Below are 144,179 nucleotides of genomic sequence, written 5' to 3'. Positions count from 1 at the left end.
ATGGGGTGTATGTTCGTCCATCAAATGCTTTTAATGTTGTCGAAGATCGCGACAAGGGTGGAGATCCTAAAGTTTTCTAGCAACTCATCGACATAATACATGTAGATGCCCCCCCATCAATAATTGTTCGATGAACAGTTTTGTTGAGGGCTTTCACTTGAATAAGGAAAGCTAGTTGAGCTGGTAACTAAGGGTCATATCCTTTGTGATTAAAGGACACAAGGTTGGAATTCCGTTGGGTCAATCCCACCTATCGCTGATAATAGAGCCTGCTTTTGAGAGGGGAAATTTTGCCGTACCTCAAGTGTCAACATAGCAGATGGCGATTGGGCCAAATCCTCCACTATATTATAATGTTGTGCTGCTCTGGCACGAGGATTAAATGTCGATTTGTGTACTACTCCCTTTGGAAGCTTTATCGTTAGTTTAGGAATGATGGGTGGCACAACTTCGGTCGAAGTTGTTGTGGAACTACTAGGTTGATCATTGGCCTTGTTGTCCGACCGCTGTGGATTCTCGTAATCTTTATTCCTTGTTGATATCAAAGCATCGTTTTGCTACTTTGAAACCGACAACATTAGCACTTGGGACGGGAAAGCATTGTCACTAGCAACCATATTTGTTCCTAGATTTGGAAATGGATCAGTCAATACCGCTAAGGTTTTTGAATTCTTGAAGAATTTTCTAAGCTCAGCTTTATATGGACACTCTCTTGTCCAGTGATCCTCATCGCATATAAGGCATGGATGATCTGGTTTCCTATCTCCAGAAGGGTTTGCAGAAGATTTTTCAGGGGACGACTCCTCCTGTTTTTCTTCTTCCCTTTCTTTTTCTTCTTGCCTCCTGGTTGCTTGGTTTCTTTGCCTTTGTCAGTCGATACGGCATTTACTTCCGAGGCAAGAAGTTCTTCATTTGCATTTTGACTTGAAACCGTACGGGCCTTCTTCGACTTAGCCTTTACAATTTTCGTGCTGGTCGTTCCTATCATGTCGTCCCCAGCATGAGAGTCTTTGTTTGATGAGAGGGAGGAATGGAAAATTCCGGTCTAGGAGCATCAGGGATTTTATCGTAGAGTGTGCCAGATTGAGTATAAATCAAATCTAAATATTGCGCACGAGCAATGACTTGCTCTTCAGTGACGACTCCTCCCTTTGCCACATCTTCTGTAATAGAAGGTAACAGTGACTTAATAAACCATTCAGCCAATAGCTGATCAGGAACATATGTTTTTACCATTCTATGACGACGTTGCCACTCATGAATATGATCGGATATGTGATTGGCTGTCGTTTGCTTCAAATTGGTAAGAAGCTCTGTTCTCGTTTCGTACCTTATGGGTAACTGAAAATGGGTTAAAAAGGCTGTGGCTAGGGTACTGAAGTTATCAAACAAAGCTCTAGGCAATTCGATATACCATTTTGCTGCTGGACCAGTTAACATTCGCTGAAAAAGGCAAAGCCTGATCGAATCATCATTTAGAGTGTTAGAAGAACACCACAGGTGAAAGGTCATCACATGATTCGACAGGTCTTCACCTGGATTTCCATTAAATTTAGTAATATCTGACGGAAGTTTATGAGGAATCGTTGGCCACCAAGGGGCGTAAGCGATTGGATCATTTGTTAGCCGATTTAGATCTGGTAACTCTAAAGTTGCCATGAAGGGCAACTGTTGATTCAGGTTCGATGAAGCATACCCGGGATAAGATGGGATTGCCTGAGTAGTGGGTCTTTGCATACCAGCATAGTGCATTTGATGCTGATAACTTTGGTAAGGTTGATGGGCATAACCATTATGAAATGGTTGATGTTGACCGCTTTGAATATACAGCTGCCCATTACTTGCAAATATTTGGTGCTCAGATCCTTGGTAAACTTGTTGGAATTTCAATTGTTGAAATTGCACCAGACATGGTTGTGAGACCATGTGTTGTTGTCCAATACTGGCTGTTTGACCAAGATGAGGGGTAATGGTACCCGTTTGAGCCTGGGTCACTCCAGTTAAGGAGCCACTAATCGATGATTGTGGTGGCGTCGTAGAGACAAGGGACTGTTGGATTGCGACCTGAGAGACCTGAGGTTGGCATACAACAGGTAACGCTTGTACTTGCAACACCGTCACAATAGCCGGTGTAGTGGGGATATTTGACATAGGCAGACTTTGTTGCATTGAGTATACAACTCTTGGTTGTTGAGGCAGTATTGGCATCCAACCACTGGATGTAATTCAAGCATAACCTAAATTCTGTTGTGGACTCTCGTATGTTTGACCTCCCGGAGGAGACAATGAAAGGGCATATTTCCCCCCATATGGCGGTAATCCAGTGCTTAAGGGAATGATTTGCCTTTGAGGACCGGACTACCCAAATTGACACTGCAAAGGATCAATTTGGTGAGACTCAACATAAGCGATTCCACACATTATTTCGAACGAACAAACGGGAACAGACCATACTGTCGAAACAACCCCTGGATGGATTCCATCCAGCGATTTTCAGCTAGTTGCGATAGATGGTATGCCGGCGAACATTGTCAGAGTGGCAGCAGGAAGTTCTACCGTTGTTGTGTCAGATGACACAGTCCTAGATGTCGACGATTGTTCCGACATATCTAGTCTATCCAAAAGATTTCCTAGCGATTCTACAGGAACTTCTAATAATGGTAGACTAATTTCTGACGAAGACGGATATAGGTGATCCCAACTCCAAAATGCGATGGAGCACTAGATGGGGGATCCTCCACAATCTCTTCTATAGCAATCAAACCAGGTGGAAGAGGTAGACCATCACGTCTGTAAAATATTTCTAGTGCCGAAGAAGGTATAGATTCTGTAGTGACAGATGTTTGGGGAATAACACCTTCTGAATCAGCTGTAGATGGAGCCGGTTCAGGTATACTAGGATCAGTTCTACTGTCCTCTAGTGGTTGCGGGACTTCTTCTGTAAAGGCAGGGGTACCATAAATGTTTGGAGTAACCGAAGTCTCCGAGGGTGTCGGAACACTTGTTGCAACCAGACCAGGGGATTTTGAGCCGGTTAAATGAGTTCACTTTGTCCGGAATAGTTTTAATTCTGAAGCCAAAGACGGTTGACTCGTAAGTCTCCGTGAACGACGGGGTTTTAATTGACTTTCCTCCACTATTGTGGATTACTCAATCAACTAAAAATAAAGGGGAAAATGTTTCTGAATTAAATGAATTTTAGACGCTGTGACACAACTTGTTTTTTCAATTTTTAAGAGTCGATAAAAAACAAAAGATGACTCTAGTCGCCTTCGATTTTTAATGAGCCTAAAGTGACAAGTGCTCAGATGGACCTTTTCCTTTAAGGAGTCTGAAAAGGAACGAAAGAGACTACTCTGGAAATCTAGACAGAGGAATTACCAAACCAATCGCAAAACTGCAGAATACTTTTTATGGTACGGCAGTCAATCTTCCCGAATGCTATGTTCAGTGCATTGCGATTGATAGGGCAGCAGACACGGCTTCCTATGGATAAAGGATATAGCCTATTGTGCTCTCCCAATATATACTTGACGGTACGTGGGAGCACAAGTCCGTACTGGCACTTGTCGTCTCAAAGAGGAGGAATCACCCAACCAACAGTGAAAGCGACAGTTACCAGGCTTTACGACGCCGGAATACGTCTCTAGCCTAGACCTCTAGATGTTGTGCATTAGGTTCCAAAGCATTTTTATGTTCATTGAATTTATTTTACAGTTGATCTTTCTTAAGAAATTTTCCTTTCAGGTTCACTGCGTGATGTAGATACACAATTCCTAAAATGCAATCTAAGATGATAAACAATTGTTTAATCTTCTTTTTGCAATGAAAATCCTAGCTACTAAAGAAAGAGAGATTATATTCTTTCGACGTAGAGCAGAGAGCACACACTAGATGCATTGTCCTAAATCAAACCAACAAGCAGTGTAAACGCAAATGCACATGCATGTATTTGTTTTCAACTTTCTTAATGCGTGAATGATAAGAAGAATGCCAAGTACAAATCTGAATTATCTTTTCAAAGCGACAGTACTAACAAATTTGTCTTCAAAAACGAAAGGAAGATAATGATGACACTTCGCTATTTTGAATTGAAAACTGCTTTCGACACTTGAAAAACTACTAATTCAAATCAAATACAAGAGTAACTGTATAATCGACCGTCAAGAACAATAGAATTCTTTTCTTTGACTGAAAACGACACTTGCGACACTTTCAAATCAAAAGACGACAGTTTGATTATGCTACTTCTTTGTAAAAGAGAACTGAAAATGGCGCACAATACATAAAAACATTCACAGTTCTTTGCACAATGGAGGTGGAATCATGCAAAAGAAGGGAGTTTCTATAGTGGTATACTGATCACAGACAGCAAAACTCCTGAATAAAGCTGAAGAGAGTGAACACAAAAACCAAAATCTGAGAGCAGAAGAGGTCTTGTCTGATCAGCGCACCTGCAACACAAGGAAGGTGCGATGCAGCACACCTACTGCACACGGGAGGTGCGATGCATCTAGATTCCCAAGAGGAGAAGGTGCGATGGTCCAGGGACGAGACTTCAACTTGGTTCCGGGTCATAGTTTTCAGCTTAGTTTATGGATTTAAGCTGAGAAAGTGATGTTCAGTAAATATAAATCACAGGGGTTGATCTAATGAGGTTACTAGAGCCACCACTAGGGAAATTAGAAGGTTTGCAAATCGATTGTTCAGTTTATAAACAAAACCCGAAGATAGACTGAAGCAGCATTGATCTACTTTGCACTTGCATAGCAAATGCAGTTCGAAGGCTAGCTGGCTTGACTTCAGGTTCCGTCTGTAAGTTTATAAAACAAACAAATATAGACAAGCAAACAATCTATTCGCTCCCCAGTATGGTTGCCATTTTGTTATCTAGAAATCTAGTGTCCACTCGGAGCTACTAGTCCCACTAAGATTGGTAGCTATCTTAGAAACAAACAAACTAAAACTACTTTCACTTTCCTTTATGAGAAGTAGATAACAGGGGAACAAATGACACCAACCTCAGTCTTGCGCTTGGTTCCTTGCTTGGTTCCTCTCCCTTCTGACAGATCCTTGCCTCTTTTCCTTCGTCTACACAGCTTCAAAGAGCACCTGTGGAATCAAAGCAGCATGATACTATCGAAGAACAGAGATCTACAATCATAAACAATATAGGACCAGATATATATTGACCACACAAATGCATATATCATCAAACATACAAGAATGTGGAGGAAAACTTGAATAGCTTTATTAATATCAAGAATAGCAAAGAGGATTACAAGAAATTGTTCTGACCCAGCGTCATCCTCCCAGCATGAAAGCCCTTCTTCACCTCGTGAAAAGCTTAGATCACCCAACACTATGATGTTCCACCAAGAAATCAATAGCACTTCCTTACAAGATACAAAATTCCAGCCTCTCGATCTCTGGGATGAGGTATCCATATATAGATGATTGCAGGGGGGTGAGTCAGCTTCTAGGATTTTGATTAGTGTCCTCTCTCTGATAGTTCTTGATTCCACTTGGAGATTGATGATCTCTTACTCATCCCTGGGCGAATTCAGAGAGGCAAGTGTCACAAGAGAAGTTTCTGGAAGATTCCATGACGATCCACCTTGCAAACTGTCTCTGCCATTTGTCTACTCTCACCCATCGCACCCTACAGAAGGGCTTTCCAGTATGCATCGCACCCTTTACACTAGGCAGGTGAGATGCATCGCACCCTCTGCACTGGGCAGTCTGTATGGTCTAGCTTTGACCAGTTCTGAGCAGTTTTCTGTGGAGAACTTCTGGGAGATGATGTAATCAGCTGACCTTGTTCTTTTAGGGTGTGAAGCAACACTTTTAGGGACTTAGGAGCCCTTGGTTTATGGACATGTATGATTGGGGTTGCAGTACCCAAAAATGTCTATAATAGACGTTGACCATGGTCAACCGTTAATGTAATATTGTATTTATGTAATATTAATCTATCTGTTTTCTAGTCCTTGAAGATAGGAATGTTGGACAGGGAAAACTTCCACATAGTTCATAGCTGAAAGTTTCAAACAATATGAATAACTATGGAAATATCCACTCTCAAACTAACAATGTTATGTTAATGTTGACCATGGTTGACCAATTTTTATGTTGCATTAATGTTAATGATAATGTTACACTGATGTTAAAAAATCGCTACATTAATGTTTGAAGAGGGTTCATGAGGTTCACCATGGTTGAAAAGGTTGATCATGGTTCAAGAGGGTTGACTATTGTTGGTTAAGGAATAATATGGTTGACTAAGGTTGACCATGATTGACAATGATTATCATGGTTGACTAGGGATTAAGAGGAAACAATATGGTTGACTTGTCTTGATTATGGTTAGTTATGGTTGCTATTTGTTTACCATGGTTGACTAGTGTTGTCAAGGTTGACCTAGGTTAAAGAGGATTGACCATGGTTGACCAAGCTTGATAATGGTCAACCATTTATATAATGACATATTTATGTTACCTTAATTTATCAAAATAACTTTAACATTGAAAATTGTTACATTGTTACATTGATGTTGACCGTCATTGTCTGATATTGACATTTATCACCTTGGTTGACAAAGGATTAAGAGGATTGATTATGGGTGAGTTTGGTTGATTATGATTGGTTATGGTTGACCATGGTTGTTAAGGTTGACCAAGGTTGAAGAGGGTTAACTATGGATAACCATGGTTGGCTAAGGTTGAAGAGGCTTGAATGTGGATGACCATGGTTGACCAAGGTTGACTATGGTCAACCATTAATGTAACAATACATTTGTTACATTAATATCACAATATAACAATAAGGTTGACAATTGTTACATTGTTACATTAATATCACAATATAACAATAACGTTGACAATTGTTACATTGTTACATTAATGTGGATCATGGTTGATGTTACATTAAGCTTAGTGTTAATGTAACATTATTGTTACAAAAATGGTTACATTAATTGTTGAAGAAGGTTGACAAGGTTGACAGCGGTTAAAGAGGGTTGACCATTATTGATTGAGACATACCAAGGTCGACCTTGGTTAATTATGGTTGGTTATCATTACAATGGTTGACCAAGGATAAAGAGGATATAATATGGATGATTTTGGTTGATTATGATTGGTTATCATTAACCATGGTTTACCATGTGTTGACCTTAGCTAATCATTGTCAAGCATTGTTGATCGGGGATGAAAAACATAGATTATGGTGGAGTAAGCATGACCATCGATGATCATGTCGACCATTGTTGGTTAAGGAAGAACATGGTTAACCAAGGTTGACTATGGTTGACATAGGTTGATAATGATTGACAATGATTACCATGGTTTACCAAGGATTAAGAGGATAGATTATGGTTGACCTAAGGTTGGTTATGGTTGATATTGATTTACCATGGTTGACAGGTGTTGTCGATGTTGACTGAGGTTGAAGAGGGTTAACCATGGATGACCATGGTTGATCAAGGTTGACCATGGTCAATCATTAATGTAATAACATATATGTTACATTAATTTACCATTAACATTGAAATTTATTACATTATTACAATAAAGTTGACCATAGTTGATGTTACATTAATGTTAACATTAACGTTACCAAAATGGTTAAATCAGTTGTTGAAGAGGACTGATGAGGTTGACCATGGCTTATAGAGAGTTGAACATTGTTTGACCATGTTTAACCATGTTTGATTTTATTGGGCATGTTGACCATGGACAAACATTGATTAACTAAGTTCATAGTGGTTAAATGTGTTGTCTATAGTTGTTTATGGTTGGTAATGGATGAACATCTTGGCCATCTTAAACCATGGTCAAACATGGTTGGCCATGGTTGACCAAGAAAAATATGTATGGCCATGGCGACCATGGTTAACTATAGTTGAGATGGTTTGACCATGGTTGATTATGGTTGAACGTATTTTCCATGTTTGGCCATAATGAGCATGTTTAACCATCAATGAGCTTATTTAACCATGTTTGACTATGTCACCTATGCTTTGAAGGGGGTTGATTATGGTTACATTAATGGTTGAAGAGGGATGATGAGGTTGACCATGGTTGACAAGGTTGACGATTATTGGTTAATGAAAAATATGGTTGACCAAAGTTAACCATGGTTGACGATTGTTGGTTAAGGAAAAACATGGTTGACCAAAGTTGACCATGGTAGATAATGATTGTGAATGATTACCATGGTTTATCACGGATTATAATAATAGATTATAATTGACCTTTGTTGATTATGGTTGGTTGTGGTTGATCTTCGTGTAGAAATTCATTGTAGATTCAAACTGCTAATTGTAATTTACTAAAATAATATACTTGAATCTACTCTACCAACTATGGAAACAATTAACGATCACTAAATCATGAAGCATACAAGAGAAATAATTCAATCAACACATTACACAATGATTTCCCAGGGAAATCCACAGCTAAAAACTCCTGCTATCTTTATATTTCATTAGTCATAAAATATGAGAAGATCACAATGCTCAAGCTCAAACAACCTCTGCATTATCTCTATCTGTCTCACTACTTCCGAGACAAGCCTTGGCCAATACTTAGCCAATTTCCTAGCCTTCCAAGCTCCTACTTCCTTGCATCGTTCAATGAGGAATTAGGCCCCAATTTAATAGGAATTTTCCTCCATTGGATTGTGCAGTTTCTTTAGGATCTTCCTCTGACTACATGCACCATTTGTACAATTTGGATGATTATAAAAATGATTGTACATTTCCCTTGAACTCCAATCTCAACTGGGTAACTCTCATATTTGACATGCATGAGTTATTTATGAGTGAATCATTAGTTAATTGGTTGAACACATCAAGAAACACCCCACTTTCTGACTTCCTACTAATTTCTCCATCAATTGGAACTAGGTTAATTGACTTTGACTCAGTTAAATTGAGTTAATTAATTACAACTAAAAATAAATTCAGCCAAGGCTCCTATAAAGTAAAAGACGCTCTACATGACTCAAGTTAGACCCTCAACTCGAATTAACTGAGCCAACTAAGTCAAATCAACTAATTTAACTCGTACACGTTGTCTTGTGATGCGGAATTATAACTTTTCTCCTAATTCACTTTAAGGGAAAATTACATCAAGATTTTTCTTGTTGCATTTTCAAAACTTCCTCTCAATAAGAATTGGATTATAAAATACCCCAATCCTGCCTCTATGGAACTTGAATTTACCTCTTGACAGTAGTGCCTTAGTCAAGATGTCTGCGTCATGTTCCCCTGTAGGAATGCACTCCAACAACGTGATTCTCCTTTGCACACAATCTCGTAGATGGTGATACCATATGTCGATATGCTTGGAACAATCATGAAAAACTGGATTCTCAGAGAGTTTGATACAACTCTGGTTGTCACAGTAAATCACTGTAGGATCCATCTGCTGACCAAATAACCCAACGAGGATCTTCCTCATCTAGATAGCCTCACAAGTTTCTTGACTAGCAGCCATGTACTCTGCTTCTGTTGAACTAAGTGCAACTAATATTTGCTTCCCAATGTACCAAGAAACTACTACTAACCCAATACTAAATATTCCCTCTGATGTTCTATTCCTATCTGATGGACTCCCTTCCCAATCTACATCAGTGAAGCCTTGAAGCTTCACTCCCTATGTTCGTCTGTGGTGCCTCTACGATATCTCAAAACATGTTTAGCTGCCTTCCAATACAGTTTGGTTGGCTTAACCATTAGTTCACTAAGTTGGTTAACTGAAAAAACATATGTCCAGTCGTGTGTTCACCAAAAAGTGAACCCACAAGTTGCCTGTAAATAGTAGCCTCCACTACTTCACATGAAGTAGCATATTCCTTCCTCCAATTCCCTACTAGAGGAGTCTCCATGGGTTTGCTACTCTCCATGTGGAACTTCTTCGGTATCTCGTTGGCAGAATTTCCCTGAGAAACAAGCAGTTCCTCATCTCCTTTTCATACTTCCATACCAAGGAAATAATGCATGAGCCTCAGGAAATTGATCTCGAACTCTCTTGCAAGATCCTCTTTGCAATATTTTACCAGCTTCTCATCACTTGTTAGAATTAAATCATCGACATATAATACTATAACCAATAATTTACCTTCAACCACAATATGGTAAGATTTACATCTGCTTCACTTTTGGTGAAGCCCAACCTAGTGAAATAGTTGTCAATCCTGGTGTACCAAGCACATGGTGCTTGTTTCAATCCATATAATGCTTACTTGAGTTTGCACACATGTGACTCTCCGGTGAAGGTCTCAAATCCTTCTGATTGCTCAATGTACACTTCTTCCTCAATCATTCCATTGAGGAATGTTTTCTTCACATTCATCTGATGTATCTTCCATCCCATCTGCACTAATGTTGTCAATGCCATAATTCACCGATGTCTCAGCTCTACACCTTCTCTACTTTTGTGTTCAAAGCAGCACAATCTTCTACATCTAATTTGTAGAGATTCTTCACCAAACCCTAATCCGCTTCACTCTTACTGTGGCTATGTAATGAATGAAATCCTTTACTTTGCTAAATATCACATTGTAGCCACAGCCTTCCAACATAGCAACTGAAACTAAATTATTTTAGACCTAGAACATACATGACATCTTTTAATGTGAGAGGAGAACCAAACCACCTCTGAAAAGTAGCAATACTGATGCCAGTCGCATTAGACCTTCCATCATCTCTCATCTTGATGTGCATTTAGAGGTCCTTCTCCCCCAAGTCACTGAAAAATCCTTTGTTCCCAACATATGGAATGAGGATCCACTATCCAGATACCACACACTACCCATCACCGATGTCACCATGCATGCAATGAGGGTGAAATCCAACTGAAATTTTCAAGCAAGAGCTTCACCTTCCGCTGCTCCTGAGGGATTATTGTTGGCCTTCTTGTGCGGATACTTTGTGGCATAGTGTCCTAGCTCATGACAATGAAAACATTTAATCTTCGACAAGTCCTTCTTCTTGCCGCCCTAACTGGAATATCCTTTGGATTGGAATTTCTTTCCTTTCTAGATAAGGCACATTTCTCCTCGTCATCATGCTTGGATGAGGTTCCATCTTTGGTGCTCTGCTTTGTCTCTTCTTACACCAAGTCGAACCAGAAATGCTCCCACTTTGGTAGATTCTCCCTCCCATTTACAGAATCCTGGTAGTTGTGCCAGCTCTTGGGAAGGCCCAAAAGTGCTAGGCTCACCAGATCATCTTCAGCAATTGTAATACCAACACTCCCAAGATCATACCGACATTAGGTGAACCTGCTCAAGTACTACGGTGTTGTGTCACCCTTTTCCATCTTGATCTTCTAAAGCTTGTCCTCTGGTGCCAGCTTCCTGTGATCATGGTTGTTCTGAAATAAGTCGATTAAGGCTTTCCACATTGCATATGGTGTATCCTTCATGTGGAGGTTCAAGACAATATGATCTCGAACTCCTTCTAGTATGATCCTTCTGGCCTTTACAACACATTTCTTCCACTCTGCCAAATCTTGAACATCTGTTGTTGGAGGCTTATGAATATCTTTGTTTATGAATTCCTTCAGCCCACTATCTTCCAACATGTTGAGGGCCCCGAGGTCGGGTCAACAACAAGGGGGATACCCACCCGGTCCAGAACCTGGTTAGCGGCTCCTTGCCCGTTTGGAGTAGCGGGTCCGACTGGGGATAACGGGACCAGTTTCCCGATGTATGGGATGTGTATGTGTGTGTATGTGGAATTTTGGTAGGTTACTTCTAAGAAACGTTCTAAAGACTACTGTAAATCTATCTTACAAACTTGAGCCTAAATTACCATAATCAAATGAAAACAACACACAGAATTTACATTAACCCGGGATGTTTCTTTTTGTCATGCGATCTAGAGGATTTCTAACAGCAGCTGGTAATAAAGATCATTCAACTGATATCAGAATATAAATCAATAAAGATAAACCATTCTGCATAAGAAGTTAGACAGAGTGGTTGTGAACAACACATCGCATAATCAAATCATTCGCATATTAAACATGAATAGACAAATCCACCGTACAGAAGTGCCAAATGATAACTTATATATTCATACATTAACATGCAAACAATATCAGCTGTATATCGTTTTAAGAATACAAACAGAAATTAATCAAGAGATATAAGTACCATTGATGACTAATTCTTACCCATAGACTTCAAACAATAACGATCTACCTCTACTTGCTTCTAACATCTACCAAGAGTACAGAAGTGCAACATCAGTAGCAGACATAAGAATGCAAACATAAATAAATCACGATCCTTCCATTCATCAAAACCTCCTCTGAGGGTGCAGAAGTGCATGTTCTGAGGACAAGTTTTTGACAAATATCTGGACCCTTCTCCAATGCAATGAGAAGGGTTGAAATACTACTATCTAATCCTAATAATAGTATTATTACAAAATTTTAGGATACGGCTCTCAAATGACCGTCCTTTTTCTAATTCTGTAAAACAAAAAGAAAAACAACTTTCTAATTTGAAATTACTTCTTAATCTGGTCTCTGAAATTGCAGTTTTCAAGCATGGGCTTGAGAAGAGTCGGTTGGCCGACTTCTGTGCTTAACTGGGCTGTGAAAACGGCATCCATAAGAGCTGGCGCTACTTTCTCGGCCGCGTTCATGATACACCTTACTATCATGCATTGGCTGTGGCGCTTAACTAAGTAAGTCCAGTAACTTTCCCAGTTTAGCCTCGATAATGCCCGGATTGTCTCCCCATTTGCCTGTGCTTTCTGCTTCCATTCAGCCTCCAGTTGCGATGCGATTGGTAGGTACCCCGGAGTGGATTCTGAAACTAAGTTAGCCCTGTGTAAATTTTCATTTACACAGTCGATAAGTATGTTCGCCTGCGTAGCCGCTGACTCTGCTGTCTGCTCCGCCTGTGTGATTTGCTCGTCCCACTTGTTAAAGAGCAGTTCTTTATGATTTTCATTAATCTTGGGTGCCCCTGCTCTTTTCCCTTCCTCATCATTTTGCCAAGCCAGATACTCTGTTACTCTTTTGTTGGCCTGGTCATAGTCGTTCCGCAATTCCACCACCTGGCTGGTGATCTTGTCGCTTATTTCACAAAACTCCCTCCACTGTGATATTTTGCGCACCATTTCCTCCTGTTGCTGTGACAATTGGTCGTTCAAGCCGATGGACTCTGAAATAAACTCTGTCAGCTTGGGTTCATCCTTATGCATTTCTTGCACCGTCTGCAGCTGTTTTTCTTTTTCTTCAATACTTCTTTGGTGGCCCACCTGCATCTGACGAAAGCTTTCTTGTAATTCTTCAAGCTTCTTGGAGGCTTCAGCGTTCTCATTGGCTTGTCGCACTTGTTGTTGCAGCAGTTGTATTTGACTTTCACGTTCTTTTAGAAGTTGTTGAACTTCAGAGGCCTTGTCGATAGTTGCAGAAGCATATGCTCCCGCAATTTGAGACAATTTCGTGAGATTTTCTATTGGATTGTTATTCGGGTCTTTCCACAAGACATCTAGGTGTTCAGCATTCTGAGCCAGTGCATTTTCAAGCTTCCTTCTCTTTCTTTGTCTCCTCACAACTGCCTTGTGCTGTGGACTGTAAAATATGTCCAGTGGAGGGATTTCTTCTACGCCGAGTAGAAGTTTTGAGGATGGAGCGATAGGGAGATGCTCCGTCTCTACGGTACCACTGACTATGGTTGAGAAGACCTCTTGCACCACCTGATTATTGCTCACAGGTGTTTACGGGACTTGGCCTTCAAGATTTATCAGTTCATTGAAGGTCTCCCATTCTTTATCCATTTCTGCTGTAACCAGAGGTGCTTCAGTGATGGGAGGGGGAATTCCTCTTGGTGGCGAGACGGCAACTTGCTGCTGAGCCATCAAACTTGACTGAGCCGTGTCTTTGATTGTTTCTTCGTTCTTGTCTTCTTTGTGGACAGACTCTTCAGGATCTGGAGATATTTATTTTACGGCACTGGAATCAGATTTGGAGGCGTTGGAGTGTTCACTGAGGCTGACGCTCGGAGTTGGTTCTCTGGTGGCCACTCGCAGTCTTTCCAGGGGAATGTTAGCCAGCCTTCTTTCTCTATACAACTTGAATTTCCAGAGGTTGTCTGGGGACAACCTTGACTGAGTTTCTTGCAAAACTTCTTTGATCGAGTTCTTACTCTGAAAGAGGTCGTCAAACGGATCTTTCCGTCCAGAGAACACACTTATCCTGACGCTAGTTGTAAATTCCTGGGCGACTTTATTTGGGTCGAATGGCCTTGGTGGGAGTTTAAATAGTTGGAGACACGTCACATTCTCCACCTCACCAAAAGCGTGTCCCACATCGAATAAAGAGAAGGCCCCACATGTGACGGGGAATGGAGGCCAAATGGCCTTCTTTTTGTTCTTTAGGTCCTTAGTTAAACCACCTTCAGAACAAGTCTGATAAGCGATCTCTAGGGCCAACAATTTATCTGGGATGTACAAGGGTAGGACATGAGGAGGTACTGTGCTTCCAAAAACTTGAATGTAGGTAAACCATTCTTCTCCAAAACATCTTGCTACGGAGGTGATGTCGTTTTGTGCTTCGGGAGAGCATCTCGGAGGGTCTTTATCATATATCATTCTATGGATGGGCAGTATGAGCCCGTGGCAAATCTGGTAAAAATGGGGGGCAAACTGAGAATCCCACAAGACTTTATGGTAGACATGAATGGGCAATGGGTCTTGGGTAGTCCATTGCCAGCCCATAGTGGGGAATTTAGACACATAACAGATAGAGTCCATTATGTAGGCAGACATATAAAAAGGGGGATAAAACCTTTGGGAGAAGGATCTTTTAGAACGATAGTGAAGAATGGCCGTGTATAGAGTGTCAGAAAGGATTTTGGCCCAATCTATTACCTCGGAGTTAGTCGCAGCATCAATTAACGGTAGCCATTCAGATGGAAATTTATTGATATCAAGCTTACCGAATAGCCTACAGAGCATGGCTGCAGCAAAACAATACGGAGAAGTAAGGGAACCGGTGCTATACATACCGTTCTTATCTTTCTTCGTGGTTCATCCCTTTTCGACCATTCTTTGGTAGTGTCTGATAGGTCCGGATTCTCTGCTGCGAACTTCCTAACAAAATCTGCATTGTAGATCGTTTGAGGTTCAGGAAGGTGATACATGAGCTTCAGGTCTTGAGCCGCGAACGATCCTACGAGCCCATGTCCTTTGACTTTGAATTGCCTATGATGCAGCTCTGCGTCGTCTAAAATCCACTTGATCATGTCCGTATACGGTAGGATCTTCGGCCTTGATGATATTCTGTGGAGAAAAGAGCACGCTAGATCTTCCAGGGATGCTTCTGAAGAGCGTGGTGCATCTGCGACAGCGGCAGTTGCCTTGATTATTCTAGGGTTCTCTTCCTCCAACAGTCTATACATGCCTTCCCATGTGGAAATTCCTGCATCTTTATTGCATGCGGTATCTGTGTAAAGGGGCGCCATCTCCTTGGTCTTTTCTCTTGTTTCTGAGCTCTGAGCTTTGTTCTTCTTCCCCATCTTGCTTATCGTTTCTGTTTGATTTTTGCCTTCGCACTTCGCTCCTGCAGGTTATGAGAGAAATGGAAAGGTTGATCAAAAAAAGGTGATGGGAGAGTTTTTGAATGCAAGAGATAAATCAGATACGCCACCTTACGTGAAGTAAATCCGCATTAAGGCACGCGTCTTTATGCCACTTAATAACTGACAACTAATTCATTACTAACATTAAAAGCGCAATAATTTCCAAGTCAAGTTATAGTAAGTGGATTTTCTTTGGGTGGTGTGCCCGAAGGAGTCGTATCAAGGTGCTTTTATGACTTGCCAACGCATCCTGCATACCGCGCGATCGCAAACGGTAGCGATCGCAATATCGCATATCACAGCATCGCAACATCGCGGATCTCAATGGTTCAATGTTTGCTAACGTACCCCGCCTCATTTCTGCGATGTGCGATCGCGCCATTGCAATATCGCAAATCAGCGGACTCGTAAGCTTTTGTCTATGGATGTTAACGTATTGCGATGCGACGTGGTTTATTAATGCCGAGATGATGTGCATATTGGCCTTTAGAAGGGAAATGCGGGCGTTTCTTACCCTTTCGTGCTGCGACCTTGAAGATTTGCTTTTATGAACACAGGTTTAGGCTTAAGTTGTCCAAGAAATCTTTCCTAAGCTGATGCTTGCAATTTCAAAAGAAATCTGTATTATTATTATTTTTCTTTTTTGAAATGTAACTAAGGGTCCCCATTCATTCTAGCATCGTGGTCGATACTAGTTTGAACAAAAAGGGGGGGGGGGGGGGGGGGGTTGTTGCTGGCCACAACAATTGGCGATTCACTTGGGAGAACCAGTTATCTCTGCTCTTTTTCTATTGACGTTTCAGACCCTTTTCGAAAAAATTTCTCAGGGAATTCGAACTTTATTATAAAAGGATAAGACAAATAATACTTTAAAGCGTCAATGATGTTTTGTCTTCGCCCCATTCTATTCCAATTACTTGCATTCCCAGGTTGTTTTCGAGTTTAGATCAGTTATTACTTGGTCTTGTAGAACATAAAAATAAAGTGTTCTCTATGTATCAGCCCCTTTTTAAAGAATGTCCCTTTGTCGCAGGTAGAGCCACTGCTGCCAGCAGGCGTCCATAGCCTCGACAGGGTTACCTATTATCCAGGAATGATCCTTTATCCTGCCTCAGTTTCTTGCAACTTTTTCAGAAGAATTATACCTTTCTTGATGCTTTTTTTTTTTTTTTTAATAAATCCTCAAAAGAACAATGTCTTGGTTTGGTGGCCAAATTATGACACAGTCATTCACTTGATTTATACTTTTGCTGAACAAGCTGGCTCGTGATGAGACCCCTTGTCTTTTGATCGCAACAATCTTGAGTCATTGCCCTGTTTTGGTAGACAGTTTTGGCAAAGTCAGCAAGTTATAATATCTGTGATCATGATAAGTCGGCTCGTGATGAGACCTCTTATTCTTCGAGATATAGCATCCTTTCGGGTTATTCTCCTGAATCGTTGCATTCTTCTTCAGCAGGGAGGAAGTCAAATTCTCTTTCCTTAAGAAAGTTTTGGACGACAATGATAGGGCTATTTTTGATAATGGCTGTTTTCACAGAGGACCTTTATTCTAATATTGATACCTTTTATTGTGCTGATCTAACACGAATTCCTCACTGAGATAGCTTTCTTTAAAATTTCCTGGGTTTGAATTCTAACACCATCTTCCGGGTTAAAGATCTATTGACAATAAAGATCGAATTCCCACAAGCTTAGTTGTTCACAAGAGCCGAAATTCCAAAATCTTTAACAGAGACAGGGTTTCTTTCGCAAACGTCAAATATTGCTTTGCCAGAACAAACTTTTATTTGGGAGAGGCAACTATTCTCTGGGGTTATGTAGAGAATATAACTAACTTTGCCTATCAATTATTGGAAGCAAAACTAATAACCTAGCTAAACTACTCCTACTCCTATTCTAATTATGTGCAGGAAATAGCTAAGAGAAATGGTATTTCCAGTGGAACCAACGATTCATTATTATTCCTAGTCGCATAGATTGCCTAAGCATAAAAAAAATGAATCGAATTCCCCATGGATAGGACTTGTTGTTTAGGGGATAAGGAATCATGAATCCAGTTGGAATCTTGTTTGATTTTATTTTCTTGTGATAGGTTTCTTCCAACTGAATACCTATCGGATCGCAGAAATTGGGATGAATTTCTTTTGTGAATGGGTGATCTTTCGATGGAAAGGACAGCAAGCCAATCCGTGAGATATGTTCTTCGATTTTGGTGGCTTGTGACCCGTCGATTGTTAATTCTGAGTGTTTAGCGATCTCGTTTGAAATGAAAGTTTTTATACATAAATCGCCAAAATCTAATCTATCAAAATTTTGGAGTTTTAAAGAGAGATTCGATTTTGTACACAAAGAAAATAAGTGAGAAAGAAAAGATTGGGTAGCTGTATATACAGTGGGGTCGCACGTCTGGGAGTTATCTGTAACTTTCTGCTTTTCACAAGAACTGGTCGGGTTCTGTGAATCAGGATTTGAATGATGATTGCGATCAGGGATGGAGATCTCCTCTGGATATGAATCGTAGATAGGAGCATCGTTGTGAATAGTAAAATCATCCAAATGGGATTTTGCTTTGAGATGAGGGTCAGACAGAGCAGTTTTTGATCTAAGATGTTTCTTATAACCAGACCCTAGTTGAGTTACTTGCGACAATTCAATATCATCATAAATATCAAAGCAACTATCACGAAAGATTTTACAATTTTCCCTAGGTTCCTCTTTTTCATTATATGTTTTTAGACAAGGGAGATGAGGCAGCTCTTGTTTGATATGAATCGTAGACTGTGATATAGTGGTCTCTTTATTTTGGAAACCCAGTGATGTCTCGTTTGAATAGCCCTCTGTTGGAATAGACTTGATACTATGAGGGAGAAGATTGTCATTACAAAAAACATCGGGGTAAAGAGAAAAATGTCGATCTGGAACAATGTATTTAAAATCACCAAACAAATCTCGTTCATCAGATTCACAATAAGCATCGGGCTTTAGATCGTACCTTTTTGCGTCGATACTTTTCGAAAGAGAAACAGTAGGTGGATCTAACCTTGGCACCAGGAGTTGTTGATTTGAAATGATGTTGTCTGACTTTACATTAAAGTCAACTTCTGATGTCAGGGCACCTTCCCCTTCAGTACTTTCACCTGCGTTTTCTGATGTTAGAGCATGCAAAACTCCTAGGCTAAATTCTGTCTGATCAGGTACAGGAGGTGGGAAACACTCATCATAATCCGAAGATTCTTCATCTGTGAGTTCATCTTCAAGATCATATTGTAGACATTTAAGATGAAATCGTATATTGAAATCCCTTACGGGCTCGTCTTGTTTCCGCAGATGGTCGATCTCATCGTATACCTGGTCGTATTCATAGCAATCAAATTCCAAGATGAAAGCTCTAACGAGTTGGTCCCAGCTGTGGACTGATGCAGCGGGGAGTTTTCTGTAACATTTCCTAGCTTTGGCTGTGAATGTGAGAGTGAAAATCCTGCATAAAACGCCTTCGTCAATTTTATGAATATCAGCACTAGAGACTCTATGGATGAACTGTAAGCCATGATGAAATGCAGAAGAATTATTCTCGCCATTAAATTTTACCTGAGATAACAGTCTTACCACGTCCGGTGGAGTGTTGGAAGATGTAGGAACCTGGATGCAACTCCAAATGGGAATTCTGTGAGTAGACATCCTTTTCCAGGACTTCTAGTTTTAAACATGTCCCAACAGACAATATGCTCAGGCCCTCCTTCTAGCGCCAGAAATGTTGAGGGCCCCGAGGTCGGGTCAACAACAAGGGGGATACCCACCCGGTCCGGAACCTGGTTAGCGGCTCCTTGCCCGTTTGGAGTAGCGGGTCCGACTGGGGATAACGGGACCAGTTTCCCGATGTATGGGATGTGTATGTGTGTGTATGTGGAATTTTGGTAGGTTACTTCTAAGAAACGTTCTAAAGACTACTGTAAATCTATCTTACAAACTTGAGCCTAAATTACCATAATCAAATGAAAACAACACACAAAATTTACATTAACCCGGGATGTTTCTTTTTGTCATGCGATCTAGAGGATTTCTAACAGCAGCTGGTAATAAAGATCATTCAACTGATATCAGAATATAAATCAATAAAGATAAACCATTCTGCATAAGAAGTTAGACAGAGCGGTTGTGAACAACACATCGCATAATCAAATCATTCGCATATTAAACATGAATAGACAAATCCACCGTACAGAAGTGCCAAATGATAACTTATATATTCATACATTAACATGCAAACAATATCAGCTGTATATCGTTTTAAGAATACAAACAGAAATTAATCAAGAGATATAAGTACCATTGATGACTAATTCTTACCCATAGACTTCAAACAATAACGATCTACCTCTACTTGCTTCTAACATCTACCAAGAGTACAGAAGTGCAACAATAGTAGCAGACATAAGAATGCAAACATAAATAAATCACGATCCTTCCATTCATCAAAACCTCCTCTGAGGGTGCAGAAGTGCATGTTCTAAGGACAAGTTTTTGACAAATATCTGGACCCTTCTCCAATGCAATGAGAAGGGTTGAAATACTACTATCTAATCCTAATAATAGTATTATTACAAAATTTTAGGATATGGCTCTCAAATGACCGTCCTTTTTCTAATTCTGTAAAACAAAAAGAAAAACAACTTTCTAATTTGAAATTACTTCTTAATCTGGTCTCTGAAATTGCAGTTTTCAAGCATGGGCTTGAGAAGAGTCGGTTGGCCGACTTCTGTGCTTAACTGGGCTGTGAAAACGGCATCCATAAGAGCTGGCGCTACTTTCTCGGCCGCGTTCATGATACACCTTACTATCATGCATTGGTTGTGGGGCTTAACTAAGTAAGTCTAGTAACTTTCCCAGTTTAGCCTCGATAATGCCCAGATTGTCTCCCCATTTGCCTGTGCTTTCTGCTTCCATTCAGCCTCCAGTTGCGATGCGATTGGTAGGTACCCTGGAGTGGATTCTGAAACTAAGTTGGCCCTGTGTAAATTTTCATTTACACAGTCGATAAGTATGTTCGCCTGCGTAGCCACTGACTCTGCTGTCTGCTCCGCCTGTGTGATTTGCTCGTCCCACTTGTTAAAGAGCAGTTCTTTATGATTTTCATTAATCTTGGGTGCCCCTGCTCTTTTCCCTTCCTCGTCATTTTGCCAAGCCAGATACTCTGTTACTCTTTTGTTGGCCTGGTCATAGTCGTTCCGCAATTCCACCACCTGGCTGGTGATCTTGTCGCTTATTTCACAAAACTCCCTCCACTGTGATATTTTGCGCACCATTTCCTCCTGTTGCTGTGACAATTGGTCGTTCAAGCCGATGGACTTTGAAATAAACTCTATCAGCTTGGGTTCATCCTTATGCATTTCTTGCACCGTCTGCAGCTGTTTTTCTTTTTCTTCAATACTTCTTTGGTGGCTCACCTGCATCTGGCGAAAGCTTTCTTGTAATTCTTCAAGCTGCTTGGAGGCTTCAGCGTTCTCATTGGCTTGTCGCAACTGTTGTTGCAGCAGTTGTATTTGACTTTCACGTTCTTTTAGAAGCTGTTGAACTTCAGAGGCCTTGTCGATAGTTGCAGAAGCATATGCTCCCGCAATTTGAGACAATTTCGTGAGATTTTCTGTTGGATTGTTATTCGGGTCTTTTCACAAGACATCTAGGTGTTCAGCATTCTGAGCCAGTGCATTTTCAAGCTTCCTTCTCTTTCTTTGTCTCCTCACAACTGCCTTGTGCTGTGGACTGTAAAATACGTCCAGTGGAGGGATTTCTTCTACGCCGAGTAGAAGTTCTGAGGATGGAGCGATAGGGAGATGCTCCGTCTCTACGGTACCACTGACTATGGTTGAGAAGACCTCTTGCACCACCTGAGTATTGCTCACAGGTGTTTGCGGGACTTGGCCTTCAAGATTTATCAGTTCATTGAAGGTCTCCCATTCTTTATCCATTTCTGCTGTAACCAGAGGTGCTTCAGTGACGGGAGGGGGAATTCCTCTTGGTGGCGAGACGGCAACTTGCTGCTGAGCCATCGAACTTGACTGAGCCGCGTCTTTGATTGTTTCTTCGTTCTTGTCTTCTTTGTGGACAGACTCTTCAGGATCTGGAGATATTTCTTTTATGGCACTGGAATCAGATTTGGAGGCGTTGGAGTGTTCACTGAGGCTGACGCTCGTAGTTGGTTCTCTGGTGGCCACTCGCAGTCTTTCCAGGGGAATGTTAGCCAGCCTTCTTTCTCTATACAACTTTAATTTCCGGAGGTTGTCTGGGGACAACCTTGACTGAGTTTCTTGCAAAACTTCTTTGATCGAGTTCTTACTCTGAAAGAGGTCGTCAAACGGATCTTTCTGTCCAGAGAACACACATATCCTGACGCTAGTTGTAAATTCCTGGGCGACTTTATTTGGGTCGAATGGCCTTGGTGGGAGTTTAAATAGTTGGAGACACGTCACATTCTCCACCTCACCAAAAGCGTGTCCCACATCGAATAAAGAGAAGGCCCCACATGTGACGGGGAATGGAGGCCAAATGGCTTTCTTTTTGTTCTTTAGGTCCTTAGTTAAACCACCTTCAGAACAAGTCTGATAAGCGATCTCTCGGGCCAACAATTTATCTGGGATGTACAAGGGTAGGACATGAGGAGGTACTGTGCTTCCAAAAACTCGAATGTAGGTAAACCATTCTTCTCCAAACCATCTTGCTATGGAGGTGATGTCGTTTTGTGCTTCGGGAGAGCATCTCGGAGGGTCTTTATCATATATCATTCTATGGATGGGCAGTATGAGCCCGTGGCAAATCTGGTAAAAATGGGGGGCAAACTGAGAATCCCACAAGACTTTATGGTAGACATGAATGGGCAATGGGTCCTGGGTAGTCCATTGCCAGCCCATAGTGGGGAATTTAGACACATAACAGATAGAGTCCATTATGTAGGCAGACATATAAAAAGGGGGATAAAACCTTTGGGAGAAGGATCTTTTAGAACGATAGTGAAGAATGGCCGTGTATAGAGTGTCAGAAAGGATTTTGGCCCAATCTATTACCTCGGAGTTAGTCGCAGCATCAATTAACGGTAGCCATTCAAATGGAAATTTATTGATATCAGGCTTACCTAATAGCCTACAGAGCATGGCTGCAGCAAAACAATACGGAGAAGTAAGGGAACCGGTGCTATACATACCGTTCTTATCTTTCTTCAGTGGTTCATCCCTTTTCGACCATTCTTTGGTAGTGTCTGATAGGTCCGGATTCTCTGCTGCGAACTTCCTAACAAAATCTGCATTGTAGATCGTTTGAGGTTCGGGAAGGTGATACATGAGCTTCAGGTCTTGAGCCGCGAACGATCCTACGAGCCCATGTCCTTTGACTTTGAATTGCCTATGATGCAGCTCTGCGTCGTCTAAAATCCACTTGATCATGTCCGTATACGGTAGGATCTTCGGCCTTGATGCTATTCTGTGGAGAAAAGAGCACGCTAGATCTTCTAGGGATGCTTCTGAAGAGCGTGGTGGATCTGCGACAGCGGCAGTTGCCTTGATTATTCTAGGGTTCTCTTCCTCCAACAGTCTATACATGCCTTCCCATGTGGAAATTCCTGCATCTTTATTGCATGCGGTATCTGTGTAAAGGGGCGCCATCTCCTTGGTCTTTTCTCTTGTTTCTGAGCTCTGAGCTTTGTTCTTCTTCCCCATCTTGCTTATCGTTTCTGTTTGATTTTTGCCTTCGCACTTCGCTCCTGCAGGTTATGAGAGAAATGGAAAGGTTGATCAAAAAAAGGTGATGGGAGAGTTTTTGAATGCACGAGATAAATCAGATACGCCAACTTACGTGAAGTAAATCCGCATTAAGGCACGCGTCTTTATGCCACTTAATAACTGACAACTAATTCATTACTAACATTAAAAGCGCAATAATTTCCAAGTCAGGTTATAGTAAGTGGATTTTCTTTGGGTGGTGTGCCCGAAGGAGTCGTATCAAGGTGCTTTTATGACTTGCCAACGCATCCTGCATGCCGCGCGATCGCAAACGGTAGCGATCGCAATATCGCATATCGCAGCATCGCAACATCGCGGATCGCAATGGTTCAATGTTTGCTAACGTACCCCGCCTCATTTCTGCGATGTGCGATCGCGCCATCGCAATATCGCAAATCAGCGGACTCGTAAGCTTTTGTCTATGGATGTTAACGTATTGCGATGCGACGTGGTTTATTAATGCCGAGATGATGTGCATATTGGCCTTTAGAAGGGAAATGCGGGCGTTTCTTACCCTTTCGTGCTGCGACCTTGAAGATTTGCTTTTATGAACACAGGTTTAGGCTTAAGTTGTCCAAGAAACCTTTCCTAAGCTGATGCTTGCAATTTCAAAAGAAATCTTTATTATTATTATTTTTCTTTTTTGAAATGTAACTAAGGGTCCCCATTCATTCTAGCATCGTGGTCGATACTAGTTTGAACAAAAAGGGGGGGGGGTTGTTGCTGGCCACAACACAACACTACCTCCATCCTATCCTTCCAAGCAATGTAGTTTGAACTACCCTCAAGAGCATATTCAAGTCTCAATTTGTAGAACGACATCCTGCTGGATCTGAAGAATGCTCCTGAAAAATTAATTTCACCTACAAATACAAACTCATATTCTCCTCTTCTAGAGTGATTTATGCTTCGTTACCATGTATAAATTCCTTGTATATTCAAACTGCAAATTGTAATTTACTAAAATAATATACTTTAATATACTCTACCATCTATGGAAACCATTAACGATCGCAAAATCACGAAGCATATAAGATAAAGAATTCAATCAACACATTACACAATGATTTCCTAGGGAAAGCCAAAGCTAAAAACCCTTGCTATTTGTATATTGCATCAGTGAGAAAAAATGAGAAGATTACAATGCTTTGCTCAAACCCGAGCAACCTTTGCACTATCTCTATCTGTCTCACTTCTTCCTAGACAATTCTTCGCCAATACTTAGCCAATTTCCTAGCATTCCAAGCTCCTACTTCCTTACACTGTTCAATGAGGAATTAGGCCCCTATTTAATAGGAATTTTCCTCAATTGCATTGCGTAGTTCCTTTAGGCTCTTTCTCTGATTGCATGCACCATCTGTACAATTTGGATGATTATACAAATGATTATACACTGCCCTTGAACTCCAATCTCAACTGGGTAACTCTCATATCTGACATGCATGAGTTATTTATGAGTGAATCATCAATTAACTGGTTGAACACATGAAGCAACACCCAACTATCTGACCTCCTACTAGTTCCTCCATCAATTGGAACTAGTTTAACTGACTTTAACTCAGTTAAACTGAATTAATTAATTACAACTCAAAATAAACTCAACCAAGGCTCCTATAAAGTAGGAGACACTCTACATGACTCAAGTTAGACCCTCAACTCGAATTAACTGAGCCAACTAAGTCAAATTAACTTAGTTAACTCATACAAGTTGTCTTGTGATGTGGAATTACAATTTTTCTCCTAATTTAATTCAAGGGAAAATTAAATCAGGATTTTTCTTGTTGCATTTTCAACACTTGGTTTACCATGGTTTTAAGGTTGACTCAAGTTAAATAGGGTTGACTATGGGTTGCCATAGTTGACCAAGGTTGACCATGGTCAACCATTAATGTAACAATGTATTTTTGTTACTATAACAATGTAACAATATTGTTTATAATTGTTACGTTGTTATGTTAACGTTGACCATGATTGATGTTACATTAATCTTAATGTTAATGTGGCATTAATGTTAGAAAAATGGTTACATTAATTGTTGAAGATAATTAACGATGTTGACCATGGTTGAAGAGGGTTGACCATTATAGATTGAGATAGACCAATGGTTGACCTTGGTTAATTATGGTTGGTTATAATTACAATGGTTGACCAAGAATAAAGATAATAGATTATGGATGACATTCATTGATTATGGGTGGTTATGGTTAACCATGGTGTCTCATGGTTATCCATAGTTGATCATGGTTAACCATGGTTGACTAGGGATGAAGATGATAGATTATGGTGGAGTAAGCATGACCATGGATGTGAATGTCAACCATTGTTAAGCATAGATGGGTATGACTTAACCATGTTGTCCATGGTTGACTATGATTAAGCCTAGATGAGTATGGTCACCACGGTTCACCATTATTTAGCTAGTTTGGCCATGCTTGACCATGCTTGAAGTTGTTAGACAAAGATTGAGTATGGTCAACTATGGGTCAATATGGGAAATGTGTTTTACCATGGTTATCAACATTTAAACATAGATGACTATGGTTGACCATGTGGGTTATGGTTGAACTTAGATGACCATGTATACCACACAGCCATGTTGGACCATGCTTGATTATGTTGGGCATGTTGACCAAGTTCATTGTTGTCAACCATACTGTCTTTTTCCGTTTATTATTGATAATGGATGAACATGTTTACCATCTTAAGCCATGGTAAAGTATGTATGGCTATGGTGACTATGGTTGACTATAGTTGAGATGGTCTAACCATGGTTCACTATGTCGAACTTTTTTTCCATGTTTGATGATGGTGAGCAAGTTTGACCATTATTGAGTTTTTTTTACCATGGTTGACTATAGTCACCTATGTTTTACTATGGGTGAACATGGTTGTTAAAATTTAACTATAGATGACTATGGTTAAACATTTTGACTATATTTATATCATTTTTTACCATGGTTGACCATGTAGAACACATGACAATGGTTGACAAGGGTTGTTTATATTGTGCTTGTTGTCCATGGCTAAGGATGATTAGACAAAATTCATGGAAGTTGACCTTGGTTTCTATGATTGACTATGGTTGATCATTGACCAAGTTTGATGAAGGAAGAACATGGTTGACCTACTTAAATATGTGTAGTCATGGTTGACGAAGATAACAATAGTTGATAGGTTTTGTTTGTCATATTGCAAGATGGGTATTTTTTTTTATGCATTGTAATGTTGTTTTATTGTTCCTCAAAATACAACATAAGATAGCAATAGTTGATAGGTTTTGTTTGTCATATTACAGCATGGATATATTTTTTTATGCATTGTAATGTTGTTTTATTGTTCCTCAAAATACAACATCAATTTGTATTCATCACATTGAAACGTCATCAATTTACATTTGACATATCACGATGACAACAATGAATTTTATAAATTTATTAAGCGTGAACAATTATTCTATGGCCCTGAATTAAAGATGTTGGCATGTTTTATGGGCTTGAATTGACTATGGGTAAACATGTTTTCCATATTAATAATAAAATTGATAATGTTACTAATAATGTCATTAATAATGTTTATGATAATATTATTAGATATCATTTTTGTGATTCAACCCATTAATAATAAAAAAATTATTATGAATCTTAACATTTTTATTGTTAATATCGTTATGTTATTAATATTAATGTTATTATTTAGATATTATGAATAACATAAAGACTAACATTAATAGTAATAACAATACTGATAAGAATATTAATATAACATAATAGCAACATTACATTAAAATAGAATGAATTATTATACGTAATAACATTATTATTTTCCTCATAAAAAAATCCCTAATTTCATTTCAAAAAACCACAAAACCACAAAATTACATTTTGCATGGGTATAGAAATACACATTCATCAGATGCCTTATGAAATACCCTTTTAGCTATAAAATCCGATTCTTGGGCTTACTACTCACCTTCCCATACAAAAAGTAAAAATTACACACTGCAGTTGTATTTAAAAAAAACACATTCAAAATAAAGATTATGTAATCAACCCATATGACTATCTAAAAACCTAATTATAGACCTTCTTTCCATCTATAAAAACATAATAGAACCAAATAGTTCCAAAAATCATTAAAACAATTTTCTTCCATTTATAACAAAATAACTTTTCACAAAAATATTATTAGATAATTGTGTGTCTTTATGTCTTTATGAGAGCTTCATTTTCCTTTTTAGTTCAACAGCTAAGCTTGCTCTAATATTTCTATAAATGTTAAATAATAAAATTTAAAATGATCTACCTTCTTTATTTCATAAAATGTCACTACCCCATATCCAGCTGAAAGCCTTCTTTAGAGAGAGTTTCTGTATCCTGTTGCTTTCCCTATAGACATGGAAGCAAATAGAAACATCTAAAGTTGCTAAACTAAAAATCGAATTTCATTTCGAATTCGAACTCGATTTCTTGGCGAATAAATTCGGCGAATTTGGAGTCAACAAATTTGCCTATGACACTGAAATTTAGTAAAGGTAGTAAATGCAGTAGTATTATGTGCATGGTTTTTTTTAAGTTTCTAGTGGGTTTATGCAATCCGTGTGCTTTTGTTGGGGACCCACAGTTTTCGTTATAGTCGAGGATGTGGCATGGGGTGGTGGGACCAGGACTTTTTCCTTCCCCTCCTCTAGGCTCAAGGTAAACATCCTTCCCCCCTCTAGGCTCAAGGTAAACAATAAAAGTTAAAACTTGTGTACTCAACGGTCATGTATATTTTGTGATTGTAATTTGTTTCTCAATTCGAATTAAATAAGTTTATTTTACAGTTTAGTATGATGTGTAATGTTGTTTATCTCTTATCAAAACTAAAATTTTCTTATGTTCACTAAAATAAAATAAAAAATTTAAAAACCAAAAAAATAAATAAATAAATTATACAAAACATTTAAACAATATTTACTCATGTTGGAAATAATACTGAGAGGGGGGGGGTGAATCAGTATTATCAGAGTTATAAAACTTTTTCAATGCTGAGAAACATATACGCTACTTTCGTTAAGTGAACCAGCGTGTACACGCAACTGTGAATAAAGAAAACAGCGTATAACTAGAAATCTTATAATTCAGCCAGTTTATCTTCAGTTAAGTGCATGAGGACATTATTCACCATATTAAGAGTAAACAGATGCAGTAGAACAGATCACACAGAAACCACACACATGAACACCAAGATATAAGGTGGAAACCCAATGTGGGTGAAAACCACCTGCTGCAAGTCGTCTCTATCTTTCTTTAATATGAAACTTCAGTTTACAATCTTTTTGTACTGGTGCAGCCTTATACCAGTACGCAGGCTACAACCTGCAGAAAGCTACAACCTTCTCTCGTTCTCCAAACTTCCTTGGAAGGGAGCTCCAACCCCCTTTGCTCTTGTACTAGCTAAGATACTAGTACGTAGGTGCTGACCTACAATCTTCTTTCTTTCAGGTACCACCTTTCATACATTTTCAGACTGGATATTACTGAAGCACAACATTACAATCTGTAGACCACAATTCATTCAACTTTCACAATAGATCATTGAAGCATAAAACAACCAATACTAGCATCATCAAACTTTGAATCACTGAACCACTGAACCCTGTCAATCACCAGTTACCAGAACACAGAGCAGACTGCAGAACTCTGCAATAACAGTCAGACCCAACTGTAACTCAAAAATCAAGCTCCAAAATATATACGCTACTTCAATGAGAGAAAACCGCGTATACACGCGCTTTTACCGAGGCCAACCTGCGTATAGATCTAAAAATAAATTCTATCAACTTGCAGCTGTACCAGACATCAGTTAGACCCAGAACATAACATTGCGTTAGTATGTAGATCTAGAAATACGCATAATCAACCATATCAAATAGAGCATTTCAAATCATTAGATCCCGATCTATCCTTTAGATCTAGTCTTTCATCAACCGAAGAGATCTCTCCTTAGCTTAGATCAAGCAACCCAGAACCTGCACCAGATCTCTTTCTTCTTCAGATATTCAAGCCTTTACTGGATGATTTGCCTAATGATCTTCTCCTCCTTATATAGCCTTAGGCCTTGTTCAATACCAAGGGCCAAACCATAGAAATCCAATACCATCAACTTAGAAACTAGGGATCAACACGTCTGTCGAGATATTTTGGTCCAAATACATAGGCTCAAGTACCGAGGACTAACTACCATGGACCAAAGAGAAGCTTCCCGACCTATACGCGCTTTTCTGTTCATATATCTGCGTGCATACGCTCTTCCGTATATATATAACCTGCGTATACGCAACTTAGTATGCATATAGACGGCGTGTATACGCAACTTGGACTTGATTAATCGGCGTATATTAGATTTCTCTTTATTCTGTAGTCTGAACGGAGATCTGTCATCAAAGAGAGTTGCCATCAAGGACAATACCTGTATCAAAGCGTCACTCCTGTGCCAAAATGCCAACAATCTCCCCCTTTGGACTTGATGGCAACCTCAAGATCCTTAGAATCATCCTCCCCCTTTGTCATCAAGGGCAAAGGGCTATGCTCCCCCCGAGTACATGCTGATACCTCTGCTTGACTGTGCTGAATCATGCTCCCCCTGACTGTAGGCCAGATCTGCAAAAGATGTTCTTCAACAAGAACCAAGACTTCTACACTATAAGGAACCTTCCTATCACCAAAAGACTCAATACATACATCCATACTCCCTACCAAGAGGGAACACATCAGAAACAACCAATTATATTACATCAATCATCCCAGGCATAGTGGGGAGACCAACATAGGCCGTTACATGGCCTTGACATCATAAAAGATATATCACAAAAGAGATATATGACATAGAGACAACAGATCTAGACCAAGACTTATGAAAGTCACCAGCAGCATCTGATAAACATCTTTTAGATCAGCAACCAGGATTTCTTTCTGAGCTCCTTCTCCTGAAACCAATAACCAAAACATCTAAATGCCAACAATGCTTTATGAGACTTTTAATCTGCTCCCCCTGAACCTGTGCCTGCTGCACCTCCTGAAACTGTGTCTGAAGGATTCTGACATATCCATCTCAGACCTTTTCAAACCAGAGTTTGCCCTTTCTGCTCAGAACTCCATATACGCGTTTTATCCTGCACAAAACAGCGTATGAACGCGGATATACTCTCTGCAACAAGCGTACACCATACACGCGACGTTCTCAGCATAAAGCCGCGTGTATACGCGGATATACCTTTAGTAACTTGCGTATACCAACTTTTCTGTAGAACAGACAAACTTCAACAGCAGGATGAAGCATCAACTACTCCCAGCTTTTGTCTGAGATATTCAAAAGTTTCCCTGGGCAGTGGTTTTGTGAGAATATCAGCAACTTGTTCCTTAGAAGGAACATACTCCAACTTGACCTTCTGCTCAAGCACTTGTTCCCGGAGAAAATGGTACTTGATTGGTATGTGCTTGGTCTTTGAGTGCATGACTGGATTCTTTGAAATGCTGATTGCACTAGTATTATCACATAAGATAGAAACTGGTGGAGTGCAAGTGATTTGAAAGTCCTGCAAGGTCTGCATCATCCAAAGAAGTTGTGTGCAACAAGATGCCGCAGCCACATATTCTGCTTCAGCTATAGATAAGGCAATCGAACTCTGTTTCTTGCTGAACCAAGATACTAATCTGGAACCCATGAAGAAAGCACCACCACTTGTGCTTTTCCTATCATCCACACTTCCAGCCCAATCTGCATCTGTGTAAGCATGAAGAGTGAGATCTGTATTTCTAGGATACCATAAGCCATAGTTTTGGGTCCCTTGAAGATACTTGAAGATTCTTTTGACTGCCTGAAGATGAGTTTCCTTTGGGTTGGCTTGAAATCTTCCAACAATTCCTACTGCATGTGTAATATCTGGTCGGGTACCTGTCAAATAGAGCAAACTCCCAATCATGGATCTATAAGTGGGTTGGTGAACTGTTGCTGATTCATCATTTGCACTGAGGCTGCATCCTGTAACCATGGGTGTACATACTGGCTTTGACTCTTCCATGCCATACTTCTTCAAGATCTGCTTGAGGTATTTTGTTTGAGACAAGAAGATACCTCCTCCATTTTGTTGAATTTGCAATCCAAGAAAATATGTCAATTCTCCAAGTAGTGACATTTCGAATTCTTTCTGCATAACCGAGGCAAAGTTTTGACTCATAGTCTCTTCATTGCTGCCAAAGATAATATCATCTACATAAACAACAAGAATTAGCAATTTGCTATTTTCAACTTTTATATAGAGATTGCTATCTGCTGATCCTTTTGAAAAGCCTTGTTGGTGAAGATATTTGTCCAACCGATAGTACCAAGCCCTTGGTGCTTGTTTGAGTCCATAGAGAGCTTTTTTCAATCTGCATACAAGGTTTGGATCATTCCCAAGAATGAAACCATCTGGCTGCTCAATATATACTTCTTCTTCTAAGTCTCCATTCAGAAAGGCTGATTTCACATCCATTTGAAATACCTTGAAGTTTTGAAAGCTTGAAAGAGCAAGGAACATTCGGATAGCCTCAAGTCTTGCCACAGGAGCAAAGGTCTCTTCAAAATCTATTCCTTCTTGCTGTGCATACCCTTTACAAACAAGTCTGGCCTTGTTTCTAATTACTTCTCCATTTTCATTCAATTTATTCTTGAAGACCCATTTTGTTCCTATTACATTTTTATCTTTTGGTCTAGGAACTAATTCCCAAGTGTTGTTCTTTTCGATCTGCTCAAGTTCTTCATCCATTGCTTTGACCCAACATTCATCCTTGCATGCCTCTTTCACATTTTGTGGTTCAGTGGAGGAGAGTAATGCCAAATAGCTTGAAGCTTCTGCAAGTGTCCTTCTTGTTTGTACTCCTGCTTCTTTCTGCCCCACAATCTGAGATTCCGGATGATTCTTTTGAACATATCTGGATGGAGTCTTCTCTTCTATTCTTGTCTGCTCCTCTGGTTCTTCCTGAGGTTCTTCTTCTTCTTGAGGTTCTTCTTCTTCATCATTCCGTCTTTGAGGGTAGCCTTCATCTTCTTCAATGTCTTCATGGTGAACTTGCCTAGGAATATATCCCTTCTCATCAACCACTACATCAATGCTGTCAACAATTTTGCCAAGCCTTTTATTGTAGCACTTGTATGCTTTGCTATGTGGAGAATAACCAAGAAGAATGCCCTCATCTGCTCTTGGTTCAAGTTTGCCAAGTTGCTCATCAGTATTTTTAATATAACATTTGCTCCCAAAGATTTTGAAGTGCTTCACCGAAGGAGTCTCACCACTCCAGAGCTCATGAGGTGTTTGAGTGCTGTTTACTCGGACATTTGTTTTGTTAAGAATAATAACCGCAGCATGTGCAGCTTCACCCCAGAAGGTTGCCGGAGTACCTGATTCATCAAGCATAGCACGAGCCATTTGTTGGATTGTTCTGTTCATTCTTTCCACAACCCCATTTTGCTGAGGAGTTCTAGCTGTAGAGAATTCTCTTCTTATCCCATATTCTTCACAGAAATCGAAAAATTCGTTTGAGGTAAACTCCCCACCTCTGTCAGATTTGAGGCACTTAATTTTGTGTCCTGATTCATTTTCAACCAAGGCTTTGAAGGATTTGAATTTTTCGAATGCTTCATCTTTGTGCTTCATGAGCCCTAACCAAACAAATCTGGAGAAATCATCAATGAATAATATCAGATATTCTTCTCCTCGAGGTGTCCTCTTCCTAAATGGACCACATACATCTGTATGGACTAGCTCGAGAGGCATGCTAGCTGATCCTTCCTTCTCTGGAAAGTTAGTTCTGGTTTGCTTTCCAAATTGACAAGATTTGCATATGGTATTGTCTGGAATTTTGATATCTGGAAGACCACGAACTGCCTGATATTTGCATGCTTTCCTTATTTGTGAAAAGCTTAGATGTCCCAACCTTCGATGCCATAACCAGTGCTATTCATCCTTGCTTAGATAGCATTGTTGTTGCCCTTCTTCAAATATGTACAGATTATTTGGAGTTCTTTTGCCTTTGAGTACTGTTTTACCTGTATCAAGATCACGAACAATACATCCATTTGATCTGAAACAAACCTCGATTCTTTGATCACACATCTGGCTGACACTTAGAAGATTATGCTTCAATCCATCAACATACAAAACATTTCCAGCTTTGACCTTTCCTTTTAACTGAGCAATGCCTTTTCCTTTTATAGTTGCAGGAGTATCGTTTCCAAAAGAGACTTTCTTTCCTTTTTCTAGAACAGAATAAGATTCAAGTTTTTCTTTATCACCTGTCATATGCTTCGAACATCCACTGTCAATGTACCATAGATTTTCCTGTCCCTCTGCATAAAATGCTATTCCACATCTTTCTGTTTGAGGTTCCTTTATTCTCCATGTTTTGGTGCTTGAGGCTTGCTCCTTTTTCTGCTGAAACCTGCTCCTTCATTCAGATTCTTTATGACCAAAGTTATTGCAAATAGAACATTCGAATTCATTTTCAAGAACCAAAAAGTTGTTATAGGTCCTTTTTGTCATCCCTGTCATACTTCTTTGTTTTTGAGCTTCCCTAGTCATGATTGTTTTATATGCAACACATTGAGCTGCTTTGTGACCAAAATTATGGCAAGAAAAGCATTGTCCATTGAAGAAGCTTCTGCGGTTATTGAATCTACCTGCCAACTGATTGTAATTTCTATTTTCATCTATTCTTGAACCAAACTGAGAAGATTTTACCTGTGGCTGGTTGTAGCTTTTGTTCACCCTTAAGATGGATTGCCCCTGATAGTTTCTGTTTGCATTTTGTCCCTGCTTTACCTGATTATCTTCATTGTTCTTCTGCTCATTTCTTCTTGCCGCATCAAGATAACTTTTTGAGGTGGATGCTTGAGAGGTTTCTCCATTGTAACCCAAACCTGTCTTGTTTAGAGGAGACCGCTGCACATTGATAATCTCATCCAAAGCTTCAGATCCTTTGACAAACTTAAGATTAATAGCTTTTGTTTTCTCAATTTCTTTTCTGAGACCAACAATTTCACCTTCTAGTTTTTCAAGATGTTTTTCTTTTTCATCAATTTGAAATTGTAGAGTATCAATGATCACATTCTTTTCTTCTATACATCTCTTGAGTCTAGTAATTTCATCATAGAGGTTATTCACATCTACAGCATCCTCATAATCATCATCTTCAAATGCCATTAACAACTTATATTTATTACCTTGTTCATCTTCATCACTTTTTGATAAACCATCACTATCTTCATGGGTGTAGTAGCTTTTCTTATTTGCACTTTGTTTCTTGTTCCATCTAGCAGGTTCCTTTCCTTTATCCTTATAGGGACATTTTGCAGCATAATGACCTACTCTTCCACAAGCAAAGCATTTGAAAGGTAGCTTACCTCTGAACCTTCCAGAACCCCTTTGAAGATTTCTGACAAAATTTGATTCTTCTTCCTCTTCTTCTGGAACATGGCTTGCTTCATAGTAATCTTCTTTGCCTGATGCCTTAAAAGCAGCTTCCCTTCTGTCTGATGGACCTCCCTTTCTCATTTCATAAGCAGTTAGAATTCCATGTAGCTGAGACATAGTGAGAACACGAAGATTTTTCTTTTCTTCTATTGCAGATACTTTAGATTCAAACTTGGGGGATAATGATCTTAGAATCTTTTGAACTACTATAGCCTCTTTTATTTCTTCACCCAAATTTTTCATACAATTAACAATCTCATCTACCCGAAGAAAATAATTAGCAACACTTTCATCATTATACATCTTGAGAGTCTCATATTGAATCCTGAGAGTTTGAAGTTTAGCTTGTTTTACCTGTTCATCTCCTTCATAGCTCGTGACCATTTTGTCCCATATCTCTTTTGCTGATTTGAAGTGCATTACCTTCATGAATTCAGTTTGGGATATACTTCCTAACAGAGTACTGACTGCTTTTGCATTTGTTTCATACTTCTTTTTCTCAGCTGGATCTGTAGGAGTAGCTGAAGGAAAAGCATAGCCTGTTTCTACAATGTCCCAAACTTCTGTACCAAGAGATTGAAGATATGCAGTAACTCTTACCTTCCAATAATTGAAGTTTGTCCCATCAAAAATTGGTGGCCTGATTGATGCTTCTCTCTCGTAGTTGCTCATGATGAACGATCTACCTTCAAGCGATCAAGCTTCTCTGAAGGACCTGCTCTGATACCAATTGTTGGAAATAATACTGAGAGGGGGGGGGTGAATCAGTATTATCAGAGTTATAAAACTTTTTCAATGCTGAGAAACATATACGCTACTTTCGTTAAGTGAACCAGCGTGTACACGCAACTGTGAATAAAGAAAACAGCGTATAACTAGAAATCTTATAATTCAGTCAGTTTATCTTCAGTTAAGTGCATGAGGACATTATTCACCATATTAAGAGTAAACAGATGCAGTAGAACAGATCACACAGAAACCACACACATGAACACCAAGATATAAGGTGGAAACCCAATGTGGGTGAAAACCACCTGCTGCAAGTCGTCTCTATCTTTCTTTAATATGAAACTTCAGTTTACAATCTTTTTGTACTGGTGCAGCCTTATACCAGTACGCAGGCTACAACCTGCAGAAAGCTACAACCTTCTCTCGTTCTCCAAACTTCCTTGGAAGGGAGCTCCAACCCCCTTTGCTCTTGTACTAGCTAAGATACTAGTACGTAGGTGCTGACCTACAATCTTCTTTCTTTCAGGTACCACCTTTCATACATTTTCAGACTAGATATTCCTGAAGCACAACATTACAATCTGTAGACCACAATTCATTCAACTTTCACAATAGATCATTGAAGCATAAAACAACCAATACTAGCATCATCAAACTTTGAATCACTGAACCACTGAACCCTGTCAATCACCAGTTACCAGAACACAGAGCAGACTGCAGAACTCTGCAATAACAGTCAGACCCAACTGTAACTCAAAAATCAAGCTCCAAAACCGCGTATAAACGCGCTTTTACCGAGGCCAACCTGCGTATAGATCTAAAAATAAATTCTATCAACTTGCAGCTGTACCAGACATCAGTTAGACCCAGAACATAACATTGCGTCAGTATGTAGATCTAGAAATACGCATAATCAACCATATCAAATAGAGCATTTCAAATCATTAGATCCCGATCTATCCTTTAGATCTAGTCTTTCATCAACCGAAGAGATCTCTCCTTAGCTTAGATCAAGCAACCCAGAACCTGCACCAGATCTCTTTCTTCTTCAGATATTCAAGCCTTTACTGGATGATTTGCCTAATGATCTTCTCCTCCTTATATAGCCTTAGGCCTTGTTCAATACCAAGGGCCAAACCATAGAAATCCAATACCATCAACTTAGAAACTAGGGATCAACACGTCTGTCGAGATATTTTGGTCCAAATACATAGGCTCAAGTACCGAGGACTAACTACCATGGACCAAAGAGAAGCTTCCCGACCTATACGCGCTTTTCTGTTCATATATCTGCGTGCATACGCTCTTCCGTATATATATAACTTGCGTATACGCAACTTAGTATGCATATAGACGGCGTGTATACGCAACTTGGACTTGATTAATCGGCGTATATTAGATTTCTCTTTATTCTGTAGTCTGAACGGAGATCTGTCATCAAAGAGAGTTGCCATCAAGGACAATACCTGTATCAAAGCGTCACTCCTGTGCCAAAATGCCAACAACTCATAAAAAAATTTACACATGAAAAAATTGAATCTCTCACTCATATTAAATCTATATAATCCCTATTTAAAATGAATCTATACTAATCTAGTATATAATTTAAAGTTTTGATACACATAGTGAATGTTTGTAGCCATCATGCTTATTCATCCATCATCATTTTGAAATCGAACAACAATGACTAGGATTTTTGTTGAGGTCTTGAGTGTTCAAACACTACATACTCTAGCTTAAAATGTTTAGCAATATCCTATGAGTTTGGACTCAAACTATCCTTAAGGTCCACTATCAACATATTTTCAACAATTGTATCTAAGTCACAACCATTGGCAACCAGGGAATAAAAAATGCTAGGTAAGTCGAAAGGGTTTGAATTTGAAATTTATAGATTAAACATTTAATTTTAAAGTTTTTAAGTTAGGGGAGGCCTGCATGAAGTTATGTGTAAAGATTTTTGTTTAGTTCTTTATGCTTCTCTACATTAAAATTTATTTTTTTAACACTAAAACACAATTTAAAAAATTTACATACCCAAAATTTTGAATAAAGGACAGTGAGAAAAACTTTAATTAACTGGCATCTCAAAAATCTACCACAGAGGCATGGAAACATGCGAAGAGAGAAGGGAGAAAATGTATGTCTTTTATGTGGAAAACGATTTAGTGGTACCTTAACTATTTGCTTAGTATCTCTAATGGAAATGGAGGTGGTGTGGAGTGCCAGTTATATCTAATGAGAAAAAAAAGGCAGTGTAATTAAATTAAGAAAAATCAAAAGCAGAAAGGGGAAGAAAGGAAATCAAGAGGCAATATATTTAAAGGGAATTTGCTATGTCTTTTTCATTTAACATGACTAACATTTCTCATGTCACCTCAAACATGTTTGCCTCAAGTTCCACCCCAACAAAAGCAAGCGAAGTATTAACATTGAATGTATTTTTGAAAATTTTGGAGAAGTAATAAGTTCAAGATGATGTTGTTGATCTTTTTTATACATATGGAATTCCATTTAATGTGGCTAGGAGCCCATATTTTAAAATTGCATTAAAAAGGGATATTTCTTTTAGTAAGGGTTATATTTCTCGTATAACGGTTGCACAATTTTAAGTGATGGTTGGTTAGATTTATGCCATAGACCATTGATCAATGTACTTGTTTCTTTCCGTCGTTTAGGGGTACTTTTTAAAGGCAATTAATGCAATAGATCGAGTAAAGACAGCTGAATATATTTCTCAAATTTTTAATGAAGCAATTCAAGAGGTTGGTGAGGAAAATGTTGTCCAAGTTGTCACCGATAATGCCTCAAATTGTGTCAGTGCAGGAAATATTATTATGGAGAAGTATAAGACCATTTATTGGACCCCTTGTGTATCACATCACTTGAATTTTTTCTTAGATGATTGAGCCAAATTTCCATGGATCAATGAAACAATTTTAAAGAGCCAAAACAATTGTAACTTTGTCATTAATCATTGTCTCACATTAAGTTTATATAGGAAAAATGCAACTAGAGTTGTTGAGGCCCACTAATACAAGGTTTGCCACATTTTACATTACTTTGAAAAGAGTTGTTGAAGAAAAACAAGCATAAGAGTTGCATTTTGTAATGTTGAGTTGGAGAGCTCGCACCTTTAAAAAGAAGAAAAGGAAGAGAAAGTAGAAGCAATAATGTTAGGCAACAATGTTTTGCAAAATGCTGAAAAAAGTTTTAAAATTGTGTGGTCCATTTATTGATGTCCTCTGCATGATTGGTGGTGACAAACCTTCTATGGGTTTTTTCTTATATGAGGGCATGGATCATTTGCATGGAAGTCATTGCAAGTGCTTTCAATAATATGGAAGTTCATTACCAAGACATTTGGGAGGTAATTGATCGAAGATGGAAGATGATGCATAGTCCTTTGCATGCAACAACAAGTTATTTGAACCCTATATTATTCAGAGTATCAAGGAATCAAGATGAAGAAGCCACGGGTGGACTTTATGAAGTTATTGAAAGGCTAAATCCAAATCCATCAGTTGTATCTTTGATTATATCACAGCTTCAAGCATACAAGTTAGAAAAACGGATATTTGGAACCAAGGAAATGGAATACGATAGGATTAACAATGCTTAAGAAATATGGTGGGAATTTTAAGGATCAAGTACCCCAAAATTGCAAAAGTTTGCAATTCATGTCTTGAGCCATGGATTAAGTGCAATGACATGTGAAAGGAATTGTAGTGCTTTCAAGCATATTCATTCCAAGAACAGAAATAGATTCTTATTTGGGAGATTGGAAGATCTTGTTTATGTTCATAGAAGTATGCACTTAGCTTTAAATAATGGGGCAAAAGACTCATCCAATTCTTGTACGCCATGTTCCAATCCTATTCTAGATGCATTAGGAGATGAAGATGTTTTTGACAATGAGAGTGATAGAGATAGAGGTATTCATGCATACAATGATGAATCTGACATGATCATACTTCTAGTTGTTTCAATGCCTGATCTGATAATCACCCTATGAGTGCCATCAGTTAAAGATTTATTAAAAACAAAAGGTATTACAGACTCATGTGTTGGTGTGTGTTATGTGTTATTTAAGCAACGGATCGATCAGATTGCCAATACACAGACATTTAAATGGAAAGACAGCAGAGAAATACAGTAAGCAACACAAAGACACAAACAGTTTTAATAAGGAGTTCACCCTATTCTCCAGGGCTACATCTCCGGTCCAGCTTCAGTGGTGGCCTTTTTCTATTGTGTCTTTAAGCAGAGAATTACAAATACATGGACTCAATCCGAGTTCTCCTGAAACAGGTTTGCTTGGCAGAGTGGTTCTTGGATTCCCCAAGCCACTCAGAGTACACAGACTCTTGTTCTTCCTACCAGCTCTGTGACCCTCGGTCTACAATGGAAAGAGCCAACTGTGATGCTCAATCCGAACAGATTCCTCTATGGGAAGGCTTGAATCTTCAAGCTCTCTGGTGCTCGATGCTGCCTGTGGTCAGCTCGGCCCTCTGTCTCCCTTGCTTGGCTTTACTGCTCTATGTGTTCAGTCCTCCTCTCAAGGTTCATTGTTCACTGTCTTTCTTGGTCTCTCGGACTCTTCTCTGTTCTCTCTCCCTTTTCGACTGTCTTTGTTCATGGCTTTAGCCATTCGATCCTCATGCATGTTCGGTTCCTCTCCCGTCTGCATCGATTCCTCTCCCACCTGCGTGCTGGGAGTTCCCTGTTCGGCATCAGCATGAACGCTTGGGAAGTAGCCACGTGTCCCCATTGGAATAGTGCCAGCCTGCTCGTCGATTCATTTCTTCCGTTACGTCGTGTATGCGTTCTTTCTCCACCGTGGCGGTTAAACGAATTCCAAATCCCTTTAGAACGCAGCTTAATTTCCTATCAATTCCGCTTCTTTCCATCAGGCGCAATCTCAGCCGTCCGATCTGGGCTCCTCCAGATCCAACGTCATATGCATGTTGAGCACGGTTGACTTGCTCGACTGATAATGCGCAATCACGGCGGTTTTTCTCTCACCTCTGCTACCACGCGTCGATCGCTGAGTGGGATCGCTCCGCTCTCCTCCAAAACCTCTTACCGTTCAAGGGCACCCCAATCAATACCGCCTGTTTCCAGGGCGCGAGTCCCGCCTTCGTACGTTAGCCCTTTTTCCTTTTTCCACCCACGGTCCTCTAGCTCCCAACGTGACCAAGGGCTTAAGGCCCCTCCATTTCGGCCCAATTTGCCCAGCGATGCATCAGAATCACCTCCTTTTCCAGATCCGGGGCTCCCTGGGGCTGTTTTGACCTCCTGTGCAGTCTCCATGGGCCTCGGTCAGCGCGCTTTGACCAAGGTCCTCATCGTTCCACGTTGGCAGCCATTGCCACTGGTTCAAGGCATTTTCAATTGCTGTTTTGGATTTCATTAGAGATTTGTTTGACCTAATTTAGTCATGGTTCTTTGACAGTCATTTATGGATCCGATTCTGATCACGGCCTCCCTACTGAAAAGCTTTTGGACCACCAATAGTTGGTTTTCTTTTCAAGCATCGACTAGTGAGGAAACTGTTTTCTCACTTGTCCAATCTCAATCCACTTCGCACTGCACGGCTTCAAACCTTTAAGCCCAATCCTGAGGTATTCCACTTGTCCACTACGCGTCGTCCTTACCTTCCTGTCCAGCACTGTATCTTCCTGTAACTCATTAAGATATTCAGGTAGCAGGTCGTCAACAAAAGGTAATTGACTCTGCTCTTCAGGGTCCTCAATCATTGAAGGTTCAAACAACCTCAAACAGTCTGCATTTACGACCGAGTAGATGTGCATGTAAGCAGGTAGCTCAAGGTGAAAAGCATTTTTCACCAATCTTCTCAAGTATCCTGAAGGGTCCATACCTGATAGGTTTTAGCTTTTTACCTTCACCTTGCATCCTGTCCTTGCTGATATACAACCAGGCTTGGTCTCCAACTTGAAAATTATGCTCCATCTGATGCTTATCATGCCTAGCCTTGTACTTGGCATGGCTCTTTTCCAGCTGTTCCTATACTACCTGGTGGATCTCCTGGATCTGTTCAATGAACCTAGTTGCCTTGTCCACATCATTGTGTCTATCAACCATGGTATCTTTACCAAAGACAAAATCCAAAGGAGACCTTGGTATGAAACCAAAACAGGTCTCAAAAGGAGATCTCTGTGTAGAAGAGTGTTTGGCTCTATTGTAAGCATGCTGCACATAGCACAAGTGCTCATCCCAAAGCTTAGGATGTTTGCTGCAATATCCTCTCAGTAACTAGATCACCGTCCTATTAACTACTTTTGTCTAGCTATCTGTTTGTGGATGAAAATCTATTCTTTTCTTCAACTTGGTGTCCATTAGTTCCCACAGACTTGACCGAAAATTCCCCACAAATCGGATTTCTCGATCAGATACAATAGAAGTGGGTAATCCAAAATGAACCCATACATGTTCAAAGAATAATTTTGCAGTTTGTTCAGCTGTAATCTATTTACTACAGGGTATTAAAATACACATTTTTCTGAACCTATCCACAACAACATATAGATAATCATGACCTTTCCTAGATTTAGGCAGTCCTCCAACAAAATCCATGGAAATGCTTTCCCAAGGGTGAGAAGGAACTGGTAATGGAGTGTACAAGCCTAGTTTCCTGTTACTGGGCTTTCTTTTAGCACACATAGCACATCCCTTTACATATCTAGAAACTGTCTCATTCATTTTCGACCAATAGCAGAACCTTTGCAGTTGTGCAACCGTTTTACTTACCCCAAAGTGACCTGATATCAAAGAAGTGTGTGCTTCCCTAATTATCTTTGCTCTCTCAGTTTGTGGAATGCAGAGTTTTCCACAATGATATAAGAGTCGGTCCTTCACATGATAGTCCAATTCTTCTACTCTTTTGCCTTGACTCAAAGTTGCATATACATCCTTAAAGTCCATGTCCTGAGCATACTGTTCTATGTAGCTTTCATGCAGCACAGAATTATGCTTAAGTATGGTAGATGCATTTATAATGGGTCTAGATAACATGTCTGCAACCTTGTTATGTATGCCCTTTTTATATTTGATGACTAAATGAAACTATTGTAGAAAACCCATCCATCTGTAATGTCTTGATTGTTGCAACTTAGTTTTGGAGCGTAGATATTGAAGTGGCTGATGATCAGTATGTGTTACTGTTTCCTTGCCCATTAAGCAATGTTTCCACTTTTTCACACTTTGAACTAATGCATACAATTCTTTATCATAGGTAGGATAGTTAACTACTGTAGGATTAAAAGTCTCAGAATGATAACATATGGGTTTACCGTGCTGTGTCAACACTACTCCCATGGCATAGTCACTGGCATCAGTTTGGATCTCAAATGGTCTTTGTAGATCTGGCAGTGCTAGTACAGGTGCTGTACTAATCTTTTCTTTCAAGGTGTCGAAGGCTTTCTGTTGTTTGCCTCCCCACTGAAACACCTTGTTCAATCCTGTCAAAGCATGTAAGGGAGCTGCAATTGAGGAAAAAATTGAAATGAACTTCCTCCAATATTGTGCTGCTCCAAAGAAGCTTCTCACTTCTATAGCAGACTTGGGTTTACGCCAGTTTACAATGAATGCCACTTTAGAGGGATCTATTTTCAATTCACCTCCCCTACTATATGACCCAAATAATTTAGAAAGGTTTTGCCAAATCCGCATTTGGAGAGTTTAACATAAAGTTTTTCTCCTTTCAAAACATCTAATGTCTGCTTAACATGCTTTAAATGTTCTTCCCACGTTTTACTAAAAATCAGAATATCATCCAGATACACAATAACAAAATCATCAAGAAAAGGTCTGAGTACATCATTCATTAATCTCATGAAAGTAGCAGGAGCATTATTTAGGCCAAAAGGCATAACCAGCCATTCATACAATCCCTACTTTGTTTTGAAAGCAGTCTTTCATGCATCTTGCTCTGCAACTCTGACCTGATGGTATCCACTGTGCAAATCTAGCTTGGTGAAATAAACAGCTTCCTTCAATTGATCTAAAAGATCATCTATGCGAGAAAGGGGATAACGATTTTTTATTGTTATCTTATTCAGTGCTAGGTAATCAATGCACATTCTCCACGAGCCATCTTTCTTTCTCACCAAAACGATTGGTGACCCACATGGTGACGTGCTAGGCCTGATGAACCCTTTCTCCAGCAACTCTTGCACCTACTTCTTGATTTCAGCATTCTCTAAAGTAGATAACCTTTTATACCTGTGGCTGCAACGATTGTTTCATCTCCCGAGTCTGACCCCAAATCTTTCTGAATAGCTGCAGCAACTTTCTTCTTCTTTCCCTCAGACTTCTTAGGTCTCAGCTCTGGATGCAGAATCCAACAATGCTCATCATCATGCCCCTCCTTTTTACAGTGAGTGCATGAAGCTTTGCCTTTTTGTGCAGTGTTAGCCTTCCTTGTTTTCCACTTCTGCTTCCTTTTCTCCTTGCTCTTGTGCTTCTAGATGAGTAGCTTGTACAGATACCTCATCTATACTAGTGGGATTAAACATGAGGATGGTATGCCTCATGTAGCTGTGTAGACCACCAATGTACTTCAAAAGAGTCTCTCGTGAGTCTAATGAGATACCCAACATCAATGCTCTCTTTATGAACTCTTGAGTATACCATTGTACACTTTGCCCTTTCAACTGGCAAAGAGTTTGCCAACTCATCATGGCTTGTTGCATGTAGGCCAATGGATAGAACTACTTTTTTATTGCCGCAACAAATTCACTCCAGACAGAGATGGTCTTACCATGTCTTTTCATATCAGCTTGGGTTCTGCCTTCCCACCAAACCAAGGAAGTGCCTCCTAGGCGTAGGCTTGCCAGCTGAATCTTACTCTTGTCTGAGTCTATGTTCTGTACTCTGCCATACACATCAATTTTTCTAATCCAGTTGTCCAACTTTTCAGCATTTAGCTCTCCATCATATATAGGCAAATCAAATTTAACATCTAACTTAATCAAAGATGCTTTCTTATTATGCACAGGGCTATTAGGAGGTGTGAGAAAGCTTTTCCCCTTTCCCCTTTCCTTTGGAGTGGTCATGGGAATGAGATTCATCTTCTTCTTTATCTTGTTTAGAACCTGATGAATTTTCATCCCTATGCTTTCTAAAGTCTCTATACATTTCCTCTACCATAGACTTTATAGCTAGGAAACTTTCTATGAATTGAGGGTCTGGCCCTATAGAACCTTCCTCTGACATTGTCTTCCGAGAATAGACTCTCCCAATTTCAGGATTAGTTTCCACCAACTCTCCTTCTCCTAATTTGAGCTTTGATCTAGTGAGCATTCACAGCTAAACCAACACAAGCTTGTCTAACCTTACAGCCTAGAGCTCTGATACCACTTGATCTGATAATCACCCTATGAGTGCCATCAGTTAAAGATTTATTAAAACAAAAGGTATTACAGACTCATGTGCTGGTGTGTGTTCTGTGTTATTTAAGCAACGGATCAATCAAATTGCTAATACATAGACATTTAAATGGAAAGACAACAGAGAAATACAGTAAGCAACATAAAGACACAAACAGTTTTAATAAGGAGTATACCCTATTCTCCAGGGCTACATCTCCGGTCCAGCTTCAATGGTGGCCTTGTTTTATTGTGTCTTTAAGCAGAGAATTACAAATACAGGGACTCAATGCGAGTTCTCCTAAAACAGGTTTGCTTGGCAGGGTGGTTCTTGGATTCCCCAAGCCACTCAGAGTACACAGACTCTTGTTCTTCCTACCAGCTCTGTGACCCTCGATCTACAGTGGAAAGAGCCAACTGTGATGCTCAATCTGGATAGATTCCTCTATGAGAAGGCTTGAATCTTCAAGCTCTATGGTGCTCGATGCTGCCTATGGTTAGCTCGGCCCTCTGTCTCCTCTGCTTGGCTTTACTGCTCTCTATGTTCAGTCCTCCTCTCAGGGTTCACTGTTCACTGTCTTTCTTGGTTTGTCGGACTCTTCTCTGTTCTCTATCCCTTTTCGACTGTCCTGTTCATGGCTTTAGCCATTCGATCCTCATGCATGTTCAGTTCCTCTCCCGCCTGCGTCGATTCCTCTCCCACCTCCGTGCTGGGAGTTCCCTGTTCGGCGTCAACATGAACGCTCGAGAAGTAGCCACGTGTCCCCATTGGAACAGCGCCAGCCTGCTCATCGATTCATTTCTTCCGTTACGTCGTGTATGCGTTCTTTCTCCACCGTGGTGGTCAAACGGATTCCAAATCCCTTTAGAACGCGGTTTAATTTCCTGTCAATTCCACTTCTTTCCATCAGACACAATCTCAGTCGTCCGATCTGGGATCCTCTAGATCCAACGTCATACGCACATTGAGCGCGGTTGACTTCCTCGACCAATAACGCGTTATCACGGCGGTTTTTCTCTCACCTCCGCTGCCATGCGTCGATCGTTGAGTGGGATCGCTCCGCTCTCCTCCAAAACCTCTTACTGTTCAAGGGCACCCCGATCAATACCACCGGTTTCCAGGGCGCGGGTCCCGCCTTCGTACGTTAGCCCTTTTTCCTTTTTCCGCCCGTAGTCCTCTGGCTCCCAACGTGACCAAGGGCTTAAGGCCCCTCCATTTCGTCCCTGTTTTCCTAGCGAAGCGCTAATCACGCATCAAAATCGCCTCCTTTTCCCAATGAGGGGCTCCTAGGCACTGTTTTGACCTCCTGCGTAGTCTCCATGGGCTTCGGTCAACGCACTTTGACCGAGGTCCTCGTCGTTCCACGTTGGCGGCCATTGCCACTGGTTCAAGGCATTTTTGATTGCGGTTTTGGATTTCATTAGAGATTTGTTCGATCTGATTTAGTCATGGTTCTTTGATAGTCGTTTATGGATCCGATTCGGATCACTGCCCGTAGTGCTCTTGATGATATAAAGCCTTCTGATGTAACAAGTAAGCCAAAGGAGCATCATGAATAAAACTTGTGTTCCACTGCTAGTTTTATTTGTAGATGTTGAATAGTATAAAACTTTTTAAACTTATGGAACATGTTTATGTTTTTGATGTTATGTTTCATGAACAAGTTTTTAGCACACCATTTAAAAATAGGATATTATGTCCATAGGAATCTATATCACACCATTTCTCCACCTAATAAATTCCATGAGAATCCAGAGAACTTGGTCTCCACCTATTAAAAAAAGCAGGAATCCAAAGCAATAACCAATAGCTCCACCTAATAAACACATAGGAATCCAAAGCACTACCCATTTGCTCCCTACTATACTTTTCTCTTCGTGAGCTTCTGCCTTTTCTCTTTGCTCTTTCTCTTCACATTCTTTCTTTGTGCATTCCTTCCCCAAATATCGCTTCTTTCTTGATTGTTCTTTCTTTTCTCTTTGTATGTTGACTGAAGCTGACTCATCCCACATGAGCAAGATTGGCTTGTGGTTTTAGTCAATCACCATGCCCCATCTTTAATGTTTGTACATCTTTTTTTTTTTAATTCAATAAGGTTGTGGGTGGAAATTAGATGCAAAATTCAAAGTTTGGCTTTTCCCCCCAAGCAATTCCCACGCAACTTCTCCTCCACAAACTTTGAATCCATGCCTACTCTTAGTCTAGTCATCATTTTATAATTTACATCAATTTACATGAACAAATCGTATAATAATATTTACATTGGGAGTGATGACAAGGGTTGTTACAATTTGTGTGGGCACATTGTTCTATATTGATACATGCACTATTTGGTGTAATAGTTCTTTGATTTTGTAATGGATAGATTGATAGGATCTATACCTTTACAATCAAAACATGTACCTTCTTCTAATGGTCACGATTTCTATGTACCTATTGGACCCCATATATGTTATAGCACTTTCTATCAAAAATTTCCATTTACAAGCCATATTCATATCCTTACAACATATTATGTAACTATTATATTACCAGTTTTCACTAAATGCATTCATTTTACCTTGTGGTTAATTATTAATGATTTCTTGTATTTTTAATGATTAAATGAGTTTTTAATATGGTTTTATCAATGATGGTTTACTAATGTGGTTATGTGTCCAAGGATCATGTTCCAGTATGAAAACTTCTATCTTTGTATCAGTTTAATAGTTCGGTACTTAATTTTGCACTTATACGAATGGAGGAAAAAAAAATCAAAATTATAAAATATGTTTTTCTTTCTCAAATCATGGTAAATTAGGTGTCACATGGGCTTAATATGATTGTAAAAGTTATCTGAGTTTGGATTAGGTTTTTTCTTCCTCTTTCCCAAAATGAAACAAAATAAAAAATAGGATCGTGTTGATGCTTTGCAAGGTAAAATGTGTCTTGAAACAAACATGTTTTTCCAATGTCTCTTCAAGTCATGAATTAGTCTTGACATGTAACTTAACATAGACAACATAACAACACATAACTCATGCAGGCATAATGAATAGATAACAAAATATTTGTTGACGGAGTTCACAACTCCTGAGCTACATCTCTAGGCCTGCCAACATAGTTAAAACACTCATATATTCAGTAGAAAAATGGAGTACATAAATTTTTGTTGATGGAAACATGTGGCTATTAAACCTACAAGGTAATTTTCTCCTACAAATAACTCTCACAAACAAAAGCAACACAAAGCATCTCCTACAAATATTCCATACTCCAACTGAAATGAGCTAAAATGAGCATGTGAGCACTTCAATTCCACATTGAAGCACATAAACAAAACTTCCATCAACATAACATAATGATAAAAGTAAACATGAGTTGAACCCAACAAGTACAACTAATGCAGTAGACTTTTGAACTGCTTCCAAACCCTGATTGATCCATACACCCTTATTCTCAAACCTGAAAAAAGACTACTTATGTATGCTCAAATCAGAAATTATAGGTCCCCAATGGATTCAAAACATGAAAAAACCCCTAAATGGACTCTTGTTTAGCTCAATTTGGCCAAAAACTCAAAAAGATATGGCTCTTCAAGCTCTTATATGAGTTTTATTGTTAATTGTCCTATTAGACCAACAGTCTAATTGTCCTACAAATATGCCCTATTTTTCGCTAATCGAGCGACAAATTCTCCATCTGTCAGTGCAATTTGTTGGAACTTTAATTTCTCCAACGACCCTTAAGTCTGAAAAATGTGGTCACATAAGCCACATGGCCACGTGGTCATGTGGGCACCATGGGTCCAAGGGTCAGGCTAATTGCATGCCCTTCCCACCGGGCCCCTTTAAATTTGGTGTGTGGTCGTGTGCGGTGGCATATGACCCTAGGGCTAGCCCCCATCCACCAGCGCTTACCTCCGAGTGCTCCTTTCTTCTGCATTTGGTTATATGCAAGGGGTGGTGACCATGGGTTGGGGCTAAGTAATGAGCCCCTTGGTCACTTCTCCCGTGGTCTCATGGGGTGCTTTTATTGGGGGCCAGGGGCTTAGCCTCAGACTCTCCCTCCATTGGGTGCCATCGTAAACTTTATATAGTGGTTGGCCACTATACATAATAAGACCACTCACGTAGCCTAGTGGTAAGGCGTTGGAGTTGTGGGCATGAGGTTGCAAGTTTGAATCTCGGGAGGCATGTTCTTCCCATAGCATAATTTTACCACATTATCAGTGTGCCATGTGGCACTACTCCATTGGCCACATAAAAACCTAATCAACCAATCAGATTTTGACCATTCGAACCAATCCTGTGAGGCCACTTGGAAGCCTACCATTGGCCTGAAAATCATAGTCGGTTTGCCCAGTCAGCGTATGGACTACTCAATCAGCAGTCCTGCACTTCAACCTATATACGGTGTCATATTTAGGTGAAATGAACATCGTTTGGTTCAGAACGACGAACACTTCGACTTGACGTCAGTTTCAAGACTTTATGGGCACTTTCATTTTTAAGCAAACATTTGATCACCTCATCAAAAAGCCTTGGAATATACCCAGCTCACACGTGTGGGATCCTAGCACATGATTTAAGCTGGAGCCAAAAATAGCTAACAATTTGGAAATTGTCATGTCTTGCATCAATTTCATGCATATGGTGGAAAATCTCAAGAATCTAGAAAATGGGTTTTTTTTCCAACATAGAAATTTACTTAGATATCAAATTGTTTCCAAAAATTCCTTACAATTTAAAAGTTCTAGCTTTTTCTTCGAAGCATATTTGTACAAAATTTCTTAAAAACCCAGATTGGGAAAAGTATCTAAACAAACAACTTCAGGCACGATTTTCAAGGCCATGGAATTGAATCAGAAAATTCCAAGAGATTTTTTTGTTTATAATGTGGTAAATTAGTCTCCATAGAAAAATATCCCAAAAATACATCATGGTCGAGAAGATATGTTGATTATTTAATGCCAATTTGTATAAAATTACAAGAAAAACAGATTCTGAGATTTTCCTCTAAAGTTGTAAATTCGTTTTCCTAGTTTAGGGGATTGGATCGTATCCTTATTCACTAGGTTTTATGTATAAATAGAACCTCATAGGACTGATAAAGGGGATCATGAGTTTGTAATTGAACATTTTTTGTAAGAAGAAGAAAAATTGTTGCAATGAAGATTAATTATTGAATTTTGAGCATCTTGCCGATTTGAATTAGTTTTTAGGCATGTTTCCAAGTCAGGAAGGGCCCCTAGACTCAGGTAACATGCTAGTTTTTATTCATAGAGTAGGGTAATATTTTTTTTATTGATTTCATATTTATTTGATGTTTCTTTTCAATTTTTCATTAGATTTGTATTTCACATAGTATTAGATTTATTGCTCTATTTTCATATCTATTAAGTAGAATGCATTATGATCAAATTCAAATTGATTTTCCAGGCTTAAGAGTTAAGAAATCTTGAAGTTGGTTTCTCAATATATTTCATTATTTTGAATTTTAATTTCCATATTTCGGTACTTAATTCGATACTAGAACCAAAATTGTAATTTCAGTACTTAATTCAGTTTTAGCACTGAAAACTGTAATTTTGGTACTTAATTCGGTATGAGAAACCATATTCTACATCTGAATACTGAATAATATGTGGTTTGCATTTTATGATTCTTTAATTGATTAAGTGCTTTGAAGTCATTTGGTAAAAGAGTCCTACAACAAATAATAACCTACAATATAGCATTATGACTCTCAGCCTACTTAGCATTTATTTTTGATATTTTATTAATGCATTACATGTAGTTTATTGCCTTGTCTTCTTTACTTGCCTTGTACGCCTTTGCTTATAGTTGTCAAATTTTCCTTCTATGCAATTTACTTTCTATAACATGTTTAATAAGTTTTTGTATGCAACACTATAATATTAGAACCACTATAGTCTCAAGACCTAATAAGCTACATAAATAAAACCACATGAACATTGTTTGTTGGTAATGAAAGATTGTGGTTCGGAACCCGATAAGCATTAGAATCCCACAGTCCAATGATGAGTGATAATCCTTAGTGATTAGTTCTTTCTAGTGTTAGTTGTTAGCATAGGTTAGAGTAGGCTCTAATTCGTCATTTCTTATGTTTTCATCTCTAAGTCTTATGATCCCGGATTCGATAATTAAATGTTAGAATTAGAATACATATAATTTTACAAATATTTTTAGCGTCATTTCCAGGGAGGTGTTAAAGGGATTAGAGCATATTTGTTTTCACAAAAAAAAATGCATGATCTTAGTTACAAGGATAACTTGGGGGCAAAGATAAAATGGTAAGATGAGAGGTAATAACTTGTGCATCCACTTTGGTGGGGTTGCTCCAAAGCCTCGTTGTTTCCTTTGCAAGTGTGTTTTGTTTTAGATTGATTCATGAAAAGAAGAGAAGCCTAACTTGTGTGAATAGATAACATGGTGCAACAGGGTCTTAGTAGCATAGTGGTGCTTCCAATACATAATTGGTTTGTTGCATTTGTTTTAAGTGTGTTTTCTTCTTATTTCTTTAGGATTTTTAATAATAATTCCATATACTAATCCATGTCAAGGACAAATATTAGGAACCAACAAAGAAATATTCGAGGATGATCAAAAGTTTGAAAGAACCCTCTCAAATCTTAGTAGAAACTAGGATTTATGCTTCTGAGAAAGAAGAAATTTTGACAACAGTCAAAGACTTATCCACCTCCCCAAAAGTGATAGAATAACAACAATTCCATGAACCACATCCACAAGAAGATCTTCTCCCTTGCAAAATTGGCGAGGAAAGTGAAGAATCATGGACCACATCCAATGGAGAGAAACCATTAGAACCTAAGACTAAAGAATATTTGACATGCCTATCTGCAGATCCTCTGAGAAAACAAGAGGATAATCATCTAATTCTAGAAAATCTGCATGGCACGTAAAGGAGGATATGCTAAATCAACCAAGTAACGAGGTAAACCAAGAGCATTTCAATTTTGTTGAAATTTGGTTTTAAGCAATTATAAGGCCATACCACTCCTTCATTATTTCTTACCTCTTGACATCATCATTAAAATAGTTGATTCTTCATACTTAGGTATGCATTGAAGATTATATTCTAAACTTGATTATGAATGCATTTTTATACCTGTTATGTGCATGATTACATTAGAAATACACATATACTTCAGGAGAGGAATTTCTTTTTCTCAAGTATAGTAGGATAATAAATAAATGTTGCATATAATAGTTAGTTTAGTTCTAAAATATAGTGCAACATCTTTCTCATTTTTTTTTTGTATAAGTAGGGATGTTAACATCTAAAAGATAACTAGTTGAAATGGGAGTTCTATGTTCCTATAACATATTTTTGTTGAGGTCTCTTTTAGCTGCATATTGTTTTAATGAATATTGTCGCTCAGTCTTATTTCCAATAGAAGTATGGTTCAACTATTACTTTTCTTTCCCACTTTTATTTCTTTCTGGTAGTTAGATTTGTTTTAAGTCTTTCTTTTCAATAAAGTAAGTTATGACCATGATGTTTAGAATCTTATGTGAAGCTGGAAATGATTGCATTGTAGCATCATCTAGTATTGCATACCAACTATCTAGTACCATATTTTAGCCAACCAATACCCAACATTTGTTTGCGATGCTTAAATACTGGAAGAATGTTGACACTTAAAAAGTGGAAAAGACATATTCATCAATGAAATGGAACACTTAGGGGAGTATTTTATGTTATCTTTTTTGTTTCCTTAAGTTGTTAAAAATGATGCATTCATGTTTTATCATTAAGACCACTATTTCACAAAGATGATTGAATAAGCAATCATTTTCATAAAAGTTGGATTGGATGATAATTCAAACTATTCATACTTGATATACCTTGTATGTTTTGGAATTTCATTTTTCTTATGCATATAGATTTTTTATTATCAATACAAAACATATGCTCAAAATATAGTTACCAAAGCATATTAAGGGGATCAAAAAAAATTTAAAAGGTTCATACAATGATATCAATTTAAAAAATCAACTTGAATACTATAACCAAAACACCAAAGCATGATATTTGACCATCTTTATTAAGACTTGCAGAAGAGTTACTGAAGTCTCTAGTCATAGTGGAACACTATCTTAGAAAGAAAAATCATACATGAAAACTATTATTGGTGGAACTTTAGGTATTGTTTGGTTATTCTTTGGCAGCCCCATCCATCTCACAATAAAATGGCTCATTCATGTTATGTCCTTTGAGTACCTATAAGTACCTTATCTCTCCAAGACTTTATGCAGGTACAAAGTAACTCTGAAAGGTATCATCCTATGCTTTTAAGGGGCTTTCTAAAGCCACTCCCCCATATAGTATTTGCAAAATAAATATCCATAATATAAAGCTAAAATGGTAGGAAAAATGGGACTAGAGCCTTTAGTGTAAAATAGGCTTAAGAGGTTAACCCATCGAGGCTATGGACGCCTGCTCGAAGCAAGTCCTGACCTATGATATCACTAGGCAAACCCATCGGGGCTATGGACACTCACAGGCAATGGGGCAGTTTTCCTAAAGAAGTGTTAATCAAACCAAGGATTTTCTTTGCACGTATGATGGTTACTCTATATCATTACAATCAAAATGAAGCACGTGGGGATGAATTCAAGGGAAAAACGAACTCCATAAATTTGCTACTAAATAATGGTCTTAAGGTAACCTTGAGACCTCTATCATTGGTTTTTCATACTATATATAATATTTAATTATCTTAGAAGTGGGACTTATGATCATAGAGAATTAATAAAAATCAACTGAAAAGCTTATCTGTAATACAAGTGAGAATTTGGTATTTGTTTATTAATGACTAATTTTTCATTGGTTCATCATTTGTTGTTATCATAAAAAAGATTCCTACCTACAAAGAAGGAGATTCCCTTAAATGTTTTTCTTGAGTATAAGACTGCTAAGGATTGATGAAATCATATATAATGAGTGATTTGGAATTTATTTTATGATTAGTGTTAGTTTTACATCATTTTAATAAATTTGAGATGACTTATTTTTGCTCAGTATTCATCTAATTAGCTCCATTGTTTTTTTTCCAAGTTCCTTTGTATTAGAGTCATCTCAACATATCCTTTGTACTAGAGTCATCTCAACATCCCTGTTCGCTTCTTCAGTACCTCACCTTGTTTGCATGAGGACATGAAAAAACTCAGACATGGGGGAGTGGTTGTTGGGACCTTTTCTGCATCTTTAGTTCATTCCCTTTAGTAGATCAAGTCACAATTAATCATTATAGACTCTCAACCTTACTTTGCCTCATCTTCAGCTCAATACAACTTCCATTGCAGCTTGCAGTACATATCAAAATTCAAAATGTATACTTGAGGTAAAACATGTTTAAAGGCTCATTAACTTATTAAAATTTAAGGAATCTTAATGATTAACAACTTCCTATTCCATTAATCTTCACCTTTCTTAAACCACCATAAAACCCCCATTTCCAAATCCATTAATGCATATTCTAGTAAGACCATAAGAATGGTTGTGGTATATGAAAATCTATAATGTCTTTTCCTTGTACATCATAAAGCGTTCACAAAATCATCATATGAATTCCCTCAATAAGAGGATGAAGTCATTGTTTCTTATCTGAGAAAATAGCCATAAAATAAGTAATGGTCTTACAAGTTTCCAAGTCCATATTTATTTAGCCATTATCTTCATTATCACCTTATATCATCCATCATCCCTTCCTAGTCCATATTTTGTTTGCATGAGGGCATGCAAAATATAATGCATGGAGGAATGTTGGACCCCATATATGTTGTAGAATTGGATATCCAAACCTTCCATTTACAATCCATATCCATACCCTTACAATATATTCTGTAACTATTATATTACCAATTTTCACTAAATGTTTTCATTTTACCTTGTGGTTAGTTATTAATGATTTCTTGTATTTTTAATAATTAAATGAGTTTTTAATATGGTTTTATCAATGAAGGGTTACTAATGTGGTTATTTGGGCAAGGAGCATGTTCAACTACGAAAATTTATATCTCTATACCGGTTTAGCAGTTCGGTACTTAATTCTGCACTTGCACGAATGGAGGAAAAAAAAGTCAAAAATATAAAATATGTTTTTCTTTCTCAAAGCATGGTAAATTTGGTGTCACAAGGGCTTAATATGTTGATCCAATCCTTGGAATATACCCATCTGACACGTGTGGGATCCTAGCACATGATTTAGCTAGAGCCAAAAATAGGTAACAGTTTTGAAACTGCCATGTTCTATCTCGATTTACGTGCATATGGTGGAGAATATCAAGAATATTGAAAATGGGTTTTTGTGAAACATAGCAATTTTTTATATATTAAACAGTTTCAAAAAATTCCATATGGTTTAAAAGTTAGACCTAGTTCTTCGAAATAGATTTGTACAAAATTTCTGAAAAACCCAGATTGGCAAAAGTATCTAAACATCCAACTTCAGGCACAATTTTCGAGGCCATAGAATTGAATCATAAAATTCTAAGAGAGAATTTTTTTGATACTATGGTAAATTTGTCTTCATAGAAACAACTCCCCAAAATACAACATGACCGAGAAGATATGGCTGGTTCTTTAATATCAATTTGTATAAAATTACAAAAAATTCAGATTTCTGAGATTTTCCTCTAAAGTGGTAAATTCATTTTTTGAGTTTAGGGGATTGGATCTTATCCTTATTCACTGGTTTTTAATGTATAAATAGAGCTGCATAGGACTAATAAAGGGGATCATGAGTTTTTAATTGAACATTTTTTTGTAAGAAGAAGAGAAATTGTTGCAATGAAGATTAATTATTGAAGTTTGAGCATCTAGCTGATTTGAATTAGTTTTCGAACACGTTTCCAGATCGGGAAGGGCCCCTCTACTTAGGTAACACACTATTTTTTATTCATAGAGTAGGGTAATATTTATTTTTTTAATTGATTGCATATTTTATTTGATGTTTCTTTTCAATTTTGCATTAGATTTGTATTTCTCATAGTATTATATTTATTACTCTATTTTCATATGTTAAGTAGAATGCATTATGATCAAATTCAAATTGATTTTCTAGGCTTAAGAATTAAGAGATCTTGAAGTTGTTTTCTCAATATATTTCATTATTTTGAATTTTAATTTCTAGATTTTCGGTATTAGAACCAGAACTGTAATTTTGGTACTTAATTCGGTACCAGAAACCATATTCTACATCTGAATACTAAATAATTTGTGATTTACAGTTTAAGATTCTTTAATCGATTAATATCTTTGAAGTCACTTGGTAAAAGAGTCTTACAACAAATAAGAACCTACAATATATCATTATGACTCTAAGCCCGGCCGCAACATTTATTTTTGATATTGTATTAATGCATTCCTTGTACTTTATTGCCTTGTCTTCTTTACTTGCCTCACACACTTTTACTCATAGTTTTTGGCATTTACCTTTCTGCAATTTACTTTTCTACAACATGTTTAATGAGTTTTTGTATTCAACACTATAGGATTAGAAACACTGAAGTCTCAAGACCTAAGAAGCTACATAAATAAAACTGTAACAGCCCAGGTGAAAATTCCATGTAATAAAAGTTAATAAAGGAAAAATAATAACCATGGTTGATGGGACACTTGTTCCAAGATGAGTGTTGGGCAAAAGCATAGTGATGGGGATCACTTTTGGTTGATTAATGGCTAAGGAAATTGGCAAAGGCACTGGCTAAGGCTTTGGAAAGGCAAAATGGCATTTTAGCACATTTATTTATGAAAATAATGGAAATTACGAGAAAAATTATGTGAAAGGTCACAAGTTAAATGTGAGGAGGAAAATGAAGGAAAATAATGGAAAATGAATAAAATAGAGGCCTCATTAATAAAAATGCTTTTGAGGATCATTTCACAGACTTTTGCGAGTTCAGTTTTGGAGCTCTCTCTCTATTCTCTCTCTCTCATACTCCTAGACACTTAGACTTTTCTTGGAGCACTCTTGGAGGGTGTGGCATACTTGGAGTTTTGGAGCAAGAAGGGAAAGGGAGAGCAGGAACGCGCAAGAGGACATCGGGACCAACAGCTACAACAAAATTTTCTTGCAGGTATCGAGTTTCTTATAGGTTTTCCTCACTAGTTTTGGCATGCATGGCATATGCATCTGGATTATTGGTCATGATTTGTCACTAGCATGGAGGATTTCTTGGATTGCAATGGATTTTTCTAGCCTTACCATTTCTTGGATAACCATGGTGTTGTGGGTTCATTTATTTGTTTTTCTGGTTGGTTCTCATGTTTCCTTTAGCTTGGGTTGAGTTACTAGTTCCTGGAAGCCCTGGTTGGACAAACTCTCTGGAAGGCATGTAACAGCTTGGGTTGAGTTACTAGTCCTGGAAGCCTTACCTGTACAGACGCTCTGGAAGCCCTTGGTGGGTTGAGTTACTAGTCCTGGAAGCCCTGGTTGGAAAAACACTCTAGAAGCTCGGATAAGATGTGGGTTGAGTTACTAGTCCTGGGATCCTTGGTTGGAACAAACACTCTGGAGCCTTGTGTTATCACTCAGGTTGTCCCTGAAGGTTAAGAAAGGGATACGGCCGAGGTAACCACAAACCAACTTTGGACTGTAGGTTCCAGCCAACCTGCAATCAGAGAGGGCTCTCTCTTTTAGATTTAGCTTTGTTTGAAAGGATTTTAGGCTAGGTCTTGGGTCCAGAGGGTTTTTTGTTTTGTTTTGGTGGGAAAATTGACACTTTCAGGTAGAGAGGCAGAGTATGGTCTGAATGTTTCAAACCATTGGGCGTGGAGTCGAGGAGGGGAACTGCTGGTGCGTCTCCTTAATAACAGTGAGGGAACATGGAGCAAGATAGTTGAGGTTGAAGCAATTTTCAGGTTTAAAGGATGAAATGAATGCTAAAGAAAGAGAGGCAGTTAAGAATCTCTCCAACAGATTAGCAGAGAAAGTAACAGGGCGCTACCTAAGGGCAGTTAAGAATCCCTAGATAATTGGCCAACACAGGTGAATTGGGGTAAACATGAGCCAGAAGGAATTCCATCTTCATAACCAATTCATTCAGAGGAAAACATCAAAAAACAGCAGAAATCGAGCATAGAGAGTATTTAAACTAATTCTAGGCTATTCTTTTTTCCTGCTATTTAGATAATGGAAAACACATAAACAGAGATAAGAGGCACTTATTGCTTTAGGCCGCAGCACAAGGATTCCATCTTCAGTCTCCAAAGCATTTATCAACAACAGACAGTTTGCTCTCCAAGCTTTCGGCAATCTTTGATTACAGAAAAATTCAGGTATACACAGCGAGTCTCTAGTGAAGAATTCTCAATTTACCAACCCTTAAAACTATACAGAGGGTGGTATATATAGGGCAAAACTTTCTATCTACTGTTTTTATTACATCTTGACCTGATCAGGTCATAAAGAATAATTTATTGACCTACTCCTATCTGAAATAAATGCATGAAATTTCTCAGGCTGCGCTGGGGCGGCTGTAAACAGAAATGAATAAATGTAGTCCTGGGTGCCTTGGGGCGGTGTCTTCTAAAATAAATATGCATGGGTTCCTGCTTCCTTACTGTCCTGGTGCTTTGAATGCCTTAATGGTGATTTGAAGGTAAGGATGGGTTGATGCTTATTCATTTCACTTTTTGGGGGCTTCATCAATGTTCAGGTGCTTCGAGCCCCTAAACAAATCTTTGCTGATACTCTTTGGCGTCTTTTCTTCCACTGATATTCTTTGACAAAATCTGGACTGCTGATCTGATGTGCTGCGGGTCTAATCACCAGTAACTGGCCGCTGTTCAGCCTCTGTATCAACTGGAATTGTCTTCTGCTCCTTTTGGTATGCTCTGTGAAGAAAACGGGTCATTTTTGCGCCTTTTCGGGCTTCCTGGGGCTGCATGATGAGAAGATTCCCTGAAGATTCTCCATTTTGGCTGAAAAAATCCTGCGATGAGCGATTTGCTCATCAAAAACTGCCTCAGAATCGGATTCTGGGGCTCCGAAGTGCGATTTTCGCGCCTTTGCGCCCAAAAAAGTGTTGATGACGTCAGCATGATGTGACATTGTATAGCGGATGACGTCAGCAGGACGACGTGGCAGGATGACGTCATCATGTACGGACGATGATGTGGCAGGTACGGTGGCAGGGACACATGGCAGTGACGTGGCAGGATGCCACGCAGGGAGGTGACTCATCGGGTGACTGGACAAAGGGGTGATGTAAGAAAAGACTGTGCCGGGGGTGACGTGGGGTATGACGTCACGGGTGGTAAGCGGTTTTGTGGCGCACCGCTTATGGGCAAAGGCGGTCTCAGGGGAGGGGGCTCCGCCACACCCCAGAGCTTGACGCGTGGCGGGAGTACGACGGCAAAACCGCCGAACTCCCGGACGCTAAAGCCCGGGCGTGTTGCATATAGAAAAGCCCGCCCACCGTAGATCTATGGCGGGCCAGATCTAACGGCTGGCGGTAGATGGGTAGCGACGGCGGGTTAGCGGGTGGGGATATTCGCGGGAATATTCCCTTTTTAATATATCGCGACGGTGGGTTAAAACATAGGGAATGGGGTTTTTATGTGAAAAAACGGCGCGGGTTTATATTTTATGCACAGAACGTAGGAAAAAGGTACAAAAAATGGGTTTTTGAAGGTTTTTTAGGGGTTTTGGGCTAGGGAAGAGGTTACTAGCTGACCAGATGTCAAACTAGCTCCTTAATGACTCGGATGGGCTAAAAACAGCCCCAGATGGACCATTTTTTCCCAGACTTATAAAAATATGGCTATATTGCCAGGGAGGGGATATTTACATAGGGGGGTTATATGTACATAGCTTTGGTAGGGGAACGGGAATACTGATAGGGAGTTATATAATACTGTTAGCAGTTAATATGAAGATGAAAAGAGGGTGCTAAAGTATGAGACATTAGGCTTTGTTGGGGAAAAGAAGGCTCACAGATGATGAGTGAGCAGTCCTTGAGTGAAGCAGATCCTCACCAAGGTGAATGTCATGGAAATGATGAAACTGAGAGGTTCAAGCAGATCTTGACCTCTTGGGGGATGTTAGTAAGTGACTTGGGGGAAATGAGGAGAAGGGAAGGTTAGTGAATTCCAGCTTGAGTACCTCCTTTGAATGAAAAACTGCCTGATAACTGTGATCTGAAAAGATAAGACATTGTGAGATACAAAAGTTGATCATCAATCATTATTCTGCCACCGAACAGCTACCTACCCAGCCTACTGTCCTAACATTTTTTCTTCTTTTTGTTTTGGGTGCACTTAGATTTGCAGACCCAGATTCACAATTTTTCTTTTGAATTTTCCTATCTAGATCTGTACTTATTTCTGCCAGGGCCCAGATTAAACAGTTGGGTCCCTTTGATTCTCTACCTATCTACAAATCTGCCAAGATTAAACTGTTTGGACAGATGCATTCTCTATATTCTAAAACTGGAAATTGAAACCTAGGGAGACCAAGATTAGACTGTTTGGACCTCCCTTAAATGAAAACTCTCCAAAACTGGGACAACTCAACAAAATGGAATCTCAGCAGTGGCATTTGGACTAACACACTCGCATGGTATCTTCTGGAAATATGGAACACTGTAGCTTGCCAAGTATGACATATTTGGCATGTAAAAATGTCAATCATGAAAGATGATACCCTATTGCAACAGGAGGCTAACAGTGGCTCCACTTGGGGATGGCTTTTCCTTGTGAAAAGTCAAGAACAGTAGGTCAGACTGCCTTGATCTTCTGTTTGTTGCTGTGGACTGGGAAATTCTTCTTTGTTCTGGCTGTTAAAGTATGAAACTTTGAAAATATGAACCACTTTCTCTTCTCATCTGAATTACTGTGAACTGTACAGCACCGCCTGCTTTCTTCTGCGTGCTTGATTTTTATGTACAATCCTTGAGCAACTATGCTGATATAAACTGAAAGTTCTTGCTCTGTTTTGATGCTTTTGAGATTTGAAGAATTTGCATCGGCTGCGTCCTTTCCAAATTTGCTGCTATTCCTTAACAATCGGCCTGTTTATAAAAATTAAACTGAATGCTGATATATACAAATAATATTGTACAAAAGGTATTTACAGAACTTGCATTGTTTCAGCAACAGGGATCATGATAATGTTTCAACATCCTGCCATTCACAGGGCCTTCTTCAAAGGTGCTGTCTTCCATAAATCTGAGAAAATAAGTGTTGTTTCCCTGAACAACAGAAATTTCAAATGGACCTTTCCATAGAAAGTCAAACTTGGCATGTTTGCCCTTGTCTTCTCTTCGTGAATCCCACTTTAAAACTTTGTCACCGATACTGAAATCTTCAGCTTTAGCCCTCTTATCAAACATCTTTTTGAGCTTTTCTTGTAAGATTTGTGCTCTGTCATAGACTTGTTCTCTGGTTTGCTGAAGGTGAATTGTCTGATTAATTCTTGTTTGAATGTCATTTGGTTCAGCCTAAATTTCCTGTAACAGCTTGATAGTAGGAATGCCCAGGGATGAAGGAAACCTGGCCTCCATGCCATATACCAGCTCATAAGGGGTCATCCCAATGGATCTTTTGTTTGAAAGTATGTCTGCCCATAGGGCATTTACTAGCTTTTTGTGCCAATTCTTCTTGTTTTCTTCTAGTATTTTCTTTATGATGTTGATGAGGCTCTTGTTGGATGATTCGGCCAATCCATTACCTTGAGGGTAATACGCTGTGGAGTGGCCCAGTGTAATATGGAATCTGTGGCAAAAATTGATCAGCTTTTTGGACTTAAAGGCAGCGGCATTGTCAGTGATGATTTTCTCAGGGCAGCCAAATCTGGAAAGGATGTTGCATTCAAGGAATTGGATAATGATGGTATCATTGGCTTGTCTACAGGGAATGGCTTCAACCCACTTGGTGAAATAATCGGTGGCTGTTAGGATCCATTTGTGCTGGCCTGAGGAAGAGGGATGAATTTCTCCAATGAAGTCAAGGCCCCATTGTTGAAAAGGTTTTTCGGTGGAGATTGGTTTAAGGGGCAGGGGCAACTATTTTCTCTTGCCCTCAAAAATTTGGCATTTGTGACATGACGTGGAAAACTTTTTAACATCTGCAAAAAGAGTGGGCCAGTAGAAACCAGCCCTCAGAATCTTGTCAGCCGCGGACTTCCAGTAGAGATGTCCTCCACAATCACCTGCATGGAATTCTTTCATGACATTGTTAGTTTCATTCATAGTTAAGCAATTCAACAATATACCTTCATGATTTCTCCAAAATAATGCACCATCAATAACACAAAACTTTAAAGCCTTCATTTTCAAAAATCTTTTCTTTGTTCTGGACAATCCTGGGGGAGCACACAGGTTTAACAATATAAACCATATATCAGCGTACCATGGGGATTGTAAAAAGATTTCACTGATCTGTAGAGCCGCCAGCTCCAGTTCATTGTCCAGCTGGTTAATGTCTAAGGCTTGAAAATTTGTTTCGGACATCAGTTTAGCTAAACCTTGTCCCTTTATCAGCTTGGTTGGTTTTATTTCGATGTCATATTCGAGGATACTTGCAATCCACTTACCTCTTTTGCCTTCTAATCCTTCTTGAGTCAGTATGTCTTTTACAGCAGCGTGTGGGACGTAGGCAATCACGTGTGAATACAGTATGTACACTCTAAAATCCTTGATGGCCTTGACAAGTGCGTAGGCCTGTTTTTCCATTATCGGGTACTTCAATGGGGATTCTCTTAAGGCTCGGCTGAAAAAAGCAATTGGCTTTTCAGCTCCCTGTTCATCCTTCTGCAGCAGGACAGCAGCTATTGTATGCTCGGATGCAAACGAAAATATGATAAAATCTTTATCGAACTGTGGACTAGTTAGGACAGGGGTTTGAGTCAAGGCAGATTTGATACTCTCAAATGCTTGCTTAGCTTCCAGGGACCATCTTACCTTGGCATCTTTCTTTAACATGTTGCTTAACAGTCTTAATAATTCAGCCAGATTTGGAATGAATCTTCTCAAAAAGTTGATTTTTCCAAGGAATGCTTATAGCCCTTTTATGTTTCTGGGGTATGGAATTTGGAGGATGGCCTGTATTCTCTCAGGATCAATTCTGATCCCATCCTTTGATATAATGTGGCCAAGTAATTTTCCTTCTTCAAGGCCAAATAAGGACTTCTTAGGATTCAAGGAAATTCCATATTTTCTGCATGTCATGAAAATTTGCCTGAGGTGCTTGAGATGTTCTTCATCAGATTTGGAAAATGGGGTTAAATCATCAAGGTACACAACCAGGAAGTCATGTATTTCTTTGGCAAAAGCAATATCCATTGCTCGTTGAAAAGTAGCACCAGCGTTTTTAAGTCCAAATGGCATTTTTACATACTTAAATGTTCCCCAGGGTGTGGTAAAAGCTGTTTTGTCTTGGTCATCTGGGTGAACAAGTATTTGGTTGAAACCTGAAAATCCATCTAGTAAAGAGATTCTAGATGATCCCACTACTCTCTGCAATATGTGGTCCATTTTGGGCAAAGGATAATGGTCTTTTAAGGAGACTTGGTTTAAGTTTCTGAGGTCTACACAAAGTCTGATTTCACCTGTCTTTTTTCTTGTAGGAACAAGATTGGACACCCACTCAGAAAATCTGATAGGTGCTATGATGCCTGCTTCCCACATCCTTTTTACTTCCTTCTCAATCGGGGGAAGAAGCAGGGGGTTAATTATTCTAAGTTTCTGCTTGAAGGGTTTCTGGTTTGGTTTTAAAGGAATGGTGTGCTGAATCACCGATGTGTCGTAGGATTTCAAATCCTCATAGCTCCAAGCAAATACATCTTGGAATTCTTTGAATAGATCAATGTACTTGGGCTTTTGATCAGGTGGTAGATTTTTGGACAGTTTGATCATTTTTGGAGTCTCTGGTGTCCCAATGTTGTGCTCTTCAATTTCCGTGTTTATTGGTTGCAATTTTGGTTTTCTGGGAACGTCATTAGAGTCAAACATGTCTTCTAGCGGAGTTAGTCCTGCAGGCAAAAAATTATCTTTCAAGTCAATGACCTCTGCCTCTGTTCTGTCTACTTCTTCTGCATGTGTTTGTTTCAGTTGTTCAATGTTTTCATTGTCAAAAATAGTTGGTTTCAGGATCTGTTTGGCTATTGCAGCATTTAGAGTTTGCTGATTTTCAGCTGTTTTCTGTTGTGGATCTGTCATAGCATCCATATCAATGTTGATGTTTGAAAATTCATGCGCAAGGGTAAGGAAATTATTAATCTGGGCATCGTTCTCGAACACTTGCCAATCTCTGACATTATTTGGGACAGTGGGCCTATGTTTTATTTTAGCCGTGAAGTGATGGCTGGGGTCAAAAGGAAGCTTGCATGTACTAGCAAAGGTGGCTAGGCTGTGTGCATGAATGTTGTGATTTCTAGAAATCTTGTCAAGCTTGAATTCAGTGAATGACTGGAGTATGTCTGTAGCAGCAATTCTGTAGGCTCTCATTCTATTGTCATTGGTAACAAAATTACCTTTCATCTGTTGTATAACTAGATCCGAGTCACCTAAGATAGATATTTTAACAGCTCCTAGAGTTTTTAGCAGTTTAAGGCCTAAAAGCAGAGCCTCATACTCTGCCATGTTATTTGTGCATTTAAAGTTCAGTCTGTAGGCATGTCCTTCTACATGGTTATTGTGTGTGTTATGAATCCAAACGCCTGCCCCTGCTCCTAACTTGTTAACAGATCCATCAAACTCTAGGTACCATGTGTTTTCTTGCTTATGGTCAGTATCAAGAGATTGAGCTGTTTTAGGATTGGGCAGATTTAAAAATTATGTCTGGGGAACCTCTTTTAACCTGCTGGTTGCATTTGTTGTTGTGACATTTTCGTTCATGTTGGTAACCGATTCCTCATTGATAGGTGTTTCTGTTTCTAAAACCAGCGGTTTATCATCAGTGGGCAGATTTATTTCATCATTAAATAAAATGAAGGAATCCATATCGGAATGAATTGAATAAATGGGAAAATTTTCAGGCTTGCTTTCACTACTTATTACATATTTCATCAGCGTTTCTCTGTACAATCTCTTTGGTTGCCAAAAGACTGAAATAGTAGTGTAGGAAAGGTCTAATTGAAGGGATCCTTGGAGCTTTTCTCCCCATGATCTTGAGAGGAGCATGTCGTACTTTGGTGGGATATCAGCCACCACTACATCCATGAGGATGGTTTTGTTGGGATATTGGACTAAGGAGACACATAGATCTTTAATGAGGCCTAAACATTTCACTTGACTTGAGTCAAATGAGTATAAATATTTGTAAGGTCTTGTGATGTCGAGATTCAGTTTTTCCATAACTGCTTTGGGCATAAGATTATGCGATGCCCCTGAGTCAAACATAGCGTCGTGTAAAACGTTGTCATGTATATGCAGACTGACATAAAAGGGTGGGACAGGTCCTTGTGTTGACTTTCCATTAACTTCTGGACCAAACAATAGTTCAGGGGAAGCATCCAAAACATTTACATCATCTTTGTTTTCTGGGAGTTGAAGTGACCTTTGAATCTGTTGCCTATATACATCGTGTTTAGCCAATTCTGAAAGAGGAATGGCTATCTTGAGTTTTCCGATCTCTGTTTCTAAATTAAAAGGCTTCTCCAATGGAGTCTTAGTATTGGCATTGGCAGTTTTTCCTTTTCTTTTGAATTTTCAGCGACTTGCTCTTGTTTATCAGTGCTATGGGAAGTATTTGCTTGCGGTTTGGCAACTTCAGGAGTACTTTTTGGGACGCTGTTTGAATTTTTTTTTGAGAAAGGAGGTGGTTGAGGCTGCTCAACAGCAGGCTGCGTGTCTGTTATGTCTTTTACAGTCACTTGATTTGAGTTTGGGATAGTCATATCAGCTGGTTCTGTTACAACAGCTTTGTTTTTAATCTTGTTGGGATGTTTACTTTCCTTTGTCTTGCTAGGCTCAGAGATGTCAATGGTCCTAGTTCTGAGCTTATACTATTTGTGTACTTCATACACAGCAGTATCATAACCTTGTTTAAAATCAAAAGACTCACCAGATTTAGTCTGAAATTGATTGCAGTCATGCTCATTTTGGTCTTCTTGTGTCAGGAGAGTTTGATGCTCACCCTTTAGATCCATTAAATTCATATGATCGTCTTCTATGGGTTGACTAGAAGTAGATCCTTCTACATAGTTGTCTTGGAAAGGGGGTCTAATGTTCTGGTCTTGGTTAGACCTACCAGCATTTGTGTTCTGTGTTTTCCTAAAATTCGGGTTTCTTATGGGGTTGGACTGTTGTCCTTCCCATGATGCTTTTCTCTCAACATTTTCTACTCTTTCTCCTAGTCTTTGCAGGCCATTAATGATAGCATCAAGCTTCTGGTCAAAGGTTGAGGGTTCTTCCTTAAAGGTGGTTCTCTTTTCCATTCTCGCTCTGTTTCTCTTGGCAATTAAGCTAGCCTCTACGGTAACAGCAACCTTTTGCGTGTCTTCAAGAGTTGTAGGAGCTCTTTCTTTTAACTGGTATGCCATATCCGGGTCAAAACCGTCAGTAAATTTGTACAAGGCCAGATCAGGTGGAGGTCTTAAGTTCTGTGGTATTGCGTTATATACGTTATTGAATCTTGCACAGTACTCCAAAACAATCTCTTGAGGACCTCGTTTAATTGTATCATATTCAGCTAGTATGTGCAAGGGATCTTTCTTTTTCTCCCATCTGTTGGTAAAGGATAGGTAAAGCTCATCAGGAGTGGTTATGGAATTTGCAGCGAGTGATCTGAACCAAGTTCTCACATCACCTGTTAGACTCTGAACAAAAATTCTCATTCTTACACTGTCATCATCTATTTCGTAGTTCTCAAAATAGTCTTGCATCTTTTTGGCATGCTGAATAGCTGTGAAAGGACCAGTGGAATCAAAATATAAAATTTTCAATTGGTAATCTTGGGGTAAAGCCGCAGCGTTAGCAGGTAATTGCAGGGGTGCATATCTATTAGCCATATTGGTCGGTATAAGCGGAACAACGGGGATGAATGGAACAACGGGGATAACAGGGATAACAATAGTGGTAATGGGAATATGTGCAGTGAATGAAGGTGTGGAAGGAGTGCTATGAGATGTGGATGACGAACAAGGGGAAGCAGGGGTAGACCGGAATAAAACCTTGACAGGGGTTGGAACAGCGCTAGGGCAAGCTGTTTCAAGGGTTTTATCGGCAAAATTTTCCTGTCTTTGTTGCTTCCTAAGGATTTTAGGGATTATGTTAGGGTTTTCAAAAACAGCTGGAGGATCTGGGTCTGGGTTTGACCTTGTATATCGTGAACTTTTCTTGGGAGCCAGCTTCCGAACTTGTTTTTATTTTTATTTTTTGGAATATTTTTTGTATTTACAAGGGCCAGATAAGATTTTGGAATGGCTGTGTATATCTTAAAACTAGCATGAAGATTGACTGAAGCAGCTTTTATCTAAACCTGTTAATGTAAAACAAGAACAGTTTCAAAGGCTTCCTGGCTGACATTCAGGCTTCATCTGTAGTTTTAGGAAATATACAGCAATTAGAAAATCGATTTCTACAGGGGATTTTTAACCTTCTTCGTGAAACTTTGTAAAATTAACTGAGGAAAGTCCCCAGCGGAGTCGCCATTATGTTATCACTAAGGTTGTCCCTGAAGGTTAAGAAAGGGATACGGCCGAGGTAACCACAAACCAACTTTGGACTGCAGGTTCCAGCCAACCTGCAATCAGAGAGGGCTCTCTCTTTTAGATTTAGCTTTGTTTGAAAGGATTTTAGGCTAGGTCTTGGGTCCAGAGGGTTTTTTGTTTTGTTTTGGTGGGAAAATTGACACTTTCAAGTAAAGAGGCAGAGTATGGTCTGAATGTTTCAAACCATTAGGCGTGGAGTCGAGGAGGGGAACTGCTGGTGCGTCTCCTTAATAACAGTGAGGGAACATGGAGCAAGATAGCTGAGGTTGAAGCAATTTTCAGGTTTAAAGGATGAAATGAATGCTAAAGAAAGAGAGGCAGTTAAGAATCTCTCCAACAGATTAGCAGAGAAAGTAACAGGGCGCTACCTAAGGGCAGTTAAGAATCCCTTGATAATTGGCCAACACAAGTGAATTGGGGTAAACATGAGCCAGAAGGAATTCAATATTCATAACCAATTCATTCAGAGGAAAACATCAAAAAACAGCAGAAATCGAGCATAGAGAGTATTTAAACTAATTCTAGGCTATTCTTTTTTCCTGCTATTTAGATAATGGAAAACACATAAACAGAGATAAGAGGCACTTATTGCTTCAGGCCGCAGCACAAGGATTCCATCTTCAGTCTCCAAAGCATTTATCAACAACAGACAGTTTGCTCTCCAAGCTTTCGGCAATCTTTGATTACAGAAAAATTCAGGTATATACAGCGAGTCTCTAGTGAAGAATTCTCAATTTACCAACCCTTAAAACTATACAGAGGGTGGTATATATAGGGAAAAACTTTCTATCTACTGTTTTTATTACATCTTGACCTGATCAGGTCATAAAGAATAATTTATTGACCTACTCCTATCTGAAATAAATGCATGAAATTTCTCAGGCTGCGCTGGGGCGGCCGTAAACAGAAATGAATAAATGATGTAGTCCTGGGTGCCTTGGGGCAGTGTCTTCTGAAATAAATATGCATGGGTTCCTGCTTCCTTACTGTCCTGGTGCTTTGAATGCCTTAATGGTGATTTGAAGGCAAGGATGGGCTGATGCTTATTGATTTGACTTTCTGGGGGCTTCATCAATGTTCAGGTGCTTCGAGCCCCTAAACAAATCTTTGTTGATACTCTTTGGCGTCTTTTCTTCCACTGATACTCTTTGACAAAATATGGACTGCTGATCTGATGTGCTGCGGGTCTAATCACCAGTAAATGGCCACTGTTCGGCCTCTGTATCAACTGGAATTGTCTTCTGCTCCTTTTGGTATGCTCTATGAAGAAAACGAGTCATTTTTGCGCCTTTTCGGGCTTCCTGGGGCTACATGATGAGAAGATTCCCTAAAGATTCCCTGAAGATTCTCCATTTCGGCCTAAAACTGCCTCAGAATTGGATTCCGGGGCTCCGAAGTGCGATTTTCGCGCCTTTGCGCCCAAAAAAGTGCTAATGACGTCAGCATGACGTCAGCATGATGTGACATTGTACGGCAGATGACATCAGCAGGACGACGTGGCGGGATGACATCAGCATGACATCATCATGTACGGACGATGATGTGGCAGGTACGGTGGCAGGGACACGTGGCAGTGACGTGGTAGGATGCCACACAGGCAGGTGACTCATCGGGTGACTGGACAAAGGGGTGACGTAAGCAGGGACTGTGCAGGGGGTGACGTGGGGTATGACGTCACGGGTGGTAAGCGGTTTTTTGGCGCACCGCTTATGGGCAAAGGCGATCTCGGGGGAGGGGGCTCCGCCACACCCCAGAGCTTGACGCGTGGCGGGAGTACGACGGCAAAACCGCCGAACTCCCGGACGCTAAAGCCCGGGCGTGTTGCATATAGAAAAGCCCGCCCACCGTAGATCTGTGGCGGGCCAGATCTAACGACTGGCGGTAGATGGGTAGCGACGGCGGGTTAGTGGGTGGGGATATTCACGGGAATATTCCCTTTTTAATATATCGCGGCAGTGGGTTAAAACATAGGGAATGGGGTTTTTATGTGAAAAAACGGCGCAGGTTAATATTTTATGCATAGAACGTAGGAAAAAGGTGCAAAAAATGGGTTTTTGAAGGTTTTTTAGGGGTTTTGGGCTAGGGAAGAGGTTACTAGCTGACCAGATGTCAGACTAGCTCCTTAATGACTCGGATGGGCTAAAAACAGCCCCAGATGGACCATTTTTTCCCGGACTTATAAAAATATGGCTATATTGCCAGGGAGGGGATATTTACATAGGGGGGTTATATGTACATAGCTTTGGTAGGGGAACGGGAATACTGATAGGGAGTTATATAATACTGTTAGCAGTTAATATGAAGATGAAAAGAGGGCGCTAAGGTATGAGACCTTAGGCTTTGTTGGGGAAAAGAAGGCTCACAGATGATGAGTGAGCAGTCCTTGAGTGAAGCAGATCCTCACCAAGGTGAATGTCATGGAAATGATGAAACTGAGAGGCTCAAGCAGATCTTGACCTCTTGGGGGATGTTAGTAAGTGACTTGGGGGAAATGAGGAGAAGGGGAGGTTAGTGAATTCCAGCTTGAGTACCTCCTTTGAATGCAAAACTGCCTGATAACTGTGATCTGAAAAGATAAGACATTGTGAGATACAAAAATTGATCATCAATCATCATTCTGCCACCAAACAGCTACCTACCCAGCCTACTGTCCTAACATTTTTTCTTCTTTTTGTTTTGGGTGCACTTAGATTTGCAGACCCAGATTCACAATTTTTCTTTTGAATTTTCCTATCTAGATCTGCACTTATTTCTGCCAGGGCCTAGATTAAACAGTTGGGTCCCTTTGATTCTCTACCTATCTACAAATCTTCCAAGATTAAACTGTTTGGACAGATGCATTCTCTATATTCTAAAACTGGAAATTGAAACCCAGGGAGACCAAGATTAGACTGTTTGGACCTCCCTTAAATGAAAACTCTCCAAAACTGGGACAACTCAACAAAATGGAATCTCAGCAGTGGCATTTGGACTAGCACACTCTCATGGTATCTTCTGGAAATATGGAACACTGCAGCTTGCCAAGTATGACATATTTGGCATGTAAAAATGTCAATCATGAAAGATGATACCCTGTTGCAACAGGAGGCTAACACCTTGGAAGGCTTGGGTAGAGACCAATATGATGATGGTTTTGTGATGTCTGACCATGAGGTGGAGTCATTGTTTGATGGGTTGAGGTGGTTTTCCCCTGGAAACCCTCGATGGTTTTGGATTAATGTGTTCTATGAGATCCCACATTCATGCTTGGAATATGGCACGAGGGTGAATGGCTGAAGAGATATTTGGCTTAGCCATTCTACGGTCAGGTGGAACGTGGTAGTCCCTATCTCAGGTTTGGATTTTGCATCATCAATATGAGTTTCCTCATATGGCTGTGATTTCCTTAGTATTTATGTTGCTATTATGTCAGTTATGTATATGTTTTGTGACAGTAGCTATGTATGGATCTCATCAAGTTTTTACTTGTAAATCAATGAACAATGTATCTATGACCTAATGGATGCAACTACAGCCAATGTGTTGAGGCATCAATTCTTCTTAGTGATTCTCAGATGAGTATGAGACCCCTACGCTTAGATCTGTTTTTTACACTTGTAGATTACATATTTCTTATGTGTTTGACGAAATGCCTTTCATGGCTAGTAGGGGTCTAGTCAAGGGCTTGTTCAAGTATTTACATTTGCATAATTGTTTCCTTGCTATCTTTCTGTTCTCAAGGTATCATTCAATTCTAGCAGTGACTTGGGCTCTAGGCTTGAAAAAGTGGCCCAAATCCTGGGAGCGCTAACACAACACTGAGCAAAATAGTCCCTGGATGTTGGCATGCCTTATCATGAGAGCGTCTAGAGCCTCCTAGAAGTTGTCAAGCCCATAGCATCGGATCGTCCAGAGGTAAAGTGGTCTAAAACTTGAGTGGGCCCTAGGGGCTAGTTACCAGAAATGTTGGGATGGTTCTTAGGGGTCCTGTAGTTAATGTCGAAGTTCTATATGATGTGTTATGTTGATTCCATTTCCTTAAGGTCAGCTAAGAGGTTGAATCCAATCATAGTAGCCTCTCATCACATGTTTACCCCGGTTGTTTGATTACTTGGGTAGATGTGGAGGAGGGTATTTCAAAGTGGTATTAGAGTGGGTTGTGCTCCCTTTGGGTCAAATATGATACCACAGAGTGGTATCAGAGCATGGTTCACCCCTCAGACTGGATGGGATGTGTGTTGGTCATGCATCCATGTTGGTTGCATGTGTGTATCTTGTGTTGTAGGACCATGTGCATGTTTCATTTGTATGGTATGAGTCATGGTTGTAGTGATGTTGCCATGGAAAGTTGATGGTGTTGTTGTCGAGTGTGTCATTATGAGTGTGTTGTAGTGGCTACAACCACCCTCCAAAATTTTTCCTTAGCCTATTTTGGAGCCTCCCTACCAACCTTCACAGCAGCTTGCCTTTCTTCGTCAAGTCCTCAAGCTTCAGTGTCTTTCTTGCTCAAAGGCAGCCTGTCAATCACAGTTTGATCTTTTCCCTTCACAGGCTACTCACCCGGACTTGGTCCAGCTGCAGGCTGAGCAGCTTCCCAGTGAAATTTGCGCATTTCTGGAGGGAAACCAGCCTTTCCCTCCAGGAATTGTGCAATTCCCTCTAACAGCCTGCTGGGCTCCTGGATTGCGCAATCCTGCCAGCCAACCCTCCCAGCAGGAATTGCGCAATTTTTCCCATCAACAGGCAGTTCAACCTAGGATTTGCGCAAATCTAGGCAACAGTCAATTGCTGGGCCCAAAAATTGCACAATCCACTTGGGCAGTCAATCCAGCTTATAGTTAGAAATGCGCATTTTTCTCTAACAGTCAAGCAGTCGCTTGCATGTGCAGCTTAGTTGACCAGTTTCCTCTGAGACTGAGCAAAACAAACTTGCATGCATAGGCTGCTTCTCCCAAGGCAACATGCAAAGGCAACCCTTATTTCAGGGATCTATGTTTAGCAGTTGGAGGTTACATGCAAGGAACAATTCAGAAACCTCCCTCCAAGTGTCGCTTCCCCTAGATTTGTGGCATGCGCATCATAACCTCGATGTTATCAAAACTCATCAATTGGACGTTGCAAAGCTCATTCCTCACATCAACCTTGTAGCTCTGACATCCCACATAACATCTAGGAGCAATTGGCACATTCAACTCAGTTGTTTTGGGGTAAGCTCGCTTCCCATGCTTGGTTCTGCATTTCTGTCGCTTTTTGTGTATTCTCTTGTGTGAGTGTTTTTTGCTTGATTTCTTTGATATCCTGCTATCGTTTACATATATTCTAGCTTGTCCTTGCTCTCTTTAAATTTCCGTTGCTATCTCACTGTTGTCGCATGCATGAAACTATTTTGCAAAGACGTTTGCCCAACCAGCGAACGGCCTTAGCCACATGCATGTTGATCTATTTTCTTAATCCTCTGTTCATGTTTTTCATGCAATATTTATCAGTTCTGCTATCACTTAGTGTCACTATTCATTTCATCGACTTACTTTCTTTCAGTTTCTCGTCAGTGAGTCGAGCCAACCTTAGCCCAGTCTTTACCTTCAACAAGGCTACATTACGCAATCTAGAGAAGGAAGGCTCACCTTCCTAGACTGAATTGCTCATTTCTGGAGGTCAGTGGCTACTTGGCCCAAAAATTTGGGTAAATCTGTCCCTGGGCCAACAGTCTTTCCCAAATGGAATCACACATTCCTCAATCCCAGTAGCCAACTGCCCAACTGGATTGCACATTTTTTAGTTCCAACAGTCATTCAGTCTCCCAGCAGCCTGGACTATGCCTTGTGCAATCTTGGTAGTCGATCTCCCGACCTCCTGGCTAGAATTGCGCAACCTTCATGATCACTCACCCAAGTATGTTGCAAGTCAGTTCTCATGTTCATTTTGGTTTTTGACTGATAGATTGCTTGTTATGAGTGTTGCCATGTCTCCAGGTATCACAGGCATTCATTTGCCTCTCAGCGGTACAGGTACAATGGTTTCCAAGAGAGAAGAGACAAAGACACCATTCAGAGCACACTTGGGGATGTAGTCGGTCAAGTTTCCATGGGCTTACCTACTCACGAAGACATCAGGTTGTTCATGACAAGGACATCAAGCAGCAACATCATAGCGAGCAACATCATGAACAACAGCTGAAGGCAACATACAGAATGAAGCGAACACAGCGAATGCAAGAGGAAGTTTGTTGACAACATAGAGGCGGAGCAAAGTTGCAAGATCAAATAGATCCAGTGATAATGAAATCAACTTTGGGGACTCAGGCTATGAAGTGACGGTGCGACATGAAGGTCGCGCGAAGATAGAAGATGGAACAAAGTAGGAGTTTCATGTGCTAAAGTAGCAACTCAGGAAGAACATGAAGTTACATAGACAGACCAATGAGTTGTAGCAGTAACAAGAACAACAATGGGTGCAACATGCACTCATGGATGAAACTGCACCAATATGAGTTAAGGATCCATCCCAACAGCTGACATAGAGCAAACATGGTAAGCAATGTTGTTGATAGAATGCAAAGGATCCAGCAGCATGCATGTCTTTGGGTGCACACATGCAATCCAACCCATTCAACACACTCACTAAGGCGAAGACAAGAAGAAAGTCCAATTGGGGCTGAACATGCACTTCAGCAAGTTGATGTGCATGACCACCAACACACACTTGAAGATCAGCACAGACACTATGCATCAATTTCTGGTTCAACCACACCCAAAGAAGACCATGAGCATATTAGCAGATGAGTTGGATGAAGGGGCCGAGCCAATGCACCAGTTGCAATGAAGGCAAGAGTTCGCTTCAGCGAGATGTCACCATGAGGTGCATGCACACCATCACGGACGACCAAGCTTGGCATCAACTCACCAACTTCACCATCACAAGCATGTCAAGAAGTTGGTCCCACCACAGCGGACCGAGTCTCAGTGATGTCTTGCTAGGCTTGCTCAAGCCATGTTGTGCTACATGAGTATATGTGCATTGCAATGTTGAGTCATGTCAAGTGTAAGTCAAGTGTCAACAGTTGGATGTAACAGTCATAGAGTAGGTGAAGAGTCATGAGGGTAGTTGAACTGTCACAAAGGGGAATGTCAAGGGTCACCCACCCTTTTCTATAAATAGTCCCTCATAACTCATTGTATAGGCTTTTGGTTAGCCAAGCTTCTACTAAGACTATCTTGAAGAAGGCTTGGACAGTATTGTAATGCACCTTGGTTTCTCCACTGCACGGAGCTAGTACATCTCTTTAGAGGAGCAAGCGGATGTGGTTGTAATGTTCTACTGACAGGGCTAGCAGGTTTACATGGTGTATTGTATGATTGTCACTTACACTCCTTTATATAATAAAAGCAGCATATTTTCATGCATATGTTGTTATTGTAGTCGGACTGATCTTGTTGCCTTAATGATATATGTTGTTTAACTTATGTACTTGTGTATGAACTGATTCACATGTAATTATATGAATCTTGTTGTTAATGTGTTGCATATGTTGTTAATGTTGTCACTGTCTGTGTCGATTGCTCTGTTAGACACCAGACAGAACTTTCTATAAACCTTGTTATATAAACCATCACACTCATCTCGGACTAATCCATGAGTGTTGTTCGTGTTATCTTACCTTGTATGTTGGGACTTCTGCATCCGTGTCGACTGCTCTATTGGAAGTTGTGCATGTCCTTTGTGTTGTGTGTTCCTAGCCGAGTTGGGACTGATCCCTTTCAACCTGGAACTCACCTTCACCTTCCTCCCCTTTTGAAGTGTTGGAACCTCTCATACTCATTACTTGACTCACTGCATCAGTCACACCCTTGCTACTAACAAAGTTATCTTACTTGCCTCTTTGTGACATAGCGGTCAAGGCATTACCTTATGACCCACTGCTGGGACTCCTACACCAAACAATCTGAGGTCTAAATGGGACTTCTTATCAGGGAGATCCCCTTGACATGGTGGCAGGTCCAGCACCGTCAATAGAGTGTGTGGTTGATTATGCATTGCTTATGCATGTTAATGCTCACATGTGGTCAAGTGTACAGTGATGTAGTGGTTTTTTTCATGCATGAGGTTATGGTATGTGTAGTTGTCATGGTAATGCATTGATGACTAGACTCTATCTAAAATGATGGTTGTGTGGTTATATGATTATGTCTTATATTTCTATATGTTTTCTTGATTATGTTATACATGTATCACGTATTTGTTGATCTTGCAAATGAGATATCCTCCCCGAACTATACTAAGGTACATTGGTTTATTGTGATTTGGTTTAGCTGACATGATATACCTTACAGGAAGAATATAAAGGATGAATAACAAGATGGTAGACTACAGTTCTCAAGAATCCCCCTATGGATCAAATGAGAAATATGGTGCTGGACATTCTTCTGATTTGGCAGATACACTGAGAAGCTTAAAGGAAGAAATAAGGAGTTGTAAGGCAGACAATGACTGAATAATACAAGCACATGAGAAACTAGCAGAGGCAAATGCAGCGATACTTTAGAGTTTGTCAGAATTGCAGCGACAAGGACCACTTTAGATCAACCATGAGGAGGAGGAAAAAACTAATGGGGCATATGGCAGTAGGTCGCATGGTGGTCACATGTCAAATAGAGATGACAGATTGTTGGATACTCCGGATAAGAGAGGTGATAGACACAAGTAATATTCTAGTTCTGGTTCTGACAAGCATGATGATCGACATCTTATCATCCTTACATGAGGAGTGATAGGGAGTATTTTCTTAATTATTTTAAGAAAGAAAATACACCTAATTTGATGGAGAGGTGAATAAATCATAGGATGCAAAGGCATGGTTTCCTGGCATGAGGAAATTCATCAGGTTACATGATTACTCAGAAAACATGAAAGCCATAATAGCTACATTTAGTCTCAAAGGTAAAGTAGACATTTGGTGGGAATATGTGAAGAATGTTAGAGGTATACATGAGGAGGACTTGACTTGGAATGAATTTGAGTGACTATTAAAGAAGAAGTACCTATCAAGGATATACTTTGATGACAAGAAAAAATAATTCTATGAGTTAAATATGGGACCAATGACAGATGAGGAGTACACTAGTAAGTTCTTGGAGCTACTGAGGTGTGTGCCTTACCTCAAGGAGGAGAAGGCCAATATTAAGATATTTACAAATGGGTTTCTAATGGAATTCAAAGACAGGATTGAATTCGATGAGCCTAGATCAATGGAGTAGGCCATCCAAAAGCTAAAGCACTACCATGAGAAATTGAATCGCAGATATGAGACTAAGCCAAATTAGCAAGGTAATGAAAAGAACAAAAGAAAATGGGACAAGAAATGAGCAAGGCCTTAGGATTCAGGTAATAAAGAAAATGTAGTGCCATCTAAGAAGTCCAGTGTATTTGACAGAGGATAGGGACATCAATCTAAGGAGTAGAACAAGGATGTAGGCTGGAATCCTATAGAGTGTTGGAATTGTGGCAAAGATTATCGCAGGAAAGATTCTCTACAAAATAAGGGTGGTAGGCCTTAGATATATAGTGCACATGAGGCACATATTGTTGGGGATGTTGGTCAGAGTTGTCCTCATATCCATGCAGCATTGGATAAAAAATAGGTAGATCATCAAACATCTATCATTGAGATCGACGTTAAGCTTTGTGATCAAGTTATTTCTATTTTGGTTGACCCTAGAACTAAATATAGTTATGTTAGTCCTGACTTCATGGATAAGTGTGGTTTGAATAAATAAGTGCATGGATAATCTTGGCTAGTGTAGTTGGTTATAGGTACAAAGAAGTGAGTTCATCATTGGGTAAGAGCTTGTGCATTTGATTTGAATGGTATGCCTACCGCAACACATTTGAATCTATTAAATTTGGGATCATACAATATGTTGTTGGGTATGGATTGGTTGTACCTTCATATAACCAAGGTGGATTGTTATGACAAATCCATTGAGTGCATGGATGACAATGGGGAACCAAGGGTCTTACAAGGGAAGAAGAAAGCCACATTAGTTAGGATGGTGACAACTATGTAGGCCAAATGTATTCATAGGAAAGGGTGTGTGAAAGGTAAGGAAGTTGAGGATGTAGATGTTTTGAGTAGGCACCCAGTTCTACAGCAGTTCCAGGATGTATTTCATGAGGATATTTCAGAATTACCACCTCACAGGGAGGTAAAATTTTCTATTGAGTTGGTGCCAGGGGCAGCTCTGACATCAAAGGCACCTTACAGGATGAGTATGCCCGAGTTGGTAGAGTTGAATTTGCAATTGAAGGAAATGTTGCATAAGGAATACATTAGGACGAGTGTATCACCATGGGGCTCACCGGTATTTTTTGTGAAGAAGAAGGATAGCACTCTCGAATTATGTATTGACTACTGACAATTGAACAAAGTGACCATCAAGAACATGCATCCATTACCAAGGATTGATGATTTGTTAGATCAGTTGAAGGGAGCAACATTGTTCTCAAAGATCGACTTGAGATCAAGATACCACCAGGTACACATCAAAGAGGAGAACATTTACAAGACAACTTTCCAGACCAGGTATGGGAATTATGAGTTTGTTGTAGTTCCATTCAGTTTAAATAATGCTACAACTACATTTATGTGCTTGATGAATAGTGTGTTGCATCAATATTTGGATAAGTTTGTTATTGTGTTCATTGATGACATATTGGTATATTCTAAAAATGAGGAGGAGCATGCCAATGATTTAACAGCAATGTTGAGGTTGTTGAGAGAGCATCAATTGTATGCTAAGCTCATCAAGTGAAGTTTCTTCCAGATTGAGGTGCATTACTTGGGACATGATGTCTCCGTAGTAGATCCAGAAAAGATAAGGGCCATCATGGAGTGGGTAGCTCCTAGAAATGTGGATGAGGTGAGATCCTTCATGGGGTTGGCAGGTTATTACCAGAGGTTCATCAAGAACTTCTCACAAATTTCTTATCATATCACATCATTGCAGAGAAAAGTTAAGAAGTTTGCATGGACATAGGAGTGTGAGGCTAGTTTTGAGAAGCTCAAGCAGTTGTTGACACATGCACCAGTGTTAAAGATTGTAGACCCGGAAAAAGAGTTTGTAGTATGCACATATGCTTGCAAAGAGAGGACTTGGTGGAGTCCTTATGCAGGATGGATAGGTGGTATGCTATGAGTCATGAAAATTGAATGAGCATGAGCAGAACTACCCCACACATGATATTGAGTTAGCAACAATCATACATGCATTGAAGATGTGGAGGCACTATCTTCTGGGTAGGAGATTTGTGTTGATGAGTGATCACATTGGTTTGCGGTATTTATTTTACAAACTGATCTTGAAGGGTAGGAAGGCTCATTGGTTGGTCATGATCAATGAGTTCAATTTTGAGATCAAATATATCAAAGGTAAATAGAACATAGCGGCAATGATCTTAGCATGCGGATATAGGTGAATCACTTAACAACTATGAGCTCCTATGGGATAGACTTACAGGTTAGGATCTTGCAGGTAGGGTAGAAGGATGTCAGGTATATGGATATTATGCACAGGTTGCAGCAGAGTATAGGTATAGGTACAGGTGGTGGTACATGTATAGGTACAGATGCAGGTGCACATGATGTGGACTATCGCCTCGCAGCAGACAGGCTAGTTAGATTCGAAGACATGATACATGTGCAAGACAATAGTGAGCTCAATAAGGTGATCTTGAGGGAGTTTCATATGAAACCATATTCAGGTCACCGAGACTATCAGAAGAAATTGACCGCAGTGAAGAAATTTTATTATTGGTCAGACCTAAAGAGGGATGTAGTAGATTTTGTGGCTAGGTGTTTTGATTTTCAGTAGGTGAAGGAAGAGTGTAAGAATCTAGGTGGACTGCTATAGTCAAGTGTGATTCCTAAATGGAAATGGGAGGTAATTTCCATGGACTTCATCAAAGTTTGCCGAGGATAGTGAGACAGCATGATTCCATCATGGTTGTTGTGGAAAGGTTGACAAAGGTTACACACTTCATTCCAGTGAAGTCTACATTCTCAGTTAGCAATGTAGCACATGTATTCATCAGAGATGTGGTCAGATTGCATGGTGTTCCAAAGAATATTTTTTTAGATAGGGATGTGAAGTTCACTTCCAAGTTTTGGAAGGAGTTGTTTGCAGGTTTGGGCACAAAGTTGGACTTTAATACATCTTATCATCTGCAGACAGATGGGCAGGTTGAAAGGGTCAACAGGATATTGGAGGACATGTTGAGGATGTACGTGATGCATCAACAACGAATGTTGGAAGAGTATCTTTCATTGGTAAAATTCACTTAAAACAATGGATATTAGGATTATTTGAAGATGAGTCTATTTGAGGCATTATAATGGCAGAGTTGCAATACTCCCATCAGTTGGAGTGATCTAGTTAACAAGGTTTTGATTGGACCGGACATATTGGCAGAAATGGAACTTGAAATGCAGGTTATAAAGAAGAATCTAAAGGCAACACAAGATAGGCATAAGAGCTATGTAGATCGGAGCAAGTTGTTCAAGGAGTTCCAGGTTGGGGAACAACTATACTTGTGCATCAAACCAAAGAAGAGCTCATTGTGAATTGGATCATGTGGCAAGATGGCACCACGGTTTTGTGGACCCTTTAGTATTATTAAGAGGATTGAGCCAGTAGCCCATCAATTTTCACTGCCTCTGATAGTGAGATTCCATGATGTTTTCCATGTGTCATTGCTTAAGAGGTATGTTAAAGATGTTGATCATGTGATTGACTGGATTGTATTGCAGGTGGAATTAGATGGAAAATTCCAATCGGAGACTCAGTGTATATTACAGAAAAAGGTGCTCATGCTCCAGAACCGAGCAATCGAGCAGGTTAAAGTGCAGTGGAAGCACTTTGGGCCTGATGAAGCTACATGGGAGATGGTAGATCAGATGCAGGCTATGTATCCTTCATTGTTTATTAGTTGAGGCAAAGCAGTTTTGGTATGGTGTTTTGGTATATGTCTTTGGTATATGTTTTGGTACATGTTTGGTGATATGTTGGTATATGTACATATGTATATGGATGTAAATACCGCCATGAGCTATGTTATAAATCTCCAGTAAGAAGTATGGGTGTCATGTCATTATGATGTTATACTTTATATGTTTTCATGTTGGTTTTCTTCTCAGTAGGTTGATCATTGTAAATAATGCAATGAGATAAGTTATAAATCTCCATCGACATTATGTTTTTCTTACAACAATCTTGTGGTTATAGGTGTTTTTGAACACTGAGGATTGTGTTCCCTCAAGGGGGAGTGTTTTGTAACAACCCTGTTGAAAATTTGATGTAATAAAAGTTAATGAAGGAAAAATAATAACCACGGTTGATGGGACATTTATTCCAAACTAAATGTTGGGAAAAAGCATAGTGATGGGGATTACATATGGTTTATTAATGGCTAAGGAAATTGGCAAAGGAAATGGTTAAGGCTTTGGAAAGGAAAAATGTCATTTTGGCAAATTTATTTATGAAAATAATGCAAATGAGGAGAAAAAGTAGGTGAAAGGTCACAGGTTGCATGTGAGGAAAATGAAGGAAAATAATGGAAAATAAAGAAAATAGAGACCTCATTAATAAAAAGGCTTCTGAGGATCAGTTCACACACTTTTGTCAGTTTAGTTTTGGAGCTGGCTCTCTCTATTCTCTCTCTCTCATACTCTTGGACACTTAGAGTTTTTTTGGAGCACCCTTGGAGGGTGTGGCATACATGGAGTTTTTTAGCAAGAAGGAAAAGGAAGAGTAGGAAAGCACAAGATGAAATTGAGATCAGCAACTACAACAGGTTTTGCTTGTAGGTACCTAGTTGTACGCATTTTTTCCTCACTAATTTTGGCATGCATGGCATATGCATGTGGATTATTGGTCACGATGTGTCACTAGAATGAAGGATTGCCTGGATTGACATTGGATTTGCCTATATTTCCGATTCTTGGATAGCCATGATGTTGTGGTTCATTTCTTTGTTTTCTTGGTATGTTCTCATGTTTCCTTTAGCTTGGGTTGAGTTACTAGTTCCTGGAAACCCTGGTTGGACAAACGCTTTGGAAGCCCTGTAATCACTTGGGTTGAGTTACTAGTCATGGAAGCCTTGGTTGGACAAACACTCTAGAACCCCTTGGTGGGTTGAGTTACTAGTCCTAGAAGCCTTGGTTGGAACAAACGCTCTGGAAACCTGGAAGGATTAGATAGAGACCAATCTGATGATGGTTCTGTGATGTCCGACCATGAGATGGAGTCACTATTTTATGGGTTGAGGTGGTTGGCCTCTGGAAGCCCTGGATGGTTTTGGATTGATGTGTTCTATGAGATCCCACATTCAAACTTGGAATATGGCACGAGGGTGAATGACTAAAGAGAGATTTGGCTCAGCCATTCTACAGTCGGGTGGAATGTGGTAGTCCCATCCCAGGTTTGGATTTTTCATCATCAATATGAGGTTATTTCTCCTTGTATTTCTATGAGTATCATACTAGTTTATATATGGATCATATGGTTGTGATTTCCTTGGTATTTTTGTTTTTATTATGATGGTTATGTATATGTTTTATGAAAGTGGCTATGTATAGATCTCATCATATTTTTACTTATAAATTAATGAACAATGTATCTATTACCTAATGGATGAAATTGCAGCTAATGTGTTGAGGCATCAATGCTTCTTAGTGATTCTCAGATGAGTATGAGACCCCTATGCTTAGATATGTTGTTTACACCTGTAGATTACATATTTGTGATATGTTTGACGAAATGCATGTCATGGCTAGTAGGGATCCAGTCAAGGGTTTTTTCAAGTATTTTCATTTGCATCATTGTTTCCTTATTATATTTTTGTTATGAAGGTGTCATTCAATTCTAGGTAGTGACTTGAGCTATGGGCCTAAAAACGTGTCTCAAATCTCGGGGATGCTAGCACAACACTGAGAAAAATGGTCCCTTGATGCTGGTAGGCCTTTTAATGAGAGTATCCAGAGCCTCCTGGATGTTATCAGGGTCGTAGCATGGGAGAATCCAAAGGTCAAGTGGTCTAAAACCTCAATGGGCCCTAGGGGCTAGTTACCAGAAATGTTGGCTTAGGGGTCCTGTAGCTGGTGTGGAAGGTATGTATGATGTGTTTCCATTGATTCCATTTCCTTAAGCCCACTTAGGACGTTGAATCCAATCATAGTATCCTCTCGTCACATGTTTACCCCTATTGGCCAATTACTTAGGTAGATGTGGGAGGAGGGTGTTACAAGAACCATATGAACATTGTCTATTGGTAATGAAATATTTTGGTTCGAAACCCGATAAGCATTAGAGTCCCATTGTCTAGTAATGAGTGATAATACTTAGTGATTATTTATTTATAGTGTTAGTTGTTAGCATAGGTTCTAATCCTACATTTTGATGCATGAGCATTCAATTCAACAATATCATTGTATTTTAGTAGACATAGGGGGTCTTGTATTTTAAGGAAGTTGGTTTCTTTAGTGTTGAATTAATGTAATTACTTAGGTTTTGAGTGATTTTAATGGAAGTATGAATTAATTAAGTATTGTGAATCATATTGTAAATGTTCTCGAATGTAGGAGAACATGAGAGAATCAGGATAGTTGAGAGATTGAGAGATTTCAGAATTAATCGTAAATCTTAGATTAGGATCTAGTTCATGATTTTGTGGATTAGAGAGGATCCTTAGAGATAAGGAAGAGATTTTAGGATTTAGTTGAGAAGGTTATGGATCTAAACCAGGAATCGTTTGTAGAATCCTTTTGTATAAATGTAAGCCTAAAAGGCATAGTCAGAGGTTAGCGAGTTAGTCAAGTCAAGTTAGGAGTTAGAGGTTTGATCATAAGCCTACAAGCATATTGTGAAACAGAGGCCACTGATATTGGAAATCGGGCCTGAGAGAAGAAACAGTGTAAATACATGTTTATTAATACAAACAACTTGATTCTAAGTTTGTGTGTGTGTATGGAATAATTTAGTTATAATCTGTGTGTGAACTAGAGTAGTTCTATGCAACAGAAGTTGCATGTGCAGAATCAGAGGCGAAATACAGAGAAGAGTGACAGAGAGGTGTTACGGCTTTGTACACACCGACAGTACAAGAGGAAGCCTTTAAGGTTACAGTGAAGGTGAAGGAAGCATAAAGGCGTGAGCGGAGTTAAGGAGGAAGTTGTGATGTAGAACAGCTAAAGACCAGAACCCTAGAAGAAACCTGAAACCACATGAACACTAAGAAACAGCCTAAAAGTGGAGTACGTAGAAAAGAACGAGGACCGTCAGATCTTTTAGATTGATGGATATGAATGGCGGAAGAAGAATGGCAGAGGATCGCGGGGATATGATAGCACGGAAATTCTTGATCGCAGTTGAAGGCCCGCAATCGATCTTAGCCGTCGATCGCAAATTCAAATGCTTATGTCGAAGTCAACTACGGGGGTTGAGTGTTTGGTAATCCACGTACTAGTTGAAGGGCTGCAGACTGTTGGATCATGGCTGATGCTGACCGTTGGATTAATATTGCATCGCATCATTCAGGAGTGAATGAACCTTGGCCAGAAGAAATTGCGATATGCGATGTGCAATGATCAGGTGAACCATCAACCATCAGATTAATGAGGAGATCAACGGTGGAGGATGTCGATTGGTTTTGTTGATTGGGTGGATCAACGACTGTCAAATTGAATGGTAAGATCAATGACATAGAGTGAAGCACCCGTGCAAAAAGGGAAAGTCAACGCGGAAGTCAACATGGGACCGGTTTCTATTCAATCATTGTTCAAATGTTGTTTAATTGTTGTTCAATTTTTTTTCAGTTGTTGTTCAATTATTTTTCAGTTGTTGTTCAATTGATGTTCAGTTGTTGTTCAATTGTTGTTTAATTGTTGTTCAATTGTTGTTCAGTTAATGTTCAATTGATGTTCAATTGCAGAGTAGACCCGAAAAGTTTATACACGTGAATTAAAGTTATTTGAGTTCCAGAGGACGAGTGGAGATCACACGACAACCATTGATCTGATGGAATGAAATCGATGGAGTAGATTGAACCGATAAAGGTGGGCCTCGGAAAACGTGTTAAGGCCGCGGAAAAAGTGGAAAGGTAAAGTTAATGCGGTTTATGTATATTTCTATTATATGAGGTTATTATAGAAATAAAGAGGATTAAGGGCAATTAACCATGGTATGATTAGTGTTGAGTAAATCCGTGATCGGAATAAGAGGGTATGGTTAATATGCGTGGGTTTAAGAATAAATGAAAGTTTATGAGAGTTGAATAATATTCCGCTGCATAAGTTAATTAAGGTTTAGACTATTGAATAGTCTCTGAAACATTTCCGCATAGGATTTTATTAAGGGGCCTTAAACCATAATTTATGAAGGGTTGACTAGGCAGGGAGATTAAAATTCCTGGGACGAATGAGATTATGCATTTTATATGCATACTTTGGGTATTTTCGGCTTAGTTGGCATCGCATTTCTTGTGCTTTCATCTCTTAGTCTTACGATCCCGGATTTGATAATTAAACGTTGGAATTAGAATACATATAATTTTACCAACAATACCTAAACATGTTATTTCTTCAAAAAGTAATTTACTTGTAGAGAAGACAATGTTATGGCACCAAATATTGTGCCATAAATATGAGAAGAACTTTCAAGCCTCAAAAAATGAAAATATTTTCAATGGATCAAATGATTGTGCTCTTGATTGCATATATGGAAAGTAGAAATATATGAAATTGTATTCTAGTTCTAAGCAATATTTAAGGTTGGATATAATTCTAATGTAGTTGTTCGAGTTAAAGTTCCTTCAATTTCTAAGGCTTTATATTATTTGTTATTCATATATGATTATTTTAAAAGGACATGGGTATATATTCTTATAACTACATCTAAGGGTTTTATTTGATTTCAAGAGTTTAAATATCTCTTGTAAAATTAAACTATTAGGAAGATTAAGGTGTGAAGGACATATAATGGAGATAAGTTTTCTTCTATAGAGTTTGATAAGTTTTGCAAGGAGAATGACATTAGAAAACATAAGAAAACTCCATATACCATTTATTAAAATGGAGTTGCAAAATGGATGAATAGAACATTGATGGAGAGAACTAGGAGTCATGGGCAGTCACTTAATGAACCAATTACATAACACATTAGTAGGATATTAAAGAGCGCCCTTATTTTATTATATGTTAATAAATATCTCCCAAAATGATTTTTTTACCCCCCACCCTATGCATATTTCCAATAAAAAGCTGTTACTTTTACTCGATACCTCATTTTATACCCCCAAATAACTATAAACCATGTGATGCCTTACATACCCCCCTCCAATACCTCCAATATTAGCATGGAATTGTAGAATGGACGAATAGAACATTGATGGAGAGAACTAGGAGTTATGGGACCTTAACATAATGAATTAGTGACAAAGCACACATTTTAGTGGGATATTAAAGAATACCCCTTATTGTACTAAATATTTATAAATATCTCCCAAAATGATTTTTTTTATCTCCGCACCCAATGTATATTTCAATTAAAAAATCCATTATTTTTACTACATACCTCATTTTATATCCCCCAATAACTATAGACCCCCTAATACTCTACATCCCCCTCAATACCTATAATATATTAAGTTTATTTTTCATAATTTTAAAATATCCTTTATGAATGAACATGATACCATATTAGTCAGCAAGGTGAAGGCCCCATGCTAAGAGTATGCTTAGTGGAGCCAATGTAGAGTAGAAGTTGTGAGTAAAATAAGTTGTTACTACATGTTACTTGATTGATAGGTCTCCTACATTATATCTTCTAGATAAGATGCCTATAGAGGTCTAGACGGGAAAGAATCCCTCACTTCAGCATTTTTGTGTTTCTAATTGTGAGGCATAGCCCATGTGCCTAATAAAAAGTGATCAAATATGGTAACAATGTTATGAAACTTTTTTTTTTAGGCATGGCATTGATGTGAAAGGATATTGTAAACTTTGGGATCTTATATTTGGAAATTTTTTATATAGAAGGAATGTTACTTTTAGAGATGTTAAGCTTTCTCCCATAGTGGCATAGCTAGAAGAGTATGAGAAGAAGTTAATGGTTCAAATACCACTAAAGATAGAGAATGTAAATTAGAAAATGAACAAGAAGCTCATGATCATGATGGGCCTTATGAGGAGGGTTAAAAGAGTTTAAAAGAGGAGAATGTAAATTCACCTTAATATTTAAGGAGGTCCACTTGACAGAAAAGAAAACCATATAGGTATAATTAGAGCATGTTTGACTTCAAATATAAATTTTCCATATTTTTTAACATCAATAAACTTAGAACTATGAAAGAGGCAACGACGATGGAAAATAAGTAGTCCTAGATATTGTGTTGAATGGTGAAATCAATACACTTATAAATAATGATACATGTGACTTGGTAGCATTTCGAAATGGATGGAAACCCATTCATTTTAAGTGGGCTATCAAAAGAATGATCTTCTTAAATGACAATGTTGAAAAGCATAGGGAATGTTGGTTGTGAATGGATATTACCAAGTTGAGGGGAAGGAATTTGGCAATATCCCTAGTTGGTAAGTTAACTTCTTTTAGCTCTTATTATCTACATCAACAACTTTTGATTTAGAAATAGAATAAACGAATATGGAAACAATGTTCCTAGAAGGTGACTTGAAGGAGGAGATCTATATTATATAGCCACAACACTACATTGAAAAGGTAAAGAGTTATTGGTTTACAAATTAAAAATGTATCTATGTGGTCACAAATATTCTCATAGAATGTGGTACCAAAAGTTTCATTCTTTTGTGTTAGGATTGAGATTTTTGAGATCCAAATTAGATCATTATACATTAAAAACCTATCGTTGGTCATTTGCTTGTTATCACTTTATATGTAGATGATATGTTATTTTTTTGGTAACAAGGAAGTTGTGATTCATGACTTGAAGTCTTAGGTTTTAGCACAAATTTTTATGAAGGAAATGGGATGCAAAAAATATCTTAGGAATGGATATCAAGAGAATTAAATCAAATAGAAGGATTTAGTTGAGCTAGAGAAAGTATGTATATTTGATACTACAATGTTTTCACATGGAAATTTGCAAACCATTGAGTGTTTTTCTTATTATGAGAACTAAGTATTTAGTTGAGCAATGTCATACTACACCTATAGAGATGGAGAATATGGCTTCAGCTCCTTATGCTAGTTTAGATGGTAATTTGATATATGCTATGGCTTAAACTAGACCAAACATTGCCAAAGTAGTGGGACCCTTGAGTCAATTCATGACTACACCGAAATGTGAACATCAATCTATAATGAAGAAGGTTTTCAAATATTTGCAAGGTACTTTTGAACTTTCCATTCGTTATCATAATGATATCTCAAGGGACACCCACTCAATGGATATAATTTTTATATTGATTCTCATTGGAAAAGAGATGTCGATAGAGGGGTATCTATGAGCAAATATGTTCTTCCATTGTTTGGTGGACCAATGAGTTGAATAAGAAAGAAATAATTTTGGTTGTGGTTTCTTTTTCCACTATAGAGGTATAGTATATGGTAGTTACTCATGTTTATAGGGATGTCATTTGGCTCACGAAATTTTGAACAAATCGCAAAGTTACCCCAATCTACCATGGCATGGTCTGTTTTCCTGACCCGTGCTATTCTTTTGTTGACACATACAATTAAAAAATAAAGTTATTTTAAGTGTTCTAACAAAGTATTTGAACGCTAATATGTTTAATCTATTTGAAGTTGTTTTTATAGTTTTTCTTTCTTTAAGATGATTATTATTTTTATTTAAATTATGGTGAATTTGTAATAAGTATTATTTTTTGGTAAAAAATTATTTTGTTTTGAAGAGCGTGTTAGGTATAGTTTAGGTTGAGGAAATGAGGTTAAATGAAATTTGACCAATATTAATATTTAACATATGTAGATTATTTTGAAGAATTTTTTTTCTAAAATGGAAATTAAAATTTTCAAATTTTTTTGAATTTATTATTTTCAAGAATCAAAATAAATTAATTAATTAATTAAAGTATTGTTAGTGAGAATGTGCTTAGAAGAATCAAAATAAATTAATTAATTAATTAAAGTATTGTTAGTGAGAATGTGATTAGAAGGTTTGTTATGGAAAATTAAAATTAAAAACCTAGATTATCCACTTTGAGTTAATCATCTAAGATTAGCTCAATTGAAAGTTCTTTGGTGCTCATAATTGTATAAGTGACTAGAACTCATCCATGTTTCTTTGTGATATAAAGGAAAATAGTGAAGAGAATTCATCCTTACTTTTTTAGCCAATTTGAATGAATGAGGTTGTTTACTCACTCAAATTTCTATTTATTAAAAAAAATGCATCACAAACAAGTAAGTTGGTATGCCAATATAACTCCAAAATACAAAATTTTGTCTTTAGTGCAACTGGTCTCAAGTATGGAATACATTTAGTCATCTACATCATATGGAATAATCCATAAGTTCAGTCATCTACATGCTTAGCTAGGAGGCATGTCTCATATTTCATCCCTTCCTCCAATAAGTTGAGCTTCTTTTGGGACACTATAGAAATTGCCTAACAAAAGGTATCAATTTTCTCCATGACAACATTTTCTATATTGGTACTATGAGTGGGAGGCTTACCCTAATGGCCTAAGTGAGGAGCCATGAAAGGAAAGGATAATCAGAAGCCATAAACAAAGAATTGAAGAAAAATAGATTTAACAAGTAGAAGGAGGAACAAGTATGGTAGAAAGCTAAATAAAGATTTGATGAAGAAATCTATATTTGCTAAAGGAAAATGAAAAACACTAAACAAAATACATCCTCAACTAATACTATGGCGTAAAAAATAATGTTGTGAGTACATATACCAAGATTACAAAATCTATGCAGAGGATCATCACAAAAACAAGCCCTTCCATAATTATCACAAATATCTTGAATGGAAAAGAAATAACTAGAATTAATGCTTATTAGAGGCAAGTCGAATACAATGTTTTTGTCATTTAAAAAACTTTCATTAGGTTATTAGAGGCAAGTCGAATACTATGTTTTCCTCATATTTGTTTTTGTCATTTAAAAGAAATTCATTATATTTTTAGAGGCAAGTTGAATACTATGTTTTCCTCATATTTGTTTTTGTCGTTTAAAAAACTTTCATTAGATTTTCAGGAAACAATTGTTTACAAAGATCATCTCGACAATCCCTTTTCTCTCATTCCGACCAGACTTGTTGAGATTAGGGACTAGAGGACACCATAGAAAACACTTGACAAACATTATTTCTGGGAGGCATTATAGCCTTAGCATATTAGGAAAAAAAAAAGGACTATAACTAATAGCAACATATCAAGGAGGGGGGTTGGGGGGCATTACAGGGGAAGCTACAAAATAGCACACACAATTATGAATATGGAAATCTATGTGTTCCACCCACACTTCTAGGCTGCGTAGGTAGTCATTTATGTGGTGGTGGCTACGACAAAGGTAGTCCAATTGTTCAATAATTTCACTTTAACTGTATTGGATGTCATTGATATAAGCCATAAATTCGTTTCGATCTTCATACCTGTGGTCCCTGAGAATGTCCATGTTGAGTTGAATGTTTCGAAGCTACTCAGCGATCGACTCCATGGTAGCAGTGACCACTATGTGACCAGGAGAATGAGCTGCAGAGATAGTTGCAGCATCCTCTGTCTCTTGACTGACCAAATTGTCTAAGCATAAGCTATGGCCTGGTTCGGGACGCCCTGCACAAAAGCACACCCACCCCCCTTCCTTGCAGTGTGGTTGGCCTCACTGGCAGGACATACTGTGATTGGAATGAAAGAACCACCGAATGAGAGGGAGGGCCAATGAGAAGTCTTCACAGAACCTGCAATAACAAAACCAATAGCCCGAAACAAGAATATGATGCCCCAGGTGCGTGCATACCAACATTAAGGAACCACAAGAGTGAACACAGAGAGAGTCAACGTCGACCCAAACTAAAGAGCTATATGGGGCAAGTGCCTTCCACCATCCAATTACCCCATAGAAATCAACAGCACAGACCCAAGAGCACGATGTAATAAAAAAAATGACACCTATCCCTGATGGGCATGTTAGGATTCCAAGAAACTCTCCTAGGTTGTAACTCGGAGATGCCTAATAACATATAAATTCAACTTATTGTTGCAAATGGATGAATGGAAGGAATGATGCTTGTCCAAGCTAGATAACCACTTCTACTTTGTTTCACTCCAGACATGCGTGAACACCCCCAGACTACAAGGCTTTAGACCACCAACTACTCACAGTTTAAGATTGGGTGAATATGGAGAATACTGACCACACCAGAAGATGCACAAGACCATGTGATGGCCGACCGTAACCAGTAAAGAAGTCTGCAAATCTAATCTACCAATGCACAGACAGGATGACAGCTCTTTGGCACTAGATGAAGAGAAACCTGAATAACTCATTCAATGATACATACAAGACTTTAACACAGAGATAGGATGATAGCTACTCTAATGCTAAACATCAAGAGTTCAGGAATACAGCATATCAGGCACAGCTTGGAAGAGAAGATAAATGGAAAGTGAGCAATTAACAGCAAAAGAAGCTTGTATTAGCTGAAAATGAAGACGAGACGATGTAAGTGTCAAAATAGTTACATTCTCCAGAAGTTGAACCTTACATCAAAACATCAACCATCAACCCTGATTACATCTTATTTTCGAGTATATATAGAGTTTCATTACAAAGGCACTTGGCCATTTTAGGTATGGAGGGGTCATAATTGACCACCAACTACATTTAACTGCCTAATGGAGTCTCTGAGTGCGTTTGCTTGTTTTAGTGGATGAATCGGATTTTTTTCAGGTGCTCTACTGTCCTCTCAGGCAGTTGGAGTGCTCGTATCAATGAAGTTCCATAACTGTTAAATGCAGTTACCTACTCAAGCTCTGTCCTTTTCCTCCTCGGCCATATTGTCTGTTAAATGTGGTTGTTGAGGAGCAACTGCAACTGGTACTGGTAGGCCGGTCACCTTCGTCCTTCAGGCACACAGAGCGGTCAAGGGACGTGGACTGCATGGTGAGTGGACGGGTTGGATAAAGGAGAAATATCAGCCGTCAAATCAGGAGAATAAACGACGGAGGTGAGACGGCGGGGATATTGGAAGAAGCGGGAGCGGAGCGAATGTGAGCCGTTGGATCTTAGGCAGACAGATCCAACAGTGATCGGGCGGAGAAGGCGCGTGACAGTTATCGAGATGGGACAGAGGATTAAGTGGTAAGCAGTATCGATCGCACCACCTTCGGGCATTAGGCGGTAAAAGGGTGAGGGCGCAAGATTCCATTCAGTGCATGACACATAGCGGCGGAGGAGAGAGAAAAACCACTCTCCATCACGCACTAACATTCCATCACTTCGTGGACGCGGGGAGAGCGAATGTCGTTGGATCTTCAGCGGAGATGATCAAACGACGGGGAAACAATCGTGCAAGTCGCTTTATCGGGCGTGACGGGAGCCGTTGGATCAACGGGGAAAATCAATGGTGGAGGTTGCAGGTGACGAGTTTATGGAGGCGCAAAGTCCTATGGGCATGGTTTTATGGGGTTTTAGCTTTTGCGCTCGGGGCTTGTAACAAAAGGGGGTTTGGTTTGTTTTTTAGAAGAAAAGTAGGGGGAACGGAGATGAAGGGAGGATGGGTGGGTCAAAGGGAAAGGAGAAAGTGACCGCTATAAGATTCTTTCAATCACGACCAAGGACCGAGCTCACTTTCGACCTTTGGAGAATCATCATTATATAGCAGAGCTAACACTAGCTCCTTTTGGGGATGAGATCCTCCATGTGATGTCTCAAGAACTGTAGACCAATGCCTTTCCTGTGAAAACCAGATTAGCAAAATTTCCTAGTGTTCCATTGGGCATGGAGTCTAATTGAGCTTACACTAAAATTGATAAAACAACCTATTTACAACTTTAAGGCCTACGGACCTTAAACGACATAAAATTTCAAAAATCGCCCATTAACTGGGCCATCAAAAACTGTCTCTCCTTCCACACTTTTTAGCATGAAAGTATTGTTCCCTTGGTCTGAGTGATGACAAAAGGTCCGGTCCACAGAGCATCAAACTTCCCATGGTTGCCTTTCTTCTCTTTCAGTGCATCCCACTTAAGAACCAAGTATCCGACCTGAAAATTGTCTGCTTTTGCCTTTTTGTCAAAGGCTTCCTTGATTCTCTTTTGATTTGTTGCTGACTTCTCAATCAGCTGATCCCAGATTTGATGCACTTTTGCCAAATCACAAATCCTTTTTGCCATATCCTCTTCCTCATTCTGCTCTTCTTGCAAGAAATTTGCCACAGGGAAGGTTAACTGCATTGGGAATACAGCCTCAGTGCCATATACCAGCTTGAATGGAGAATTTCCTGTGGATTTCTTGGTGGTCACTCTGTCAGCCCATAGTGCATACTTGAGCTTAGAATCCCAATTCTTTTTGTTGTCTTCCAACAGCTTTTTAATTATCCTTATCAGGCTCTTGTTGGAAGATTCTGCTAGACCATTGCCTTGAGGGTAATACGAGTTGGAATGAACTAGCTTAATGCCCATAGAGTCACACATGTCCACCAACTCTTTTGCCCTGAAGGTTGTTGCATTGTCTGTAACTAATTTATGTGGACAATCAAACCTAGTGAACATACTCTCTGTCAAGAACCTCATGACCACATGGTGATCAGCCTTTCTAGTAGGGATGGCGCCAATCCATTTAGTGAAGTAATCAGTGGCTACTAAGATCCATCTGTGTTGGCCACTGGAATGTGGATTGATTTGTCCTATGAAATCCAAGCCCCATTGCTGAAAAGGACCACTGGTATGAATAGGCTTAAAAGGCAAGGACCTCAACTGCTGCTTGCCCTCAAACCTCTGGCACCTGTCACAAGATTTAACAAATGAAAAGACATCAGAAAATAAGGTGGGTCAATAGTACCCAGCTCTAAGGATCTTGTGGGCTGTAGTTTTCCAATAGTGATGTCCTCCACATATGCTGGAATGAAACTGCTGCATAACCTCCATGGATTGTTCTTCGTCCAGACACCTCAAAAGAATCCCAGAGGGGTCCCTCTAGTAGAGCAGATTTTCATGAATGCAGTATTTGGTTTCCTTGAGCTTGATAGTTCTGGCTTGGCTTGAACTAAGACCTGGAGGAACTTCTAGTTGCAGCAAGAATTGAGCTATTGTAGAATACCATTCACAAGAGGCTAGATTTTCTGCCAAAGACTGATTTTTCCCTGGTTCAACTGTTTCTTCTTCTGTCTGACCATCCTTTGAATTCGTGCTTATCAAATTCATGTCCAACATTCTGCAATTTTCTTCAACCATTAATCTAGTAAGGCCCTGGCCTCTGACAAGCTTGGTGGGCTTCAATTCTATGTTGAATTCAATAAGCTTTGCAATCCATTTAGCCCTTCTTCCATCAGCATCTGGCTGCGTTAGGACATCTTTTACTGAAGCAGAGGGCACATATGAAATTACCTTGGAATGTAGAATGTAAATTCTGAAAGCTTTCAAAGATTTGATAAGAGCATATGCCTGTTTTTCAATGATATCATACCTCAGCTCAGCATCCCTTAAGGTTTTGCTAAAAAATGCCACTGGATACTCTGAACCTTCCTCATTTGCTTGCAATAAAACTGCTGCAATGGTGTCATCAGAGGCAAACGAAAATATATGGAAATCCTTGCCATAATCCGGGCTAACCAAAGTAGGAGCTTCCATAATAGCTCTCTTGATGGATTCAAAAGATCTTCTTGATGCATCAGACCATTTGATTTCTGGCCCCTTTTTCAACATGGAGGTGATGTGTTTTACAAGTTCTGCAAAATTTGGGATAAACCTCCTTACAAAGTTTATCTTGCCCAGAAAGGACTGGATATCCTTCTTTGGTCTTAGGACAGACAAGGTCTATATTGCTCTTACTCTTTCTGGGTCAATTTTGACACTTGCAGTAGAAACAATGTGCCCTAGCAACTTGCCCTCTTCTAAAGCAAACTGTGACTTTTTAGGATTGACTGAAATCCCAAACCTTCTGCACTTCATAAACACTTTCTTCAAATGCTGCAAATGATCTTGATGGTTGCTGGAGTATACTATTATATCATCAAGGTAAACAAGGACAAACTTATCCTTCTCTCCCACGAATGTTATATCCATAGCTCTCTAAAAGGTTGCTCCAGCATTCATCAACCCAAAAGGCATCTTGGAATACATAAAAGTGCCCCAAGGAGTGGTGAATGAAGTCTTTTCTTGGTCATCTGGATGTTCAACAACCTGATTATATACCCTGAAATTCCATCCAAGAAAGACATCACTTGGGTTCCTGAGACTTTCTGCAGTAAACGCTCCATCTTGGTAGAGGATAATTGTCTTTCTTAGAGCATTTGTTTAAATTTCTGAAATCAACGCAGAGACTGATTCTCCACTTTTCTTCCTTACCACTACCAAGTTGGCTACCCATTTTGAATATCTGAGAGGGACTATGATTTTGGCAGCCAGTAGCTTTTTTATCTCCTTTTCAATCAGAGGGAGGAGCAAAGGGTTTATGGGTCTCAACTTCTGCTTGAAAGGGATGGTGTCTTTTTCCAAGGGGATCTTATGCTGGATGATATTTTTATCATAAGCTTTCAGGTCACTATATTCCCAGGAAAAAACATCAGTGAAATGCTTCGTTAAATTGCGGTACTCAGAACTTTGGGCAGCAGATAGATGGGTGGACAAATTTATATATCTTGGATGATCTGGGCTCCCTAAATTATGCCTATGGACTGCAGATTGATCTTCATTTTGGGCAGCCTTATAAGGCATATCATTCTGGTCAAAAATCTTTTCTAAGGGGACAAGGCCTTTAGGTATATGATTGTTGGGCAGCTGGACTATGCTATCTTTGCCAATTTTGTTTCTAAGCTGGGGCTGGGGGCTTTCTTCCAAGGCTTCGTTCTCTTGGTCAATTTGCATTTCAAAGAATTCATCAATGACTTGTAGAAACCTATTTACCTCGTCATCATCTTCAAAAACTTTCCAATGCTAGACGTTATCGGGCAAGGATGGTCTATATTTCATCTGAACTTCATAAACTAGTATGGGAGGCGTTGGAGGGATAAACATGCTAGCAGACACGGCAAGAGAATCAGCGAGCCGATTTTTGACTCTAGGGATATATGATATAAAAAAATTATCAAAGATTCTTTGAGTCTCCATACCTCGTCTCTATATGCTTTCCGCCTTGGGTGCTTTGCTTGAAACGTTTTGTTCACTTGTTGAATGATGAGGTCAGCATCTCCAAACACCTTTATGTTTCTGATTCCTCTATCTTTAGTTGCGTTAAGGCCCAATATGAGAGCCTCATACTCTGCTATATTATTGGTAACTTGAAAAATCAGCTTGAAAGACAGATGTATGCCTTCTTGTTTTGGAGATATCAGCACCACCCCTGCTCTTGTAGTTTCCCTTGAACATGCTCAATCAAAGAACATCTCTCAAACCTGACTTCCTTGCTCTCCCATGACCTGGACTATTGGTTTCCTGATCTGCATTGAGGCCTTTTGGGATTCTTCAATTTGGAGAATACATGCTCTAAAATCAATATCCACAGCATAGATGGGATGATTAGAGGGATTCTTCTCATCACTGATGATGTAGGCCAGTTGTGCTTCTCTGTACAATCTTTTGCTTTCTCCCCCAAAGACTGGGACAGTGGCATAAGATAAGTCATTTTGTAATGTCCCACCTAGTCTCTTAATCCATCCTCTGGATAGCAGCATGCCAAACTTAGGAGGGACATCTGCTACCACAATGTCCATCACCACACACTTCATGGGAAGTTGAGTTAAGGTAATGGCCAGGTCTTTGATTAATCCCAGAAATTTCACCTTTCTTGAATCAAAGGAGAATAGATCATGGTAAGGTCTGGTAATATCAAGGCCTAACTCTTCCATGACAGCTTTGGGCATCAGATTGTGGCTAGCCCCTGTGTCCAACAGGCAGTTGTGGAGGATTTTGTCATGAATAGTCAAGGAGACATAAAATGATGGAGAATTATTATCAGCAGGTTCAGTCATTAGGCTAAGCACAACTGCAGGTTTGTCATCTTGCAAATTGACATAGTCAGTGGAGGCTTGCGCAGCTTTCAGCTCAAGATCATCAAGGATAGGCTTTCTAAAGGCCTCACTTTTTACAAGTTCTATCTGGGGTACAGATATTTTAAGTTTCTGGACTTCTGACTCAAAACTTAAAGGGGAAGGGGACTTGTCAGGACCTCTTATCTCTTGAGCTGGAGCTTTGAGTATGACTGGGTCAGCTGCTGGTCTTTTCTGTTTGATGTTCTGATGCTCTGTGGGGACAGCAGCTCTTTGGACAAGATTCTCCTTGACATTGCTTGGTCTTGACCTCAGATTATATCTTTGATGTTCATCAGTCTGTAAAACAACCTCTCTATCCCACTCTTGACTGGTTTGGTCCTGGAGTAATGATTCTTCATAGGTAGCCAATGTCAAGAAGGCAGCACTGCCCTCATCTTCCATGCAGTGAATTTCATCCTCTTCTTCAAACTGCTCCTCCTCCATGACTACGTTTTGGAAAGAAGCCTTAACCTTTTGTTCTTCACCGGCTTCTTTACCCCTATGAATGATTTTCAATTGTTCATTTTCTCCTCTGAATGGATTTGGATTTCTTGGAGCAAATTTGTTTGGAAGCTTTGCCTTCCCAGAACTCTGCTCAACCTGCAACTTAGATATCTCAGTAGCCAGTGACTCTATCATTTTAGTCATTTTGTCTAATTTAGGTTTTGAAGATGGAGCAGAGGAAGAAGAAGCCTCACCTCTCTGCCTCCTTCTATCAACATGACCTTTGAGTTTTTCTGTAGCCATGATATTAGATTCTACCTCTAGGGCTACATCCTGCATTTCGGCCAGAGTGGCACATCTTCTTTCTCTCAATAGTAGGCAAAAGTCAGAGTCAAAAGCATTGGCATAAGTGAGTTTGGCAGAGGTGGGGGTAGGCTTTACTTCAGCTGGTATCTTACTATACATACGATTGAATCTTTTATTGAAATCAGACAATGATTCCCCATTTTCCCTCTTGAGATTTCCAAACTCAGTATGCTAGTATAGCAGGTCTTTCTTATCTCCCAATGCTTTGAAACCACATCATCTAATGCTTCAATGTCTGCTATAGACCTAGGGGCCAGTTCTCTGAACCATTTTCTAGCCTCTCCATCAAGGCTTTGGACAAAAACTCTCATCCACACATCATCCTCACTGATATCTAGGTTATCAGCATAATTATAAAAAGTCTCAAGGTGTTCTTCAACAGTTACTCCCTTTGTACCAGTGAACTTAGGCATGTATTTCTGATATTCTCCTCTAGACATGGAATTCAAAGGAACAGGTAGGACCAAGGGTCCATACCTAGCAGCAATGATTCTTTCCATCTTTATGGGTGCTTGTTGGCCTACCATGACTGGGGTAGATGGAAGGATACCGGCAAATTGGACAGTAAGGAGCAATGAAATAGATGATGGGGACAAAGGAATATGATGGACTTTATGGGAGGCTTTCTTTGGACTGAAATCCAAAGGGGAACTTAATGAACAAGGAGCTTTATGAATCTCAACATATACATGTTTAGCTACAAGCCTTTCTTGTAGAGACACACAAGATGGTTTAGGCTTACGTGATCCTGATGCTCCTTTATGTGATGTTTTTCTTTGTTTAACAATCTTCTCAGGGTCAGGCACTGGGTCAGCTGGTGATTTCTGAGGATTTCTCTGGGTATGCCTCATGAACTGAGCCAGAACTATGATGTGGAGTCGCCAAAGGTTGGTCCTCCAGTAGAGTTGCCAGATAGATGATTACAACCAGAAATGTGTCCAGACTTTGTCTATCATCAAAGCTAGAACTGTGTCGTTCTCCCAGGGAAACTGAGCTTCAATCTCCTCTCCCCGGCAACGGCGCCAATTATGTTAGGATTCCAAGAAACTCTCCTAGGTTGTAACTCAGAGATGCCTGGTAACATATAAATTCAACTTATTGTTGTATATGGATGAATGGAAGGAATGATGCTTGTCCAAGCCAGATAACCACTTCTACTTTCTTTCACTCCAGACATGCGTGAACACCCCCAGACTACAAGGCTTTAGACCACCAACTACTCACAATTTAATATTGGGTGAATATGGAGAATATTGACCACACCAACAGATGCACAAGACCATGTGATGGCCGGCTGCAACCAGTAAAGAAGTCTGCAAATATGATCTACCAATGCACAAACAAGATGACAGCTCTCTGGAACCAAATGAAGAGAAACCTGAATAACTCATTCAATGATACATACAAGACTTTAACACAACTATAGGATGGCAGTTACTCAAATGCTAAACATCAAAGAGTTCAAGAATACAGCATATCAGGCACAGCTTGGAAGAGAAGATAAATGGAAAGTGAGCAATTAACAGCAAAAGAAGCTTATATTAGCTGAAAATGAAGACGAGACACTGTAAGTGTCAAAATAGTTATAGTCTCCAGAAGTTGAACCTTACATCAAAATATCAACCATCAACCTTGATTACATCTTATTTTCGGGTATATATAGAGTTTAATTACAAAGGCACTTGGCCATTTTAGGTATGGAGGGGTCATAATTGACCACCAATTGCATTTAACTGCTTGATGGAGTCTTTGAGTGCATTTTCTTGTTTCAGGTGCTCTGCTGTCCTCTCAGGCAGCTGGAGTGCTCGTATTAATGAAGTTCCATAACTATTAAATGCAGTTACTTGCTCAAGCTCTGTCCTTTTCCTCCTTGGCCATATTGTCTGTTAAATGTGGTTGTTGAGGAGCAACTGCGACTAGTACTGGTAGGCTGGTCACCTTCGTCCTTCGAGCACGCAGAGCGGTCAAGGGATGTGGACTACATGGCGAGTGGACGGGTTGGATAAAGGAGAAAGATCGGTCGTGGCGGAGGTGAGCCGGTGGGGATATCGGAAGAAGGGCGAGCGGAGCGAATGTGGGCCGTTGGATCTCAGGCGGACAGATCCAACGGTGATCAGGCGAAGAAGGTGCACGACGGTTATCGGGTGGGGATGGAGGATTAAGCAGTAAGCGGTATCAATCTCACCGCCTTTGGGTGTTAGGCGGTAAAAGGGCGAGGGCACGCGATTCCATTCAGCACATGACACGTAGCGGTGGAGGAGAGAGAAAAACCACTCTCCATCGCACGCTAACGTTCCATCACTTTGTGGACGCGAGGAGAGCGAATGCTGTTGGATCTTCGGCGGAGATGATCAAATAGCGGGGAAACGATCGTGCAAGTCGCTTTATCGGGTGCGACGGGAGCCGTTGGATCAGCAGGGAAAATCAACGGTGGAGGTTGTGGGTGATGAGTTTATGGAGGCATAGAGTCGTATGGGCACGGTTTTATGGGGTTTTAACTTTTGCGCTTGGGACTTATAACAAAAGGGGGTTTGGTTGGTTTTTTAGAAGAAAAGTAGGGGGAACGGAGATGAAGGGAGGATGGGTGGGTCAAAGGGAAAGGAGAAAGCGACTACTATAAGCTTCTTTCGATCACGACCAAGGACCAAGCTCACTTCCGACCTTTAGATAATCATCATTATATAGCAGAGCTAACAAGGCACCCAAACCACTAGTAGATTTGACTAGAGACTGAGGTAGCACCACCCCACAAACAAGAGCCAAAGGTAATTCCCAATAGTGAACCAACAATGGAGTGATCCTAGACATGCAAAGACATAGCCCCCCTTCCTATTATGACAAGCGAAAGAAATTTCCAGCGTAGATACCAGACCCTTCACAGCAAGAGGTAGTTCTTGGAGCTTTTGCTTTCACGTTGTGGATTTGAGGTAGGCTGGCCTGTGACTGGCGCAAAGACAAGACGACACCCCGACCGCTCGAGTTCGTAGATCCTAGGGACAAGCCAACAAACTAATTTCAACCAAACCCAAACTAGCACAAACATCCACTTTGTTGCTCAACCAAGGTCTTGACACCAGAGGGTTGCCATGGAGCTTGTCTCGTATGCCTTTGTTCTCCTCATGACCAAAATTCATCGCCCAATCGTCCAGACTAGAGCACACCACTCGCTTGCCCATGAATTTAATTGTGAAATGTGTGTGTGAGCTCAACACTCACCTGTATTGAATACAAGGTCGACACATGAGTTGGTGTTTAATGAGCAGGTGGAGGCAGGATGAGCCCCAATGGTCACGCATATGATAAGTGTGTACCTAGTAGGTCACCCCATCAGAGTATATTTTCCTTATATGATTAAAAACATTTTCTTTTATTAATTATTAATTATTTAATATATATCACTTATTTTTATTTATAAATCATTTATTTAATAATATTCAATATAATTTATTTTTTTATACATATTGTGTATATTTTATTTAGAAATTTATAAATATTATACTTATACATAAAATATGTACATTACTAACACAACCAAAAATACACACAATATAAAATATATAATATAATTTTTATTTAAAAGTTTATACTTATATACCAAATATATATATTAATACAACAACCCAAAATACAAAAAGTATAAAATATAAAATAATCTTTAAGAATTAAAGTATATATATACTAGCCTAGATCCATCTTAACACTAGATCTATCAAGCGCTGAGAGGGATCAAATCTCTCGAAGTGCAAACCTATTTTTTGAGTGCAAAACTTGAGGAAAGGTTTGCACCTCGAGAGATTTGGTCCCTCTCGGCGCTTCATAGATCCGATGTTAAGATGGATCTAGGATGGTTTCAGTCGTGTGCGATCATACAAAATTTGTTGAACATCTAGTTATTTTGATAATTTTAAATATGTTAAATATTTCTAAGGTTAATTTGGTCAATTTTATTTAAAATTTTCTTAGTTACCTCAGTTTGTTGAGATGAGAGAAACTGTTAGTAACTTGAAAGATGAAAAATGTTGAAATACAAATTTTGAGTGCAAAGTGTCAATGTAACAATTTTGATAGATAGAAAATGTGAATACTAAGAATATAGTAAATTACAAACAATCTTCATTGTAATCAATCTGAAACTATTTTTTTCCATTTTCTCATATTGATCATACGAAAAGAGTAGTTGGAATCATCGACCATTCAAATATTTAACTCAAGCCACTGTAGTAAACAACATAACTTGTCTCTGTTGCTCTCTAATATTAATGGTAGTTTTCTCCAAAGTCAATCATTGTGACTTATGGAGTGTTAAACCTAAAATAATTTTCAATGGTGGTTATTTTCTATTACCCCGTTTGAATGCAAAGTAATTAACAATGTTGAATGATGGAAAATGGGAATAATAAGAATGTACCCAATTATAAATTCAAGTAAGCAAACATTTTTTTTAGGATGAAAATTCAAGTATTATATTTATGGTTGAATAATTTTTATGTGCTTACACTGAGAGAGAGTGTGTATGTTTTGGGGGTGAGAAGGAGAGACAAGGGGAGATAGAGATATAGATGGGGGGGAGAGGTAAGAAGAGAGAGGAAAAGACAGGGAGGGAGGAAGAGATATGGATATGGAGAGAGAAATATTAGAGAGAGAGAGAAGGGGAAGAGAGAGAGAGGGAGGGGAAAGGGAGGGAGGGAGGAAGAGAGAGATAGATATGGAGAGAGAGTGTGTATGTTTAGGGGTTGAGATAGAGAGATAGAGAAGGAGAGACAATGGGAGATAGAGATATAGATGGAGGAGGTAGAGATGTGCTTACACTGAAATCAATGCACACTATTAATCTAATTACTTTGAAATTAATGTACATCATACATCTTGTTGCATCAAATCAAAAATCAACATCTACACTAAAATCAATGCATCTAGTGTAAGGTATTAAATATGATTAGAAATCGACATCTACACTAAAATCAATGCATCTAGTGCAAGCAATCAAATAGGATTATAAATCAATATCTACACTAAAACCAATGCATCTAATGCAAGCAATCAAATATGAGTAGAAATCAACATCTATGCTGAAATCAATGAATCTAGTGTAATGTATTAAATATGATTATAAATCGACATCTACATTGAAATCAATGCTTCTAATGCAAGCGATCAAATAGGATTAGAAATCAATATCTACACTGAAACCAATGCATCCTGTGCAAGCAATCAAATAGGAGTAGAAATCAACATCGACACTGAAATCAATGCATCTAGTGTAAGGTATTAAATAGAATTATAAATCGACATCTACACTAAAATCAATGCATATAGTGCATGTGATCAAATAGGATTAGAAATCAACAAATACATTGAAATCAAAGCAATTTTACATATATTTAATTGCAATTTCTTTATAAATGCTTAACCATTGAAGGATACCATAAGTGGCTTCCATATACATTGTGAATACAGTTCCTCAATTAAACATCACAAAACAAAATATATATAAACTTAGATATACACTAAATGAATATGATCATCTTTTACCTCGAGCGGGCTCTCACACCATCTATCCATTCTTGAAAAGGATTCTTCAATATTAAGTTATAAGTCGCTCAACAACTTGAGGGAAAGGGTTGTTATGACAGCAAGGCAAGGGGAAGAAGAGTACAACATTAAATGAAATATAGTACACATATAATGATAGGATGACAAGATCAAACAACATGCCTTTTACTTGAAAGACTTGTTGGGGAAGGGCTGTTGAGAGGAACCCTAGATGGATTGAGCAACCCTAACTGCACCATGGGCAGTGCCCCTTCCATGGCGGTTTTGACCCAGTTGCATGAGAGTTGATGGTCTAGCTTGGCTAGATCCCTGACTTTGGAAGGCACCGTTGCACCTCCTCCTATGTTTTCTAGTCCTTTTTTCTTCCGAAGCAAATTCGGTGGAACCCCGGTTCTCCAATAGCGCATCCACGGTTATAGGCTGCACTTAGCATGGAGGGGGTGAGTGAATCAACAACCCCCCACTCCCTCGAGACCATCAGAACTTCGCACCATGTCGTGTCACTCCCGAGTCATTCGGCTACTCCCAGGCATTCGTCGTCATCCACTTTCTTTGCATTCGGTAGATCTCATCCATCTACTGCCCAGACCTCCACTATTCTGCTTGAAGATGACCCGGGGTTGGATTGCCCGCCTCTTTCCCCTGCAACTCTAAATCTGTTGGGCTCATGTTTACAAGCATCCCCATCCTTCGACACGCCGCTCCCTTAGCTACCTCTCGTCTCCGCCTCTCTCGACTTCGCTCCCATCCCTAGTTCGCAACCAGAAACCCCTAATCCTAACCCTTACCCCCTAGTAGCTCATCAAACCCTACTATCGCTAACCCTAACCCTAAAACTCCCATCCACTCTCGCTGTTTCAGCTCACCCATTCCCACCCCCAAATCCACCCCCTCCACCCCACAGATAGTTAATCAAGGGATCCGTGGACTTCTGAAGGACTCCCCGATGGCCAGGCACTCTAACAAGCAAAAAAAGGGCAGGTGCCTTAGGGCTGGTGACAAAGACATTAAGCTTGCTCTAAGAGAGGACCTCTCAATGGGAGAAGTGGACAACACCGCTAAGAAGGTCCTGGTAGGGTGCGTCCGAGGGAGGAATTAATTTGTTGATCGACTGAGACTCTGGACTGAGAAAATTTGGGGCTCCCTCCTCAAAGAGCTCCCCATCATCCATGTTCTGGAAAGGGGTTGGTTTGCCCTTCGTTTCCACCTGGAGGAATACACTGATTGGATCCTCTCTAGATATTGGCATATCGAATTAGCGCCAGTTCTATTGAAGCGTTGGGACCCCCTGTTCGATCCTAAGCATGAACAGCTTGGGGTTGGACCTATATGGGTTCAGCTGGTGGGCCTTCCTCTGTAATACTGGACCCCCTCGATCTTCAAGAGAATTGGGGATGCCTTGGGAACTTACCTGGATCATGACCAATCCTTTGAAACATCTGGGATCATGACCATGGCTCGAATTCTGGTGCATATAGATACTAGAGTTGGACTTGAGGAGAATATCACCCTGCTCTGGTGACATTACGCTCGTAGGTAAAACCTGGACTACGAGGGGGTGCCTTTCCGTTGTTGCCACTGTCATAAGGTTGGACACTTATACAAGGATTGTCCCCTACTCTCGAAATCAGTCCCGACTGCAATGGGTCTGCCACATAGGCATTCAAAACAACCGATGGTGGATGTGAAACCCCCAGATCCGTATCACTCTAAGGATGATGTTGGGAACACTGTCCAAACTTCCAGTGCCTCCCAGATTCCGCCTCCATCTCCTCCTAAGACTAGATCTAGAACTGTGGCGGAAGCAGCTCCATCTTCGGGTACTATCTCTACTCCCTTCTCCTCTGTCTTTCAATTTAATCATGTATCTGTCTCTATGGTATCATTTCCTCCTTCCACTTACTTTAGTTTGTTGCCCATTACTTGCTCCTTGAATCATCCTCAACCTATATAGTCCACTACCCCTCCGCTGATTTTAGACCAAGTCGACCACCCTTCATCTGATTCATCTCCTAAGGGCCTCCATGCATATAACCTTCGACCTCACAGGACTTCCACACCTAATTCTCTGGGCCTAGGTATCATCCAGACCCCCTCTAATCATAAGCCAGCTAGAGGGTGACCCTCCAAACTAGCTAAAGCTATTAAAATTTCCAGGGTTGATGTTGCCCAGGGCCATCAAAACACTATTGATTGGGTTCTTAGAGCAGCAGACTCCCCCTCCATGGTTTCCTGATGAAATGGCTCTGTTGAGATTTTTCTGTTAATTAATTTTTGGAAAAAATCTCATGTATGTGACAACAATAGGATTAGTTGCTATATTAGCTCCAGTATTTTTTGAGGAGGAGTTAATGCATCCTATATTTGTTGTGAGGGAATTTATGATTCAGTTTTATACTCCAGCTATGAGAAATGTAATCCCGTAGAGGATTGGGTGTGTGTGGTAGAGTGTAGAGAAAATAGGGTGAGCTGAGAGTATGTGTGAGAATTAAAATTGTTGTAATCTCCTTTAAATAATAAGATTGTTGATGCCTCTGTTCTGGTGGATGTAGCCCAGATTGGTTGGGTGAACCACGTTAAATCTGTGTGTTATGGTTTTGTGCTTTTAATGTGTTGTGTATGTTTGTTTATTTTATTTCCACTGCGCATTGTTTAGTCTAACAAGTGGTATCAGAGCGGCGCAGCGGAAGCGTGGAGGGCCCATAACCTACAAGTCTCTGGTTGTGGAGCTGGTGCGTGTGACAGAGCTGCTGAAGGTGGAGTTTTGGTGATTGGCGCGGTTTCGGCAGAGACAATCGCGCCAATTTCTGACAGAGATCGGGTTGGCATGTTTTATTTTGGAACAGACGCGCTAGCGGCGCGAATCCGAGTTTAATACTCGCGCCAGAGTGCCAGTATCCTGATTGGCGCGGAATCAACGGATTTAAGCGCGCCAATATTTTGTCACTTACACCGTTTTTGTTCCGGCGCGGATCGTCTGCTGTCAAAGAAGCGCCAATGCGCCAAGCGAGGATCACTTTGGTAAAACTGCAATTTTGTTATTTGTTTTTTATTTGTAATCTGCAGTTTGTACAGCAGAGGGATTGTATGATAAGGTAAAGGCAACACAGTAGAAGGCAAAGGCATTTTTTTTGTTAGATATTAACTTTATTTATTAAGTTGGAATTGGAGATTCAGTTTGTTACAACATGGCAAAAACTCAAAGTGCTCGTTTTGAGATCGAGAAGTTCAATGGCAAAAATAACTTCGAAATCTGGAAAGTGAAGATGCATGATCTGCTTGTGCAACAAGGCGTGGCGAAGGCGTTGTTGGGAAAAACCAAATAGCCTTACACCATGACAGATGATGAATGGAATGAATTGGATGGAAGAGCTCTGAGCGGTATTCGACTGTGTTTGGCAGATGATGTTTTGTTTAACATCGTGTCAGAGAAAACTGTTGCTGGTTTGTGGACAAAGCTTGAGAAGTTGTACATGACAAAATCCTTAACCAATAGGATTCTTCTGAAGCGACAATTGTACAGTCTGCGCATGAAGGAAGGTACAGCTATTACTGATCATTTGAATGTCTTTAATACTCTTCTGGTGCAATTAGAAAGTATAGAAGTAAAATTTGAATCAGAAGATAAAGCTATAACTTTATTATGCTCGTTGCCCGAGTCATGGGATCATTTTGTTACTTCTATAAGTCTTAGTACATCAGAAACCCTTGAATTTGATGATGTTGTTGGAGCTTTGTTGTCCGAAGAGACAAGGAAGAGGTCAAATTCCGAAACCTCTACATCAGAAGCAATGATGGCTAGAGGTCGTTCTAGAGAAAGACGCTCCAGTAAGCACAGCGACTCACATTCAAAATCGAAAGGGAAGAAGAGTAAGGTAAAGTGTTGGTTTTGTGGCAAATCAGGACATTTGAAGGACTGTTGGAAGAGATAGCAAGCATCCAAAGAAGACTCTTCAACAGCGAAGCAAGAAGCAAACACGACAAATACAGGTTCGGCATCCAAGACAGGTATGAGTGATGAAGTGTTATCAGTTGATTTGTCTAGTCATGATCAACATTGGCTATTAGATTCTGGTGCATCAAATCACATGTGTATTCATAGGGAATGGTTTAAAACTTATAAACCAATCAATGATGGAGTAGTTTACATGGGAAATGATGTCACATGTAACATTTTGGGAATTGGAAGCATTCAGCTTAAAATGTTTGATGGGACAAATAAAATTTAAACTAATGTAAGACATGTACCTGAACTAAGGAAAAACCTCATTTCATTAGGAGTACTGGACACAAATGGATATAAAACCTTTATTCAAAGTGGAGTAATGAAAATTTATAAAGGAATTTTACTAGTAATGAAAGCAAAGAAGGTTGGAAATCTTTTTCAGTTAGAAGGAAGAACAAAGTTAGATTATGTTTCTATAGTGTCTGAAAACGACAGTAATTCTATTCGTTTATGGCATCAAAGGTTGGGCCATATGAGCGAAAGAGGATTAAAGATTTTATCTGATCGTAAGTTACTTCCTAGTCTAAAGTCTATTAAGTTAGATTTCTGCAAACATTGTCTGTTTGGGAAACAAAGCAAGCAGAAGTTTCAAACTGGAAAACATACTAGTAAGGGAATCCTTGATTATATCCATTCTGATGTTTGGGGTCCATCTCCTACAACCTCATATGGAGGTTCGTCTTTTTTTGTATCTTTTATTGATGATTTCTCTAGAAAAGTGTGGGTCTACATGTTAAAGACGAAGTCTGATGTGTTTACAATTTTCAAACAATTTAGAGCATTAGTTGAAAACATCACTGGAAGAACTATTAAATGTTTAAGAACTGACAATGCTGGTGAGTTTACTTCAAAGGAATTTGATAATTATTGCAAGGAAGCTGGGATCGAAAGACATAAAACCACTATGTATACTCCTCAACAAAATGGAGTTGCTGAACGCATGAACAGGACTCTTTTAGAGAGAGCAAGAAGTATGCTGAGTAACGCCAATTTGCAGAAGGAATTGTGGACAGAAGCGGTTGCTACAGCTTGCTATTTGATAAATCGATCACCATCAACTGCAATAGGATGCAAAATTTCTCAAGAGGTATGGAAAGGTCATCCTTGTGATTATTCTAAACTGAAAGTTTTTGGTTGTGATGCATATGCTCTAGTTCCAAAACATCAGCGTTCTAAATTAGATCCTAAGTCAAAAAGATATATCTTTGTTGGATATGGTGATGGGACTAAGGGATACAGATTGTGGGATCCTACTACTCACAAGATCATCATTAACAGAGATGTTAAATTTAATGAATCCTCACTTGAAAGTTTAGATGTAGATGATAAATTGAAACAGGATAATGTATCTAAGCTTCAACACATTCAGTTTGAAACCAGTTCAAATATTGATGATGATCAAGATGAACATGGTTCATATGCTAGTCATGAACAAGTTTCAGATGTAGATCATGAACAAGTTTCAGATGTAGATCATGAACATGTTTCAGATGTTGAACATGAAGAAGTTCCTACAGACAATAATCAACAAATTGTGGAAGTACCAGAAACATCTTTAAGGAGGTCCACAAGAATTAAACGTCCTCCTAGAAGGTATGATGATTATGTTACTTCAGTTGCTTTTACCACTAACGATGATGAACCTTTGTGCTTTCAGGAAGCTGTAGAAGGTTCTAAAAGTGAAAAGTGGAAAGAAGCTATGAAGGACGAGATGATGGCATTAGACAAGAATGACACATGGGATCTGGTAGAACTTCCTAAAGATAGAAAAACTGTGGGATGTAAATGGGTGTACAAATTGAAAAGGGGTGTTGATGGTTCAGAGGACAGGTACAAAGCAAGGCTGGTCGCGAAAGGTTTTTCTCAGAAAGCAGGCATTGATTTTCATGAGATATTTTCACCAGTTGTAAAAATTGTTTCAATTCAAATTGTATTAGCATTAGTTGCCTTACTTGATTTAGAATTACAACAACGAGATGTTAAAACTGCATTTTTACATGGAGATTTAGATGAGGAAATTTACATGGAACAACCGGAAGGGTTTGTTCAAGATCGCAACAAGAAATTTGTCTGCAGGCTCAAGAAATCATTGTATGGTCTGAAGCAGTCGCCTCGACAATGGTACAAGAAGTTTGATTCTTTCATGTTGAGTCAAAATTATATAAGAAGTGAATATGATCATTGTGTTTACTTTAAGAAATTAATTAATGGCATGTTCATTATCTTAGTGTTGTATGTTGACGATATGCTTTTAGCAAGCAAAAGCATAACAGATATCAATAGGTTAAGGGCTCAGATGGCTAGGACATTTGATATGAAAGATCTAGGAGCAGCAAGACAAATTTTTGGCATGGAGATTCTCAGAGACAGGAGCAATGGTAAGCTGTGGCTATCACAACAGAAGTATATTGAGAAAATACTCTTGAGGTTTGGTCTGAACAATGTGAAGCCTGTTTCAATCCCTTTAGCTTCCCATTTTAATCTTTCTTCAAGTTTATGTCCTAGTACAAATGAAGAAAAGGAATATATGTCTCGAATTCCATATGCCAATGTAGTAGGTTGTTTAATGTATGCGATGGTTTGTACTCGACCAGATATTTCACATGCAGTTGGGGTTGTCAGCAGGTATATGGCAAATCTAGGAAAAGAACATTGGTCAGCAGTGAAATGGGTGCTTCAGTATTTGAGAGGCACAAGTGATTATTGTATCACTTATAACAGAAGTAGTGAATTTGTTTGCGGTTATGTTGATTCCGATTTTGCAGGTGATTTGGATAAGAGAAGGTCAACTTCAGGGTATGTCTTTACTCTTGCAGGTGGAGCTATTAGCTAGATTTCAAAGCTACAAAATATTGTTGCTTTATCTTCTACTGAAGTAGAATACATAGCTGCTTCGCATGCTTGCAAAGAAGCGGTTTGGTTGAAAGGTTTGATTGGTGAGTTTGGTAGGTTACAGGACAACATCAAGTTATTTTTTGATAGTCAAAGTGCAATTCATTTGTCTAAGAATCCGGCCTATCATAGTAAATCAAAGCATATACCTATCAAGTACCATTTTGTAAGACAGGTTATCACTGAAAGGGGAGTCTCTCTTGAAAAAGTGCATACGAAGGAAAACTGTGCAGACATGTTGTTATAGACATTTTTGTGCCTTGCATCACTGAGCATGAAATGTCAATAATTAAGGGATCCAAAGTCCCTAAACATGTTGTTCCTACCCCTAGAGGAACAAGGCCAGCAAACCACAGCAGTTTATAAAAGTTCTCCACCTGAAAACACTCAAAAACAAGCAATTTCTGGATCATGTCAACTGCTCCACTGAGCATCTGCGCTGAATGTCAAGTGCTCCACTCTGTACCTACGCTGAATGTCAACTGCAAAGAAGGCCACCTGCGCTGAGCGTACTTGGACAAGTGGCAGACTCATTCCTCAAGGTGTCAATGCCCAGGAAGCTTCCAAAATGACACTTGGATCAGGGAATTCGACTGGTGATGAGTAAGAGGTTCCAAATCTCCAAGTGGAAGTTAGAATCTCCAAGTGGACTCAAGAACTGAAGTGGGAGAGGACACTAGTCAGCTTCATGCAAGCCTCAAGCTGACTCATCCTTTCTCCAAAACTCCTATATATAGAGCTCTCTCATGAGGTCTAAGGAGGCTGGAATATTGTAATTGCAAAGAATTGCTGTTGGATTGTGGTTAGATCATTGGGTGCTTATGCTTTGAAAGGGGCTGAAGAAGGAATTCCATTCTGCTGGGAAGGAGATGCTGGGTTGGAACCTTATGGGTTGTATCTCTTCCTAAACCTTGTTTATCAATCAATAAAGCTTCTTGGTTCTTTCCTATATGCTGGTGTTTATTGTATGATTTGCATTAGTGTATTTGATTTACTTCTAATCCTGAATCATTTATGAATATGTATATTTGCCTTTGTATTGTGTCCTTCTCTTGCTGCATGTAGTTGTTCTCTTGTCACAGGTAGCTGTTCTCTTGTGATCTCGTGGGAGCAAAAGCAAGGAGGCAAGTAGCTGTGGACACACAAAGAGGAGAGGATCTAGATCGAGGGACAACCGAAAGATAACGGTAATTCTACCAATCTCCTCTCTTTCATATTTCATAAAGGAAGAAACCGAAGTATCTGTGTTCGTTTGTTGCTAAGGTACTGTCACACCTTAGGTGGATAGGATCGTCCTGCATAGGCATTTTTCCCCACAACACATGTTCACGAAACCAGTTTTGTTAGAGAAGCTACATTGGTGTCTGGCTTCTCTTGGCTTGTAGAAAAGATAAAAATAATAAATGAACAGGGTATCAGGCTAATTGTTGTCAAGGTGGAGATTGTTGAGATTTTTCTGTTAATTAATTTTTGGAAAAAATCTCATGTATGTGACAACAATAGGATTAGTTGCTATATTAGCTCCAGTATTTTTTGAGGAGGAGTTAATGCATCCTATATTTGTTGTGAGGGAATTTATGATTCAGTTTTATACTCCAGCTATAAGAAATGTAATCCCGTATAGGATTGGGTGTGTGTGGTAGAGTGTAGAGAAAATAGGGTGAGCTGAGAGTATGTGTGAGAATTAAAATTTTTGTAATCTCCTTTGAATAATAAGATTGTCGATGCCTCTGTTCTGGTGGACGTAGCCTAGATTGGTTGGGTGAACCACGTTAAATCTGTGTGTTATGGTTTTGTGTTTTTAATGTGCTGTGTATGTTTATTTATTTTATTTCCGTTGCGCATTGTTTAGTCTAACAGGCTCTCCTTCAATTGCAGGGGCTTGGCCAGCCCTCAAAAGAACTAGCTCTCAAGAGACTCATAAAATGTGAACCCTGTGAGATTATATTCCTACAAGAAACTTTGGGGCCCTCTTATCAAACTATTAAAATTCTCCTGAGCATGTTGCATGGATGGCATTTTCAAGCCATGGATGCAGCTGGCAGATCTAGGGGCCTTGCCCTCGGGATAAATCCTCGAACCATTAGAATGATCACATCTTGGGGAGGCCTTGGCTTCCTTGGCATGGATCTCTTCTCTACAGCTCTGGGCAAACAGATCTGTATCATTAATATTTATGCTCCTTATCAAAATAGACTGGATTTCTGGAATCAACTCCTGGATGGGCCACTGATTAACCCTACCACTATTTTTGGGGGTGACCTTAATTTCTCCATTGGCCACGAAGAATCATGGGGACACCACTCCCAACTTGACCCTCTTTCAGATCAGCTGAGCTCCATATTTGTTCACAAAGGCCTCATTGACATCCCTATGAATAAGAAGATGCCTACCTGGCATAATAGAAGAACTGGCGATGCTGCCTTAGGAAGAAGACTGGATCTCTTCCTGATCCATGAAGAGCTGCTGATGTCTTTAAACAACTGTAGACAATGGGTGGGCTCGGGTGGCATATCAGATCACTCACCTATATACTTGGAATTAGCGGATGCCTTGGCCAAGCCTCAGGACCCTTATAAGTTCAACTCGTCCTGGCTAATGGACCTTGACTATCTCAAGATGGTCATGGACTTCTGGAACTCACACCCCCTCCCTGCCAAGAGATGGAAGGCTATTGGGTTCTGCAATAACCTATACCATCTAAAGTGCCTTTTGATTGACTGGGCCAAGCGGAAGAAAAGGATTGGGCCATCTCTGAATTAGAATATTTAATAGCCAATCTCACGGATGATCAAGGTAGGGGATATAGCACCATAGAATCCAAATTGCATCTAGTGGAGATTGAAGCACAGAGAGCTAAGATCCTGCTGGCTCGAGAGGAGACTTGGAGGCTTAGGAGCAGGGCCATTTGTCTATAGGCAGGGGATGGCAACACAAAATTCTTCCATAAATTCGCAAATGGAAGGAAGGCCAACAACACGATTTGGTAGCTCCCAACAGAGCATGGTGGACTGGCCAACACTCATGCTCAACTCTCTAACTTAGGTAGCCTGCATTTCAAAAGGTTGTTCAAATCCCCTCCTAGTGCTTCGCTACCTAATATCATCCGTCTTGCTAGGAATTTCCCTCGGTTTGTAGAGCCTGATAGAATGGAGGACCTCACTAACCTATGACTCTGAGAGAATTGGAAAGCACCCTCAAATGGTTTAAAAGAGATAGAAGCTCGGGTCCAGATGACTGGCTGGTGGAGTTTTACCTCACTTTTTTCGACACTCTTGGACATGACCTTCTATATGTGGTAGAAGAATGCCGAGTCCAGGGCAGATTACACGATCCCATCAACTCCACATTCATTGCCCTTATCCCCAAATTTGACTCCCTCGCATCATTTAACGACTTTAGGCCTAGATCCCTCTGCAATTGCCTCTAAAAGATCATAGCCAAGATCATAGCCAACCACATTAAACCCATCGTGTCGGACCATATCTCCCTGGAGCAGTTTTCCTTCTTATAAAACCAACAAATTAATGAGGCCATTGGAACTGCATAAGAGGCTCTTCACTCCATCAAGTTGAAAAACCTTAAAGGAATGATGCTCAAAATCGACCTCTCCAAGGTATTTGATAAGGTTAGTTAGCTATATATCAAGATGATACTTACCCACCTGGGTTTCCCTCTGACGTTCATCTGATGGATCATGTGCTGCATTAACTCAGTCTCCTTTTCCATCCTTATCAACGGTTCTACCTCCCACTCTTTTCGGGCCGAGAGGGGACTTAGACAAGGATGCCCTCTTCCCCCCTCCTTTTCCTCCTAGTTATGGAAGGTCTCAACAGAGGGCTTTCCGTAGAGAAGGTTGATTAGGACCTCAAAGGAATTAAAATTATAGATCAATGTGCTCTAACCCACCTACTCTTTGTTGACAACATCCTCATATTCTTGGATGGTGGGATTCAGGATATCATCACCTTCTCTAGAGTTCTGAGTCTTTTTAGCTCTGCCACTGGGATGGAATGCAACCAGATTAAATCTACCTTATCCTATTCTAGATGCTCTCAATAGGAAATCAACCTTGCTATGCAAAATTTTCCTTTCCAAATTCAGGCCTTAAGGATGGGCTGAAGTATCTAGGCTTCAGGATAAGACCTGATGGATACAAAATAGTGGACTGGATCTGGTTGATCTCTAAGATCGAAAGAAGACTCAATATCTAGAGCCATAGGCTACTTTCCAAAGCTGGTCAGTTGGTGCTCATTAAATCAGTCCTTGAAGCAACACCAGTATACTGGATGTCCCTAGCCTGGATCCGGCATGGAATCATTCATAGGATTCAAAGAATCTATTGTAACTTCTTATGGAAAGGAAACAAAGAGGGGAGGCTATATGCTTGGGTAAAATGGAGCAGCATTGCCCTGCCCAAAAAGTGGGGCGGTTGGGGTTTAAAAAATTTATCTGCCTTTGCCCAGGCGCTTGCTACCAAACTAGGTTGGATGCTCCTGAAACATAGGAGCTTGTGGACTGAGGTGATCTTCTTCAAATACATCTGGCTGACTCCTCTGTTGGACTGGATTAGACTCCCCTTCCGGAACCGAAAGAACATTTCGGTGATCTGGAGGGCTGTTCTAAACACCCTTCACACAATCAGAGAAAGACTCACTTGGAGGATAGGTAATGGTGAAGAGGCCCGCATCAGTGTTGATCCATGGATTAGATGTGGGAATGCACATCTACTTCCACCGGCCCTAATCGATTTTCTAAATCATAGAGAAATATTTCTCATAGCACATATTGGTGACCGACAAAACACCTTTGTTTTCAAGCAATCTTGGCTATCAGGGGAGACTTTAGACATCCCCTATAGATGGTTCAAGGACTGGGGAAATTACTTTCAAGCATGATCTAAATCCCATGTCAGATTAAGGGATGAGCCGGATGAGGTGATTTGGGGGTTAGCACAGAATGGGAAATATTCCCCCAAGGTGGGATACATTAATATACATGTAGGGCACAAACCATAGGCTATAGAACATTGGTGGAGGCACCTTTGGAAGCTGAAGAGCCCTCCCTGCACCAGACTGCTAATGTGGAACATTATAGTGGACAAAATTTTGACGGGAAATAACCTTAGAAAGCAGGCTTTCTCTGGTCCAACATGGTGTGTTCTCTGTAAGAATGAGGAGGATTCCTCCAATCACCTCTTTCTTGCCTGCCCGACAACCCAGAATGTCTGGACTCAAGTCCTACATATCCTCAAGTTAACGCATACATGGTCCGGGGGAAACATTTTCATAGTCTGGAACAATTGGTGGAATAATGTTTCGTCCCCAAAAACAAGGAACCTGTCGCTATTAGCATCCTAACACATTTTCATCAGCAAGAACAACAATATTTTCCATGGGAAACACATCAACTGGGACCTGATCATCCCAAATATTTGTATGAACTACCTTAAGATCCCGGAGGAGCCATCGAACATCAGGACTTGGCACATTACAATGGAAATCATTGATCGAAGGATCCCCTAGGCATACTTTGATGGTGCTTCTTAAGAGCTAGGATGTGGAGGTGGCATCATCCTACAGAAATCAGATTCTCACTTCTTCCATGTTAGTTTGGGGCTGGGTAATAGCACTAACAACTATGTGGAGCTTATGACCCTGTGCCATTTACTATACTTAGCCATTACCAAAAACTGTCGTCAACTACAGATATTTGGGGATTCAAAGATGGTCATAAATTGGTTCAACTGCACATACAAATGCCATGCTTACTCTCTCAGAACACTATTGGATGATGTATTATATTTAAAATCACTTTTTGAAATGGTTTCTTGCTCTCATGTATACAGGGAATGCAATGCAACCGCAGACAAGTTGTCGAAAGAGGCAATGAATCATCCTCGAGGAGGATGGTTAATCAGAGAAGACACTCAGGAACAGGTCTAACAATACTACCACAGAGCGTATATAGACTAAGTTTTGCAAAGGGCAGAGGAGCCCTAGTAACAACCATTTTGTTATTATATTACACAACTATCTGAATATGTAATTATATAAGTATTTGAACATTTTAGACTACCCAAACAGGGGTTTTTTGTAAATTTTGTTACAGGTTTTGTAAAACTCTATATTGTTGACCACGGTCATCTTACTGCATATACCATGGGCATTTACAATATGTAATTTTCTTGATAATGGAAATTACGATTTTCTTTCCGGGAAAAAAAAGTCGCTCAACGACTTCGAAATATTGAAAAGACGTGAAACAGATTGTTAGGGATTTCACCTCTGAAAATATCCAGCTCAACAATTTTGAATTAATGCAGTAAAATGGGAGGGTTGTTAGCAATATTGAAAGCACGATATAGTTCTAGAACTGTTTGGAAAAATAATATTTACTTAAATGTTTTTACGATACAATTTTTATTATTATTTATTTTTTTATCTTATTATTATTTTAGGGCTGGGCAGCATAATGCATTAGGTAATTGTGTTGAACTGAATTAGTTAAGTTAAACATATTTTATATGTTTTGATTTAATAAAGTTTAACCAAGTTAAGTTTAGGAAAGAAGTACAGAAGGTCAAGGAGGAAATAAAAGAAGGGTAATGGGTAATCATTAGGAATAGAAAGGTTGTTATTAGAGACAAAGCCCCAAACACGAATGATAAATAGGCAAAAGAAAAGAAGGGTAATGAGCAATCATTAGGAATAGAAAAGTTGTTATTAGAGACAGAGCCCCAAACACGAATGACAAATAGGCAATATCAGCACTCTAGATCCTCTTCTGGAACTATCGCAGTTTTCCATGGTGTAAAGGTCCTATGTTAAGTTGGATCTTGAGTGATATTGATCTTATTATTTTAGTTGAAACTTGGGAGCATGGCAAATCTAGGGTCCTCTACCTTGATGGGTTCACTCTTTGGTCTGCTTGGAATAAGAAATCCTCCAGGAGAGGTTTGGTGGTATAGCTCGTTATATTAGGAACATTGTTTCCTCTCACATCCAACTTCACAAAACCGACCCCTTCAATATCAATATCCTTTTGCTTGGGGACTTTAATGCTCAAACAGCTACTAACCAAGCTATTATGTTAAGTAACAAATCTAATCCTAACCCGTCGTGGCTTGATAAGGATAGTCACTTAGTTAATAGATTCATGAGAAAATCTGAAGACATAATCGAGAACCTATTCGGCACCCAGATCCACAAACGTTGTAGTTCCCAAGACCTAATCATTTGCAATGGTATTAATAAATGGCCTCTCTCCGGTCAGATGACCTATTCCCATGGGTTGGGTAGCAGCGTCATGGATTATGCGATCTCTGACATCCATGTCCTCAACCATATTACAAACTTTGAGTTTCTTAACGGGTACGAGCTTGACTTTGACCACAAACCTTTGTCTTTATCCCTAAATCTTGCTATGCATACCACCCACGTGCAGGAGAACAATGAAAGAAAAAGTCTGATTCACTTCCATAGAAATAAGGTTGACCTTTTCTTAAAGGATTTGGAAAGGAATTTAGGCTCCCTAACCAATAATAACAACATTGATCAAATCTATTACCACTTTACTACTACCCTTTCCACCACCATTCGCAAATTCTCTAATAAGACTTCATTTAAGAAAAATGATATAACTTCCAATCATTGGTATGACAAAGACTGTAAAATTTCCAGGAAGCAATCAGAGACGCCCCTAATGAAAGCATTAAGTTCCAGAATATAAGTATATAGAAAGCTCTCATTAAGAGGAAGAAGAGGTCTTATATTAATAAGAGACAAGAGCATCTTCTCCACCTTTCTAAATTTGTGCCCAGAAAGTTTTGGCAGAATGTGCTTGTTCATAAAACTAAAGATAATCATTCTACCCCCTTAGAAAATTGGGATAGCTATCTTAAGAAGTTGTATGACTCTCCGGACACCATGAGCACCATCTTAAACACTCTTATTAGGGATGATATTTTTTCTCTGGAAGACATTGAGTCTAGGATTAATAAGCTCGCTAATGGGAAAGCCAAATATATTTAAGGTTACCAAGCTGAGATATTTAAAATGGGAAAATCTATCCTCATTCCTCATCTCCACAAGCCTCTCAATTTGGTTGTAAAGCATGGCTTCCCTAAGCCTTGGACGCAAAGCTTTATTGTGCATGTCTTCAAAAATGGGGACAAAAGCGTTCCCTCTAACTATAGGACCATTATAATTAGCCACATCCTAGCCAAGCTTTATGGGCTCATTCTAGAAAAAAAGCTTGGCCTTTAGCTTGAGAACCAGGGTAAAAGAGCTAAAGGGAAATTTGGTTTTAGGAGACATCACTTGACCATCGACCACCTTGTTACACTTAGGATCATTGTGGAGGAATGTCACAATAGTAAAAGCGATCTCTTTTTTTGTTTTGTGGGCTTTAGAAAAGATTTTGACATTGTCCCCCGAGATAAGCTCTGGGAGAGGCTTGAAGAGATCATGGTTTCTCTTGACCTAAGGATTGTTGTGATTCACCTTTATGAGACTATTATTTCCAAGATTAAGACCAACGAAGGGTGGTCTAAAGATATTAAATGTAATATCGAGGTTAAACAAGATTGTCCCCTCTCCCTAACCCTTTTTGGTATTTACATCGATAAACTAGAGGAGTGTCTAGAAACTGCAAGTTGCAAAGGCACCGAGCTCACTGGTATTATCATTACTCTTCTCCTTTATGCTGATGATATCGTTCTTCTTGCAAGGATCCATGATGACCTAGATAAGCAACTTAAGACTCTTCATGTCTACTACTCCAAGATGGGTATGAAAGTTAATACTGACAAGACTAAAGTCATGATCATTAAATCCAAAAAGATCACCCATGGTAATTTCGTCTATGATAACCAATGTCTTGAGCAGGTTTCTTCTTATAAATATTTGGATATTGACTTTCCTCATCAACTCAATTGGAATTATAGCTTTGAGAAAAGAATTATTGGAGGTTGGAAAGCTTACTATGAGCTTGAAAACAATTGTAAGTCAATCGATCTTTACATTTGGAGTAAAAAAGGGTTCCTATTTGAGACTCTCGTCACCCCTCTTATCTTATATAGATGTGAGGTTTGGGGGTGCAATATATCTAGAGATTCGTGGAGAAAGATTGAGATTGTCCATAAGCAATTCATAACCTATAACCTTAAGATCAAGGGAAATATTCACTATCTTATCCTCTTGATCCAAGCTGACATGTGCCCCATTGAAAGTCAAGCCATGTTTAGATATCTGATGTATAAGAAGAAGCTTCACAATATGGAATCCAAGAGGCTCCAAAAAATTGCTTCTAACTTTAGTCAAACCCCCACTTGCACCTTAAGCACGGGTGGCATCAGGATGCTCAGTCTTGCCTCAACCTTTGGGGAATTAAGGAGGAGATCATCATGGGAAGAAATGATAGTATCAAAGATACCATTACCTCCAGTTTTAAGGACAAGATATGGGATGCTAATGTGCTGGACGGTAAAAGCAAGCTAAGGTACTATAAAGAGGTGATCAATCCCACCCTCGACAACCAGAATTATCTCTCTATGTTGACTAGCACTAAGAAGAAAATGAACATCGTTAGGATTAGAACTAATTGTCATGAGGTTCGTAGTGAGACCAGGTGGTGGTCGACTCCCAAGACTCCCTGGGTTGATAGAATTTGTCAGATTTGTGATACTAAGAAGGTGGAAGATGAAAAACACTTCCTTTTACACTGCCCAACTCTTGCCCACATTCGCTCTCAATTCCCTATCCTCATTCACACCTCCAATCTTCTTGACTTATTAAGCCAGCCCAACTATAGAGATCTTGGAACGCTTATTTCCCTGCTCTTTTATCAGAGAAACAAGATTTTGAAGAATGGAAATTAGATTCTCTTTTCTTGAGGTCCGATAGACCACATTGGTCTTAGTGGACGTTAATCACCATCATCGTCATCATCATCATTATCATCACATATATATATATATAGATAGATAGATAGATATAGATAGATATAGATATATAGATATATATATATATATATATATATATATATATATATATATATATATATATATATATATATATATATATATTAGACTCTCTTTTCTTGAGGTCCGATAGACCACATTGGTCTTAGTGGACGTTAATCATCATCATCATCATCATCATCATCATTTTATATATATATATATATATCTCAATTTTTTTGCGTTAAAATTTTAATTTTAATATTAATAAAATAAAGCATATGCATTTTTATAAACTAAATAATAAATTGTGTTATTATTATTATTTTCAAATATAAATTAAAATTTTAAAAATAAAATCTAATAATTACATTAAAAGAATCTTTTATTGAATATTTTAGTTCAAATTTTAAGAAATAAAATATATAATTCTTGATTTGGATAGACAAACTTGATTGGATGACTAATGTAGTTTAAATGTAAATGCAAACATAACATATTATAGTTTTTTAAAAGTTATGTTTACATAAGCATTGAAATCAGGTCCCTGCTCTTTAATTGTACAAATGAGGACTTTACAAATCAGTAAAATTCAAATTGATGGAATTCTATACCTTAACACTAATTTGAATTGAGTATTTTTACTATAATTTAGCTATATTTAAACTAAGCGACACGAGTAGCTACTATATAGTGCTTGTTATAAATGCGGATCCTATTATGTGTTTGCAATATAAATCACATATAATGACTCTTTTGTAAGTACAGATATTTTTATTCATAATAAGATGCTGAAATATTTTGAGAGAGAGTTTGAACAAATGAGAATAAAATATATTATAAATTTGTTGAAAATATTGTTACTATAAGTTTAGATTAACTATCCATAAGTTTATTGTTACATGATTTATTGAGAGGATATCTACATGAGAAGGTTTAGATTAACTATCCATAAGTTTATTGTTACATGATTTATTGAGAGGATATCTGCATGAGAAGATTTGGATTTATCTCTTCAATCTATATCCATAATTTGTGAGCATGTGAAGAAGGAATATCGTGAGCATGTCATGTGAAAAGATATTTATGTACATATTTGTGTACATGCATTTGTTGGAGTAGTTGCCCTTAAGTAAAGTTGGTTGCATTGGGAGCTTGAAAAGTTTGACAAAGCGTAGGGTATATATTTTCCATAAGAGAATGAGATGTTGGCCAATGTATAAAGATGGTACATGCAAATTAGAAAAGTTTTGTTGTTTTTCCAGTGGAATTATCATTGGAGAATTTGCAAAATGTTATTGTTTCATCAGTGACCCTATTTTTGGAAACTTTGTTATTGGATTATATTTAAATTATAGATTTCAGAATCTTTTAAAATTGAATCAAATAAAAGCAGTGTCAAACAAATTATGTGTTATTGTTTCATCCTTAAAACTAATTTTGGAAAGTTTGTTATTAGGTTAGGGTATTTAAATTATATATATTTTTAAAATATTTAAATTCAACTTGACAATATTTTTAAAATATTTAAATTCAACTTGGACAATATTTTTAAAGTATTTAAATTCAACTTGGACAACCATTTGTTTTATAATATCAATCCAAACAACAAAGTCCAGATTATATCATCTTATATATAGGCTTGCTATCCAAGAATCACATCAAGCCGACATCATGCAGATAATTGAATGGAAGCAGAGACACTCATATCACATCATGGAGACAATTGAATGGAAGGAGAGACACTCATATCACAAGCCAAAAAGAGAGATCCACGACATATTAATTAAATTAAAGGTATCTTTATATATACATGCGAATGACCTAGTAATAGTGTCGACAAAAAAAATGGAAGTGGTTCTATTATATGCAATTATTTTATTAATGGTATTTCACTAAAATTTATGATATGGGTGAGTTCCCAAAAAGTGCTGGATGAATGGTGTATTAAGAGTCACATTCATATGGGTGAATGATATTTTTTTGATATTTTAGTTGAAATGTAATGAAAGTTAAATGATGGTGAATGGTATTTTTTTTATATTTTAGTTGAAATGTAATGAAAGTTAAATAATGGTGGAATGATATTTTTTTATATTTTAATTGAAATGTAATGAAAGTTAAATAATAATTAAATAGGTGAATAAGTTTATATCTTAGTATATTATTCTTATAAAAAAGTGATTGTTATTATTGTAAAGGAAATTTGATATTCATTGTATTTGGGTTGAAATGTTGCAATCTAACATGTGTTGTAGAGGGTATATGATAAGTTGTACTTGGCATTTTAATGTTTTGTTCTAACATGTGAAAATTTTCAATTTTTAGTGTTTTATAAGACCTATTAATTTAGGCATATATTCTTTAGTGTTGTATTACATGTAATCATATAATATGTATCTTTTTTATGAGTAACATAATATGGCATGAAGTTGTAGACTTAAACACTAAGTAGGTATGAGGGTGACAAGTATACTCATATGTTAACCTGATGTGGAGTTGGCTAGTTTGAGTCATTAATTAATGAGTAAATATAAGTTGAAGTAAATCTAAATGTAATATGGTTGGAACTAAGTTATGATTAAGAGACATTTCAATATGTTGACGAACCATGTAAGTGAAAAGATATCAAAGAAATGACACCCATGTATCTCAAAAGATGGATTTCCTTTTATATTGACATCAATAATCACTTGTTTGTAAGAAGAGGCAAAATATTTGTGCAATATAATTTTTGTGCAGGAAAAAATAGAAGAAAGCCAAATAAAGCTCAATAATGAAGCTCATAGTAAAGAAATCGTAAGTGTAGGAACTGAATGTTAGTGCATGTGAAGGTCTTGTGACAACAATAAAAGTAAAGTAAAATTAATGATGAAGTAAAATGGTAAATTTTCTAAGTGTTGTGGAATAATAATAGACTCAAGACCATTTTTTGTTATGAGACATATTGTGTTTGTAAGCAAGTCTATGATGTCATGTTTAGGCTTGATGTATTAGTCCTAGAGATTTTCTTAGCACGTACATGTTATTTCCATGAATGAAGTTTGTAACTATATGTACCTAAGTGAATGATGGAGTACAAACCAATAACTTGGTATGTTGGAAAGTCCATGGTATTCTAAAAACCACATTCTAGTCTAAGGTTGGTGCTAAACCGAAAATACTTTTAATGATAGAGAAAGGTTTGTGGTTTTTCATAAATAACTTGAAGTGTATGGTTTATGGTCAACTAAAGTCACTTGTTTTCCATAAATCACTTGAAGTGTATTGTTTGTGCCCAACTAAAATCACTTAAATGCAATATTTGTTATAACTAGAAACTACTTTATACTTTGTGGTTATTCTCTTAAACCATTATGTATTAATAAGATTTTCAAATTTCAATAACAAGACTACTTTATATAATTAAATTTCAAATTTTCAAACCAACAATCTCCCTATTTCTTATGGTGGATTGTAAGGGGTTGAAGTGGATTGTAAAGGCTTTGGATTTTATTTTCTTTCTTAACCATGGTGAATTGGTAATTTGTTGTAGTAATTTTGGGAAGGTTCGGGATCAAGTTTATATCCAACAACCCACAAGCCAGATATACTAGAGACTCATAGCTCAACCTAGGACCGATATGTTTGCCATAGAAGCCTATCCTTCAAGTGGTACTATGATGAATCATAATGTCCCCGAGTGGAATTTGAAACCAGGTAACAAGCATAACATCCTAATGAGACAACCACCTGGTAATAACATCAGAAGAATTAAATCAAAAGATTGTTAAGTAGAGTTGAGTAACAAACAGAAAGGACAAAGACAAGTTGAAAGTCCACATATATCTTGCTCTCTGCAATGATAACAAAGTTGTTTGGAGAATGAATAGGGGTAAGGGAAATCATTTGAAGTTTTCATTAGATTTCATTATGGAGGTTACGCTATTGTTTAATTTAAATTAGATTGATTATAATAGGGTATAATTTTTTAATTTTAATTATTTGAGTGTTTTTATATGTTACTAGAGAAAATTAAATGCTAAGTTTGAATTTTATATTAATAAGGAAAATGATTATTAAATTTGTTGGTTTGAAAAGTTGAAATTTAATTATATAAAGTAATTTTGTTATGGAAATTTGAAAATCTTATTAACACATAATGGTTTAAGAGAAGAACCACAAAATAAAGGTATCTAATGAATCAACAACAACCAATTTAAAATCCATATTCAAAATGATAAGCATAACCTTTTATAAATCAAAGTCATGGAGATGAAATTAACTAGGTTGATTGAAGTTGGGGAAGCAACGTGAAAGCATAAAATTAACCTTACAAATGAATGGGTTTATATGAAAACTCAATGTATATGCTTGAAAATCATTTTTTCAACCAAACTAATATGTTGTTGAGATATGTAAATAAAACTAATAATAAAGCAAATCAATGACAACAATCAAAATATACCATATTATCTTACTTTTAAATGTAGTAAAAGACTAAACACTTTTTTTAAATTTAAATGAGATCAATATCTATCTTTCTATAAAAATTTCATATTTAATTATTTAATTTTTCAAAATGATCTTTCCAAATCTTCTAATTCTTCGACATCCCTTTATACCTTTAAAAACAATTAAAAATTAAAAATTTTATTAAAACAATTTGAACCTCAAAATCTGTCCCCGAGCTTTCATGTCATGGGCCTACTACTTTTACTAAGGAAACTAAGATTGTCGTTAAAAAAAAGTCAAATCAGGGTTGAAGGCATGATATGCGCTCTTTAGTTTGGGTTGTACAGATATTGAGATCACATGAATTCCAATTTGAGATCACATGAATTCCACGCGGTGTTCCCTGGGAAGCCAGATGGACGATAAGACTGAGGTGACAAAAGAATCGATTTAATTTGAAAAGTCGTGGCCCACTCACGTGCATTCATTTTCACGCGGCATCATCTGGAATTGTCTACAGATAAGCTGAAGCATTCACGCGGGATGATGTTCGCCATTTAGGATCGTTGTCGAAAAAGCAAGGAACAGCCGGTACGACATTTTGAATTGTTTTAGTGAAAACAGGAAGAAGTTACCCCACGGACAGGGATGGAATTGGATGGGTAAAGCGTTTTTTTATGGGGTCATTTGCTTGTAAAATATTGTTTAAAAATTTCTAAAAACATTTAGATCTGTTTTTGAAATTGTGAACACGGATTTGGGAGGTGTTAAAATGGTAAAATTTGACAAGTGAATCTATTTTGAAATTCCAACCCTCTCAGCGGATAATGTTCACTATTTGGTATCGATGATGAGACGATCTAAAAAGACAAAGCAAAATGGCAATATCAATTAATGCAATGATGCAAAATTATTTACCTTACATACATTGCAGCCATGAATAATAATAATAGTAATTTTCTAAAAAATATAGAATATCTATTTCATAAAAAAAATAGATCACTTTTCCATATTATTTATGGTTGTGACTTGCTTATGATAAACTCGAAAGTATTATAACTAATGATTCATGATGAATATATAAAAGGCAAAATATTTTTTTAAGATTTTAAAATTTGGGAATTTAATCATATATATAGTATGTTTATATTGTTGGACATTAAATAAATTAATGTTTCTCATGCAATATGGACTAACCGCTTTTCATAAATTTTTATCTATTGACTAACAATTGTGTGTAATGACAATCTTAATTCCCAACAAGTGGTATCAGGGTATAGGTAAGGAAATTGATACACTAACCAGGTATCAAGGATCCTTATTTGCAAGAATGGGATCATTAGCTAGCACCTACTGTTTAGGGATTTAACCTCGGCAAAATATTCTAGATTATTTTTAGTAATAGTTATAAAACAAACACTGAAATTTATCTTACAAGTAGTTATGTCATTTCTATTATTTTAATTAAATGAAATGGCATATAAACATGTGTTGTATTAATATGATTTATGGTTTTTTAGGCCTTATTAGTAAGCCATGGTATTTGCCTATAGTATTGTAACTAACCTATCTACAAATTAATATTTATCATTGACAATATAAAAATATATATTTTTTTGATGTCTATAAATATTTGTCAGTAATTTAATAAAAATAAATAAATTTTATTTATAAAAATAAATTTATAATTTAAATAATCTTACATTAAAATTTATAATTTATAAAAAATAAATTAATTTTAACATATATAAATTTTATTTTTTATTTTTACTTGTTAATTGAATCATTTTAGAAATAAGTTCTGCTGAGAGTTTTAAAACATTCAATTTTTTTTGAATACATATCATTCATCCCACCCATATTATTTCAAATAGTTAAATTTGGGGGTGAAAGTTTTTGTAAGATTATGGGTTTTCATTCTGGTATTTTTAAATACTTAAATAAATTTTATGCTTTTAAAAATTTGAATATTGGGATTGTGCAAATTCTAAAATTCTAAACAAACTTTCAAATTTTTGATAAATTTAAGCAAAGTTTTAATTTAACTACGTTACAATTTTGCCCTGAAAATAATGGAAATTTAAATAAGATTTTGAAAAAATTTAGTAGCAATTTTTAGAAATCTTGAATATAAATATCAAACTTCAAAATTTTGATTGAGTGCCCCAAATATTCTTAATGATACTGAATCCATTTTCAAATAAACAAAACAAAAAATAAGCGATTGCAAAATTAAATTTCTTGAAAATATTAACATCTAAACTAAATAATTACCTTGGTAAACAACACACATAAATAAATTTTATGCCCAACAAAATCCAAAAATACCAATTACAAAACTCTAGAGAAATCCCCCACGAACAAAAGTTAAGCGGATTAGACTGCATCAAAGGTATTGACAGAAAAAGGAGCAAGCCATTGTCTATTTTAACCTACTCGATGTAGATGTATTTACAGTAAAATAATGGAACGAATCTGGGTAGGTACGCCGCATCTGGTCTGGGGTCCACAAACCGACAGTAATAACCAATGTGTTTTCTTAAAGGTGCCCTCACTCTGTGCTGCCTTTGGACTATTCTCTCTCAATTCGTTGATAGAGACTATTTTCGATCAAGTGTAAAACGAAACAAAAAACAATTTTGACTTTTGGTGTGCTCGCTAAATACTTGGCTTTTGTGTACGGCAACAGCTAACAGTCATACCATTGGGCATTAAATGTCTGATTATATGGGTTTACGATAACTGTTTAACACGTGTGTAGTGATAGATAAATAAAAAATAAACGAGTGTGTGTTAAATAGTTATCGGAGTGCATGTAACCAGGTGCGTGTTAAACAGCTATCAGGGGCGCATGTAGTCGGGCATTTAATGCCCAATAGTATGCCCGTTAGCTCTTGCCTTGGTGTACTGGCCACATATGCACTAGCGTGTGTGTTAAATAGTTATCGGAGCGCATGTAACCGGGCGCGTGTTAAACAGCTATCAGGGGCGCATGTAGTCGGGCATTTAATGCCCAATAGTATGCCCGTTAGCTCTTGCCTTGGTGTATTGGCCACATATGCACTTTAGTGTACTTGCGAAATACTGTGTTTGGCGTGTTGCTTAACTTTTCATTATCTTTATGCATAAAGGTTTAGTCTGTGGTTTACTGGTCTTATTACATATAAATCATCACTTTAAAAAAATTTAAAAGTTATTGCATGTGTAGCGATTTACCAAGAAACACATGCTTTTAACTATTAGATTCACTAAAGCTATTACATATAGATCATGACTTTAAAATAAAATTATGAATTTTAGTAGATACTATATTAAATGTATGCTGTAGTATAAATATTTCATTATTTCATTATTTTTTTGTTTGGAAATTTAATGAGATTAAGCGTTATAAATAATTTTTAATTAATTTAATTTATTGATATATTAAAACTATATTTTAATTATTGAATTAAGGTTTTTGATAGATATTAAATTTTTGAGATATGTGTTTGATGATAATTATATTAAAATTTATTTGTCTGCAAGTTTCAAATCAGAAGTGTGGTTTATTTTGCCTCGATAATAAACAATATTAGTTTGAAATGAGTTGACAAATGAATTTTAATGTGATTGCGGCAAATATCTTAAAAATATATTTTAAATTAAAAATTTATATTAAATAAAAAAGTTTATATATATATATATATATAAATATAATATTATTATAATATTAAAAATATATATATATATATTAAATTAAAAATATATATATTAAGAATAATATATATATATATATATATATTAAAAAAAATAATGATGAAGATATAGATATTTTGAAAATGATTTTGAATAAAAATATTGAGTATTGAAAAAAAACTATTTTTTTTAATAAAAAATTATATTGATTTGAACTATCAAATTCACCGTGCTTCGCAACCACGGCGTTCGGCTTCACCGTGCTCGTAGAGGTTTGCAGAAGCCTTCGATCTCCGGCTGACATCCAGGTCGGAAAACCATCGGAATCCATGGGCATGAAATTGGGATCAGATTGATCCGACAACAGACGGCGATTCTGAGTCGGAAAAGTTCGCCGCTGATTGGCCAGGCTTGAAGCTTCGGCTGAAATATTCTTGACCATAGCCAGCGAATTGCTGACCAGATGAGACACATTGCGCAGCCCTCCCAGCAAACGTTGCTTGAGATTCCCCTTGCTGTGAGAAAAACTATCAAGGCAGGTGTACTGATTCGTGATGGCCGCGCTCAGCAATGTCTCGAGGTCATTGGCGTGCTGTGGAATTGACATGAAAGTCGCGTTCTCCAAATCGGAGAGCGTGCCGTGCAATTCATCGAGCGTGTCATGGAATAACTCGAAACAATCTTTCAGGGCACCGCGTTGTCTCTGGTCGAGACCGGGGCGACATAGCCTGCGGGCTTTGGCATTTGCCTTCTTTACCACATTTATACTCAGATGCACGACGGCCTTCACAATCTCCATGGGGTTTGGCCGTTTAGATAATCCAGGAAAGCTCGAAACGCTGGATACACAGAATTCCGGATACAGTGTGCTGCTGCAGGCGCGGTGGACATTATTGGATGTCGATTTCCAGTGCATTATTTGCGCACCTCCACCATTCCTCTCTTTACTAAATCTATTGGAAACCCCTTCTGATAAACCAGTAACAGAAACTATGAGCAATGTGGATGCCAGGGCAATGGCAAGGATTCGCGTAGGGTATTTCCACCTTGCAGCTCTCATGCTGGATTCCTCCGATCCAGCATCGATATTGGAATAGTTTATATCCATGCTACTCGTTTTGTATTGATGCAGAGCTTTTCCAGGTGCGCTCAACCAAGCAATCGAAGGATTAGAATTTTTTCATCCCAAAGCCCGACTACAATGCCCTGCGCGAAGGCTTAGGGGTGCCTTGATTGCTGATGAGCTTAAATATTATGGGCAACAGCGCAAAACCACCATGGCTGTGGGGCTATCTTTATGAGGTCCCCATTGCAGTGAGGCTGCTTTGATTAGTCAGAATTGCAGCGGGGCTGCTTTGATTCTTTACTTTTCAATGACATGTATTTTGGACTATTTAGCTGTTTTAAATGACTAGTACTATTCGAGTAATTTTTGAAGAATTTCGAAGCGGATTAGCCAATCTTAAGAATTCCTTTGAAGAATTTTGAGGCAGAATGGGAAATCTTAAGAACTCTTTTTTATGGTGGTGAGATTTCATTTTATGTTTTTTTTTTTTTTATCATGGTTGTTTGGAGCTTCCGGATTGAGAGGGGACTCAGACAAGGATGCCTTCTTTCCCCCTTCCTTTTCCCCTGGTTATGGAAGGTCTCAATAGAGGGCTTTCCATAGAGAAGGTTGATGGGAACCTCAAAGGACTTAAAATTATAGATCAGTGTGTTGTTACCACCTACTCTTTGTTGACAACATCTTCATATTCTTAGATGGTGGGATTCAGGATATCATCACCTTTTCTGGGGTTTTGAGTCTTTTTACCTCTACCACCGGGATGGAATGCATCCAAATTAAATATACCTTATCCTATTCTAGATGCTCTCAACAGGAAATCAACCTTGCTATGCAAAATTTTCCTTTCCAAATTCAGGCCCTTAAGGATGGGCTGAAGTATAAAACTTGATGGATACAAAATAGTGGATTGGATCTGGTTGATCTCTAAGATCGAAAGAAGACTCAATCTCTGGAGCCATAGTCTACTTTCTAGAGCTGGTCGGTTGGTGCTCATTAAATCGGTCCTTGAAGCAACACCAGTATACTAGATGTCCCTGGCCTAGATCCTGCATGGAATCATTCATAAGATTTAGAAAATCTATTGTAACTTCTTATGGAAAGGAAACAAAGAGGGGAGACTATATGCTTGGGTAAAATGGAACAGCATTGCCCTGGCCAAAGTGGGGCGGTTGGGGTTTAAAAAATTTATCTGCCTTTGCCCACGCGCTTGCTACCAAACTAGGTTGGATGCTCCTGAAACATAGGAGCTTGTGCAGTGAGGTGATCTTCTTCAAATACATCTGGTCGACTCCTCTGTCGGACTAGATTAGACTCCCCTTCCAGAACCGAAAGAACATTTTGGTGATCTGGAGGGTATTCTGAACAACCTTCACACAATCAGAGAAGGACTCACTTGGAGGATAGGTAATAGTGACGAGGCTTACATCGGTGTTGATCCATGGATTAGATGTGGGAATGCACATATACTTCCACCGACCCTGATCGATTTTCTAAATCATAGAGAAATCTTTCTCATAGCACATATTGGTGATCGAAAAATACCTTTGTTTTCAAGCAAGCTTGGTTATTAGGGAGACTTTAGACATCCCAAATAGATGGCTCAAGGACTGGGGAAATTACTTGCGAGCATTATCTAAATCCCATGTCAGATTAAGGGATGAGCCGGATGAGGTGATTTGGGGGTTAGCACAAAATGGGAAATATTCCCCCAAGGTGGGATACATTAATATACATGCAAGGCACAAACCACAGGCTCTACAACACTAGTGGAGGGACCTTTGGAAGCTGAAGAGCCCTCCCCGCACCAGACTGCTAATGTGGAACATTATAGCAGACAAAATTTTGACAGGAAATAACCTTAGAAAGCGGGCTTTCTCTGGTCCAACATGGTGTGTTCTCTGCAAGAATGAGGAATATTCCTCCAATCATCTCTTTCTTGCCTGCCCAACAACCCAGAATGTCTGGACTCAAGTCCTACATATCCTTAAGTTAACGCATACATGGTCTGGGGGAAACATTTTCATAGTCTGGAACAATTGGTGGAATAATGGTTCGTCCTCGAAAACAAGGAATTTGCCGCTGTTAGCGTCTAAGCACATTTGGATCAGCAGGAGCAACAATATTTTCCATGGGAAACACATCAACTGGGACCTTATCATCCCAAATCTCTGTATGAACTACCTTAAGATCCCGGAGGAGCCATCGAACATCAAGACTCGGCACATTACAATGGAAATCATTGATCGAAGGATCCCCTAGGCATACTTTGATGGTGTTGCTCAAGAGTTGGGATGTGGAGGTGGCATCATCCTACACAAATCAGATTCTCACTACTTCCATGTTAGTTTGGGGCTGGGTAACAACACTAACAACTATGTGGAGCTTATGACCCTGCACCATTTACTATACTTAGCCATTACCAAAAGTTGTCGTCATCTACAGATATTTGGGGATTCAAAGATGGTCATAAATTGGTTCAACTGCACATACAAATGTCATGCTTACTCTCTCAGAACACTATTGGAGATGTATTATATTTAAAATCACTTTTGGACATGGTTTCTTGCTCTCATGTATACAGGGAACACAATGCAGCCACGGACAGGTTATCGAAAGAGGCAACGAATCATCATCGAGGAGGATGGTTAATCAAAGAAGACACTCAAGAACAGGTCTACCAATACTACCACAGACTGTATATAGACCAAGTTTTGCGAAGGGAAGAGGAGCCCTAGTAACAATCATTTTGTTATTATATTGCACAACTATCTGAATATGTCATTATATAAGTATTTGAACATTTTAGATTACCCAAAGAGGGGTTTTTTGTAAATTCTGTTACAGGTTTTGTAAAACTCTATATTGTTGACCACGGTCATCTTACTACATATGCCATGGGCATTTACAAGAAGAAGAAGAAGAAGAAGAAGAAAGAAAAGAAAAGAAAAAAAAGAAAGAAAAGAAAAAGAAAAAAAGTCGCTCAAGGACTTCGAAATATTGAAAAGACGTGAAACAGATTGTTAGGGATCTCACCTCTGAAAATATCCAGCTCAACAATTTTTAATTAATGCAGTAAAATGGGAGGGTTGTTACCAATATTGAAAGCGCGATATAGTTCTAGAACTGTTTAGAAAAATAATATTTACTTAAATGTTTTTACAATACAATTTTTATTATTATTATTATTTATCTTATTATTATTTTAGGGCTCGGCAGCATAATGCATTAGGTAATTGTGTTGAACTCAATTAGTTAAGTTGAACATATTTTATATGTTTTGATTTAATAAATTTTAACCAAGTTAAGTTTAGGAAAGAAGTATAGAAGGTCAAGGAGGAAATTAAAGAAGGGTAATGGGCAATCATTAGGAATAGAAAGGTTGTTATTAGAGACAAAGCCCCAAACACGAATGATAAATAGGCAAAAGAAAAGAAGGGTAATGAGCAATCATTAGGAATAGAAAAGTTTTTATTAGAGACAGAGCCCCAAACACGAATGATAAATAGGCAATATCAGCACTCTGGATCCTCTTCTGGAACTGTCGCAGTTTTCCATGGTGTAAAGGTCCTATGTTAAGTTGGATCTTGAGTGATATTGATCTTATTCTTTTAGTTGAAACTTGGGAGCATGGCGAATCTAGGGTCCCCTACCTTGACGGTTTCACTCTTTGGTCTGCTTGGAATAAGAAATCCTCCAGGAGAGGTTTCGGTGGTATAACCTGTTATATTAGGAACATTGTTTCCTCTCACATCTGACTTCACAAAACCAACCCCTTCAATCAATAAATTTGGATTGAGATAAATGATTCTACAACCAATAGGATCTTCCTTGCGATCTAATATTTCACCCCTATCAACTCTACCTCCTATAAGAAAAACAACTTGGATACGAATTGTCCTTTCAATACCTTAGAAAAGGACATCTACAACATAAGGAATGAAGGTAATATCCTTTTGATTGGGGACTTTAATGCTCAAACAGCTACTAACCAAGCTATTATGTTAAGTAACAAATCTAACCCTAACCCCTAGTGGCTTGATGAGGATAGTCACTTAGTTAATAGATTCATGAGAAAATCTAAAGACATAATCGAGAACCTATTCGGCACCCAGATCCACAAACTTTGTAGTTCCCAAGACCTAATCATTTGCAATGGTATTAATAAATGGCCTCTCTCAGGTCATATGACCTATTCCCATGGGTTTGGTAGCATCGTCATGGATTATGCAATCTCTGACATCCATGTCCTCAACCATATTACAAACTTTGAGTTTCTTAACGGGTACGAGCTTGAATTTCACCACAAACCTTTGTCTTTATCCCTAAATATTGCTATGCATACCACCCACATGTAGGAGAATAATGAAAGAAAAATCCACATTCATTTCCATAGAAGTAAGGTCGTCCTTTTCTTAAAGGATTTGGAAAGGAATTTAGGCTCCCTGACCAATAATAACAACATTGATCAAATCTATTACCACTTTACTACTACCCTTTCCACCACCATTAGCAAATTCTCTAATAAGATTTCATTTAAGAAAAATAATAGAACATCCAATCCTTGGTATGACAAAGACTGTAAAATTTCCAGGAAGCAATCAGAGACGCCCCTAATGAAAGCATTAAGCTCTAGAATATAAGTATATACAAAGCTCTCATTAAGAGGAAGAAGAGGTCATATATTAATAAGAGACAAGAGCATCTTCTCCACCTTTCTAAAGTTGTGCCCAGAAAGTTTTGGCAGAATGTGCTTGTTCATAAAACTAAAGATAATCATTCTACCCCCCTAGAAAATTGGGATAACTATCTTAAGAAGTTGTATGACTCTCTGGACACCATGGGCACCATCTTAAACACTCCTATTAAGGATGATATTTTTTCTCTGGAAGACATTGAGTCTAGGATTAATAAACTCGCTAATGGGAAAGCCAAATATATTGAAGGTTACCAAGCTGAGATATTTAAAATGGGAAAATCTATCGTCATTTTTCATCTCCACAAGTTATGTTTGCATAAGCATTGAAATCAGGTCCTTGCTCTTTAATTGCACAAATGAGGACTTTACGAATCATTAAAATTCAAATTGATGGAATTCTATACCTTAACACTAATTTGAATTCAGTATTTTTACTGTAATGTAGCTATATTTAAACTAAGCAACACGAATAGCTACTATGTAGTGCTTGTTATAAATGAGGATCCTATTATGTGCTTGCAATGTAAATCACATATAATGACTCTTTTGTAAGTACAAATATTTTTATTCATAATAAAATGCTGAAATATTTTGAGAGAAAGTTTGAACAAATGAGAATAGAATATATTATTTGTTTGTTGAAAATATTGTTACTATAAATTTAGATTAACTATCCATAAGTTTATTGTTACATGATTTATTGAGAGGATATGTGCATGAGAAGGTTTAGATTAACTATCCATAAGTTTATTATTACATGATTTATTGAGAAGATATCTGCATGAGAAGATTTAGATTTATCTCTTCAATCTATATCCATAATTTGTGAGCATGTGAGGAAGGAATATCATGAGCATGTCATGTGAAAAGATATTTATGTACATATTTGTGTACATGCATTTGTTGGAGTACTTGCCCTTAAGTAAAGTTGGTTGCATTGGGAGCTTGAAAAGTTTGACAAACCAAGGGGTATAGATTTTCCATAAGAGAATGAGATGTTGGCCAATGTACAAAGGTGGTACATGCAAATTAGGAAAGTTTTGTTGTTTTTCCAGTGAAATTATCAGTGGAGAATTTGCAAAGTGTTATTGTTTCATCAGTGACCTTATTTTTGGAAAGTTTGTTATTAGATTATGTTTAAATTATATATTTCAGAATCTTTTAAAATTGAATCAAATAAACTCAGTGTCAAACCAATTATGTGTTATTGTTTCATATTCAAACTAATTTTGGAAAGTTTGTTATTAGGTTAGCGTATTTAAATTATAAATTTCTGAAATCTTTTAAAATTCAATCAAATCAAGTAAAAATAGTCGCAAACAATTCACATTCATTCACTTCTCTCGCCTATTAAATTTTAGAATATTTTTAAAATATTTAAATTCAACTTGGACAACCATTTGTTTTATAATATCAATCCAAACAATAAAGTTTTAGAATATTTTTAAAATATTTAAATTCAACTTGGACAACCATTTGTTTTATAATATCAATCCAAACAATAAAGTCCAGATTATATAATCTTATATAACCTATCAAATGCGCTCGAAGCATAGGCTTGCTATCCAAGAATCACATCAAGCCGACATCATGGAGATAATTGAATGGAAGCAGAGACACTCTTATCACATCATGGAGATAATTGAATGGAAGCAGAGACACTCATATCACAAGCCAAAAAGAGAGATCCATAACATATTAATTAAATTAAAGGTATCTCATGTTCTAATTATATATAGATGCCAATGACCTAGTAATAGTGTCGACAAAAAAATGGAAGTGGTTCTATTATATGCAATTATTTTATTAATGGTATTTCACTAAAATTTATGATATGGGTGAGTTCCCAAAAGGTGATGGATGAATGGTGTATTAAGAGTCACATTCATATGGGTAAATGCTATTATTTTTTTAGTTGAAATGTAATGAAAGTTAAATAATGGTGAATGGTATTTTTTTATATTTTAGTTGAAATGTAATGAAAGTTAAATAATAGTTAAAGATGTGAATGGGTTTATATTTTAGTATAGTATTTTTATAAAAAAGTGATGGTAATTATTGTAAAGGAAATTTGATATTCATTGTATTTGGGTTGAAATGTTGCAATTTAACATGTGTTGTAGAGGGTATATGATAAGTTGTACTTGGCATTTTAATGTTTTGTTCTAACATGTGAAAATTTTCATTTTTTTTTAGTGTTTTATAAGACCTATTAATTTAGGCATATATTCTTTAGTGTTGTTTTACATGTAATCATATAATATGTATCTTTTTTATGAGTAACATAATATAGCATGAAGTTGTAGACTTAAACACTAGGTAGGTATGAGGGTGACAAGTATACTCATATGTGGAGTTGGCAAGTTTGAGTCATTGATTAATGAGTAAATATAAGTTGAAGTAAATCTAAATGTAATATGCTCGGAACTAAGTTATGATTAAGAGACACTTGAATATGTTGACGAACCATGTAAGTGAAAAGATATCAAAGAAATGACACTCGTGTATCTCAAAAGATGGATTTCCTTTTATATTGACATCAATAATCACGTGTTTGTAAGAAGAGGTAAAATATTTGTGCAATATTACTTTTGTGAGCAAAAAATAGAAGAAAGCCAAATAAAGCTCAATAATGTAGCTCATAGTAAAGAAATCGTAAGTGAAGGAACTGAAATGTCAGTGCATGTGAAGGTCTTGTGACAACAATAAAAACAAAGTAAAAGTAATGATGAAGTAAAATGGTAAATTTTTTAAGTATTGTGGAATAATAATAGACTCAAGACCATTTTTTGTTATGAAACATATTGTGTTTGTAAGCAAGTCTATGATGTCATGTTTAGGCTTGATGTATTAGTCCTAGAGATTTTCTTAGTACGTACATGTTATTTCCATGAGTGAAGTTTGTAACTATATGTACCTAAGTGGATGATAGAGTACAAACCAATAACTTGGTATGTTGGAAAGTCCATGGTATTCTAAAAACCACATTCTAGTCTAAGGTTGGTGCTAAACCAAAAATACTTTTAATGATAAAGAGAGGTTTGTGGTTTTTCATTAATAACTTGAAGTGTATGGTTTGTGGTCAACTAAAATCACTTGTTTTCCATAAATCACTTGAAGTGTATTGTTGGTGCCCAACTAAAATCACTTAAATGCAATATTTGTTATAACTAGAAACTACTTTATACTTTGTGGTTATTCTCTTAAACCATTATGTGTTAATAAGATTTTCAAATTTCAATAACAAGACTACTTTATATAATTAAATTTCAACTTTTCAAACCAACAATCTCCCTTTTTCTTATGGTGGATTGTAAGGGGTTGAAGTGGATTGTAAAGGCTTTGGATTTTATTTTCTTTCTTAAGCATGGTGAATTGGTAATTTGTTGTAGTAATTTTGGGAAGGTTTGGGTTTATATCCAACAACCAACAAGCCAGATATACTAGAGACTCATAGCTCAACCTAGGGCCCATATGTCTGCCATAGAAGCCTATCCTTCAAGTGGTACTATGATGAATCATAATGTCCTTGAGTGGAATTTGAAACCAGGTGAAAAGCATAACATCCTTGAGAAGAATTAAATCACAAGATTGTTAAGTAGAGTTGAGTAACAAACATAAAGTACAAAGACAAGTTGAAAGTCCACATATATCTTGCTCTCTGCAATGATAACAAAGTTGTTTGGAGAATGAATAGGGGTAAGGGAAATCATTTGAAATTTGTACTATATTGCATTATGGATGCTAAAATATTGTTTAATTTAAATTAGATTGATTGTAATAGGGTATAATTTTTTAATTTTAATTATTTGAGTGTTTTTATATGTTACTAGAGTAAATTAAATGCTAAGTTTGAATTTTATATTAATAAGGAAAATGATTATTAAATTTGTTGGTTTGAAAAGTTGAAATTTAATTATATAAAGTAATTTTGTTATGGAAATTTGAAAATCTTATTAACACATAATGGTTTAAGAGAAGAACCACAAAGTAAAGGTATCTAATGAATCAACAACAACCAATTTAAAATCCATATTCAAAATGATAAGCATAACCTTTTATAATGAAAGTCATGGAGATGAAATTACCTAGGTTGATTGAAGTTGAGGAAGCAATGTCAAAGCATAAAATCAACCCTAAAAATGAATGGCTCTAGATGAAAACTCAATGTATATGCTTGAAAATCATTTTTCCAATCAAACTATCATGTTGTCGAGCTATGTAAATAAAACTAAAGAATAGAGCAAATCAATGACAACTATCAAAGTATACCATATCATCTTACTTTTAAATGTACTAAAAGACTAAACACTTTTTTTAGTCTAGATGAGATCAATATCTATCTTTCTGTAAAACATTTCATATTTAATTATTTAATTTTTCAAAATGATCTTTCCAAATCTTCTAATTCTTCCATATCCCTTTATACCTTTAAAAACAATTAAAAATTTTATTAAAACAATTTGAACCTCAAAATCTGTCCCCGAGCTTTCATGTCATGGGCCTACTGCTTTTACTAAGGAAACTAAGATTGTCGTTAAAAAAAGTCAGATCAGGGTTGAAGGCATAATATGCGCTCTTTAATTTGGGTTGTACAGATATTGAGATCACATGAATTCCAATTGAGATCACATGAATTCCACGCGGTGTTCCCTGGGAAGCCAGATGGACGATAAGACTGAGGTGACAAAAGAATCGATTTAATTTGAAAAGTCGTGGCCCACTCACGTTTATTCATTTTCACGCGGCATCATCTGGAATTGTCTACAGATAAGCTGAAGCATTCCCGCGGGATGATGTTCGCCACTTTGGATCGTTGTTGAAAAAGCAAGAACAGCCGGTACGACATTTCGAATTGTTTTAGTGAAAACAGGAAGGAGTTACCCCACGGACAGGGATGGAATTTGATGCATGGAATTTGAGGGGCAAAGTGTTTTTTTATGGGGTTATTCGCTTCTCAAATATTGAATATCTACACTTGTTTTTGATTTTTTATGGGGTTATTTGCTTCTCAAATATTGAATATTTACACTTGTTTTTGAAATTGTGGAGATAGATTTGGGAAGTGTGAAAATAGTAAAATTTGATGAGTGAATCTATTTTGAAATTCTAACCTTGCTCTCAGATAATGTTCATTAGTTGGTATTGATGATGAAACGATCTAAAAAGGCAAAGCAAAACGGCAATATGAGTTCATGCAGTACTGCAAATTTATTTACATTACATTACATACATTGCAGCGATGAAAATAATAATAATAATAGTAATTTTCTAAAAAATATAGAATATCTATCTTATAAAAAAAACTATATCACTTTTCCATATTATTGATGGTTGTGACTTGCTTATGATAAAATCGAAAGTATTATAAGTAATGATTTTTTAAGATTTTAAAATTTGGGAATTTAATTATATAGATAATATGTTTATTTTGGAATATTGTTGGACATTAAATAAATTAGTGTTTCTCATGCAATATGGACTAATCGCTTCTCATAAATTTTTATCTATTGATTAACAATTGCGTGTAATGACAATCGTAATTCCCAACGAGTGGTATCAGAACATAGGTAAGGAAATTGATACACTAACCAGGTATCAAGGATCCTTATTTGCAAGAATGGGATCATTCGCTAGCACCCACTGTTTAGGGATTTACCCTCGGCAAAATATTCTAGATTATTTTTAGTAATAGTTATAAACCAAAGACTGAAATTTATCTTAAAAGTAGTTATGTCATTTCTATTATTTTAATTAAATTCATTAATTAAATGAAATGGCATATAAACATGTGCTATTTATGGTGTTTTAGCCCTTATTAGTAAGCATGGCATTGGTCCATGATATTGTAACTAACCTATCTACAAATTAATATTTATCATTGACAATGTAAAATATATTATAAAGTAATTTTTTTGATATCTCTAAATATTTATCAGTAATTTAATAAGATATATTTAATAAAAATAAATAAACTTTATTTATAAAAATAAATTTATAATTTAAATAATTTTACATTAAAATTTATAATTTATAAAAAATAAATCAATTTTAACATATGTAAATTTTATTTTTTATTTGTACTGGTTAATTGAATCATTTTAGAAATAAGTTCTGCTGAGAGTTTTAAAACATTCAATTTTTTTGAATACATATCATTCATCCCACCAATATTATTTCAAATAGTTAAATTTGGGGGTGAAAGTTTTTGTAAGATTATGGGTTTTCATTTTGGTATTTTTAAATACATAAATAAATTTTATGTTTTTAAAAATTTGAATATTGGGATTGTGCAAATTCTAAAATTCTAAGAAATAATTTCCAATTTTTGATAAATTTATCCAAAATTTTAGTTTAACAAAGTCACAATTTTTCTCTGAAAACAATGGAAATATAAGTAAGATTTTGAAAAAATTTAATAGCAATTTTTAGAAATCTTAAATAATGTCAAACTTCAAAATTTTGATTGAGTGCCCAGAATATTCTTAATAATACTGAGTCCATTTCCAAAATAAACAAAACAAAAAAAGCAAATACTAACAAAATTAAATTTCTTGAAAAAATTAGCATATAGACTAAATAATTACCTTGATAAACAACACAAATAAATAAATTTTATGCCCAACAAAATCCAAAAATACCAATTACAAAACTCTAGAAAAATCCCCAACGAACAAAAGTTAAGCGGATTAGACTGCATCAAAAGTAGAGACACAAAAAGGAGCAAGCCATCGACTGTTTTAACCTACTCGATGTAGATGTATTTGCAGTACAATAATGGAACGAATGTGGTTAGGAACGCGGCATCTGGTCTGGGGTCCACAAACCGACAGTAATAACCAATGTGTTTTCTTAAAGGTGCCCTCACACTGTGCTGCCTTTGGACTATTCTCTCTCAATTCGTTGATGGAGACTATTTTCGATCAAGTGTCAAACGAAACAAAAAAAGGTTGGTGTACTCGCTAAACACTTGCCTTTGGTGTACTGGCCACATATACGTTCGCACTTTCGTGTACTGGCCAAATACTTTGTGTCTGGCTTGTTGAACTTTTCATTATTTTTATGGATAAAGGTTTAGTGTGTGGTTTACCATTAAAGTTCTTATTACATATATCGTCACTTTAAAAAAAAAACTATGAATTTTAAGAGTTATTGTTTTAAAAATCTATTTCTGCGCAGTGATTTGGTTGCTAGTTTATGCAGCATACATATTTTACACTTTCTGGTTTTGAACCTGTGATCCTTTTAAAAGAAACATATGCTCTTAATCATTAACTATTAGGCCCACTCAAACTATTGCATATAGATCATGACTTTAAAATAAAATTATGAATTTTAGTAGCTACTATATTAAATGTATGCTGTAATATAAATATTTTAGATTTCATTATTTTTTTGGTTTGGAAATTTAATGAGATTAAGCATTATAAATAATTTTTAATTAATTTAATTTATTGATATATTAAAAATATATTTTAATTATTGAATTAAGCTTAATTTATTGATATATTAAAAATAAATTTTAATTATTGAATTAAGGTTTTTTTTTGATATATATTAAATTTTTGAGATATATTTTTGATGATAATTATATTAAAATTTATTTGTCTACACGTTTCAAATCAGAAGTGTGGTTTATTTTGTCTTGATAATAAACAATTAGTTTGAAACGCATTGACAAATGAATTTTGATGTGATTGCGGAAAACATCTTAAAAATATATTTTAAATTAAAAAATTATATATATATATCTATATATATATATATATGAATATGAATGATTAAATATTAAAAATATTATATTAATATATATATATATATATATATATATATATATATATATATATATATATATATATATAGATATATAGTATTAAATATTAAAAAATAATGATGAAGATATAGATATTTTGAAAATGATTTTGAATAAAAATATTGAGTATTGGAAAAAAACTAATTTGTTTATAAAAATTTATATTAATTTTTTTAAGAAAATTAAATATAATTTAAATCAAAAAAATAAAAGAAAAAAGAATATTGCATTGATTAAAATTAAATCTAAATTATTGAAAATAATATATTTAAAATAATAAAAATTATATTATTTTATGATATATAAGGTTCGCTGGTGATAGCATAGTTGGCAAAAGGCATCTTGCTAACCCTGTGTGTATCCAAGTGATCCTAAACTCAATCCGCTTATACATGTCTCAACAGCATAACAAAAAACATATATGTATAACATATATGTATTTATAAGAAACACTGAAAAAATTCATATTGTTATCCAATTTTTTTACAAAAAAATTTAGCACTTAATATAAGAATTAAATATTAAAATTAGTAATATAAAGATTATGTCCCTGTTTTTTTTATTTTAGAAGTGTTTTAGCAATTTGGTAAGGTGTTGAATCTATTGTATTTATGCATTCAAAAAACATATTTTAAATAACAAAAAATTATAATGTGACAAAAAAATATTTAGTGAATTATATTTATGTATTAAAAAAATATAATTTAAATAATAAAAAAATATAATTAAATTAAAAAATATTTAATAAATTAAATAAAAAATTCTAAGGCTTGAAATAATTAAATAAAACTAATTTAAATTTCTTCCCATTCCATCCAACAACAAATATACCATCACACAAAAATATTTAATTTACCAAACACAAGAGAATGTCTAATTTTAACAAATAGAAGCTCCAAACAACCATGATAAAAAAACCCATAAAATGAAATCTCACCACCATAAAAAAGAGTTCTTAAGATTTCCCACTCTGCCTCAAAATTCTTCAAAGGATTTCTTAAGATTGGCTAATCGGCTTCGAAATTCTTCAAAAATTACTTGAATAGTACTAGTCATTTAAAACATCTAAATAGTCCAAAATAAGCCGCCCCGCTGCAATTCTGACTAATCAAAGCAGCCGCACTGCAATGGGGACCTCATAAAGATAGCCCCACAGCCATGGTGGTTTTGCGCTGTTGGTGGTTTTGCGCTGTTGCCCATAATATTTAAGCTCATCAGCAATCAAGGCACCCCTAAGCCTTCGCGCAGGGCATCGTTAGTCGGGCTTTGGGATGAAAAAATTCTAATCCTTCGATTGCTTGGTTGAGCGCACCTGGGAAAGCTCTGCATCAATACAAAATGAGTAGCATGGATATAAACTATTCCAATATCAATGCTGGATCGGAGGAATCCAGCATGAGAGCTGCAAGGTGCAAATACCCTACGCGAATCCTTGCCATTGCCCTGGCATCCACATTGCTCATAGTTTCTGTTACTGGTTTATCAGAAGGGGTTTCCAATAGATTTAGTAAAGAGAGGAATGGTGGAGGTGCGCAAATAATGCACTGGAAATCGACATCCAATGCTGTCCACCGCGCCTGCAGCAGCACACTGTATCCGGAATTCTGTGTATCCAGCGTTTCGAGCTTTCCTGGATTATCTAAACGGCCAAACCCCATGGAGATTGTGAAGGCCGTCGTGCATCTGAGTATAAATGCGGTAAAGAAGGCAAATGCCAAAGCCCGCGGGCTACGTCGCCCCGGTCTCGACCAGAGACAACGCGGTGCCCTGAAAGATTGTTTCGAGTTATTCCATGACACGCTCGATGAATTGCACGGCACGCTCTCCGATTTGGAGAACGCGACTTTCATGTCAATTCCACAGCACGCCAATGACCTCGAGACATTGCTGAGCGCGGCCATCACGAATCAGTACACCTGCCTTGATAGTTTTTCTCACAGCAAGGGGAATCTCAAGCAACGTTTGCTGGGAGGGCTGCGCAATGTGTCTCATCTGGTCAGCAATTCGCTGGCTATGGTCAAGAATATTTCAGCCGAAGCTTCAAGCCTGGCCAATCAGCGGCGAACTTTTCCGACTCAGAATCGCCGTCTGTTGTCGGATCAATCTGATCCCAATTTCATGCCCATGGATTCCGACGGTTTTCCGACCTGGATGTCGGCCGGAGATCGAAGGCTTCTGCAAACCTCTACGAGCACGGTGAAGCCGAACGCCGTGGTTGCGAAGGACGGCAGTGGAAATTACACGAACATTACAGAGGCAGTGGAGAAGGCTCCCGAGAAGAGCCAGACGAGATACGTAATTCATATAAAAGCAGGAGTTTATGCAGAGAATGTGGAGTTGCACAAGAAGAAAACTAATATCATGTTCTTTGGAGA

At 38.1% G+C, this 144,179-nt stretch overlaps 2 protein-coding genes across 2 annotated transcripts in view; one reads left to right on the top strand and one right to left on the bottom strand.

Moving 5' to 3' along the window:
- Window positions 1-27,703: 27,703 nt before the first annotated feature.
- On the bottom strand, window positions 27,704-129,472 carry LOC149148651 (pectinesterase/pectinesterase inhibitor 3-like). The gene is made up of 4 exons (XM_089442239.1): window positions 128,411-129,472; window positions 93,646-93,654; window positions 92,916-93,098; window positions 27,704-27,763 (listed from the first exon to the last, which is right to left on the bottom strand). Exons 1-4 carry the CDS (start codon window positions 129,335-129,337, stop codon window positions 27,704-27,706), a joined length of 1,179 nt encoding a protein of 392 aa, XP_089298365.1. The 5' UTR covers window positions 129,338-129,472.
- A 13,520-nt stretch (window positions 129,473-142,992) lies between these two features.
- LOC149148650 (pectinesterase-like) overlaps window positions 142,993-144,179 on the top strand; it is a 2,826-nt gene continuing 1,639 nt past the window's right edge. The window contains exon 1 of the mRNA XM_089445277.1: window positions 142,993-144,179. This exon is cut by the window's right edge and continues 77 nt beyond it. Coding sequence (XP_089301403.1) covers window positions 143,143-144,179 — 1,037 coding nt within the window. The 5' untranslated portion in view covers window positions 142,993-143,142.

The sequence above is a fragment of the Pinus tabuliformis genome, chromosome 9, assembly GCF_031772625.1.
Source record: "Pinus tabuliformis cultivar Carrire ecotype Pingquan chromosome 9, CPIR1, whole genome shotgun sequence".
Classification (NCBI taxonomy): domain Eukaryota; kingdom Viridiplantae; phylum Streptophyta; class Pinopsida; order Pinales; family Pinaceae; genus Pinus; species Pinus tabuliformis.
The sequence above is the reverse complement of the archived record's forward strand: the minus strand, read 5'-3'. Positions and strand labels throughout refer to the sequence as shown.

Coding starts and splice junctions, on each gene's coding strand:
- LOC149148651 (XM_089442239.1), bottom strand. CDS start 129,337: ATGGATATAAACTATTCCAATATCGATGCTGGATCGGAGGAATCCAGC. Junction 27,764..92,915: donor CAAAAGCAGACAATTTTCAG/GTCGGATACTTG, acceptor CCATGTCTATAG/GGAAAGCAACAGGATACAGA.